The following is a 141,303-nucleotide window of genomic DNA, read 5'->3' as shown; positions in this document are numbered from 1 at the left end:
AGCCTCTCTGGAGGTGGAGAAGGGGCTCAGCGGTTAAGAGTGTGTACTGCTCTTGCAGAGGACCGGAGTTTAGTTCCCATCACTTTTTTGGGGACCTGCACTCGCATGTATAAACCTACACACATAGACACATACTTTTTATGAGGGTCGACAGCACATCATCACTGAGTGTAAAGGTGAGTATTCAGAAGGCTGTTTGACCATTTAGCAAAACAATAACAGTAGGTCCCTTTAAGGCCTGTGGCCTCCCAGCCATGGGCTTTTGACCAGGGCTACAGTACTAGGTATGGTTCCCTCCTATGGTGTGGGCTTTAGATTTTAATTGGAGAAGTGGTTGGTTACTCCCGCTCATGCTCAGTAGCCCCAGTGGACATGGCTGCCTGGCAGGTCGGTAAGATTCATCACCAGGTAACACTACTGAAGGCTCTTCTCTTCCAGTGGTCTGCGTACCATGTCCAGCATTATGAAAGCTAGCTAGCAGGAGGGAAGTTTCTAGGTCAGTTCCAGCATGGTTTCTCTGACCTACAACCAAAGTGTGTGCTGTCTTTAGCATCTGGTGGGCACCCAAGAACAGTAGCCATAGCCCCACGCTGTTTTGAGGGCCTCTGAGAGCTCCCTGACCAACAACTCATAAGGACTATCCCAGTCTTGGCTCTGACATTTGTTTACTTGCTCATAACTTCTGGGAGCAGCATTTCCCACCCTTGCAAAGTATCTTCATTCAAACTTTTAAAAAAATAACAATATGCTTTAGTTAGTTACAAAGTAGCTGATTTACATTAAGATTTTGTTTGTTTTTCAAGACAATGTTTCTCTTTGTAGCCTTGGCTGTCCTGGAACTTCAGGACAAACAATTTTTTTTGAAAAAGTTTATTAAAAAATTTAATACAATATAGTTTGATCATATTCTTTCTCTTCTCCCAATGCCTCCCAGGCTCTCCTTAACTTCCTTACCCATCCGTCCTCAAGTTCTCTCTCCATGATATATATGTCTGCATCTTAAAAACAACACAAAACAAAGAAATGAAAATCAACACAATCTAAAAATAAACCAGTAAGACAAAAAAAAAAAAAATAACAAAACAAAAGGCACAATAGTAACAACAAACAACATGGAGTCTGTTTGTGTTGACCAGCTGCTCCTGGGAGTGAGTCCAGCCCTGGAGTATGGTTGATACACCCAGGACAGTTCATGGAGAAAATTGATTTTTCTCTTTGCTAGCTTTTATCAATTGTGAGGAAAAGAAATCTTTTGCTTTTGCCACAACAATATATTGGGCCTGCAAAGTGGCACAATGGGAAAATCACTTGCTGTGTGAGCCTGACAGCATAAACGTGGAGAGCCGTCTTCACAGAGTTCTTCTTGGACTGTGCTCACACTGTAGTCACGGCAGCTGTGTGTGCACCACCCCGCCCTGCCCACACGTGATAAGTGTAAACAACACACAGAAGTACATTATAGTCTTCCATGATGCACAGTTCCGCCTTTGTCTTGAGGACGTGTCTGTGTTCCGCTTTGTGGGGCTAGGACAGACAGGAAGAGAATAAAGAGGTTATTAAGAGGATGCTGACGTGCATAGGATGCTGACGTGCATTTCTTTCCTTCTCAGTTTCCTTCTGTACTGAACAGTCACGGACCATTCACTCTGTCTAGCCTGGATGGACCTTCCACTCCTGGCCCGTTTTCTCCAGACCTACAGAAGACATAACCAGTGCAGTTGTGGACTAAGAGACCAACGAACTAAGAGACAGACATCCGACATGATTCGGTTTGAAATGAGGGCTAGTTCTGCAGTGCTCGTAATAGACCGTTGTGATTTTTCCCATTGCCTGCTGAAAGCCTTTTCAGGATTCTCAAACGTTGGACTGTATAAAAATGCCTTAACTGGAGTCCAAACTCCACCTCACTTATTTTTTTAAAAGGTGTTTTTGTTGTTGTTGCTTTTTTTTTTTAAAGCTTTGTGCAAAAATAACCCCACAATGTTGGTCGGTTGTAGTCCAGCAGCTGTGTTTCTCAAGAAAGTCACAGAACAAAGTCATTGGTCCTGGCTGTTAGGACCATTTGGCCAAGGGGAAAAAATGTATGCTTAGAATCTGTTACTTAAAGAAATAGTTCTTAGCTATGCATGATGGCCCGCTTCTGCTATCTCAGCACGTGGGAAGCTGAGACGAGAGGAGAGCGCCAAGAGTTGAAGGCTAGCCTGGTCCACCCACACAGTGAGACTGTCTCAGAAAGACAAAAGTACTACATAAAGAGACCTGGCAATGTGCTCTGCAGTGAGTGTGCTCTGCTCATCAGTGGGAGGGTCGGTCCTCTTAGGACATTGGAGCACCCCCATGCCGGAGGCTCTGACATGCTGGTGCCACTTACCTGGCTGGCTCTCTGCTTATCATGCCTGTGGCCATGTGTGAACCTGTCACCAGGGCCTGAGCTACTTTAACACGAGACTTCAAGAGCTCAGTTTAAATGGAGATTTTGGAATGATCTATGGGAATATGAGACCCCACTCCCAGCACAGATCTCCTGTTTGTGCCCTGAGAGGTATAGGGCCATGCAGCACAGCACAGCACAGCACAGAAAATGATGGTTTTTAGGACATTAGAGTGTAGGGGCTTGAAAACTGGATATTGGAAGCAAGCAAAAAAAGTTGAATTGAATAACCTAAGACTCGAGGTGGGGCATTTTCCAGCTAGAAGACACCCAGAGTGACAGGCCCCTTTTCTCCTTGCGGTGTCACCCACTTCTGCGATGCACTTACCAGGCTTCCTTTTAAATCTAAGGTCAGAGGGTGAAACAGCGTTCAGGTGTAATCAGGAAGATGAACTTGAGTGAAACTTCCCGGTTAGCCACCAGAGAAAGATGTGTTTATTTCTTTCCAGAAGTCTTCTAAACTATGGGCGCTCAGATTGCACTTGACCATTCTCATACATAGGAATTTGATTATTTTAATGAGAAGTAGGGGCCTTCATCTGCAAATTGTCGCATTTATAGAGTACTGTGTGGTAAGTCAGAGCCAGATGCACACAGATACAGGATCTCTCAAACTGAACACATACCAATATCACAGTGTAATCTTGAAAATTTTGACTCTAAAGTCCAGAACTAAATTAAAATACGTGCCCCTCCTCCTGCCCACTAAACCCTAGACGTGAGCTGAGTGGAATGAAGTAGGGGGCTTGAGGGCTGCGAGCGACACTGATACAGAGTGGCCTCTCTGAGGTGCATAGCACTGGCTGTCCAGGGCACTTGAGTGTTAGAAACGGGTGGGCAGAGGAGAGCGGCTGTGAGCTGCCTTTTAGAGGGGCAGTTGGAGACCTGTTACTGGTTCATATGTGGTCCCCACAATGTGCAATAGTAGTGTTGGAGGTAGCGTCCTGGTGACGGAACAGGTGCTGTCATGGCTTTCCTCCCGTGGTGGGCTACTTACTTTGCATGCATATTTGGAATCACCCTCAGCAGCACTTTGTAGTAACATAGTGGGTTAACGTTGTGTATACTAAGTAAATGTTGATAGTTGCCCTAACTAGATGATTGAAATTCTGAAAACATAAAAATATTTTATCTTCTTGAGTTAAAGGAGAAAAGCCATTGGTTTGTCTTCACTGAGGAAATGTTTGATACTTTACTGTCTTAGCACAGAGGTGCCTTGGGTCCAAGGGCACCATTTACCCTCAGGCTGGGTGTGGTAACACAGGCCTCTAAACCCAGCACTTAGGAAGTGGAGCTGGAGGATCAAGAGTCAGGGATAGCCTCAGCTACATAGTGAGTTTGAGACCAGCTTAGACTACCTGAGACCCTGTCTCAAAAAAACAGAAGCAAAAAACTCAGAGCAACTTTATAAGAAACCATGAGGCCTTGCGGGGTGGGGAGCAGATGGGCCTGCTTTCTTCTTGATGTGAATGAATTTGCGGAAGCATGTGCTTGCTCTGCATGTGGGTGTGTGTGTGTGTGTGTGTGTGTGTGTGTGTGTGTGTGTGTGACACGTGCGCGCATTCTTTTTCAATGTCAGTTAGTGACCTGGCTGTGTGTGAGAAGCAGGCATTTCTATCTGTAGACTACCTCCTTCTTGAAAAAGTCTTGTGTTGGTCTGAATAGCCATAATATTCTTAGCGCCAGCAGCTGGGGGCGGATGATGCTGGGCATCCGTAGCCTGAGGCGAGGGAGATGAGCAGGCTGTCAGGGGTTGAGACACCTTCTGAGGCATCTTAGCTTTTCTTCTGCTCTGGACCATCTCTGCTCAGCTCAGTGACAGGAAGTGTAAGAGTTGGGGCCTCTCAGGGTGGTCCCGGGAAGGCCTGGGTGGGAGGGCCGGCTGGTTTCCTTGGATGTCCATTCATCCCCTGTGGCAGGTTTGACTCCACTTTGGAACTGAGAAGGATGTGTGTGCAGTGGCTCAGAGCAGTGCCACACAGCCCTGTATTAACCTCCGTAGGTGGGTTTTCACTTCAACTGTACTTTCCTCTTACTCACGCTGATTGTTTTTTAAAGTACAAAACTAAAATGCCAGGTTTAACTTAAGTAATCTTTTAATGATTTCTCATAGTATAATTGTGATGTTACAGTCTTTGTGGCATAGTCTATGTGTTTGGTAAATTTCCACTGATTAAAAAAGTATATACTATATAATTGAATCTAGAGGCCTTCAAAAGGGCTAACATCAAGCTTCACTGAGTTAAAATATAAGTTTATTTTCCTTTGCATTTTAACAGTTAAAATACAAGTATAATTTTTTTTCCCACTGTGGTATTTTGTGTCTTTTGTGTTTCGAGATAGGACTTTTCTCTGTCACCACGATGATTATGAACTAAATCCCAAATGCTGGCCCTCACAGTGGATACCACCAGGTCTGGCTATTTCTTCAAAATTTGGTGGAGAAACTAAGTCCATGGACTCCGTATGCAGTACTGGATTCTTCTTTAGCCAGAAGATTCCTTGTGGATTTGTATGTATACCGTCTTAGCAAAAAGAGGCAGGAGTGGCTGGCAAGCGTTCCAGAGGTTTGGCGTTCGTGACCTAATGCCCGCAGCTGGTAGTGGCACTGTCATTCCGTTCACCTCGGCCTTGTGCTGGGCAGCATCTACTACTGTTTTACTGTGGCCTGTGATTCCAACACTGTGAAAGGCAGCTTTCTGTGGGGTGTCCGAAGCATCATCGAGGCCCTCAGTAGAACTGCAGGACAACAGTCGGCCTTCTGGAACGCACACCTTGATTGGGAAAAGGTTTTTGTTTTTTGTTTTTGTTTTATTTTCTGTTTTGATTTTTGAAACTGGGTCTTAGTCTATAGTCTGTGCTGGCCTCAAACTCTTGGCAATCCTCCTGCCTTGGATCCCAAGTACTGAGATTATGAATGTGAGCTACTGTGTTTGGCACAATAATAGTTTTTCAACATAGAAATTTTTCTAAAAATTCATATATATATATATACATATATGTATATATATCACTATTAAAGTAACACACACACTCTACTATAACACACAAAATGGGGGCTTAGCATGACAAAGAAATTCTGTGTAGCATTCAGTCCTGCTCAGTCCTTCCTGCACCCCAGCAGGAGACTCTGCACCTAGAAGCAAACACTGTCCTGACTCACTGACTTAATAGAGAGTTACTCATTTGATTCCCCAAAATACAGATTTGTGTGTATATAAGATTCTAGGAAAGGCTTGAAATTCTCTGGAGCGTTGTCATAGCTTTTCTGATTTCCCATTAGTTCTTTCTCATGGGGATTCATTCCCGAATGCTTTCTAGATCTCCCGCACACCCTGACAGCATGTCTTTTTCGTGTCTGTATTACTCATGGCCAATATTTTCATTTTTATAGTCTCCTTACAAACTTCTTTGGCCGTATGTTATATTTTACCAACAGTTTCATAATTATATCAAGCTACTTTACACTTAAGTGTATGCCCGTTTCAACTTCCTTGCTGGGTTATAAAGTGCTGTTTTTGTTTTGTTTGTGTGTTTTATTTAGGACATGGAAGCATCTGAAGGAATAGTTTCCTGATGGCTTGTTCTGTTTATCACTTATTCACTATGATTGTGTCATTTGCCCGTGCCAAAAACTGGGCGTGGTGCCACGGTGGCATTCTTTGGCTTGGGAAGGTGTGGGGACAAGTGCAGACCTGAGCAGAAACCTGGGGCTCCGAATGAATCTCCAAACCAACAAGATTAAGACTGTTGACGCTGTGACCTGCTGCCTTAAGGGTTTCTAGAACAGCTAAGCCATCAGCACGCACTGCTGGGAAGGAACAGGCTTGACCGTCTGTCCCTGGCAGATACTCTCCCAGAGGCTGCTGAGGAAAGCGTTCTTCAGCACTCCTCCAGGCCTGCCATCTGCAGTGCTGGCACTGCCCATTATTTCTCTTACATTATCAGAACTACTTACTGAAAGCGCAGTTTCCAGCTGTGGGTGGGATTCTTACGGGCGGTGGGGCGGCCTGCGCTCTGTGGAACTTGTTGCTATCAGAGTTGTGTTTTCACCTGTAAGCACAGCAGACGGGAGAGGTCAGTTGTCAGGTGCTCCACCTGAAGCGGCCCCACTGTTGGTGAAGCAGACTATGACAGGTTGTGACGAGGGCCAACTTGCCAAAAAAACCCCAAACCATTTCTCAGGTGCTGCTGGTTGTAGTTAGCCCCTGTGAAAGGTAGGGATGCAGAGGGACAGGATTTCACGTGATCCATCCTGTGGTGCTGAGGACAGAACCAGGGGCCTCACATGGGCTAAGTAAGTGACCACCTTCAGGCTATACCCCCAGCAGCACCTCTGCCCGTGACTTTAGATGACAGTTTTAACTGGGAACTCCCTGAGGTTACAGTCTCTTGAATGTTAAGTGTAATGGGGAAGTTTCAGGAAGTTTCTTGTCTTTGAAATTCTTAACTGGGAATTGAGCACATTTTTAAGTCCTCCTGAGGTATTGGCTGAGTACATGTCTGTGTATAAACTGCCACGTTGACCCAGGTTGTGTGACTCTTTCTTAAAGGGAAGTGTATTCATCCCTTAGGATGGCTACTAGTCTGTTAGTTCTAAACCTAATGAAGATCACCCATCCACTGCTGCACCTGCAGGCATCACTTTTTAAAGACTGTGCCTTGTTCAGTTCAGTTTTAAACGCATGCAGTCATAAGGCCGTAAAGACCAGTTGCCGACGTGTTAGGGCCCAGATGCTGAGACACGCTCCAAACAGTCACCTTACCCTGCTGTCTTCTGTTGACACATTAAGCCTAAGGCCATTTTCTCTAAAACTGTAATCTGTTTGTTTTCATGTAAAACCCCTCCTGGGTTGGCTGGGAGCTCCTAGGCGCTGTCTGAGGTCTAAGAGTAGAGGACTCCTGGCTTGTTGGCGTGGTGTACCCTTTGAACCTTATATAAAAGTAGCATTAGCAGAGACCTCAAAGGGAGTCGGGCTGAATGGTCTCAGCTCCGCCTTGTGCCCATCTTAGTTAGCCCACTGGTTGTCATCCCTCTAGGGAGTAGGGATTACAAGCTGTGTTTATATAGCCTGGAACCTTCTTGATAGGGTGAGGGGTAAGTGGGGAGTACCTGGCAACTGGTCCAGAGCCCTGCCAGTAGAATCCTTCACTCTGCCAGCTCTCAGGAGTGGGACTGCTGTAAACTGCTATTAAATCACCTGGCACTTTTCTTGGGATCTATATTAGCATTGCTCGTTTGCTTGTTTGTTTATTTGTTGTTTGGTTTTTTGAGACAGGGTCTCACTGTGTAGCTCAGAGCTATGTGGACCAGGCTGGCCTTGAACTCACATAGATCTTTCTGCTTCTGCCCCTAAGTGCTGGGATTAAAGGCGTGCGCCACCATGCCCAGCTGTTTTTGTTCTTAATAACTGGAAGCACTTAATGGTATTTTGTTTTATTTCAGCTTCAGGATATTGAGGGTCAGGGAAATATGGTTTATTTCTCGTTTCTAGTTTTGGGGAACTTAGGAGTGTTTGGAGAAGGGAGAAGTGGGTCACCTGATGAGCCTTCCGGGCTCTGTGAGGCAGCCTCTTTCAGCTAGGATGTAGATAACTCACCGTCTTAATACTATGCTTTGTAGAAATTTATGATTTTAAAAGATGATTTGCAGTTGGTAGATCGCACTGTAAATTTGAAAAGTATGCAATTACAAGGGATTTTTTTGGTCGTCGTTTTCCTTTTTTGTTGTTTATTTCTGTTATGTATGGGACACAGTCCCTTCTGAGACATTTCATTGGTTATTGTATTACCAATAGCCTCTGTTTGACAGCATTTGCTGCTGCCACAGCTTGCACATGTGATAGAATAGTATATTTCAGTCCACCCTGTTGAGCATTAGGGGGATCAGCTTTAGCACACATATGCAGAAAGCTTACACGGGATCTTCTGGTTCCTGGAGTCCTGCTTACAGGTATGGCTGAGGTTCTTCCCTTTGCTTTTGGCAGTTTGATTTATCTTTGTGGGTAGGAAAGACTAAAGATAAAACTCTGTCGGGCCTGGCAGCGTATGCCTGTAATCCTAATGCTTGGAAGGTGCAAGGAGGAGGACCATAGAGCTCAGGAGCATCCTTGGCTACTACCCAGTGAGTCTGAGGCCTGCCTGAGCTGCATGAGAGCCTACCTAAGAGGTGGGGGACTCTCTGATTCAGAGTACTCGGAGGAACTGAGTGTGGTTCTCAGCACCCATGGCAGGTGGCTCAAAACTTCCTGTTTCTCCTGTGTCACAGGTTCTGACACCCTCCTCTGGCTTCCACGGGCACCTGCACACACATTGAGCACACACATTGAGCACACACACACACCACCTTTTTTTTTTTTTAAGAAGCCTTAGTTCATTTTGCTACTGATTAACTTTGAATGAGTTTCTTAAAATTATGCTCTTTATTCACCAAATAGTCAATTAGCTTTTTTTTAAAAAGTAGGCTTTGTTTTTATGAGCTCAGTCATGTGTTACTCAGGCTGACGTTAAACTGCTGGTTACAACAGTCTCTTTCTTCTTGTGTCAACCTCCTAACAGGGACTACAGGCGCGTGTCTATTCATGTGTCAACCTCCTAGCTGGGACTACAGACACGTGTCTATCCATGTGTCAACCTCCTAACAGGGACTACAGGCGCGTGCTGCCACACCTGGCTTAAGTTTGCATTTAAAAACAACCTGGTAATTTCCTCTGACTCCTACTAGAACTTCTTTTTAAAAAGAGCCTCCTAAGCTGGAGCTTTAGCTCAGTTGGTAGAGTGCCTGCCTAGCATATTAACCCAAGGTTTGAGCCCCGTTACCGCATAAACCGGGCGTGGCGGCTGGAGCCTGTAATCCCAGCACTAGGAATGCCGGGGCAGGGTGACCAAGAAGTTCAAGGTGTCATGCTTGGCAAGTTCAGGGCCAACCTGAGGCACAAGACCCTGTCTCAGGAAAAAATAAAAAGAAAATTGTGGTACACGGGAACTAAGCATGGGTTAGTTTACATTTGGTGTGCTAGGAGGGTGAGTCACAGTGAGCCTGGCAGTCGGCGCACCAGAAGGGTGAACGTGATTTAAAAGGGAAGTGGCATTAAATAACCAACTGTTGCTTTTCATTAAGTGAATCTGTGGTTTAGTACAAAGCATGTGCTCTGCCATGGAGAGATTGCAGTGTATACACACTGGGGTGGGCTCCTGCGCGTGTGAGTGGGGTAGGTGGTAAAGGGACTTGACAGAGTGCCCAGTCCCTTAGAGGGGCCTCTGCCTATGTGTCCACCCTCTCGCTGTCGCCGTGACATCTGTGGCTCCTATTGCTCAGTGTTACCGTTTGGTCTAAATAGATCTTTAGAAAGGTGTGAGCAACACCCACCCAAAGGAATAACTGGCAGGGTGCTACTAATGACACGTCTCAGTTTAGTTTAGTTTCTACTAAGGACTAAGGAGACCCATGAAGTATCACAATGGCTTTTTGTTCTTTCCTGAAGAAAGCAATTAAAATGGTAACCATTAGCAGCCCTTAACATGAACATGGTCTTAACAGCTGGACAGGATGCCTCATTCACCTAGCTCCACAATAGCACTTAACTGTAGAGACACAGGGGTGGTGTTTTAAGGCCAACGAAACCGGTGTGGAGTCTTGAATTCTGCCTCTGGGACACAAAAATGACATGGAGTCTAGGGAGACGGGGCAAAGGACGCATGAGCACTTTGAGGGCTTTCTAAAGCACTGCTGTTCAAAGAAAAGATGGCGGTCCCCTGAGTGACCCGGCCGGGAGTCCTTACTTCTGTTGCTTCTAAGCTTCATGCAAAAGCTTTGTTAACTTCTATAGAGATTATGTGTATTTTAAGAAAACAATGCATTTTAAAAACCTTTATGTAAGAACTGACAAGGGATTTGCTTGTATGTGGGGAGCTGGCTTTGAGAAAGCACTCTGGTGGGTTTACTACAAGTCCAGAGCTATAGAGATCTGTTAATAGACATGTGCAACTAGATACAGACAACAATTGTATTTTTTTAAAATAAATATTTTTAACAAAATGACTTGAATGGATTATTCCCTCCCCGTCCGTCACAGCTGTCACGGCAGTCACTGATAAGTTCATCCACACTAACTGGGGAAGGAAGGGATTCAGGGAGTGTCCTCGAAACCCAGCCTTCAGCTGCTTGTCATGTCTTCATGAAAACAAAGCCCAGGTCAGAAGGGGTTGTCAAGAGGGGAGATGAGACACCAGGTGGGCTGGAAACGCCATCAGAGGACAGCTTTTGAGAATCAGTTTTTGTCTTATGTCACGTGTGTCCTGGGGCTCAGTCTTAGGTCAAAGGCTTCGTGGATCCTCCTTTAGTCTCTGGCCCTGAAGTATTTCATACATGTGTGGGTTTTGGTTTTGTTTCTGTTTCTGTTTCTGTTTTGGTTCTTTGAGACAAGGTTTCTCTGTGTAGCCTTGGCTATCCTGGACTGGCTTTGTAGACCAGGATGTCCTCAAACTCACAGCAATCCACCTGCCTCTGCCTCCCAAGTGCTAGGATTGAAGGTGTATACCACCATGCCCTGCCATGCGTGTGTTTTTAAAATTTAACATTTTGGAAATGTCGTATGATTCTAGTCAAGTGGGTTTATTGCAGCCTTTAGAATGAGCACTCTGCTTATTTCTACTCTAGCATCCTTTGTGTTTTGAGACAGGTCTGTAACTCTACGTAGACCCTGATAGTCTTGAAACTTATGGTCCTTCTGCCTCAGCCTCCTGAGTGCCAGTTACAGATGTGTACCACAATGCTGGGCCTCCCTAGCCCCCTTTCTTTTTATGGCTTGTGAGAAGGAAGTTGGAGACAAGTTAATTTAGCAGTTAAATTAAGCTTTTTTAGAACTGGCTTGAAACATCATGGGGAAAGTGGGCTTAATAGATGACAGGATCACACCAGCCAGAGCAAGTTCCTGTCCAGATGAAAGTAACAAGAGCATACCAGATGGCTGGTGGGCAGGCCGCAGACCCTGCGAGATGTCTCTTGAGGCAGTGCTGGACCACACCATTGAGCTGAGGGAGGGCTCTCTCCTGCATACCTTTTAAGATGTACAACCTAGTGGTACCCTAAGCTCAGAGTATTTGAGAAATACGGTCTTGCTTCTTGTAGAGTCAGGGTGTGTTTTAGAATGCCCAAAGAAAGCTCTGGGTCCTTCAGCGGAAAAGCCTGAGTAAGCCACCATTTCTGATCTGGCCTTTCCAACTGTTGAGAGTTTGGAGAAGCGTGCTAACTGCAAGTAGCACCCGTGTTTTATAGAGGCGTCTAGTAGCAGACACCCTCACCTCACATTGTGGCTCTTTGGGGGCTGGCTTGAGAGTCACAGGATCACACACAGACCATCACTAGGAAGTGGTACACCCACCACAGAATACCTGCTGTTGAAGGGATCATGAGGTGACTTGATCTGGAGTCACTCAGTAGTACAGTGGCCTGCCATGGTGAAGACTGCCACAGGAGTTCAGCAGCAGCACAGGGTCCAGGCAGATGCTGGCCATGGTCCTGGATCGTATGTGTGTTGATCCCTTGTGTTTTGAATTCACTGCTGTCATTTACCAAAGCGCCCCTCTTGACTGGCCCAGTGCTTGTTCCATCCTGTGAACCTCTCACCAGTTCTGACCTCTTCTTGAGATGCTCTTCCCATACCTTCCAGGAAACCACATTGGCTCCAGAATCGGTCGGCCTTCTCATTTTACCTCGTGGGGCTCAATCTCTGTCCCTGCAACCACTAACTGAGTGATTTCATTTGGCCCCCTTGGCTTTGAACACTGTAAGTTACGTAACTTCTCTTAAAGCTCTAGCTACCAAATCTAGCAGCTGCCTTGATATCCAAGATAGCATCATAAACTGATAATGCAAAACAGTTTTTAAAGAGACATGGCCTCAGCCAGGCGTGGCAGTGCACGCCTTTAATTCCAGCACTTGCCTTATTGTATATACGCCCCAAGCCAGTCCAGGCTGGGTGGGCCCACTGTTCCAGATTTCCAGACGTTTCAGAATGTGTTTGGCCACAGAGGGGAGTTACTAAGGATTGCTAGGGAACTCCAGGTCAGAGCTATTTAGGGAGGCGGTGCACAGCTCAATTGATACTGGCAGGGTCTCAACTTGTTAAGTGTTGTGTGCATAGCTCAGCCAGGTAGAGTCTTCAACATGCCTGCCTCAACATGGCCTCGTACCCAGGCACAGGTCGCAGTCAATGCCTTGGGCTTCTCTGAGATTGGCACCTTCTCTCTCTCATACACACTCAGTCCAACAACAAAGTCTGCCCGTCTGTCCATCTGACCTTCAAATTGAATTCACTTGGACCAACGTGTAAACCAGCCTGGCTACCATGCTCCCAACGTGGCCCAGGTCACTGTCAACCTCTCTACCCCTGAGCTGATCTCAACTTAGCCCGCAGCATTCAAATAGCCGGAGTGACAATTTCAAACACGTAAACCATGCTATGTCCCAGGCTGCTGATAATACTATGTTCCCCAGGAGAACCTACATTCTTATCCCGGTATGGTTGGTCTGGGCCCCTGCTAGCCTGTTGTCCTGTTTCCTGCTACTGTCCACCTTCTCTGCGCTTGCGTCACGCCAGCCTGCCAGCTGCTTCTCAGACGATGAAACATATTCCAGTTTGAGGCCTTTTCCCTTGCTGTAGCCTGTACATGGCAGGACGATTCCCAGGTACCCACCTGGCTCGCTCCTGTGTAGCACAATGCTGTCCTTTTGGTAGGATGGCCAAGCATCTCTAGGCCTCCTCATGCTGACCCCTTCCCTGCCTTTTCTTTACAGTAACCCATCACCCTATAACATGTTAATATATTTACCTGCTGTTTCTATGGCTTCGACCTTGCAGTCCTGGAGGGGCAGCGACTTCTCATTCACCTCTGAACCTGCACCTAAGCCTCTGCTTTGAACATGTGGACACTTACTTATTTATTGAATGAGTCAATGCGATCTCTCTGCAAGAAACCTCTGTGAGCTGAGGCTATATATAGCTCAGTTGCTAGAGTGCCTGTCTCCTGTGTGTACTCTTAAGTTTGCTCCCCAGAGCCACATAAACTGGCTATGGTGATGCGTGCCTGTAATCCTAGCACTTGGGGTATAGAAATGGGAAAATTGGGAGTCCAAGGCGATTTGAGCTATATAGCAAGAGCTAGTCTATTTTGGGCTACAAAAGACCTGTTTCACCTGGGTTCAAACCCCAGCACCCACATGGCAGCTCACAACTGTCTATAACTCCAGTCCCAGGGGTTATGACACCCTCACAGACATACATGCAGGCAAAACACTAATGTACATTAAAAAAAAAAATTTCAAGAAGACAAAGGCCCACAACCCCTTTATGCTTCTGTGCCTTCCTTTAGGGAACAGGTGTGCTGGTGGGTTACAATCCCAGGTCTGCAGAAGGAATCTGGGCACAGGGAGACTTCACAACACTGAAATGATGAAAGTCTTAAGAGCTAGAAGTGTGGCTCAGTGGTGAGTGCTTGTCTAGAATGCATGAAACCTCAAGTTTCACCCCTAGCACTGCCCCAAACCCCCAAACCTGTACATGCATGTACACATACATATACACTTGTCATGTATGTATCATATATGAGGTATGTATGTGTGTGTGTGTGTGCCACACAAAACTATAAGCATTAGACTATTTGAGCCTAAGTATAAAAGGTCAGCTGGAAAAAAAAAAAGGTCAGCTGCCCTTTGTGATAGATAACACACTAAGATAACAGTTTAAGATATTTTATTTTAGGAAAGCATTAGATTTGTTTTCATTTATCTTCTATATTAACACATCAATCATCACCAATGGAGATATAACCAGCAATTTTTCTTTCTAGATCTATATAAAAGGATGTTTTCTTGGAAAACTACAAGAAAAAATACAACCTCTTTTCTCTTTGCCCAGGTCAGTCACTACAGTTAGAGTGCACATTTCAAGTTGGCTAGCATCAGGTACTTTTAAAAGTATTTATAAATATAGTTAAAAGGGTTCGCTTAGACCATCAGCGTCTCAAAAGTTGAGTTTGTTTGACTTAGAGTTTGTACCAAACGTGGATAGCTTCTAAGCTGCCTATGAGGCCTTAAATGCTCAGTAAAAACCGTGAGCAGTCGGTAGGCAGTTCCCATGTTGGGCATGTAGCAGATACTCCATACGCTCTTTAATTCTCTTAGAATTCCTGTGAGGTAGGGTGCTTTTAGGAATGCCTCCTTATTGGTAAACAAACAAACAAACAAACAAACCAGGGAGGCTGGAAATGCTTGGCGGAGGCGGGTGGTCCAGGGTCACACCTGATCATCTCTGCTCTGCTGGTGTCTGGTGTGTGAACTACAGCCCTCGGGGCCATGATCCACTTAGCTTTCACATGAACACAGATGTGTACACAGAGAATGTAGGGATAAACCAGTGGCTGTGACGGGACGTTTCATTCCTTCCAGAAGTTGCTGTAACAGCCATGACAGTGGTTCCTGTAGCCTTGTGCCTCGCCCTGTGAGCCTGCTTTCTCTCTTGCATTCTCTGTATTACTAGCCCTGTGTGTCCTGTATAGAACCAGGAACTCCTGACAGACACTGCTTTTTGTATACTGATACTGTTCTCTGTATACTGCATGGCCTGAGTTATTCAATAGTACTAGATTTATATGGAAAAAAAAAAAAGACTTTGACACAGTATAAAATTTTCCTCTATAAAAGGTATAAAATTCCAGAGCTATTTTTTAAAAATTCTTAGTGCTGCTTCTGCAACTTGAGGATCTCAGTAAAGAAAAATAAGATGTTCATCTTACTTGCCGCCCCCCCCCCACTGTGCTTTCTGAACCAATTAGCATTGCTTATTAGCAGTGAGATGCTGAAAAATCATCTATTCCCAAAGGAGGGACAGCCATGATGTGTAGTTTTTGTCATTTTTGTGCCATGGTTGACCTCAGACTACCATCAGGCTGTCAGTGAGAGCTGAGAGGAGCCCAGCAGCATTCTGTCACAGAAGTGCCACCACCTTGTTGCCACTGACATAGTGACACCAGCCAGGAGCATCCGTCTATAAAATTAAAAAGTGATGTTTTCAGTGTTACCTTTGTTTAGTTACAAATTAATTTATTTTCTAAAAGCTGGGCAGTGGTGGCGCTCAAGCCCTTAATCACAGCTCTTAGGAAGCAGAGGCAGGTGGATCTCTGAGTTTGAGGTTAGCCTGGTCTACACAGAGTGAGTTCCAGGACACCCAGGGCTACACAGAGAAATGCTATCTCAGTTTAAAAAAAAAAAAGTTTCAGTCATGGCTGCTACCCAACTAGGTCTCAAAATAAAAATTCAACAGTCTGCTTTTCTAAAGCTAATCTGACTCAGCCCAGGGCACCACTGATCTAGGGCCTCAAAGCAAGCTTCAGCATTTTTCTCTGGCTGTCTGAAGATACAGATGAACTACTGATTTCTGTAGGAGGAATGTGAGGGACTTTGGGCCATGGGTAAGTGAAGAACACACAATCCTTTTCTACATGCCAGAGGGTTTTGATTAATTTAAAACATATCTACATCTAGCAGTGATTAATGATTTATGATTTCAGCTCCCCCCCTACCCAAACCTCAACTAAAAGTAATCTCAAACCCAGAGTTTAGGCCATGCACGGGGTGATGAGTGGAGAGGTGTGAACGCTCCTTCGTCTTCCTATCTGGCTGTCCTAGGCTACAGGTCCAAACCAGAGTGGAAGACTAACTAAAGTGCCAGGCAGGTACGGCTCGATTTGTCCAAGGAAGACTCAGGGGCCAGGACTCAACTTCTTGGCTAAGTCTGAAAGGAGATACACACAAGGTGGCAAGAGAGGCCTCCTCTGCGACCCTGGCTTCCTGTGTCACTTTGGTCACCCTGTTGCTCAGGAAGCTGAGGTCTTCACCTCTGGTAGCTCTCAGCGTTCTCCACACCAAGGGGTTTGTCTTGGGTAAGAACTACAAAAGAAAACAAACAGCACAGGTAGCAGATGTGGGCTGCCCCGGCTTGCTCTGCAACGGTTCTTTCCTGAGAGCAAGCAAACGGTTTGTTTTTCTGCTGTTCTGGGAGCATGTGTGCGCGTGCGCACACACACACACACACACACACACACACACACACACACACACACACTCACACACACACACACACACACACACACACACACCACAGCGTGAAGTCCGGAAGTGCTAGAGGCAGTTAGCTGAGACGCGTCTGGGGGTGGGGGAGCCTGTTTGTGTCCCTTAAGAAATGAACGTGAGAGCTGGCGTGCTGGCGCATGCAGATATCACTGAGAGTTCAAGGCCAGCCTGGCCTACAAAGTGAGTCTAGGACAGCCAAGGCTACACAGAGAAACCCTGACTTGAAAAAACAAAAACCAAAACAAAAAACCAAGAAAGGAACGTGGGAACTGTCAGTCATTTGGTATTCACCACAATCATCATCATCTTCCTCCTCCTTTTTCTTCAAGGTTATAGTCTTTATTGGGATATTTATTGTGTATGAGTGTGTGTGTGTGTGTGTGTGTGTGTGTGTGTAGGTATGTGTGCCACAGTATTTGTGTGGAAATTGGAGGACAGCTTACAGGAGTCAATTCTCTCTTTCTACCATGTGAGTCCCAGCGAAGGAACTCAAAAGTGCCAGCCTCGGTGGCAAGGCCCCCTTCCCTTCTGAGCCATCCTGACTGCAGGAATTAAGTGAAGCTCTGTACAGAGGACTAAGCTGGACAGTAGCCACTACCTGCCATCTCAGAGACTGTTCTGGGAAAGCAGGGTGTCCTCTCTCCTGCTGGACCTCTATAGTTAAATTTTGGTTTTGTTTGTTTGTTTGTTTGTTTGTTTTTGTTTTTGTTGAGATAGCATTTCACTATGTGGCTCTGCCTGTCTTGGAACTATCAGAGATTCACCTGTCTTTGTTGCCCTAGTCCTCGGAGTATAAAGGCGTGGGCTACCACCTCTGGCCCTCTACTTAGTATTTAACGTGAACGTGGCTACTTAGAGGGGGATGTGGGCAGTTGCCCTTCAATCCTTTTCTGTTACTCTGCTTTCACTGAGGGAGCACTGGCCCGGCCTGGGCACCTCCTGCTAAGAACAGCCTGATGCAGGCCTGTAGTCACTGGGCAAGGGACACACGGAGTTGCAAAAATAGCCTGCCATTTGGCCCAAAGGATTTCTTTTTGAAGAAAGCGATTTGGATAAGAATCAAAACTCCAAACTGCAAGAAAGTGGCCAGTTAGGCCACTGGGCCAAGCTCCAGCCAGGAGGCAGGCGCCATCCTCTCCTGCTCTTGAGTTTTGGCTCTAGGAGCTACTGTTACAGGGTAGCTCTTCCTGTAAAGGGTTACAGGAAGACAGGTCCACAGTCCCTGCCCTCTGCTGCCTTCACAGCCCAGCCTGGACAACCACAAGGAAAGCAGGAAGAGGGGAAAGGGAAGAAAAATAAACACTTCCTTACATTTCATTTGGAATGGAACAGTGCTTCTGATTGTTAAAAATCACGGTCTTTCCCCTCCCCCTGCATCTGTTTCCCCCCTCTGTGTAGAAACACGTTTTCTTCTTACCTGATGAGAGTTCAGGGTGTATCCTGTGGAAAAACAGGAGCAAGATGTAAAAGATAAAAGCCAGGCAGCCAAAGATCACACCACAGACCAGGAAACTGTAACTGCCCTGGGCCTGGAAGACCTGTCAGAGAGGAACAGAGTAGCCATTAGATTCCCACGTGGTGGTGTATGGGAAAAATGGCTGCCTTGGGCCCTTGTCAGCTTCTCAGCCAAGTTGGAGCCATCCTACCAAACACAGGCACTTGGGGGGAGATCTCCCCAAGGTTACAAATTTGGTAAAAGGCATAAATCCTGCTGTAAAGCCAGAGTTGGACCTGTCTATGCCCTGTATACTCTTTCAGCTCCATGTTCTAGAACATTCTGGAAACTCCATGTGATCACTGAAATTTTAAACATATGAGATGTTTCTATACCCATAGGTCTAACTGGAACCTTGTGAAGGTGTGTGTAGGTGTGTGTGTGTGTGTGTGTGTGTGTGTGTGTGTGTGTGTGTTATTTTAACTTCTCATTAAGAAAATTTAGAACATGTCAAAATAGCAAATAACTTTTATAGCCCATCAACTTAAGAAACCACAGCATGTCAGGTATGGTGGCGCATGCCTTTAATCCCAGCAGCACTTGGGAGGAAGAGGCAGGGGGAGCTCTGTGAGTTTGAGGCCAGGCTGGTCTACAAAGCGAGTCCGGGACAGCTAAGGCTACACACAGAAACTTTGTCTTGAAAAACAACAACAACAACAACAACAAAACAAAAACAGAAAGAAAGAAGCCACACCAAATCAGACTCCAGACATTGCATTTCAATGCAGAGGACATCCAAAATTTAACCCTTCCTCTCCATCAGACTGGATAGAAGAAAAAAGAGGTTCCAGTGGCTATGAGAGCCTTGGGGAACTGCACAACCCAGGCTCTGCAGCATTCCTGGCTGTTATAAAAAGCCAACCGACATAGGGCAAGCTGCTCAGTTTATCTATGTTTCAGGCCCCTGTGCTGTAAAAAGGCTGGCATCTGTGTTATGGTAGTCGAGGAAAGTAATAGTTTTAAGTTTTGATTTCCTGGGAAACAAAGGGAATATAGTCATATGTTGAAGGAGAACTAGGGAGTGGTCAGAACAGACGCTGGAAACAGACGCTGGACATGAGCAAGTTCCTGGGTAGCGTTGCTGCAGCCTGGGAGGTAGGGACCTGGGCAGGATGAAGATCACTGCCGGCAGCAGGGCACACCGTCCGGGCTCTGAGAGCCAACAGCGTTCCCATGGGGGAGCCCGCTGGCCCCAGGCCCAGACAGCCGTGTTTGCTTTGGCTTCACGCATTTGGTCATTAAGGTCTCCACATCCCACACTCAGGAGGCCTGGCTTTTGCGGTCTGGCTGGCTAAGAAATGGAAAGCGCCAGCTCCAGCCTGGTGGGTTCCTGCATGCTATGTGGGAATTCAGGAAGTGACAACTTGGACTTCAAGGTGGCTTCTCACCTGCTTGGAGGAGTGCTCCCCAACCACCCCCCCCAGAGGACCCCCACCTACCAAACCAACCAGCATCTGTAGGACCATCTCGCCAATACCTGCCCCAGTCACCAGCACTGTAGTCGCACAACCTAGCCAAACGAGAAGAGAAGGTTGGGTGAGAGCAGGCCGAGGATGCGGGAGTGAGCTGTCAGAATCTAGGCCGTTCTGGGATGCCTCTGGAAGGTCTGAGAGACCACTGTGGGCTGCTTAGACATCTCAGACTTTGACCTGTGACCTACTTTAGTAATGCGTCTACTCTTCATATATCTCCTGTTCTCGAACCGTCAATCATTCATAGCCTGGCATTCAGGGCTCTGCTTAGTCTGACTGTAGCCTGCCTTTCTAGAACAGTCTCCTGAGACCTTCAGAGCCTAACCTTAGCGTCAGACTTGGAGTCTTAAGGCCAGTGATAACACCCCTTGCCACATGCCCTTTAACATATCTTGTAGCTTGTCCAGATGCTTGGCCCAGAACAAACACTTGAAGCCTGGTCCCTCGACCTTCAGGACAAGTCTAAAATGCCTTATGCGCCTTGCAAGGTCATCTTTCATGCTGCTGGCTCCCAGGCTACCCTTCGGCCAGGATAAACTGCGACCATGACCTGTGTGGCTGCCTGTCTCAGATGCGGACCTTTACTCGCCTACTGGAGACTTCTCGCTCTCCTCCAGTTCATGTGCTGTCTGAGTTTAGATTTCCCTTGGGAACGTCTCCTGCAGTCGCCACGCGTGGAATGGCAGCTTCTCCTCTATCCCTGACTGTTTATATGCCCCGCATATTCTGACTCCACTAGCAGATGACCTCCCTTCTCCACCAGACAATAATATTCCAGGAGGGTGACTGCCCCTCTGGTTCCCCAGGGACACACCAGAGTTTATCACTAGTGCTGTGGCCAATGTTGGCACATCTGCTGAGGGCTCTGCCACCTTCCAGCTCTTTCAGTCTCCCTCTAGCCAATCCCCATCCTGGCAATCCCTGCTTGTGCATTGTCCCTTGGCCTGGCACATCCTCCCTCAATATCCTCCTTTCCCTTTTTCACTCCTTTCTCCGTCCAGGGCAGCACACATCCCATCGGATTTCTAAACTGAGCACCACTCATTCCCGTCTCTGAATGCCAAGGGCTCCTGACTGTTCTGTGCATTCTTTTGAGACACCCTGAGGTCCTTCTGTCCGTCCATCCGGTATAGTGCCACAAACTTGCAAGCAGGAAGCCCTGTGAGCTAGCTGCCAGTGATGTCAAGCCATCAAGAGCTTTACATTTTCTTCCATGCAGAGCATCCCTATGGGATCAGCATTAGGTTTGGGGTTGGTTTTGTGGATTGACGGTTCGAGAATGGGGAACAAAACCAGAGCCTTCCATATGCAAGGTAAGTACTCTGCCGCCATTGAGGTACAACCCAGCTCAACAGGGGTAGGCGGCTCGTCCTCCTCCTCCTCCTCCTCCTCCTTTGAGATCAAGGCTCACTACATGGCCCTTGCTGGCCTAGAACTTACAGAATTCTACCTGCTCCCACCTCCCAAATGTTAGGGTTACAAGTGTGAGTGTGAGCCATCATGTGACAGACAAGGAAAGGGAGGCACAATGAGGAAAAAACAAAACAAAACAAAACCAACAGATGATGTCACTTGAGGTCATAGACCTGCAAATATGGAGGTAGAACTGATGCTTGTGTCTGCGATGACCTCGAAGCTTACACTCTCTCTCTCTTTGTCCCTTTGTAGGACTATGTTGGGGAAGACAAAGCATAGGTTCAGAAGCTGTGATACGGGTTGTACAGCAGGGACAGGCCAGGTACAAAGGCGGTGGGGGGTACTCCTTTCCATGGAATCAGAGACACTTCCTGGAAGGGCATGGGGTGAGAGTCAGAGAGCAATCCAAACTCAGTGTGGCTATGGGCAAAACATGGTGATGCAAAGCAATTGCTGTGTCATCAAGGAACTCCAAGTAGCTGGTGTGGCTAGACTGCAGCTCTGAGAGGCTTCAGGAAAAAAGAGCTTCGGAAGCTACAGCCAGCTGTGCTTCAGAGGACCCTCTGTAGCAGCACAGAGAGTGGCCTAGTGATAGCCCCACACGTAGATGCCTAGATGCCGTCAGAACAGGCCGCCTCCCCACTCAGAGGAGCCTGGGCCCTGTTTGCAGTATAGAACTCCGGGGGTTTCATAATGCAGAGCCAGCAGGTCAGATGGAGACAAGACTGAAGGGAAATGAGACAAGTCCAGACCTACAAAGGCAGAGGAGAGGACCGGATATTGGTAAAGGCCAGCACTGCTAAATATGCCAAGCCGGTAAATGATGAGCAAGGCTGGATTTAAGCCCGGACCATGAGGAGTGTCAGGAAGATGAGCTGAATGGCATCCCGGCATTGTTATTGTCCTCCTGGAACAGGAGCTCATCTCTCAAAGCTGACCTGAGGACATTGTTTCACCACCTAATTGACTCTCTTGAGTTTAGAGTCTGAGTACGCTGGTCCCCCAGGGAGGAGCTGCATCCCCTGCTGCTAGGATGAGCTGGGGGGAGGGAGCGTGTCTCCTGGGCATGTCCCCTTTCTTCACGATGTCCTTAGTAGCACACAGATGTGTTCATGGAATGGGTGCTGACACTGGCTGAGGGTGTTTGTGCCCTCACTTCCATCATGGCCAGGGCTGCTTCTGAATCACAATTTGAAATAATTCTGCCCCCCCCCCATCCGAGATGCATCTCAGCCTCATGTTGAGCCCCACTTAGAGGATCCGGAAGCCAGAAACTCAAAGACGCTTGTCTCTTTGGCTCATTCGACCACGTGAATTGTTTCTTTCTGAGTTACAGACAGGACACTGTGACAGCCCCAAAATGTCACTTGTAGATCCATACATGGTACCTTGCCATCATGTGGAAGGAAGAAAGAGACAGACAAGGAAGCCACATGGCTTCACGCAGGACACACAAAAAACCATGGACAGGACCCCCCATGACTAAACATGCCTGGTCCCACCCATGCCAGGAGGTGCTTTGATCTTCCTGGTGAAAAGGAAGTTCAGGCTTACAATACCACAGCAAGCTGGGGGCAGGCGAGGAGGTAGCCACCAGCTGCAGACAGCATGCTCCTGGGTGGCCTCGGCTACTCACCTTTGTACTGGAGGATGTCCTCGGTGTAGGCCAACATACTGGGGAAGGTGCTGCTCAGAAACAGGCCCAGGCTTGCAGTCCCCACAAACAGGAAGAGGACATTGTAGGAGAAAATGAGCATCAGCAGGAATGTCACCACCACTCCCACCTGTCAGGGCAGAGGCAGAGGCAGTGAGAGAGGGCACAAAGCCGGCCACCTCCTAGGAAGGGAAAGGACACTCAGGCAGGGGCGTCTTCGCTGGCCCATGCGCCACCCTGTGGTCTCATGGATACCTGCAACATTCTTAGTTTGGGATTTAGGGAGCACAGGGAGGTGCAACTGCACCCTCACCCCACAGCACCCAGTGAGCATGGGGGGGGGCTGTGGGGTGGGATGGGGGGGGAATAAGCGTGGTGGCGGGGGAAGATAAGCACCACTAGTCTCCAATGTCTTCTCTGAATCCAGGTCACCAACTGTCCCTGTCCTGGTGGTGGAGGTGGGCTGCCTAACACCCCATTCTTCTATCTCCTTCCTCTGACAATGTGAGTCCTAGGGTCTAGAGTGAGGAAGCCATGAGGCAGTGGCGTGGGTGGTGGAAATTGGGTCCCCACCCTCTGGGAACCCAACACAAGCACCCAGGAGGATCCATGGCTGTGGCAACCAGCTTGGTGTCCCCTAGAGTTAACAAATGGACAGCTCGGATTGCCGGCTCAGCAAGGTCCCCTGCCCCACAGGCAGATTTTTGCTAAAATAAACCAGTTTCTAAGTACTTTTAAAAAATGGCACACAGCTTGGAGTCTGCCGTCCTAGGTGAGTGTTTCTCAGCTGTGGAGACCTAAAGTAGCTATCTCTATGAACAATATATTCTTTCTTTCTTTCTTTCTTTTTTTTTTTTTGAGACAGGGTTTCTCTGTGTAGCCTTTGTAGACCAGGCTAGGCTCAAACTCACAGTGATCTGCCTGCCTCTGCCTCCCATGTGCTGAGATAAAAGGCACGCACCACCACACCCAGCCTGTCTTTTTTTTTTTTTTTTTAAGATTTATTTATTTATTATGTATAGAGTATTCCACCCCCATGTGTGCTTGAACTCCAGAAGAGGGCATCAGATCTCATAGATGGTTGTGAGCTACCATGTGGTTGCTGGGAATTGAACTCAGGACCTTTGGAAAAACAGATAGTGCTTTTAACCTCTGAGCCATCTCTCCAGCCCCCCTATATTTTTTTTTTAAAAAAGATTTATTTATTCATTTATTATACAGGATTCTGCTTGCAGGCCAGAAGAGGGAACCAGATCTCATTATAGATGGTTGTGAACCACCATGTGGTTGCTGGGAATTGAACTCAGGACCTTTGGAAGAGCAGTGAGAGTTCCTAAGCTCTGAGCCATCTCTCCAGCCCCCTCAATATTCTTATCTTTACACCAGTAGTTAGTGTCAGGTCTCAAACCAGGGACAGCTAACTGAGGTGCCTATTTAACACATCAAAGTAGACCTGGCTGCCAGGTTCTCTCAGCATCTCTCAGTCCCTACCTGCTACAGGGTATGGCTGACATACCCCACCCCCTACCCTAAACTTATCTAGCCCAGGGGCTGGGCTTCCTTATATAATCCAGCCATTTTGGTTACCTGATCTCTTTATGGTCTACTCTTTACCTTCCTGGCCTCTTGGTCTGCTTCTTTCTCCCCTCTCCTCTCTCCCCTCCTCCCTCTCCTTACATGGCCAAGTTCAGGGCTGTGTCCACTCTGGACTCTCCCAGCTGTCTCTGCCTCTGGCTATGCTCTCCTTCTACCTACAATAAACCTCCCTGTCCACCATACCTAGGAAGAGTCATGTCCTTCCTTTTTATTTTCTCTGCCCCGCCCCGCCCGGCCCCGCCCCACCCGCCCCACCATTTAGTTCACAAGGAATGCCAAGGCTGGTGGTGAAACGATATAAGTGTTGACCTTCCAACAAATATTTCTTTGTGGTTTCCCAAAATGCTAGGAGAAGAAGAAGAAGAAGATGACGACGACGACGACCCCAGGGCTTAATGCATGCTTGGCCAGTACTCTACCACTGAGCTGCAGACCCAGCTCTGCGTTCTATAGAAACTTCGTGTTCTATACCAAGTCCTAGCGTTGGTGGGAAAATGTTCCTGGGTTTGGGCTGTGCATACAGGTCACCGTTAGAACGCTTAACCCTGGGTGTCCACGGCCCTGGGCTTGATGCCCAGAACCAAAAAAACAAATTGCATTCCAAGGACATAAAAATCATGCAAAAAAAAAAATCACAATTCATCCAGAATCCACTCCTCCAGTCAGAGATGAAGGCCTGGGCAGCCTGAAAGGGAGGGAAGTCACAGCAGATCTTGGGGGATTTTGCTCACACTAGAAAAGGGAGGCTAGTGACCCCAGCACACGAACCCCATTAGCTCTGCCTCAAGATCTCTCAGAGGTTCTGTGTTCTAGAATCACCCTCAGATGCGCCCTCTCTGCCCTAGAGAAGATCACCAGGAATCAGAGGCTGAAGATGAACACGCCCCTTCTCCATGGAAAGGCAACTTGAAGGATTCTCTCATGTGGTAAAAATACAAAGGCAGCGGGCTACAGTGGTGCATGCCTGTACTCCTAGGGCTTAGGAAGCTGAGGCAGGAAGATCGTGACTTAGAAGTAGCCTGATCTATATCATCAGGCCGTGTCTCAAACAAAACCAACAGAAAAGCAGGAGCTGGAGAGACGGCTCAACAGTTAAAGACCACTGGCTGCTCTTCCAGAGGATCTGGGTTTGATTCCCAGCACCTGCATGATGGCTCACAGTCATCTCTAACTCCAGTAGCAGGAGGTTCCATGCCCTCTTCTGGCCTCTGTGAGCACCAGGCATGCAAGAAGCACACAGACATACGTACATGCAGGCAAAGCACCCACACACAACACCCTGGAACCCACATAAAAGTGGAAAGAGAAAACCAGCTTTTCAAAGTTGTCTTCTGGCCTCCACACACATACCATGATCTATGTGTGCCCCCGACTACACACACACACACACACACATATATACACACACACATACACAAACAACAACAAGAACAACAAAAACAATAATAACAATAATAGTAAATTATTAAATTGAAAGAGCAGAAGTCACAGATATATCTATGGCTCAAAATATAACTTATTTATTCTGCAAAGGTGACCCCCACAGCTCCGTTTATTTCTTCTTCCTCTCTGCTCAGTTACCAAGCGTGACCAGGATTCTTTTGGGGTCTCTGTCCACATCCTATTTGCTACAGCCACAAGATTCAAATATGTCCATGCTAGGGATGATTACTGTCCTTAAAACCATGATGTTGGTCTTGAATTCCAGACAGACATAAGAAGCTGCTCCACAGACACAGCATCCCCTGGACCACTGGCAGTGAGACCCACACTGAGCTTGGAGTTTTCTCTAGCTGTCGTTCTCTGCCCAGCAACTATCTACACACTCTATTCCTTCCTTCTCTGCTGTTAACCAGTTGCGTTTAGGAGTTGGCTCTCGGGTCTGGTATATAGCTCAGCGGCATAACACATCCTTAGCAGCACCAAACTCACAGATACCACCCCTCCCCCCGCCAAGACTCAGTTTCCCCCTGTAACCCAGGAACAAAGCAGGCATCCTTGCTAGAATCTGCTGAAGATTATCAAGAGTTGCTAAAAACCATCCCGACCCCTGGTGGCCCAGTGGAGCTCACAACTGTGAAGCTGTGGAAGCCTTCAGCACCAAGGGCCTCTTTGAGTGCCTGCACCTAGCTGTACGGAGTCCTCGAGGTGGCAGAGCCTCTGGGGCTGGGCACATCATCCTAATAACTAGGAGAAAGGAGATGATTGGTGGGTTGGGGAAGCCCTCACAGGGTGGTCAGCCTGTGCGTGGGTTAAGGGCTAGCGAAGACTCTCAGGCTCAAGTGTCATCAGAGGTGGCTTTAAGCACAAGAAACGAAATACTCAGCTCTAAGGGAGGAAAACACTTGCCTGTTGTCATTTGGATCTCAGAAGACCCACAGATAAAGGATTGAGTATTATTGTTGCTGCTTAAAGCTATGGGTGGGAGAGCCTTGTGGGAACTCCTTAGGTCACTGGAGGCGTCTTGTTGAAGGGGACTGTGATCCTTCTACTCCTTCCCCCCTGCCTTTTTTTAAAAAATAGATTTATTTATTTATTTATTTATTTATTTATTTATTTATTATATATACAGTGTTCTGACTGCATGTGTGCCTGAACGCCAGAAGAGGGCACCAGATCTCATTATAGATGGTTGTGCAATCTCATTATAGATGGTTGTGCGCCACGATGTGGTCGCTGGGAATTGAACTCAGGTACTTTGGAAGAGCAGCCAGTGCTCTAAACCTCTGAGCCATCTTTCCAGCGCCCCCCTCCTGCCTTTTTGACTGCCTCATGACATTAACCATTTGCCCAGTCCTACTCCAGCCTTTGTTATCCAGCACCCCATAGACTAGATTATAGACTAGAACACCCCAATGTGAGAGCCAAAATAATCCCTTTTCTTTATATGTACCTCAAGCATGTCAGTGTACTGATGGGTGGGCCCTGTCCACTCTGTCCATGAAACATCAGGGGGTCTTTCTGCCCAGCTCCACCCTCATCCAAACCCCTCCTTCTCTCAACTATTCTGAAAGAGTAAACTTCTCCCTGACTATAGCCAGAAGCATTTTATTTACCTAGTTACTATTTATTTAGAGAAAAATTCTCTCATTGTAGCTCAGGCTGGCCTCAAACTCAATCCTTTTTCTCTGCCTCCCAAGTGCGGTGACTGTAGGTGTTCACTGCCCTCACACCTAGCTGTGAAGTCATTCTCTTTTTTTAAGTGGTTTTTTTTTTTAAGCCAGGCATGGTGGCACACGCCTCTAATCCCAGCACTCGGGAGGCAGAGGCAGATGGATCTCTGTGAGTTCGAGGCCAGCCTGATCTACAAATCAAGTCCAGAGCAGGCAAGACTACACAGAGAAACCCTGTCTCAAAAAACAAAAACAAACAAACAAAAAAGTGTTTTGAAAATTTTTTAATGTGTATGGGTGGTTTGCCTGCGTATATGTGCACCCCGTGTGTACAGTGCCTGAGGAGGGCAGAAGAGGCTGTCAGTACTCTGGGACTGGATTCACACACAGCTGTCAGCCATCATAGAGGTGCTAAGAATTGAACCTGGGTCCTCTGGAAGAGCAGCCAGTACTCTTAACCATTGGGCTGTCTCTCCAGCTTGGGAAGCGCTTGCTTACAGTGAATTTCCTAGAAAAGGAGTAAGCTTCCAACCCCCGGAGGCATTTAAACAGAGACTGGCAGTGATGTCATAGAAGTGGTCCAAGCCTTGGTGGGAGGTTGTACCCGAGGGATTCTGTAATCTGGAGTCCTTTGTCATAGATGGTAACATGGACAAACAACAGGACGCTAATCTTTTTTTTTTTTCTCTTCGAGACAGGGTTCCTCTGTGTAGCTTTGGGTGGCCTGGATTCTCTTTTTAGACCAGGCTGGCCTTGAACTCACAACTATCTGCCTGCCTCTGTGTCCTTGAGTGCTGGGATTACAGGTGTGCCCCAGGATTACAGGATTACAGGTGTGAGACAGGCTCAGGACATAAATCTTGATCTCTTGTTTGGCCCAGACCCTGTTCCCAGCCAAGCCAGTTCCTTTGCCTAAGGATCACCTAAGAATCACCCAAAGAGCTGCCAGAGGCAAATCACTCCACTGGCCAGAGGGCTACAAACAGCTGGGCACTGTGAGAAAGAAATGCAGGAAACGCAGGAGGACCGAGGCTGACACCTGCACCCCTCGCCATCGCTGCAGGTGTCAGCTGGGGTCTGCTTTCCCCTCCACAGCCACCACCCACGGTCTCTTCTACTCATGCTTTTAAGGGTGTAAATCAGAGGCCCAGATTCCCAAGGGGGAAGGAGGTTTCCAAGGCTCCTCTTCCTTGCGTGCCATCCTTCCTTTGCCGGTATCTTTCCTCCATTTCTACCTCCTTACTGTCCTGGCAGAACACAGTGCTGAACAAATGTCTTGGGCTGTGGTAAGGCCAGGAATAGACAAGAGTCTGCGTTTCTAAGAAGGGAAAGGAGGCCACTTGGCCACTTACCACATTGATGAACACCATGGTGGCTGGCCTCATTTTTGAGGAGACGGGGATGGAGATGAACCGGCCCAGGGTGATGAAACCCCAGAAGAGGCTGGGGAGGTAACCAGCTGTCTTGTGTCCAACAGACAGAGGCTTCTCCACAGCATAGCTGTACACAAAGGCGGAATAAGCACCCTGTGGGGAGGTGGAGAGAACAGACCTCACTCAGCACGTTAATGCCTCAGCTGAGATGGGGGGGGGGGGAGTGGGGTGAGGGGGGTTGGGGTGGGGAGGGCTGCAGAGGCCAACCGGTCCTGTTCCTGGTGGCTCATCCCAAGATGCCCTGGGAGCTGACATCACATGGTGTGCTTACACCCAAGCTGAGGACAGAATAGGTGCCACAGCAGCACCTGAGATGTCACTAGGTCCCTATGGGGATCCCCACAGGGCCTGGCAGTCAGGCATGGCTAGGAGGCTTAACCTTTTATTTTACAAATGAAGAAGAGAGAGGCGACAGGCCCACGTTCACCCGTGGGCACCGCACGTGAGCGGTGCAAGTCAGCCCAGCCCAGTGATGTAAGCTAGGGTGTGTGGATAGGGCCCTCACTTAGGGGTGCCCCCTCCTCCAGCAGTCAATCGCTCAACCATTCGAGGCTGCCCTGAGTTAGAAGAGTTCTGGAATGGGCACTAGATAGAGAAGCAGAGGTTACCCATCGAGTGGGCAGCTGCGCTGGAGGGCGCCATTTGCTTGTGACACCCTCATTTGTAGCACATGCCAAGAAGCCAAGTGGCCCAGGAGTTCATATGGTATGGCCTCTCCCAGGGCAGCAGAGCTGTGAGCTGTCAAAACTGTGGGTCACAGTTGGGAGTGGTGCATTTGGGAGGATGAAGAGTTCAAAGCCAACCTAGGCTGTGTTCTATCCTGACCAAAACAAAGTAAAGCAACTAAAACTGAAAAATCTTGAGTCACATAGAATTGGGAACAAAACAAAACACCAGACAGGCCCCTCTCTTTTTCTTTTTCCTTTTCTTTTTTTTTTTTTCTTTTTCTTTCTTCTTTTGGTTTTTCAAGACAGGGCTTCTCTGTGTAGCCTTGGCTGTCCTGGACTCCCTTTGTAGACCAGGCTGGCCTCGAACTCACAGAGATCTGCCTGCCTCTGCCTCCCTGGGTGCCACCATGCTCCAGCTTCAATTAACAAAATAAAAACGAATGGCAGGCGGGTGTGGTGGCATACACCTTTAATCCCAGCATTGGGGAGGCAGAGGCAGGCGGATCGCTGTGAGTTCGAGGCCAGCTGGTCTATAAAGTGAGTCCAGGACAGCCAAGGCTACACAGAGAGACCCTGTCTCGAAAAACCAAAAACCAAACCAAACCAAAACAAACAAACAAACAAAACAAACGAATGACAAGAACAGAACAGAAGACTCTTGTGTCTGTGGGCTGTGAGCACTGGTTCACTGCACTGCAGGTGAAGGTCCCGCGGACCTCCGTGTGCTTCTCTCGTTTTTTGTCAGTCCAGACTTGGGTATCAGGGCAGAAGCTCCTCAGTAGAGCGCGCCTTCGGAGGAAGGCTCACCATCATCCCATCTGTCATGAACAGGACCAGAGCGGCTGTGATGTGGATGGCGAAGAAAGAGCACGGGGCTCCCCGGAAGTTCTTGCCCTGGCAGCAGAACAGGTCCTCCTGCCCTGAAAAAGGCACGAAAGGGTAGGGCTGAGCCAACCTCTGCTCACCTGGGGGTCCCCGCTTGCTTCCTCCACCTCCTCTAGCTTTCAGGCCCCTGTGAGGAGCAGCTGCTGGTCTTTACCCACTCCTGGCGGAACTAAAGGTCACACAGGCCAAGCAACCCAGGAAAGAGTGGGAAGGACGAAGGCATCTATCTGCCTTTTTTCATTCTTCTGGCCAGGCGGCTCCATCACTTACCTTACAAGACTGCCAGGACCAAAGATTGTTTCTGACTGCTAGCTCTGGGGGGGGGGGTGGTCTAGGTTCACCTTCTGGGTGTGAGATTACTGGGGGGCAGCCAGAATAGATTACAAGAGCCCGCACCTGGGTGTGGCTGAAACTTGGGGGCCAGTGAGGAGGTGTCTTCCTTCTCAGCAGGCCGGGTCTCCAATGCAAGCTCGTCTGCAGACAGGAGCAGTGGCTTCCGCTGGGGGCAGGTCAGCAGCCGCTCCTTGGACAGCAGGAACAGAACGGCCAGGGGCACTGGGAGCTGAGGGCAGTAGAGGGTCAGGAGGGCCATGCTGCAAGGCTCACAGTCCAAGGTGCCCACCTCAGTGAAGATCCTTTGCCAGCCTGTGAGCCAGGCATCTAGATAGCACATAGGCTTTGGCGTGAGCGCTGCTGGCCCTGGCCACACCCATCCCCCCCCAGAGGAGCTGGAGAAGCCTTTCAAAGCTTACACACTCACAAGGGTCCTCTGCTGCTCTGGCCAGGTGCTGGGCGACTGGCTGCTAACCCCTTATTCCGAACACAAGTGCCTCTTTTTTTTTTTTTTTTTTAGATTTATTTATTATGTATACAGTATTCTGTCCACATGTATGCCTGCAGGCCAGAAGAGGCACCAGATCTCATTGTAGATGGTTATGAGCCACCATGTGGTTGCTGGGAATTGAACTCAGGACCTTTGGAAGAACAGACAGTGCTCTTAACCTCTGAGCAATCTCTCCAGCCCCAGACATCCTTTTCTGGCGTCCATGGTTATCACACACACACACACACACACACACACACACACACACACACACACACAGAGGTACACTTACATGCAGACAAAACACTCATACCCAGGGGCCTGTAACTCAGTGGACATTGCCTATTAAGTTTAAGACCCCGGGTTCTATCTCCAGTATTACCAAAGGGGTGGGAAACAAAGGTGCTGAAAAGATTTTAATAGCATTTTCCAGATGGGGTAAATGGGGCTCAGAGTTACTCTACAGCTACACACAGTTAGAACTGGAAGGCACCCGGCAGGCCAAGCAGACACCCAGAGGCAGGCATTCTGGTCCTGGCCTGCGTGTTCCTACCTCTGAGCTGCTGAACGGGTGGCATATCCTTGGAGGGTACTTGGTGACTAAGCTAGGACACACAGGCGTGGGTAAGCGCCTACTCTCCCTCCCCCTGCCCAGCTCTCTGCTCTTCACACTGACTCACTTAGTCCCAACAGTGCTCCCTAGCCCAATAGGAAACTCCTCCCACTTCTGCGGTTGCCTGGAGAAGCAGCCGCTGCCTCCCTCAGGTGTCCCTGGCCAGGTCTCATCACCTTCTCTTGCCAGGAAGTTCTTAATCAGGTCTAACTGCTGTCCTTCCTGCTGTGGTTGTAGCCTGGCTCCTTTGCTTAGGAAGGTCAGGGAGCCAACAGAAAGTCCCAGAAGTACTTAAGTGGAGCCAGAAATGGGCCAGGAAGGCATGGAAGCCAAGCAGACACCCAACCTGGCAGTGCCCTGTTCCTAGGGAGCCCACAAACCCCCTAAGAAAGCTGCTCACACCAGTCTAAAGACAAAAAGCCACCCAACCCTATGTTAACACCTCCCTATGGTGATCTTTGGGGGTGGGATGACTGAGACAGGGTTCCTCTGTGTAGCCCTAGCTGTCCTGGACTCACTTTGTAGTCCACTAGCAGAGATCCGCCAGCCTCTGCCTCTCGAGTGCTGGGATTAAAGACAAATGCCACTACACCTGGCTCCCTACGGTGACCTGAAGGGCTCTTTTCCACACTCAAAAACTAGTCAAGGTCACAGTTAGGTATGGTGCCACACACCTGGAGTCTCATCTACTCCAAAAGACAGGAGTACAGGGGTTGGAGAGATGGCTCAGAGGTTAAGAGCACTGTCTGCTCTTCCAAAGGTCCTGAGTTCAATCCCCAGCAACCACATGGTGGCTCGCAACCATCTATAATGAGACCCGATGCCCTCTTCTGGTGTTCAGGCATGCATGTAGGCAGAGCCCTGTATAAATAATAAGTAAATAAATAAATCTTAAAAAAAAAAAAAAAAAGACAGGAGTATAAGACCAGCCTGAGCAACGCAGTGTAACCCCCTCTCACAATTAACAATAGTGTCCTTGGTAGCTATGATGCCACACACAGAGCCCTGCATGGCAAGAGACCTGTGTCTCTGTACCGGAGGAGTCTAAGCCTTATGGGGGAGACTCCGCCCTTCCTCCAGTAACTGGGGAAACAGGAAGCACACACAGAGGCTTTCGTAGCCTGAAGGAAGGCCAAGGGGGAAGCATCTGCACTCAGGCCTGGCACTTAGGAGGCATTTATAGGGAGGTGGGTGAAGGGAAGGGCTTCACAGCAGACTGCCTGGCATGCTGGCAGGAACACACCCAGCTTTTATGGTAATCTCATTCAGGGACACCAGTGCCACCCTGAAGCCAGCCAATGCCAGGCAGGTGGGTACGTGGCAGAGCACAAGGAAGCCCGTACATTCACTGCTATATTTCTTCGGCGGTCGGCTCTTTATGTTCAGGCACAAATAGGGAAATTCCCAGAAGTCTTGTAGCAAGCAGCGCCTCCAGTCGGCACCTTGGTGGGAGAACAGACCCCTGGGGCCTGTATGGGGGGGGGGACTTCCTGCACGTGGAGTCCTAGCACTGAGGCTATACAGTGGGGAATCTTTCCCTCAGCAGGGACCGCTTTTTGGAGGACACAGGTTCAAAGCTGCCTTGATCCAAAATGTGGGCACAAGCATGAAAGGGACAGAGCAGAAGGAAAGTGGTAACTTTTTATTTTATTTTATTTATTTTATTTTATGTGCATTGGTGTTTTGCCTGCATGTATGTGTAAGGGAGTTACAGATAGTTGTGAACTGCCATGTAGGTGCTGGGAATTGAACCTGGGTCCTTTGGAAGGGCGGTGAGTACTTTTAACCACTGAGCTATCTCTCCCAGACCCAGAAAGTTGTATCTTGCTGAGGGTTCACTGTCTTCCTGGCCCAAGAAAAGGAAGGCTATTTAGGGGCAGCTGAGGGGCTGGAGGCGGTGGGCCTCTGCTGAGACTTGCCTTCTCTCTAGCTCTCTATCAGGACATCAGGTCAGTGAGGTATGACACCCCTCAGCATGCCCAGTACAACTATGGTGGGGGGCTTAAGGCCCTTCCAATGCTATACGTGGGCATTCCTGCCTCTGGAGGACCAGGTAGGCCTACTGCAGAGAGGCCCTGGGCATGCCCCACACCGGGCCTCTGTTTCACAGCCAGGCTAGTGGCCACCTGAAATATCCCTACTTTCAGGCCCATAATAGGTCAGAACCAGGAGGACAGGCAATTAAGATGGTCTGAGCTGTTACTCCCAAAGCTGATGGGTAGGAGGATCCCGACCTCCCCTCTGCCCCACCTGGGTTAACATGGGATCCTCTTGAGTGACAGAGACCCGGAGGTTTCCAGGTAGAAGCCAAAGTCGACGCTGACTTGGCCAGGTGCACAAAAGTCTCTAAGCTGGTCAGAATCAGTGGTCCCTGTGCTGTTTAGATTCTTGTTAACTTGACAGAAATTGGAGTCGCTTGGAAACAGGGGAGCTAAATTGAGAAAATGGCCCCGTCAGATTGGCCTGAGGGCGTGCCTGTGGGATATTTTTGTGACTGATGTTTCTTTCTTGATTGTTTCTTGTTGATGTGGGTACCACTACCTGAGCAAGTAGTACTTGCTTGTTTAAAAAAGCAAGCTGGGGCTGGAGAGGTGGCTCAGAGATTAAGAGCACTGGCTGCTCTTCCAAAGGTCCTAAGTTCAATTCCCAGCAACACCGTGGTGGCTCACAACCATGTGCTCTGGTGCCCTCTTATGGAGTGCAGGCATACACGCAGGCAAAACACTGTCTACTTAATAAATAAATAAATAAATCTTTAAAATTAATTAAATAAAAAAGCAAGCCGAATAAGCCATGTAGACCAAGGCAGTGAATACTATTCCTGCACGGTCACAGAACCAACTAGGACAGTCTGTCTGCCGTTCCTACCACAGCTGACAGGCCTATGACTCCAAGGAAGCAGGAACCCAAGGAACAGCGCTCACTCCTAAGCTCTCCCATCTCCATCACTGATGAAGGACCCTAGAGAAGAAGCCACCACCTGCCTTGTGGCCATGGATGAAAAGGCCTGGTTTTCCCCAAGACTTCAGAGAACTTGGAAGCTGACCCTGGTTCTCATGGTCTAAACACGCCCAGTGCCTTCCTTTCTTGAGAACTGCCAACAATGAGGGACTTTTGAGGTGATTCCTCCAGGCTCCTCCCTCCTGGCTACACACAGTGGACCCTACCATGTTTTTTGGGTCTGAAGAGTCTGTGCTATGGAGCTGGGCTGGGAAGCACACACTGTCCCCAGCTCCCTACCCCACCTGCACTGGGGACACTCACGTTGATGAGGGCCATGATCCAGAAGGCGTAGGACACGTTCTCTGTCGAAGGCTTCAGGGGCGGCCTGGGGAGCGTCTGGTTTGACCAACGCTGTGCTGCTGCTGCATGCTGTTGGCTCAGAACCTGGGATGCGTGGCTTCTGGAGGTGGCATTGGCTGTGCTATTAGCAGGAAAGCAGCTGGCCTCTGACAGGAAGGGATCAGCAATCAGGGGGCTCAGCAGAGCACCAAAGCCCACGAAGAAATGGAGGACCTGGGTGGGGGAATGGGCACAGCTCAGCCTGGCTCGGAACCGACATCCAGAGGGTGCCACGTCCCCTCACCTTTTCCTTATGCCCCACCCAGGGGCCCCCTGCCTGACCTTAGAGTTGGGTGGGGGGAGACACAGGAAGCAGGAGAGAGAAGGAAGAATGTTTTTTTTTAAAAGCCCCCCTTTGCCACTCTTACCACTCTTGATTCCTGGGGTAACTGGGGTGATAGAGGTCAATCCTCCCTTCCTCTCTTATTTCCACAACCTTACTTCTCATTGGTGCTGCTTCCTGTCATGGTGGTCAGTGTTGTCCACTAAGAAACACCTAGGGCACTAAGGATGTGCCTAGGGTCTAGGTGTGTCTGTGAAGGCTTTCCCACAGAGGCTTAACCAATGCGGGAAGACCCACCCTGAATATGGGTGGCACCACCATCTGGGGTCTGAGACTGGGTGAAAAAAAGAAAAAGGAAACAGCCAGACAAACCCTGGCTTTCCCCTCCCTGTTTCCTGGTTGCTGCCAAGGACTGAGCCACTCCTGACACCATACCTCCCCCATTATCACGGACTGTGTTCCCCTGAACTGTGAGCCAACATGAACTCTCCTCTCTGAACTTGCCTTGTTTGGTAACTGCCACATACACTGGACAACTAGAAGGAAAGAGGAGAGGGGGACAGAGAGCCCTCAGTCCCATTGCCTTTCCTGATGAGAGAACTGTTAACACCAGGGTTCCTGGGAGAGACCAACAAGGCAGGCAGAGATCACCCATGGAGAAATGAAGAAATCCAAACCCAGTGTCAGGTTACTGATGGTGACCAGGGCCGGCTGAGTCTCCACCATCCTTGGGAACGGCCTGGGGGTGGGGGTGGGGGAAAGGGAGGATCCCAGCAACTGGCCCACTACCCAGCCTCCCGCTGTGCAGCTCACCTGAAGGAAGACGGCTGAGTCCTTGTGGTATATCCTCACCAGCTGCATGTTGGCCACGGTGTCGATGCAGCCCATGGCTAGGCCCGCCAGGGCTATGACCGAGGCCAATACCTTCACATCATGGCAGAGCGGGATGACAGCGAATACCAGGGAGATGGTCATGGTAGAGGCGAAGAGGGCCCATAGTGACTGGGCCAGGCTGGGCAAGGGAAGAGCTGGAGTTAGTGGAGGAGGCCAGAGGCTTCCTGGGAGGCCCCTCCTCCTTGCCACCGGTCTGCTACCAGCAGGGAAGGAGCCGGGGGTTGCAGCAGGTGGTTGAGTAGGCTCTTGTCCTCGGTACCGCAGAGGTTTCTCACGGCTGCCATGACTACACCAGATGTCATACTGGTGCTCACAAAGCCCAACTATTATGTTGCTTAAACCTTACTCTCTTTAAGCAATTCTGTGCACTAATATCCCTGTCCCTCTCAGGGAGGCTACTTTGAGCATCTCAAGGGAGCAGTGCCACACAGCTACAAATAAAGACTGGGGACCCAGGATGAGGCTGAGCCTGGAAGTCCTCAGCTGGGCAAGGGTAGGGTCAGGTAAGGCACATGGGCCCTCCACACAGGAATTGACAAGAGCTGTGCTTCTGGAAGCACGGCCAGACTGCCAGGACCAAAGCCATGGCACAGAATGTGGTTAATTTGGTGACTCCTCTTCAAGGGCAGAGGTCAGGGGCCATCCCTCCTGAGACCATTCTGAGCAGTGCCCGATTCGGACAGACATCAGAAAAGCTCTACGCAGGCATGCTGAGGGCTGTCCCCATGAAAGATTGATGTCAAAGTCCTGTTGGCAGGGGATTCTACCTGATATCCAATGCTCAGAGAAAGGATCCAAGATCTTGTATGTTTTAGGACCAGGCTACAGGCTAATGTGCTGTTTTGGGGGAGGGGGGAGAATTGGGCAGCAAGAAGGTTCTGGAGGCTGCGGAAGAACGTCTTCAGATTATGGAAAGGGGAGAGGTGGCGTAAGGCGACCTCTGAGCTTCCAGAACACTGGAAGGGAAGTGGGGGGAAGATCCCCCAGAGATGCAGCAAGTTGTCTTTTGCCAGCTCTCGACTCCAATCCCCTTGGCCCTCAGCCATCTCCTCTCCTTGTATCTGATTAAAGCCTTTATCAGGACAGTTCTGTTGATAGCAGAAGTTCGTTATTTTGTTATTTTCTCATTTCCAGCCTGATCTGTTGGGGGAGATTACTGGTCATGACTCCTGCCTGTTCGTTCCCTCTCGGAACCTGGGGGGTGGACTTACTTGCTTCAAGGCCCAGCTTAAGAGGATGGAGGAGAAATGGCTGTAATGCAGGGGGGGGGGCGGGGGGGGGAGGTGGTCTGTGTGGGGCTGCAGACTTGCAGCTCTCTCTTGGGCCCTGCCCTGGCCACCCAGCCGCCATACTGCAGTGCTTGCTGGTGTTTCTGCTTCCTGGTCCGTGATAGCACACTTCACCTGCCTCTTCCCCTGGACCCAGTTACACAGGGCACGCCTGTCTACACGAAACTTGATGGAAATGGCACACCGCTCCTTTCTACTCTTTTTCTTCTCCCCCACCTCCTTTCCTACGATAAGGACAGAGACAGGCAGCTTCTTGAGGATCAACTTCAGTGGTGGCAAAAGGCGCTTCTATGTGTACTTTGCCCACCCCACCGCCACTGCCTCACTCACCACGTCAGGTGCAAAGACTCTGAGAAACTAACACATCACACACGCCTGCTATCCCAGCACTCGGCAGGCAGAGGGAAGAAGGCGGAGAGATCAACACCAGCCTGGGGTACGTAGCATGAACATTTATCAAAAATACAGAAGGAACCAATCAATTGAGTGAGAGCTGGGAGAGAGGCTCGGTGGTAGACTGTGTGCTTTGTGTGTGTCTAGCGGGCATCCTGGGAGCCTGGCTTGTGTGGAAGTGGTTCAGCACAGTACTCAGGCTTGCAGCAAAATCTCGCGAGGGGTGGGACCTGCGATCAGTAAGCTGTGACAGGCAGAAACCACGGGGAGGTAGGGGGGAAAGAAGGATGGGTAATGCTTGGTGTTACCGTATATGAAGCTCACTGCCATTCGTTCAGTGTTATAGACTTATGAGAATACTGTGAGGTGAGACTTCACGCCTGTGCCCGTTGGGCCTGTGAGTGAACCCAGGCTAGGAGGAAGCAGACATGGAAAATCCCTTCTCTGTGTCCCCTGCCAGGGCTTGGGCTGTGATTGGAGTCTAGGCTTGCAGCTGGAGCCTGGAAGGCTGACCCTACATTTGTTCTGAGTTCTTAGGCCAAAAAGTCGGCTAGCAGCTCACTCTTGCAGGTGCTGTAGGGCTACGCGTGTGGACAGTGCAGAACTCCTTTAGAATAATGTGTTGTTCCCAGGGCCGGACTAAAGCATAGGCATTGTCTATTTTAAATGGCTGCGGTAATGCCCCTTTCCAGGAAAGTGGGTAACCAAAGATTACACAGTAATAATGTTAAAAATATATTTTGATGCCGGACATAGTGGCACACGCCTTTAATGCCAGCACTCGAGAAGTAGAGGCAGGTGGATCTCTGTGAGATCAAGGCCAGCCTGGTCTACAAAGCGAACCTAAGGACAGACAGCCAGGGCTGTTACACAGAGAAACCCTGTCTCAAAAACCAAAACAAAACAAAAACCTCACTTTGACATCAAGGCTGCAGTGCAATGTGTGGTCAAAGCACGGGGTTCAAGGCTCACCTCTGGTACTGACCAATGGTGTGACCCGTGGCAAGCCTCTACCACCTAGGCACGCGAAGCCTCGGTTTCCTCCACTCTAACTGGGGACAGCAAGTGCTCCTTCCCAAGGCCTCAGATAGCTCCCTCCCCAGTGCCCGTCCTTGCTTGCAGCCCAGAGCTACTTCAGCCCAGGGCCCAGGATATGTGCTAGCAAGAAGAGGGCGGAGACCAGTGCCCATACTCGGATTCTTCCCGCCTCTCTCTGTTCCTGCTGCAGTACCCTGAGAGCGATCCCCGGAGGCTGATCCAGGAACCCATCCCCTGGTTCCAGTGTCGCAGCTAGAGAGTAGCAGCGGCTAGCACCTGAGAGACCTTCTCACTTTAAAGATGGGGAAACTGAGGTCTAGATGGAAAGACAGTGGTACAAACCGAGCCCAGGGTCTTGACCCGCAGCCGAAGCAAGGCACAGCAGAGTGCCATTGGCCTGCCCTCTGCTGAAACTCGGGTGTGAATTTGGGCTAGTTAAAGGCGTCTCTTTCCTCCCAGGCTTAAGAAACATATGCCAGGAAACCTGATAAATGGTCAAGTTACTTATTAATGGCTTCACATGAGATTTAAACGGGAGTGGAGAGGAGGGGCCAGCTTCCTCCCCACAGGCTGGCTACAACTATGGTGGCATTGCCTGCTGGGCCACTTTGGCTGTGACCTTGAGTAGACTGCTAACCCTCTGTCAGTACCGGTTGCCAGGTACACATGTGACCACCTTGGGGTGTCCCTGCCTCAGGCACCTGTTCTTGGCTTCCTGGTGCTGTGGAAAGAGGCAGGACTGCATGGCTCACACAGGCAGGGCCCATTCCTGTTCTCTGACCCCGGCTGGGGAAGAATGCTGCTGAGCCCAACTCCATGTTGCCTGGGTCTGGGATACCATATTCTCCTCAGGAAGTCCTTCTCCGTAGGAGAGATGCTCCAGATCTCATCTTTCCCATGGAAAGGGCTAGAGGACAGAATGGTGGAAGTCAAAGTGCAGCCAGAGAACCCATCCTTCTAGGAACTAAGATCAGTGAGGCATTTTCTCTCAGCCTATGGAAGGAGGAGGGTTCCCTATAACTCAGTCACCTCAGGCCTCCAGCTAATGCTTCAGCCTGTCTGTTCATGGCCCCATGCTGGGGGTGGGGTGGGAACAGCACTGCCTGCCGGGCAGCTGCACCATCCTCAATGGCTCACTGGGTGCTGGGCATGTGGGAAGTTGCCATAAACCTGAGCCGGACCTTAGGTCTACTTGCCTAGAATACCTCTCCCCGACTTCCTGACGTACCTGACCTGTTCCTCAGGACTGCCAGATCTTAATGTCACCTCCCAAAGTGACCTAGCCCTAAGCACCTAGCTAGTGTATCCCACAACTCTACTCTGCCACTCTCTATCCCTAACCTATTTCACCCTCACACAGTGCCCTCCAGAATAGACTTTTGGGATGGGCAGGGACCTCGCCTGGAACCCTTAACCCTGAAACAGTGTGTGGCTTAAGAGGCATTTGTTGAATGAATCAATTAATTCATAGGATGAGTATTGAGGTATTTTTTAAACTAAAACTTTGATATATGGTTTCTATACTATAAAATTCAACTATTTGTACAGCTTAGTTTTGTTTTTCGTAGTGAGTGGTGGGACCATTATCATAATTTAAGTTTTCAGGTTTGCCTATTTGTTTTTGTGAGATAGGATCTTACTATATAGCCAAGGCTTGCCTCCTGCCTCACTATCCTCCTGCCTCAAAACACACACACACACACACACACACACACACACACACACACACACACATACACACACACACATACACACACACATACACACACACACACACACACACACACACACACACACACCCCAAGTGCTGGGATTATAGCCGTATGTTGCTGTGTCCAGCCTCAATTTAGGGTATTTCTGTCACCTCAGAGAGAAATCATATATCTAGTAGTGGTCACCGCCCCCCCTCACCCCCATGTGCTTCTACTTTGACTGAATGAGACACCCTGTAAGGATGGCTCCATAGGCCGCCTGGCCCTTTGTTTATGCCATGTTTTATTTACCCGGTCCTCTGCTTATGAAAGAATACTTTATTTCCACATTTACTAAGAGTAATGTTGCTGTAAACGTCTATGTATGCATTTCTGTGTGGACAGATGTTTTTACTTCTCATGGGCATATACTGAGGAGTAGACTTGCTGGACTCAAGGTAGCTCCATGTTGAATTTTAGTTGTTGTTTTGTTTTGTATGAGACAGGTTCTCAAATAGTCCAGGCTGGCCTCCTTCTGTAGTGGAGGATAACGGATTTCCTGGTCCTCCTGTCACCATCTCCTGAGCATACACTTGTGAGATGGTTTTTAAACAAGAACTTGTGCCATGCTGAACTCCCAATAGGATTCTGGCACAGGGTTGTTACATGCTGAAAGGTGGACACGCTGTTGAGAGGACAAGCAGAGGCTTTCTGGAGCTGAGGCCAAGCAGAGCCCAGGCCAGAGAGGGGAAACCCTCGGTGCTGTGTTCCAGGAACTGCAAGGGGCCAGTGACTTGAGATGCGTGTGGACGGCAGAGCTGGCTCTGGGGAGGGATTATGAAGACTCAGTTTGCTACAGGGTTTGCAGGGGAGAGGTTCCTAGATGAGTCCAGGTAGTGTGGGGATTGAAGATAAGAAGGAATTAGATTAAAAAAGATAGATAAGGAGGGGCAATTGGCCCTCAGCGGCTTAGTGCAGGGGAGACGTCATGGGGTGGTTGAGAGTCTTTGGAGACCATCTCAAATCACGGATCTACTGATGCCCCTGAGATAAGGGGGTTTCCCAACTGCCTGGGGTGGTTAGACAGGTCCCACAAAACAAGGAAAAACAAACCTCTCTAACCTTTTGTCCAGATACCCTTTACCTGTTTTGTCAAATCGCAAGGCTAGTCACCCTGCCAACCAGGTGGCTTTCTAAGTCTCTTCTCTAGAGTTCCTCTTTGTGCCCAACAAGATTTTCCTAGGAACGCTCTGGTTCAGTTTCTTGTGGCTGCTCTTCCTCCTGCTGGGCCTGCAGATGGCCTGCTCTAACGGTCAAGCTCTTTGACTCTGCTAAAGGGAGGGGAGGAAGGCTGGGGTTGCCTTGAGGATCTACTCCAACCCCTGTAGCCCAGAGCGCTCAGATTGGACTAAGCATTGGATAGGGCCTCCTGCAGCACCTTAAAGAAGGCACTCTGGTGTGTCAACTCTCCCCCTCCCCCTCCCCACAGCTGGCCCCTGAGATTCGTTAAGGCAATCCCTCATTCCCAGTGCCAGCCTGGCACGCTCACTGGTAATCACTTAAGCTGAAAAAGCACTTCCTTGCAGAGACATTATCGTTTCAACGGAGACAGGCGAGGCCACGTCAGGGCTGGCAGAGCGTCAGTTCACTTTGGGGGTGGGAATGGGGAGACTGCCCAGAGTTAGCCAGGTAGGGGGCATCACTGCTGACACTCAGGGTCTTCCCCTCCCCCCTCTCCCCCCCCCTCCCAGAACCTTGCTTTGCTCTTTAGCAAACAAAATGGTTCTTGGTGACATTTTGTCTTGATGCTGTGAGGGCTGAAGCTCACTCAGAATTTAAACTCAAACCACCAGGAGCCCTACCCAGCTCTGGAAGAGCCCAGCAGGAAGTCCAGAGGCTCACCTTGCCTTCCCAGGCACTGTCAGAGCTCAGGAATACTCAGCCCACGAAGAATCATGGGATAGCCACTTCTGACTCAAACCTCAGCTATAGAGCACCTGCAGACACTCATAAGGCGCCTGGGACTACAGACCTCAGAGCCCACAAAGTCCCTCTCTCCTTCCTTCTCTCTCTTTCCTTCCCTCCTTTCTTTTTTTTCTTTTCTTTTTAGCTGCTTGGGGCAGGGTCTTGCTACGTAGCCCAGGCTGGCCTCCGATTCAAGATCCTCCTGACAGCAGCCTCCAGAGAGCTGGGAATACCACACCCAGGGAAATGTCTTAACCCCTCCTGTGTCTCAGCTTCCTCGTGCATAAAATGAAGACAATAGCATTACTTTGCAGGTTTGCGGTGACAATGGAATGGGTTGCTATATATAGGAACTAAGAATTGCTTGGTGTGGTGGCCCGCACCTGTAATCCCAGCACTCAGGGAGGCAGAGGCAGGTGGATTCTCTGCTAGTTCAAGGCCAGCCTGGCCTATAAGGCGAGTACAGGACAGCCAGGTTACACAGAGAAGCCTTGTCTCAAAACAAACAAACAAACAAACAAAGAAAAGAAGCAAAACAAAACAAACAAACAAAACCAACGAAAGATAGCGCTGGCACAGACCTTTTGCACATGGTTAGTTGTTGTTGTTGACACTGTTGTGGCTTCCCGACACTCACTATTCTGTGCCTTGGTGGATAAGGAGCCTAGAGGGGGCCTGGAGGTGGCCCAGTTGGGTGTGTATCTCCTCCCATTTCGGAAAAGTGGGCTTGCCAACCTGTCACTTAGAATGATCCTCAGTCTCCTTCCTGTTTGTGCTACATATGTTCCTAAAAAACTCTAAGGAAGGGAACACAGCCCAGCCCAACATCTGTGAGGGCTGCGTGTGTGGCTTCAGCGGCAGGGAGCTTGCCCTACATGCATGCTTACCTGGGTTCTAACTCCAAACCCCCCCCAAACAAAAACAGAGCCCCCCTGACATTCAGAGATATCCTCTCTTCCTTTTCATTAGTTTTCTGGGAGGAACAGATCTTCAGAATTCCTGTACATCTGATCTCATCCCAAACCCACAAGAAACCGCTGATAGGCACAGGGAACCTCAAGCATTTGCAGGAGAATGTGGGGGAAGTGAAAATAGTCACTCTCCAACTGCTGAGATGTGGCAGGCTCTGGATTGCTTAGACTGGGGTCCACTTTGTACTGACACCTGTACTGCATCTTCCCACAGCTGCACACCTGGAGGACTGAGCCCCTAAAGCTCTTTGGCCCCAGAATGGCTGCCGTATCCGTCTTTTATCATTTATTTATTTATTTTTTGCAATAGGTCTCCCAACCGTGGTTTTGCAGTCCAGATAATTGCGCCTTTAGGAACTAGAATGGGGAAGGCCACATAACAGCCCCTGGGGTACACACTGTTCATTCCTCCCTTCCCGGCTCTCTCTTCCTGGTTGTACAGAGAGTGACACCAAAAGGGTGTCATTCCGAGTGCCAAGGAGAGACCAGAGCTCTGTCCTGGCAGAGGCCAAGGAGGAATAACAAGGTGGAGGGGTGCAGAGGGGTGTCCTGGGTACCAGAGATTGAGAATGGATGAGAGGCCCTACACTGCTTTAGCTGGCCCTAGTCCTAGAGGCCCAGGGGCTCAGCCTCCGCTGACTTGCGTGTCCTTTCTCCCTTAGGAGATCCCAGGAGCCTTACCACCTAGGTAAAGGGACCACCTGTATCAACTGATGTGAAGCTACTATGAGTGGAGCCATCAATGGGTTTCTGGTCAAACCACAAACCAGTCCTGTCACTGAGAATTGCCCCCCCTGAGCTGGCACTGCCAACTGTCTTCCCACCCCAGTGCCAAGTTCACCTCCGGCGCTGGGGCTACAAAAATCTCAGAGAAGCAGAACATTAAGCATCTTAGGCATCTCTGCGCATTCCATTACTCCTTGGCTGGTGGGCGCAGTGAGCAAGGGCGAACCGGTTCTAAGCTCTCTAGGGGTGAGTGAGACAAATACATAGCCCAGATGTCACCTTCAGTCCCGAGAGAGTTTTCCGGTAGAGCTTGTAGTGGGGGAGGGAGGCAGCCCCTGGCCTAAGACTTCAGCCCAGCTGAGCAGGTGGTCACAGCTGCGGGGATGTAGAGGGGCGCGCGGGCGCGACACTCACGTCCTCTTGAAGACACCCCCGAGGGCGCTGCCCAGCAGGAGGCAGAGCTGCTGCGAGAAGAAGACCCAGGAGATCTGGGGCAGCGAGCTGTGCGTCTGGCAGCGCAGGTCCAGCAGCGTGGGCCCTAAGAAGGCGATGCACAGGCCAAAGCTGAAGAAGACGCTCCAGTAGGTGAGCGTTGGCTGCAGGTTTCGGCGGAGCAATTCAGACACCCGGCCGTCGCAGCCCATGGCTCGGCCGGCAGCTCACAGCGAGCCCAGGGCCGAGTGTGGCCGGGCGGGAGGAGGCGAGGAGAGGAGCGGAGCGTCGCGCGGCTGCCCCGCCCTCAGCCAGCGCAAGGAACGCCTGACAGTCCGGGGCGCTGCGGACGCACGAGTCCCGCCGCGGGGACAGCCCCGCCTCGCGTCCCTGGCCCCCCCCACCCCCCAGGGCTGGAACCTACCCGGGAGCGCAACCCACCAGCTCGATCCAAGGGATCCGCGCGCCCAACACCGCGGCCTTTCCGCCTGGCGATCTGAATCTTCATCACTTAGTCCTGGTGGTGCTGCAGGTGGACTTCGAGGGTCTGTCAGCTCCGCCCTCTACCCTCACCCCTTCCCCTCTACGGGAGAAAAAGTAGCCTCATCCGTACGTTGTTTTCTTGTGCCTTTCATTTGGAACCTCAAGGGGTTCAGCACACTGTCATTTGGAAACAAACACTCCAGGAACTTGGGCATTCATTTTGCTGCTTTTAGGGTCTGGGATTGACCCCAAGGCCTAGAGCATGGTAGACAAATATCCCCAGTCCTAGAAACGTATGCCTTCTCCACTCTATGCTTGGGGGTGGGAGGGCATCACCCGCACCTGTCCCATCACAGGTGTGACAGGCAGGAAGGCCTGGTTCTGTTCAGGGGTCTATCTATTTCTTCTTCACAGCGCAGCGAGGGAGGGCAGAAACCCTAAGACTCCTGGAGTAATTCTGAGATAATTCCTCAGGCAGAGTTCTCTTTCCATTTGAAAAGGCCTGGATAGGGTAGAGGGGCTTTACCCTCCAGGACCGTGCTGCCGACCCCAGGGGCCACGGACGGTTGTGTGTGTGGTCCTGCTCCTAAGGGAGCTTGGATATGGTGCCTGCATCAGGCAGGACCTAGGAGCAGAGCAGTGAGGCCCTTCCTTCAGTGTCCCCTTTGCCAAATGTCCTGATAGTGGTGGAGGTTGTGACATCGTGCCCGCTTGTATCCAGCCAGGGGTAGCAGGCCTGCAAGTTCCCAGAGAGCGTGTGGCTGGGTGATCCCCATGGTAACTTGGCACGAAGTGCAGACAACCAACTTCTCTTGCAGGCACATCACCTCAAAGTGCTACCCATACCTATTCCATCCTGCCCTAGACGGCATTGTCAGAGGAAAAGGCTACGCTGAGTGTCCCTCTGGCTCGTCCGCTCTGTTGGGGATGGCAGGGACTATCTTAGGCGGAAAGGGTAGATAGGATTTACAGTTCTTGGAATAAATTACAGAGTTATCATCTGAAAGAGATAAAACCCATAATCGCTAGCTTTTGAGGCTCCAGCTGCTGTGAAATTCTAGAACCATGGCAGCTCAGTGATGAGAGGGCTACCTCAAGTTCAGACTCCTGCTCTACCTCATGGTGACAGCTGGGTTGCTTTCTTCTTCTTCTTCTTCTTCTTCTTCTTCTTCTTCTTCTTCTTCTTCTTCTTCTTCTTCCCCTCCTCCTCCTCCTCCTTCTCCTCCTCCTCCCCTCCTCCTCCTCCTTCTTCTCCTTCTCCTTCTCTTCCTCCTCCTTCTTCTTCTCATATACATTTATCAGTCTCTCATAGGATTGAAGACCAGATAGTTTAGTTTTACAATTAAGCTTAATTGGTTAGGGGTTAAGATGTCTTTAGGTCTAGATAGATGCTTTAGGTTGATAGAGATGAGATATGATAGATATTGATTTACATTCAGAATTTTAGTCTCACCAAAATAGGAAAGATGTTTTCCTCAAGGTTGCTTTGTTCTTGACAAACATTTCTATTGATGGAGACTTTGCTTGCCATTTTCTTTCTTTTTTTAATGCATTAAAAAAAAGATTTGTTTATTTTATGTATGCTTTGCCTGCATGGATGCCTGTGCACCATGTGCATGCCTGGTGCCTGTGGAGGTCGGAAGAGGATGTCAGATCACCTGGAACTGGAGTTACAAAGAGTTGTGAGGCACCATGTGGGTGCTGGGAATCAAACTTGGGTCCTCTGGAAGAGCAGCCAGTGATTTTAACTGCTGAGTCATCTCTGTGGCCCCTGCTTGTCACTCCCAGTGGCCCCATGTCCATGGTGCACCTGCTCTGGGTAGAATGAATCTTGCAGCAAAATGAAATGTTCCTCCATGTAGCTGGTCCCCAAAGTCTCACAGAACAGCCCCCCCTACTCTGCACCGTTAGTCCTTTTGACATGTGATTTGGGTGTAGGAACTTCACACATACGATCTGGACACAGGGGTTTTATGTCTCCAGGCAGAGTGCACCCCGAACTTGTTGTGGTTTTTCTAGATGATGCATCCCAGAAACATTGCCCTATGGCTGGCATCTCTGCACGAGGCCATGACCGTGGTAACAGTGAGACAGCTCAGTGTCTGGGTCTGGGGTGCTAGAAATATTTTATAGTTTGATCTGAATAGAGAGTCTGTTGACTTTCAGAGATTGACACTGCCAATATAGTGCCTTTATTTTTTTTTGTCATTCTTGTTAAGCTGAACAATTTGAGATAAATCAAAATCAAAAGCTTTAAAGTGTTTAAAATCACGACCCTGTAACCGTTCTTTCCCCTTCTTCTCTCCTCTCCACATCTCCCTTTCCTCTTTCCTTTCTTCTTCCCATTGTTTGTTTCCCCATTTGGTGCTAAGGACCAGAGTCAGCAGTGTCTACTCCATGCACTATGCATGTTCTGTCACTGAGCTCAATCTCCAGCCTTCCCTGAACAGCCCTTCCTTGCTGCTCTCCCTTAGGCATGCAGAGAGGGCTCTGTGGAAATCTCATATCAGCGATAAGTCTGGATTACAGAGGGAGCCCATCATCCATCTCAAAAAGGAAGAGTGGGTACAATGGGGGAAAACACAGCATCTTCACCAAATGGTGCTGTCTAACTGGATGTCCACTTGTAGAAAAATGCAAACAGACCCTTATTTATCACCCTGCACAAAACTAAATCACAAGTGGATTGAAAATCTCAGCATAAAATGAGACACACCAAATCTGTTAGAAGAAAAAGTGGGGAAGAGCCTTGAGCTCATTGGCATAGGAGACAACTTCCTGAACAGAACGCCAATAGCTCAGGCTCTAAGGTCAACAATTAACAAATGGGACCTCATGAAACTGAAAAGCTTCTGTAAAGCAAAGGACATTGTCAACAGAACAAAAGGACAGCTTACAGATGGGGAAAAGATCTTCATCAACTCTACATTTGACTAAGGGCTAATATTAAAAATATATAAAGAACTCAAAAAATTAAACATTAACAAACTAAATAACCCAAATTTTATTTTTAAAATATTTTTTATTTTATTTTGTTTTTTTCCAGTTTTTAAAATGAGGCACAGAACTAAACAATTTTCAACAGAGGAATATCAAATGGCTGAGAAACACTTAAAGAAATGCTCAACATCCCTAGTCATCAGGGAAATACAAACCAAAATGACCCTGAGATTCCATCTTATGCCTATCAGAATGGCTAAGACCAAGAACTCAAGTGACAGCACATGCTGGTGAGGATGTAGAGAAAGGAGAACACTTCCCCACTGCTGGTGGGAGTGTAAGCTGGTACAACCACTTTGGAAATCAATCTGGTGCTTTCTCAGAAAATTGGGAATAGATCTACCTCAAGACCCAGCTATACCACTCCTGGGCATATATCCAAAAGATGCCCCACCATACAACAAGGACATTTGCTCAACTATAGTCATAGCAGCTTTATTCATAATAGCCAGATTTTGGAGACAACCTAGATGTTCCCCAACTGAAAAATAGGTAAAGAAACTGTGGTCCATTTATACAATGGAATACTACTCAGCAATTAAAAACAAGGAAACCTTGAAATTTGCAGACAAATGGCTAGAACTAGAAACAACCATCCCGAGTGAGGTAACCCAGACCCAGAAAGACATGCGTGGTATATACTCACTTATAAGAGGATATTAGCCACATAATAAAAGACAACCACACTACAATACACAGACCTAAAGAAACTAAATAACAAGGAGGACCCTCGGGAGGATGCTTAATCCTCATTCAGAAGGACAAATAGAATAGACACCAGAAGCGATTGAAAAGAAGGAACGAGGTGGGAGCCTACCGTAGAGGTCCACCCAGCAGGGGATCTAAGCAGATGCTGAGACACACAGCCAAACGTCTGGCTGGAGCACTGGGAGTCTTATGGAAGAGTTGGGGAATAGAAGGACCAGGCGGGGCCAGGAGCTCCACAAGGAGACCAATGGAGCCAACAAATGGGGGGGTGGAGGAGGGGGGGTGCTGCAGAGACTGAGGCACACCAACCAAGGACCATGCATGGTGAGGACCCAGACTCTCTGCTCAGATGTAGCCGATAGGCAGCACAGTCTCCTTGTGGGTTACACAATATGGGGGAGGGGACTACTTCTGCATAGACTCTGGTCCCCACACATTGATCACTTCCCCCTGGCAGGGTGGCCTTGCCAGGTCACAGAGGAAGAGGATACAGGCAGTCCTCTGTAGGACTTGGTAGGCTGAGGTCAGATGTTAGGGGAGGGACTAGGGGAGGGAAGGAGAGGGTATGAGAGAGGGAGGGTGGGATTGAGAGGCTATGAGGGAGGGGCCTAAAATTGGGATGTAAAGTGAACAAATTAAGAATTAAAAAGAATTTAAAAAGCCGGGCAGTGGTGGCGCATGCCTTTAATCCCAGCACTTGGGAGGCAGAGGCAGGTGGGTAACTGTGAGTTCAAGGCCAGCCTGGTCTACAAAGTGAGTCCAGGACAGCCAAGGCTACACAGAGAAACCCTGTCTTGAAAAACCAAAATATAAAAAAAATTTTTTTAAAAAAAGGAAGAGTGGGCACTAGAGCACACTTGGTTGTACTTCTACATAAGATGACAGCTGTCTCCTGTGCTCATTGGACTCCAAGAGACTGTCTCCAGAACCAGCTACTTCCTAACACTCACTTTAAGGCTCTTAACATTGTCTAAATGTGTCTACTATCTCTTCCCTATAGAAAAAGAGAAACCTAAGTTTCCAAGTGACATTGGTTGGGTAGGTAATCACACCCCTGTGATGGAACACATACAGGGTTATTAATCCTATTTAATGCTCCTTGGTTTGTTCTAACAAACTTTTGAAGGACAGAGGCAATCTCCTTTTACCCCTACATTACCCAGTTAGAAACACTCGCAAAAGTTTACTGGGCTGCGCACTTAAGATGGAGACGTTTTGTGTGTGTCAGCTATTCTATAGTAAAATAGTAATGAAGGAAAGCAAGCAAGAACGAAGCAAGCACCCCTGCACCTTAAATCTGTATTCGGTGGAGGCTGCTGGAGGCTGTGCTTTGTAGGGCTTTGGGTGGAGGCATCGAGTGAGGAGAGGGGGCAGCCATGAGTAGACGCTGCCAAAGGGACTTGAGAGGCCAGGGCAAGCTTCTGCGTGGGAAAATGGCAAGGAAGAGGCGACGTGTATGAGAAGTGGATCCAGAAGATGAGCGGAGGCGGGGCGGGGCACGGGGAGGGCGGGGCACAGAGAGGGCGGGGCACGGGAGGTTGGACTCGTCCTCTCTCCTTCAGGGCTTCTGTTTTCCAGCCAGCTTCACATACTCTGCACTTCCTTTTGAAGAATTCAAGCTCAACACAGTGAAAGCCAGATGACTTTATTTGGGATCTTATTAGACTGCAGCTGGGGAAAACCCCGGGTCGGCCAGTTATGAGTGAGTGGTCCAGTGAGATTCATCATACAGACTTTCCGGACAGAGGAGGGGGGGGGGGGCAGCTACACAGAGGAGGGAGATTGTCAAAGAGCTAAGGCTTCTGCGCTGCCACAGTTGCCGTCTGCAGGTATAAAGTTCGTTAGTCATTTACGAGACTGTAAAAACTACAGTATCCAATAAAAGATGTTGATAGCTTCTGAGGCCTTGGCCCAGAACTAGGTTCTCATGGCCAGTTTGAGAATTCTGTCTTCCTAGGCAAGAGGCTACCAGCCTATAGTCTCATCACTTGAGAGGTAGGGGAGAGGAGTTCCGGGTCACCTTGGCTATAGAGAGAGTTGGCTAGGCTACATGAAACCCTACCTCAAAAAATAAACAATACACCCCTATGCAGCAGCCTAATGTTTGCATAGATCAGCAGTTCCTTAAACTGTCCCCAACTCCATTTTATTTTTTATTTACTTTTTGGTTTTTGAGACAAGGTTTCTCTGTGTAGCCCTGGCTGGCCTGGAACTCACTCTGTAGACCAGGCTGGCCTCACACTCAGATATCCTCCTGCCTCTGCCTCCCAAGATCCGGGAGTAAAGACATGTGCCACCACACCTGGCTTATGGCTCCAGTTTTATTTAAAATCTCCTCAAAAGTTAGTTTCTGTGAGGAAGGGAGGCTCTCAGGGCCCCATCCTGCCTAAAGAATCTTTAAGTAGCTAATGGTTTGCTGGAGGTGAAAGAGGCATTTTCTTCAGTGATGTGGTCTCTGGTAAGTCACCCATGTTCCTATAAATAATCCTGTCCTGGGGTCTTGTAAGTAACCCTAACCCTAACACACACACACACATATGCACACATGCACACGCACACACACACACTCTCTCTCTCTCTCTCTCTCTCTCTCTCTCTCTCTCTCTCTCTCTCTCACACACACACACACACACACACACACACACACACACGCACGCACGATATGAAAATACAAGGAGGACTAGTTGGGAAGAGGAAAGGGGTCTGTGGAAGTGGGAGGGGACAAAAGAGGGTCGTGGGGAGGGTAAATATAATCAACTTACTTTATGTACACATATGAAAACATCATCATGAAGCCCATTATTGTATATAACTAATGTATGTTACTAATTTATTTTCAAAAAGAAAATAATAAACATTTTAGTCTGTGGTGGTTACTTAGAATGCCAAGGTGTGCCTTCCTTGTGCATTTAAAATAGAGACAGCCTGGGGTCTGGAGAGATGGCTCAGGCCTTAGGAGCACTGGCTACTCTTTCAGAGGTCCTGGAGTTCATTTTCCAGCACCTATGTGGTGGCTCACAACCATCTGTGACTCCACTCCCTCTTCTGGCCTCAGTAGGCAAGGGGCACACAAGTGTTGCAAGACATAGATACAGATGAAATATTCATAAGAATAAAATAAAAATCAACCTGGGCATGGTGATGCATGCTTTTATTCCCAGGAGATCCAGAGCTGTTATACAGAGAAACTGTCTTTTTTTGGTGGTGGTGGGGGTTGTTTGTTTGTTTGTTTGTTTTTTGAGACAGGGTCTCTCTGTGTTAGCTTTGGCTGTCCTGGTCCTTTTGTAGACCAGGCTGGCCTCAAACTCACAGCAATCTGCCTGCCTCTGCCTTCTGAGTGCTGGGTTTTAAGGTATGAGCCACCGTGCCTGGTGAGAAACTGTGTCTTAAAACAAACAAACCAACCAACCAACTGCCCCCCCCCATTAAAATCTTTCTAAAAAGAAACAAACTGAGGGGCTGGAGAGATAGCTCAGTGGGTAAAGGCACTTGCTGCCTAGCTTGAACACCTGAGTTTGACCCCTGAGACTCCTGTTAGTGGCATGTGTGTGTCCACACTCCCGCACACAATAAACTAAATACATAAAATATGAAAATGAAATAGAAATATTCAAATAGAGTGAGCCCCCACCCCCACCCCCAAGCTCCACCATAGCTAATCTCATGATAATTTTCAATTTGACTTCATATTCTTTTGGGAACCTTCCCCAGATACAATGTGCCTGACTCCTCCTTCGCCCTGCACATCTTCTGAGTTAACTCTCATCCGGGTCTGTCCCAGCTGCTGCCACCACCGCCGCCGGCCTCCACGTCACATAAGCAGCCTTCAGTTCTTCAGAAGTGCCCACTGAGTTCTTAGGCTGCAGGGCAGAACCCTAAGTTCTAGCTTCCTGCCCCTGCCCCCCTGCCTCCCTTCCCAGGATATCCTGCCTGCCAACGGGACAGTGAGAGCTGCACAAACAGCTGGGAGCTGTTATTTGCACAACTTCTTTACAACTTTTGGGCTTGTATTTCTATGCCTTATCTCTCAACTAAAGGAAGTTCTCTAAGGGCAGAGGTTCTCCTGTGTCCCCTTCTTTTTCTTGTTTTGTTTAAGACAGGCCTTGATTATTTTTGACACGGACTTTGCTGCCCTTGCACTCAGAGCAATTCTTCTGCCTCAGAATCCCAACTTTGAACATGACAATCAGATGCTACCTCATCTGACTCTTTTTTATTATGCTATGTATTTAAGCATTTTAATTGATGGGGGGGGCTTGTACATGTCACTGTGCTTGTGTGAAAGTCAGGGGACAACTTACAAGGGTCAATTCTCTCCTTCCACTAAGTGGCCTGCAGGGATGGAACCCAGGCTTTTAGACTCATCAGCAAGCGTCTTTACCTGCTGGGCCATCCCACCAGCCCTCTGTTGTGTATTAAAATGCCCATTTCTAGGGGTACAGGTGTAGCTCATTGGTAGCGCATTGCCCGAAATGTGTGAGGTCCTGGGTTTCATCCATAGTCTCACGAGAACAAAAGACCATGCCTTTGGTTTCCTTAGAAATTGGAAGGGAGTTGTCCCCCATCTCTCACAAGCTCTAGGGAGGAATTTCAGACACCCTCTCTCCCTGAGATGGGAAAAACCTGGGAGGAAAGAGTGCACAGAAATGAAGGGTTTGTAGCTTGGAGATAAGTCTGTTGTTTTTCAAAAGCCACCTGTTCTGAAGTGCCTCTGACCTTCCTGGGTCCCTTCATGGGGCTGGTAACCTACCTCTATCCTCGTCACTTGTTCACTGATGCTCTTCGAAGACAAGAACACAGAGTTTGGTCCTTGCTGGGTGCCTTTGCCCCCTAGTTCCTTACACCGAATTCCTGTACTTGACTGGCAATTGCATCAACCTGCAGTCCCTCCCATGGGAGTGGGAGGGGTCGGTGGGAGGGGCAGAAGCTGACCACACCCTCACCATGTCCCTTTTGTTCCTCATGGCTGCCAGATTCCCTAGTGTCTACATCCACACTGTCCAGCTTGATTTTGTCACTGTTTCAATTAGAACTGAAAACCTTCAGCCAGGTGTGGTGGCGCACGCCTGTAATCCCAGGACTTGGGTGGCAGAGGACAACCAAGGCTACACAAAGAAACCCTATCTCAAAAAAAAAAAAAAAATCCAAAAAAACAAAAACAAACAAACAAAAAAAAAGAAAGAAAAGAAAAGAAAAAACTTTCAAAGTAAAAATAATAATGCGAAGAAAAAAGGACTGATGCCCTCAGCTTAGGGAGTTGTCACTGGGCTTGGGCTTGTCATCGTGCTTTGAGGATCCTCTAAGTGACCCAGAGGCCCTGCAGAGTCTCAAGCCTGCCCAGAGCAGTTCAAGGTCAGTCGGAACACTCTGCCATTCCTGTGGCCAACCTGAAGCATGAGGTCACCCCTTTCCACACCTTCAGTACTGTCATGGCCACATCATTGCCTTGCTGGTGGCAATGTGGAAAAAGCTTTTATAGGCTGGAGGACGGGATGGGGGTGGGGGTGGGGGAGAGGTTGGCACGGGGCAGGTGAGATAGCTTGGTGCCAAGAACATTATCTTGATAGCTGGGCCACCTTCCCACACGTGAGCTCGAACAGAGCAGAGGCAGGTATGTGGGCAGAGAACCTCCTTTACCAAATATCCACGTGAAGTCCACGAGCCCGGCCTGCCTGCCTGCAAAGGGGAGGGTGTAGTCACGGCAGGTGCCAAGGAGGACGGGAGGGGTGAGAAGAGGGGAGATGACCGAGAAAGCATCTTATAGATAAGAAAAAGACCGTGAGAGCCTTTGCTCAGGACCTCATACTATGCGCTAGTGTTTAAAAGTCCTGGTTGCAGCCGGCCCAGCTCGGAGAGTTCAGAGGACATCTGAGATTGTCTCGTGTGATCTCCCTCTGGAAAACGGAATTCCACCCCCAGCCTTACAGATAAGCAGTTCAATCTCAGCCTGACCACGTCCAGGGTTGTGGCCAGAGGGGTCTCATCTGCAGGGACAGATACTCAGTGTGTTCTTCTCTAAAATGGGTAAGAGTTGTGACTCCTACCGAGAGAAACCATCAACAGTATGCAGCATAGAATCTAGTTCCCATTGATTTTGTGTGTGTGTGGGGGGGGGGGGGAAGAGGGCAACTATGAAAAAACATTATTTCTTTCACAAGTCAGGCAACAGAAATCCTTTCTCTTCTGTGAGAAGCCAGTCCTTCTAGTTTGTCATATTCCCCCCCCCCAAACAGGTGGCCAAGGATGACCTTGAACTTCTGAGCTTTCTGCTCCCACCTCCTGGGTGCTAGGATCGCAGGCATGCACCACCACAGCTGGTTTAAACAATGTGGGGGGGGGACTGAACCCAAGGCCAGCCCTCGCCTTTCGGGGCCCTACATCCCCGGCAGACCCCTGAATTCAACGATATCACAAACAGCCCTCTGTTTGCCACGCTGCAGGTTAGTAAAGTGTATACAGGGTCTAGCAACCGGAGCACGTCCAAAGAACTTGCTAGAGATGCAGGTCTGGCCGAGTTAGGAACCGGGAGAGACTCAGTAGCTGTGTCTAAGCAGTCTTTCAAGGGCTGGGAGGGCGCTGAGGTTTAGAATCCGTACTTTAGGGCCATGAAGAGGAAGTTTGCTTCCCATCTGGCTATTCAACAGCGCCAGTCACTGTGAAGACACTGGATACTCTCCTTCTCCGGCGGCCCTCTCAACTCCTGGCAGCCACGCTCACTCATCGCAGAGTCCCCTTATCATCTGGCCACCAAGGGGTGCTCCGATGGCCAGTGAGTGACTTTTGAAAGGATGCTGCCAGGGCTCCTAAAGACTGCTGGAAATTCTAGTGTGTGGGTGTTTTGTTGTTGTTGTTGTTGTTTTGTTTGATTGGTTTGTCTGTATGAACAGCACGGCCTGGATCCCAGAGCTGGGGTCCTAAGTGTGCACCCTGGTTATACAGTGCTGAGGCTAGAGCCCAGAGCTTCAGGCACACTAGGCCGGGACTGACCAACTGATCTACGTCTCCAGCTCTGGGCTTTGGTTTCATTTGTTTGTTTGTTTTTGAGATGGGGTTTTGTAGTATAGCCTAGGATGCCCTTAAACTCAAGATCCTCCTCCTTCAGCCCCCTGAGTACTAGGATTATAGGCCTTTAGTCTGGAAGTTCTGACAAGGAGTTGTTTCAGGCCTATTCTGTTCTGAACACATTGGCATACGATAACTTCTTTTGTTTGTTTGTTTGTTTTTGCTGAGGTGGGAGGCATTCTTGTTTTGTTTTGTTTTCAAGACAAGGTTTCTCTGTGTTGACCAGGCTGGCCTTGAACTCACAGAGATCCTCCTGCCTCTGTCTCCCATGTGCTAGGATTAAAGGTGCGCGCCACCACCGCCCATTGGACCCAGAGTCTAGTGCATGCTTGGCAAACTCTCTTCTACAGACTTACACACTTAAGCTTGCTTCTTTAGGGCATTTCTAGTGCCACCCAGGAGGTGGCCTGAACACCTGTTGGGTGATGTCTGTGAGAAAGTGTCTGGTTCCTTTTCACTGCCAGGTGATAGCCTGTTCTGGGGATGACCCGCCATATTTCCTCACCCCTACTGCTTTTGCTGGACAGGTGGACTGTTTGCAAATAGAGTCTACAACAGACAAGGTTCTTCTGAACACCCCCACACTGTCTTTGGTCGGTAGACGGCAGCTGAACACCCCCACACTGTCTTTGGTGGGTGGATAGCAGCTGAACACCCCCACACTGTCTTTGGTGGGTGGATGGCGACTGAACACCCCCATGCTGTCTTAGGTGGGTGGATAGCAGCTGAACACCCCCACACTGTCTTTGGTGGGTGGACAGCAGCTGAACACCCCCACACTGTCTTTGGTGGGTGGACAGCAGCTGAACACTCCCACACTGTCTTTGGTGGGTGGATGGCGACTGAACACCCCCACACTGTCTTTGGTGGGTGGACAGCGGCTCTCCTTCTTTTGAGTGCATGCCCAGAAACGGAGCTGCTAGGTCAGAACACTAGACCTATTCAGTTGCCACCAAGGCTTCTCAAAGTGGCTGAACTTCACAGTGTGATGGTTGCCATGGCTTACTAATGTTCCCCAATCTTCTCAGCATTTGTCACTTAGGGTCAAGGTAATGCTAACTGTCCTGTTGGGGAACGCTGGCATCTCAGGGCTTTTAATGATTACTTCCCTTGTGTTCAATAAGGCTTGGCATCTTCTATGCTTATTAGCCATTTGCACGTCTCTTAGGAAATGCTCCTTAAAGATTTCTGCCCACTTTTTCCTCTGAAGTGAAAAACTTCAATTTCTGTATAATTATCATGGCTACATTGTATGTTGTGATATTTCAATACAGGCATGTACAGGCATGCTGTGCTGCACGAGCTAAGGTAGCTGCGTTGAGTGGAAAAGCAAGCCGAAGGCTATGCATAGGGATGCACGCCTTTAACCCCAGCATTTAGGAAGCAGCGGCAGGCATCTAGAGGTGAGTTTGAGGCCAGCCTGGTCCAGACCAACCAAGCAAGCTGAGCAAGCCAGCAAGCAGGGCTCTGCTTCAGTTCCCGCCTCCAGACTCCTGTGTTGGGCTCCTGTCCTGTCTTTCCTTCACAAGGCACCAAGACCTCTCTATTTTGTTCTTTTTTTAAAAAAAATTCAATTACATTTGTTTATTTGTGTGTTGGGGAGGTGCTAGTGCGAATGCGCTGTGGCACACGTGAAGAAGTCAGAGGACAGCTCTCCAAAGTCTTTTCTCTCCCTCCAACATGTAAGTCTAGGGGCTTGAACTCAGGGCATCAGGGCCCTTACCGCATGAGCCATCTTACCGGCCCTACTCTCTACTCTTTGACATTAGCTTTTGTTTTTGCATTGCTGGGTAGGGATCTGCCCCACCGAACCTCACCTCTAGCCCCAGGGCACAGCTTTGCTTTCCACTTACATATGAAACCATAGCGTGTCTGTGTTTCTGTGCACGGCCTTTGTAATCTTTCTTTCTTTCTTTTCTTTTCTTTTTTATATTGAGATACAGTGTCTCACTTATCTCTGTAGTCCTGGCTGGCCTGGAACCTATTACTATGTAATCCAGAGGCACCTTCAATTTGTGGCAATCCTCCTGTCTCAGCCTCCCAAGGGCCAGGTAGTATCTATTTTTATGTCCAGGCCATGTTGTTTGAGTTCCTATAGCTTTGCAATTTGCTTTGTGGCTTTTCTTTGTTTGGGGTTTACAGCCTCAGAGCCACCATCCTCCTGCCTCAGCTTCTGAATGATGCTGTTACAGGCATATCCTCTGTTGTATGGTTTGAAGCCTGGCTTGCGACTCCCTCGCCTTTATTTTCTTGGCTCAGGACTGATTTAGCTTTGGGGTAGGGGGTTTCTTTGTGGTGTTATATGAATTTTAGGAGCTTTTCATATCTATAAAGAATGTCATTAGTATTTTTATAGAAGTTGCTTTTGCTTTTTTCAAACAAGCAAACAACAACGAAACCCAAACAAACAGGGTTTTGCTATGTAGCCCAGGGTGGCTTTGAACTCAGGAGCCTCCTGTCTCATCAAAGTACTCAGATTACAGTGTGCGTTGCCATTCTGGGACTTTTGCATCGGTTTAAAATTAGACTGTGTCAGTTGTAGTTTTGTTGTGATACACACTAGAGAGAAACAATCCAAAGGAGGAAATTTTTTTTGTTTTCTTCTTTTTTGGATTATGGTTTGGCGGGGGTCTGTCTGTCTGTCTGTCAGTCTGTCTGTCTGTCTGTCTGGAACCAGCTGGATCTGGTGCTTTAAGCCTGAGGTGTAGCAGAGCATCATGGCTGAAGGTTGTGCAGGGGCAAAGTTCTTCACCTCACAGGGACAGGAAGTGACTGGAAACAAGGTATGTCCATCCAGGCCACATCCACAGTGACCCATTTCCAACCCCTGCCACTGTCCCAGTCTTGAGTCCATCAGTTGATTAAAGCCTTGATAAAGGCAGAGCCCTGGTGACCCAGCCACTCCCTTAAGCCCTACCTCTGAACACAGCCTTCCATACAGGAGCTTCCTGAAATACATTGTAACAATACCTGGCTCTTTGCTATCTACTTGGAGTTTGGTTTTTTATACATTTTTGCTCTGAGCAATTAGTTGTTCCAGTTTCTGTTACTGTGACACTGTACTGGGAGGAAAAGCAATGTAGGAGAGAAAGGAGGCATCTGGCTTATAAATCCTACATTGTTGGGAGGTCAAAGCAGGAACTCAGCTCACACCCTGACAGTCAAGAACAGTGAGAAATAGAACCGTGCATGCAGCCCACTTGCTTGCTCTCTGCCAGCTTTCTCCTCTTTGTTCAGAACCCCTTGCCTAGGTGATGGTGCCACCCACAAGGGGCTGGACCTTCCCACATCAGTTAGCAATCAAGGCAGTTCTCCAAAGACATGCCCTGAGGCTACCATGATCTAGATAATGTTTTATAAGGGTCTTGCGGGGTGACTCTAGATTGTGAAACTGATGGTTAAACCTAACCATAATGCACATATCACGGATATCTTCGTGTCTGCACAAATATTATCTCTAACCCTCATAGTGATTCTGTGCAGTAGCCGCTATTATCCCAGTTATGGACCAGGAAAGTGAGGCTCAGAAAGGCGAGTCCCTTGCCCACAGTCCGTAGCTGGATAGTGCTGAACTGTGTTTTGAACCTAGATCTGCCTCCAAGTCTAGACCCTTCCCAGGAGGCTGTCTGCCTCTCACAGTCTGCCTCAATTTACAAACTCATGTTTTCAATCCGAAAGTAGGACTTGGCCCATGGGGAGTAATGGAATGGGTTGGGTTTGGGTGGCCGAACACTTGCTGTGCCAACTCAAGGCTGACCCTTCCGTGTCAGGAGCCAAATTGCTCAGCTGTGACTGTTGACACGGAACGAAATGAGAGTGTGTACAAGGCGTCTCCAATTGCTGTTTTAAAGACACTGCCTGGCTCCAGCATTGTCTAGCTTAGCGCTCCTCTCCCCCGCCAGTCAGCAGGCTTTGGATTCCAGTTCAGCCAGGCAGCACTGGGTTCCCTTCTGGCTGCTCAGGCAGGAGTAAGGGTGGTACCTCACAGTCCTGGGGGGATGTAACTGAGACTCATTCAGATTGTGAGGAAATATTGAAGCAAGTGATCCATTCTCTTCTCTGATTTTTGTCCTGATTATAATTTTTAGGATGCAGGAGAGCTGGAAGCACCTACCTCAACACAGGGCTGCCTTGGTGCCTGCCTATGTTCCCTCCATCCCCTCTCTGCCCTTTCATGTGATGAACAGCTTCTGTATCCATAACAGAGTGAGGATGGGTCCCACGTTCATCACTGAGGAGCTATGTTTGTCTATGACCTGGGAATCTCAGAACTTGCCTATGATCACTTGGTGTGGCCATGTGCTGGTGTTTTGAAAGCCCCCGGTGATACAGGAAGTAGGGAACCTTCTAACCTGGTAATAATAGAATGGAAAATGAAGGCTTGACTCAGGGGGGCTCAATGCTCAGGAAGCTGAGGCAGGAGGATCACTGCAAGTTTGAGGCCAGTCTGGGCTTCCTAGTGAGTTCTAGGCCAGCCTAGGCTACAGAGTGCGACCTATCACATCTTCCTTTTTCTTTTTGCAGTGGGTGAGAGGCTTCGCTCCAGCACTGGCAGAGACGTCTGCTCTACATCCGCAGAAGGACAGGATCCATCGCCAGGTTCCTCCATGGTCTGGAGTCCCATGCATTTTATACTATAATGAGAATGCCATCTTAAGTTTCTTTCCTGACGTGTGAAGATTTTTCTGTGTAAGACACAGACAGGCGGCCAGTTCTTTAAGGACCTAATAGCATCATCCTGTGTCTGGAAGGCTTTAGTCTTTGAGATGAGAGCAGGAGTCTAGGAAAGGCATATTTCCTACATACAGTCAGCAGGAGAGGGTGGGACGTGTATCTTCCTTTCAGAGAATATGAATTCAGGGCTCAGAGGTCCCCGGGCTGGGAAGTGAGGAATTGCCTCCATCAGATTGGCCTATATGCATGTCTGGAGGGCTTTTAAAAAAATTGCTAATGGATGTATGAGGGCCCAGTATGCTGTAGGTGGGGCCATACCTAGGCAGGAGGGCCTGGACTGTCTACGCAAGCTGAGTAAGGCAGCGGAAGCTAGCCAGTAAGCAGCATTCTTTCATGGTCTCTACTTCAGTTCTTGCCTCAGCTTCCCTCAGTGATGGACTATAAACTGTAAGGTAAAATAATCCCTTTCCTCCCCACACTGGTTTTAGTCATGGAGTTTATCACAGGAACAGAAGCAAACTGGGATAGTCCCCATGAGCATCCTTGTCACTTCATCCACACCTCAGAGAGCTCTTCCTCCTTAATCCTAAAGATACAAAGGAGCCTCTAACCTTCTATGACTATTTCTGGGTAATATATGGGCATTGCCCACATCTGTCCTTGGAGGTCTTCATTTCTTTTGGCCTGATGTACTGGGGACAAGATTGGTGAAATTAAGTCTCTGTCTGAAGTGAGTTGAAACCCTGCCCCCCCCTCCACCAGTGAACATTAGTTTAACTTGGAACTGGAGACATTGAGAAGACACAGAATTTATAAGTATGGTAAATGCTCAGAGGACATGAACAGTCATGGCTTACTGCTAAGGATCCCACAACTCAGGAGGCTGGGGCAGGGGGATTGCTGCAAGTTTGAGGCTACACAATGAGTTCTAGGCCAGCCTGATCTACAGCGTGGAATCCTTGTCTTTAAAAGCAAAAAGAAAACACAAACACCTCTAGCCTCCACACAGACACACATGTCCACCGACTCTCCCCTGCCCCATGTTCATCCTTACACACGCAGACACATACACTACACACACACACACACACACACAAGCCAGCCAAACTAACAAGAGACATAAAACAGAAGTTAGAGAAGGGTGACTAATGGCCCCCAAAGTGGCAGAAGCAAGGAGAAACCGAGCAACGTTCGGCGCAAATCTTCCGTGGTACCCACCCTGCTTATATGTGTGCTGGTTGTGGCTTCTGCACTTTTGCCCTGCCTGAGGTGTTCAACCAGTGGAAGTTAAAAGGAGCAGACAGACCTTCTCTGTTTTGTCAATGAAATTAGACATGGTCCAAGGGGTTTAATGAGCCTTAGGCCAGCCAGTGACTCACTGGGCTGCTAAGTCATTTCCTTCATGGAGCTCAGCTATGGCTCTTCGTGTCACCTCACAGTTAGTGAGGCTGGCCCAGGGAGAGAGGACGGTGATCCTCTCTCTGGCTCTAATGCACTCGGGTTGGGCAGATTACTCTCTTCTTGGAGTTAGGGTGCATTTGTAAGAGCCTATGGACTCCTTGTCTTATTGGGTCACTGGTGTTTATATAAAAACAGCAATTTTAAAAGAGGCCAGAGACTTAATCCGAGAATAAGAAGAGGTATTATTAACTACAGAGAAGAGCACAGACAAGTATCCAGTGGGACAGGAAACTGAATGAAGCTGTCTTTCTTTGGGTGACCGTCCGGCTTTGTGCTTAGAGCCTTTATTACCGAGTCCAGACTTGGCATCTGGCCTTGACTTGGTACACCTAGAGATATTCACAGTGGTGACTGGCTTTAAGGAACTCCAACGTGCAAGGTTTGAGAAGGCACCAGATAGTCTATAGTGCAAAAAATAACATTGTCTGGGGACTAGAACTCTTACACTAGCATTTTGTTTTGTTTTGTTTTTGAGACAGGATCTCTCTGTGTTAGCCTTGGCTGTCCTGGAGTTGCTTTGTAGACCAGGCTGGCCTCAAACTCACACCGATCTCCCTGCCTCTGTCTCCCGAGTGTTGGGATTAAAGGTGTGTGCCACCATGCCCGGCCACTAGCATTTTTTTTTTAAGCCCATAGGTAGACCTCAAGAAGAAGCCAGATCTTTGCTCAGAGATCTGTGTACTTGAATGTATGACAAAATGGCACCATAGCAATATGCCAAGATGCCTGTTCGGGAACATTCTGGGGGAGCTGGGAATGCTGGGAGTCAGGACTTCTCCTGGCTGCAGGTTAACAAGCCAGAGGTGTGGCAGAAAGCTGCAGGGATTTGTCAGCTGTCCTTTCTTTTCCCAGTCGATTCTTTGACATCTGGTGTCACCTTCGGAGCTGTGACTAGGATCCAGTATGGTTCCTCTGCTGTGTGTGACACCAGGACTGTCCCTGAGAGTGTCCAAACTGAGTCAGTGGCCCTAAGTCACCCTTTCCCTTTCGACCGTGAAGATCAGCGGAGGCTCCTTGGGTGTTACTTTCGGGGTTTTGCAAGGCCCCTTTGGGGGGGTCTACTTAGGTCCAGCAGTTCTTAGCCTTCCTAATGCTGCGACCTTTAATACAGCTCCTCATGTTGTGGCGACCCCCTGAACCATAAAATCATTGCATGGCTACTTCCTAACTGTAATTTTGCTACTGTTCTGAGTCATAATGTAAATTTTGCAGGATTATCTGATATGTGACCCGTCATAGGGGTCCCGACCCACAGATTGAGAACCACTTGTAGAAGCTGCTGCTAAGGTCTATAACCCTAGGCTAGGGTTATATGCTCCAGACACACAGTTATGTCAGGAGACCTGCTTGTGGGGCTCACACCATTGAGGCCTCTTATTAAATGTCTTCAGTGAATTACACTTGGTTTCCACGTCTAACTTGAGTATCCCCAGGACAAAGCTGTGTGGCTCCTGGAGTTTTAGGGGGTGTCACTGTAATGGCTCCTCTTCATGAAAGCACATAGAAAGATTTCTGCTGGGCATTAGGAGCAGAGAAAGCTGTGATCTCCTTAGCAACCAGCTGGTTTTTAACTAAAGGATTCTGGGAATCATTTAACTCATGCAGTTTTCCAGGCCTGTAGTAACTGCACACAGTCAAAGTTATAAAGCAACTGTATTGCTTGCATAGAATTTTACATTCTATATTTGTGTATCGATTTAGTTCTCTTTATTTTCCATCCTTCTTCTCTGCCCCTCCCCCCCAACCCCCCTACCCCCCCCCCCCCCCCCGCTTTTCCAATGTAGTGGTAGGTTTGTTTGTTTTTTCTTTGTTTGTTTGTTTTGGCTTCAGATAATTCACATACCACAAAATTTACCTTTTAAAGTGTCTAGTTTAGTGAATTTTGTTATATTTGCGCAAGATCATTACCACTGCCATAGTTTCTCTCTCTATGAATTTTCATGGTTTTGGAGTGTGTGTGTGTGTGTAGAGGCCAGAGGTTGATGTTGTGTATATTCTACAGTTACAGTAACTCTCCACATTACTTTCTGAGACAGAGCCTCTTGTTATAACTAGAGCTTCCTGGTTTGGCAAGGCTGACTGGCGAATAAGTCCCAGGATCCTCCTGCCTCTGCCTCCCGAGTGCTGGCATTACAGGTGTGCACGGCAGCAGCTGGCGTTTTACGTGGGTACTGTGGATCTAAATTCGGGGCCTCGTGCTTGAGGTGCGGACACTGTATTGACTGAACCATCTTCCCACTCCCTGTTCTGAGAATTTCACATAGATGGAATCAAGTAACATGCAGATTTTAACGCCTAGTTATCCTGCTCAGAGTAATGCTCAAGGTTCCTCCATGTCCTAGTAAAAATACGCACCTCTCACCTTTTTTCCCCCCCCTTTTGGAAATAGGGCCTCATGTAGCCCAGGTTGGCCTCAAACTCACTATGTAGCCAAAGATGATTTTGAACTTGTGATCTGTTGAGGAGCCTTCCTTCTTTCCTTCCTCCTTCCTCCTTCCCTCCCACCCTCCCTCCCTCCCTTCCTTCCTTCCCTCTTTCTTTGATACGGACTCTTATTATGTAGCCTAGGCCACATTTAAATTCATGGTTATCCTCCTACCTCACCCAGGACGGCTCCCCCCCCCCCCCCCCCGTGTTATAATCACAGACATATGTAGTTTTTTGAGACCCTGTTCTCACTAATTTTTCTGTCTTGTTGTACTGTACAAATCTCTATAAACTACTGCAAAGCCCTCTTTTTGGAATGAGGCAGAGTATAAATAAAAATAAACCCCAAAACACTCCCAAGCCATCTGTTTAATAATCTGTGCAAGAATTTTGCCAGGATTCTATATCGAGCCACTTGGTCTATAGTTTCCAGAAATATCATCTGTCTCCTTGTAAAAAATCAGAGCATTTGCTCTGTCGGTGTCCTCATCAGAGCACTGGCTTGCCTTGGCCAATATCCTCCTGAGCTGCTTTTCCGCCTGACCTGGTCTTTGCTGAGTCTGATGTCATCTGGATCGGCCCTCCAGGCTCAGCTACCGCCCCAAGCTCTCGCCTCCGCCTTCTCCTCTGTCTCATAGTGTTCCTTCATTTTAATATCAACCTCATGTATGCACACAGTTAAAAATATATCAGAACAGAAAAGCTCTCCAAACATGTCCTGCCCAGCTGGCCCAGCCTGTGTTTCCCAACTGCTCTCAATTCTTGGGGCTTACTCTAGGTCAGTGGTTCTCAACCTGTGGGTCGCGACCCCTTTGCGGGGTGGGGGTGAGGGGTGTACAACCCTTTCACAGGGGTTGCCTAAGACCATAAAGAAAATCCAGATCTCCACACTATAATTCAAACGGTAGCAAAGCTACTGTTATGAAGTAGCAACAAAAATGCTTTTATGGCTGAGGGTCACCCCAACATGAGGAACTGTATTAAAGGGTCACAGTGTTAGGAAGGTTGGGAATCACTGCAATGTGCAGGTCTCCAAGACATGCTCGTGCTGCGGTCCCCTGGCTTCTCACGTTTAAACATGCTCTGTTGACTCGTGACTATGAAAACTGAAAATTGAGCGCACGTGCGTCATCTGAACAACAGCTCCCACCCCCGATGTGACTAGATAGCTGTCTTTATTTAGTTACCCTAAATAAAATTAGGTCTGTTAGTTATCTTTGTCACTTCAAGCAACACACTTCAATCTCTTTATTTTATTATTATTATTATTTTGTTTGAGACAGGGTCTCATAGCCCGGGCTGGCCTCAGATTTACTATGTAACTGAGGATGACCTTAAACTTGCCATTCTGTCTCTGTCATTTAAGCTTTGGGATTATAGACGTGCATCACCACTCCTAATGATTTTACACTTAAAATTTTTATTTTATACATATCATGTGTGTTGGGGGGGAAGAGAGGGAGAGAGAGATTTGGGGAGCTAATTCTCCTTTTGGGTTCCCCAGATCACACTGGGATCTGTTAGGCTTGCACGGCAAGTGTCTAGACCCACAGAGCCATCTCACCTGCCCTGTATTTTTCTAAAATAACATTTGTATTCTTATTTTCTAACTATAATTGGGTCTTCCATAGCTTGCCAATGGATTGGCTTCAGAAGTTTAAATCCAGTGCATCATTTACATTTTGTGAATATTTATGTAAATATTATTGCAAAGCCATCCAATAGCCTGTCAGTCATCTCCTTTCTCCTGTTTCCTTCGTGTTTCATAGCTTCAAATGATGATTTTTTTCCTTTCCCTTTCTACTTTTTAAAATTATATACCTCAGCTATTTCCTCAGTGTCTTAGGGTAATTTTTATTGCTAAAAGCAGGCTGCCAGGCTGGTAACTTGTAAAACAGAGGGGTTTGCTTTGGCTCACAGTTCTGGCCCAGGGTCAGGCCTACACCTGTTTGATCTACCAGCCAGAGTTCTCAGGTAGCGCGGTGCAGAATGTGGTCAAAGAGGAGCACCTGACCCATCTGGCCCAGCTTTTATAGGAGACTTTTATCATGAGACATCCTCTCTATTAACCCATTGGTCCCTGTGGAACTTCGAATGAGAATGGTCTTCCATAGGCTCATACATATATCTAAATGTTTAGTCATTGGGAGTGGAACTGTTTGAAAGGATTAGAAGGATTAGGGGGGCGTGGCCTTGTTGGAGGAAGTGTGTCCCTGGGGATGGGGGGGGGCGTTGGGGGGGTGGAGGAGGTGGGCTTTGAGGTTTCAAAAGCCCATGCCAGACCCAGTCTTGCTTTCTGCTCATGTGTGGATCAGGATGTAGCAATCAGCTACTGCTCCTGAATCTACTCCAATTAAATGCTTTTGTAAGAGTTTCTTCGGTCTCGATGTCTCTTCACAGCAATAGCACAGTGACTAAGACAATCCCTTAATCCATTAATTCAATGAATGGATTAATCCACTCAAGAAGGAAGCCCTAACTACTTCTCAGACGTCCCACCCACAGAGACAAACTGCTTAGGCCTGAACTCTGAGCTGGGCACCTTTCTCCTGACGCATCACACAGAGCCCTGCCTTTCTGCTTTCCTTTAGGCTCTAAAGCTCTTCTGCACTTTACTTTGGCTGAGACATCCTGTACTCTCTGATGCTCAGGCCCAGCTCTCTTTCCTCCCTTTCCTTCCGTTCTTTTTTCTGTTCATCTTGTTGTGATGTGCCATGCCATCTTAAGGCCAAGCAATCTGCAGGTCGCAACAGTGGCGTTTCTCTACCCTCATGCCTAAATGGCAATTTTAAAATTTAAATTCTATTTTTGACAGTCACACCCCATGGCACTGGCTTGGTGGTTCTCAACCTGCCTCATCCTGTGACCCTTTAATCCTCATTTTGTGGTGACCCTCAACCATAAAATTATTTTTGTTGCTACTTCATAACTATAATTTTGCTACTGCTTGTTATAAATCGTAATGTAAATATCGGGTATGCAGGATATCTGATATGTGACCGCTGTGAAATGGTTATTCAACCCTCAAAGGGGTTTCAACCCACAGATCAAAAACCGATGCTGCTGCCTGGCTGTCCTCAAAGTCTCCATCCTCATGGCTTAGCCTCCAGAGTGCTGGCTCTAGGTGTGCGTCACTACACCAACCTGAATGGCAATTTGGATAGCTGAATAGTTTTGGTTTAAAACAGCCGCTGATGGCATGTTCTGGCCTTTTCTAATGAGAATCCTGAGATCAAGTTGCTGGGTTTTTTTATTAATGTGTCTATGAATGTTTTGCCTGCATACATGTCTGTGTACCATATACATGCATGTCTGAGGAGGCCAGAAGAGGACATCAGATGCCCTGGAACTGGAGTAACAGATAGTTGTGAGCCACCATGTGGTGCCAAGAACTGAACCCAGGAGTCCTCTGGAAGAGGGGTCAGTGAAGATCCATCTCTCCAGCCCCTCCTAAGTTACTATTTAAAAGCACAGTATTCTGCTAAGTACATTATTTTTAAATAATTTGTATGTTAATCTACATGCACTCTGAATTCAGAAACTATTTTAATACACACTGAATATGCCTTAAAGGTAATGCTTAGAACCAGAAGGACCTCACATTTAGGCTTTTTAAAAAAAAATTTATTTTTGAATATGAACACGCATATCTAAGGAGAAGCCTTGCGGATGAGATCACAGTTTACTTACTTTTTTTTCCCCCAAGTGTTTAATTGATTCTCTGTGAATTTCACATTATGCACCCCAGTCTCACTCATTTCTCCTTCCCCCTCATATCTGCCCTCTGGACTTGCAACCTCCCCTCAGAAAATAAAAACAAACAAACAAGCAAACAAGCAACAAAATAAAACACAGAAAACACCTCATCACAGAAGCTTAAGTGTGTCCCACAGTACACCACTCTGTCCACACATTTTCACTTGCAAATGTCCATTGCAATGAGTCATTGGTCTGGTCCGAGGCCTCTGGCTTCTGCCGCACCATCAATACAGGATCCTCCCCAGAACTCCTCCCAGTTATCCTGTTGTTGCCCTGTGTCATGGAGATCCTGCAGCTTTGGATTTGCAGGACCAGCCCTTTCACATCCTCTAACAGTTCACAGATGATGTAGATTTTGGGGTGGGCCAACTCAAAGCCCTGGATCTGGGCTTGGGTGTCAGCCAAGCTGGTCAGCCTGTTGGTTCTCCCTTATCCTCACCACCAGGGCAAGCTTTCCAGCACTGCCCACTAGGCAGGGTCAGCTCCCCTGTTCTCCTGCCTTTGGCTGGCTCACCAACACCCATGCCACCAGAGCCAGCTCCATTATGTTGCCCAGATGAGGAACAAGACTCACTTTCCCAAGTGCTGCAGCTGAAGAGGCTGGGCCAGCTTTCCCTCTCTCACACCCTCAGTACCATTCTTACATGCTTGGGGCTGGTTTACCTGTGCCTTTGACATCAGGGCTAGCTCTACGGTGCTGCCTAGGCGAGGTGCAGGGCCTACTTTCCTTAGTGCTGGAGCCGGTGAGGGGCAGGGTTTGCTCTCCCTCTCTCATGACGTTTGTGTACATTGTGTGTATGTGTATGTGTCTCTGTGTGTGTGTGTGCATGTGTGCACCTGTACCACTTTACAGCAGAGGTGGCAAGGCCAGAACTCTCAGTGCTCAAGTCCTTGGGCCAGCTCACCTGAGCCCCTGCCACCAGGGCCAGCTCTGCCGTGCTGCCCAGGTGAGGTTCAGGGCCAGCTCTCCCAAGGACAGAGACCAGTGAGGGATGTGGGGCTGGTCTCGCACAGCCCTTGGACATTTATATGGCCCCCAGCGGCTGCCCAGACCAGGGACGTCCCTATGGTTTCTAGTGATAATACGAGCCACAGACATCAACACCAACCACTGCATGGCCAAGGGCCCAGACATGGCCCTTAGCAGCAGCACAAGCTGGGATTTCCCAATGGCCCCAGGTGGCAGGGCTGGCTACTCACAGCAGGATGCTCCTCGCTACCCTCGAGTCTCCAGCTCCATCTCTCTTCACAGTGCTCAAACTGTTCTGCTGCCTTTTCTCTCCCATCACACACTTGCACAGTGTAGTGGCTCCTGCTGCGGGCAGGCCACATGGCTGGTGGGCTTCTGGGTGACCTCCTCTGTCCATACGTCATGGCTGCTGGCGGGCCCCTGTGCTTCTTTCCCTGCCTACTTGGGCAGCATGGTGTAATGGGTGGGTCTCTGCATGTCTTCCTCCTCCCACACTACGTTGCATGGCAGCAGGTGAGCCTCTGTGTATGTGTGTGTATGGCCTGCCTGTGCCATGTGGCAGCAGGCAGGTCTCTGCCTTATTTAGGCTTAATGAACACTTAAAAGCAGTGGTGGCTGCTGCTGCTCTTTCTTCTATTACTATTATTGAAAATGAACCAAAAGCATTGTACACACTCCACCACTGAGCTATAGTCCCAGCCTGAAGATACTTTTTGTTGTTGTTGTTTTGGTTTGGTTTGGGTTTGGTTTTTCAAGACAGGGTTTCTCTGTAATAACAGCTCTGGCTGTCCTGAAACTTGCTCTGTAGTCCAGACAGGCCTCGAACTCACAGAGATCCACGCGCCTCTGCCTCCCAAGTGCTGGGATTAAAGGCGTGCACCACCACCGCCAGGCCACCTGAAGATACTTTCAGACAACATTTTGTTACACTTATATTTTAACTGCAACCTGGCCCATGAGGGCAGGTGCAGACTTTTCCACTTATAAAGTCATATTAGTGCTCCCAAAGTTCCAGATTATGGAGTATTTTGGATCTTCAGTTTAGGGGTGCTCAACCAGTATAGCATAATGTTGAATATGAAATATGAATTTTACCACACTATGTGCCTATAGGATCATGGGTTACAGCTAAGCAACAGAACACTGACCTCTCATGTGGGAGGTCCTGGGCTCATCACCAGCACTTCAAAGCAAAACAAATAAAAATACATACTGCCTACATAGTACATATTGACTAATTACGTGCACATGTTATAGATGTGTGTGTGTATTGTTCTAATTCTGTGCATGTGTTACAGATGTGTGTGTGTTATCTGTAGATGTACATACCTGTATAATGGATGCACATGCATGAAGATGCCACAACAGGGATGTCCAATGTCTTCTCCTCTTGCTCCCCACCTCATTGCCTTGAGCCAGGGTCTCTTACTGAGCTGGGGCCTTGCCTTTTCAAGTAGGCTGGTACCATTGAGCTCCCAGGATCCACCTGACTTTGCCCTCAGCCCCTAGTGCTGGGGTTATAGACTCACACAGCCATGCCTGCCTTCTACATGGGTCTTACAAGTCGGTATGTTCACACGGCAAACGTTGTTACCCACCAAGCCTAACTCCCCTCAATACTACATACTGTACCTATAATTTTGCATGTATTTTAGGGATAAACCCAGGGCTTCTTACATGGGTCTTACAAGTCTGTATGTTCACACAGCAAGTGTTGTTGCCCACCAAGCCTAACACCCCTCAATACTACATACTGTACCTATAATTTTGCATGCGGTATTAGGGATAAACCCAGGGCCTGTGACATGCCAAGACTATACCACTGAGTTACAGGGTGACATGGAACTTGAGAAACTCTTGTTTCAGCCTTTTCAGCCTCCGGAGTAACTGGGACTCCAGGTGGGTATTGCCACACCTATCAATATGTATTGTGTGTGTGTGTGTGTGTGTTATATGTGTCTTCACGTTCCTATATGTGGACTTGCATTTGGATACACTGTGTTAGCATGCATATAAAGGTCAGAGGTCAACACTAGGTATCTTCCTCTATTGTTCCTCATCTTATTTTTTGAGGCGGGGTCTCTCATTGGACCTGGAGCTCACTGCTTTGAATAGGTTGGTTCTCCAGGTGTGTATCACTACTCTGGCTTTTTTCCTAGCACATCGGTGCTGGGAATCCAAACTCAGGTCCTCAAGTTTTATGCACCAACCAAACTCTCTAGCCCCCTTTGTATATATTTTTTTAATTTTTTGTTTATTTTATGTGTGTGTGTGTTTGTGTGTGTGTCTTAGTATGTGTATGTGTACCGTGTGCATATAGCATTCAAACAGCCTCTCTTCTCCTGGACCTGGAATTACACGTGGCGGTGAGCTATCTGATATGAGTACTGGCAACTAAATTTGTTTCCTTTAGGAAGAACAGCAAGTGCTCTAACAACTGAGCCGTCTCTCCAGTCCCTGTAGACTTTTTTAACTGAAAAATTCGCAGGCACATTTAATGTGATTTTATCAAATCTGCCTGTGACATCCAATTTTTTTTTTTTTTTTTTTTTGGTCTTCTTTTTGAGACAGGGTTTCTCTGTGTAGCCTTGGCTGTCCTGGACTCACTTTGTAGACCAGGTTGCCCTCGAACTCACAGCGATCCCCCTGCCTCTGCCTCCCGAGTGCTGGGATTAAAGGCGTGTGCCACCACGCCCGGCTTTCCCCTCCAATTCTTTCCCTACTCCCTCACCACTTTTCCTACCAACTTCATGAGCTCTTTTAAAAAAGGGGAAGGAGGGGCTGGAGAGATGGCTCAGAGGTTAAGCACACTGGCTGCTCTTCCAAAGGTCCCTGAGTTCAAATCCCAGCAACCATATGGTGGCTCACAACCATCTATAATGGGATCTGATGCCCTCTTCTGGTGTGCAGGTGTACATGCAGGCAGAGCACGGTATACACAATAAATAAATATTTAAAAACAAAAACAAACAAACAAAAAACAGAGTTCACTTAGTGTGATTTTTTTTTTTGTTTTTGTTTTGTTTTTATGTTCACAGTGTAGACCATCAACAAAAGAACAGATAGCCTTTGAGGGCCACACCCCTGAAGAAAACTTAACACACACACCCAGAAGTCATATCCCCCAGGATTTTCTCAGCTAGGGGTGGGATGTTATAAATCTCCTCCCGGTTCACGTTGAGATTTTGGCTGGTTTGATCTTATACAATAGCCCTGTCATGTCCAGCAAATGTTTTGAATGTTTTGCCTGCTACTTGTGGATCTTTCGATCTTTTCACCTCATCTTCAAAAATGTTCCCTGAGCCTGCCTTGGAGGTGGAAAAGTGTGAGCATTCCACAGTCTCACAGTCTCTTGTGCATGTGTGCGTGCATGTGTGTGTGTGTGTGTGTGTGTGTGTGTGTGTGTGTGTGTGTGTTGACACAGGATCTAATGATATAGCCCCGGCCTGCCTCTGCCCCCTGAGTGCTGAGATTACAGGTGTGTGCCACCCCACCAGCTTTTGTGTATTCTTTTTAGTGTTATGCTTATAAGAGAGGCTGAAAGTAAGGCATCGGAGTGTGGAGTGACAGTGACTAATTAGGAGGACGTGGCACATGAATAATAGTGATTTTTATTTCTTCTTTATCCCTCTCCCTACTCCCTTTTAGACAAGGGCTCGGGTATCCTAGGTTTTTCTTGAACTTTCTGTATGGAGGATGACCTTGAGCTCCTGATTTTCTTCCCTCTACCTCTTAAGTGCTGTGACCACAGGCTGTGCCATCGTGCCAGCGTGTGTGATACTGGGGGCCAAACCCAGGTCCTTCCCGCTCCCTATCCAGTCACTCTGCCAACTGAGCTGCAAGCCAAGCTTGTGGTTTGCTCCATTTCTCACGATCTACACACATTGCTTCTAGCAGTCGGTAGGTGATGGCACTGCCTTCTCTGCTTGCACTTCCACACGGGGCCTCTACCGTGTGCAGTGGAGACCTCTGCTCTCCCTGGTTCTGCAGAAACGCACTCAGCCTTAGGGTCCGGCTCAAATGTTACCACCCTCTAACAGAGTCGGTGTCCATCTCCTTTGTGTCAGGGCAGCCACCTGTTTCCTGCTGGCCTGGATTCCTCCACTGTGCGGACCTGGCAGCTTGAGTCACTGCTTTGCCAGGGGCAGGCCAGGCCCTGGCTCAGAATGAGGATCAGCATTCCCACAGTGGGCGTGGCTCCAGACGCTACTGCTTCCTCTACCTGCTGGCAGACCAGGGAAGAATTAAGAGGCTTAGCGTGGTGTACCTGGCCGGAAATCCTCATATCTCTTCTGGGTCTCCTTTTTGTTGCTGTCTAGGGTGCAGTCTTGGTGTTCTACCTCAGCCGGCCGAGGCTCTCTTTTTGACAGCGGAGGGGGATGAAGCTAAGACCTCTTGTTTAGAAAGGATGTCCTCCACCTCTAAGTGGCCCCAATCCTTCCAATAAATATTGACTTAACAGACAGCCTTTTTCTCTTCCCCTCCCCTGCTCCTCCTCCCCTCCGAGGTTTCTAGTAGCCTAGGCTGGCCTTGAACTCCTGATGCTCATGCTTCTGCTTGCCAAGTGCTGGGATCACAGGCTGCCTGTCTCCCTCCCTCTCCCTCCCGGCTTTTCCCTCCCTTCCCCCCTCTGCACCTTCTCTCCTTCTTCCACACATCCCTCCTTCCCACCCTCTTTCTTCCAGGGATGGAGATCAGGCTCTCTCACACTCCACAGCAGGTGCCACCCTCGTCCCCACGGCCTAAGAGAGGGAGAGGCTCTCCTGGAACGGCCGGCCTGCCTGAGCGAGCGCAGGGGTGGATGGCCATTTGTAGTGTCGCTTAAGACTAAGTCATAATCTTTGCCCCCAGAGACTTCCGTAGTATACCCTACCCACCACCGGGGACCTTCCCAGCCCCTACTCAGTGGGAAACAGAGCAGCAGGGCGGAGGCCTGTGTAGCGTCTCACGCAGGTGGAGCGCCTCTGCGGTGGACGGTGATTGCTACTGCCTCTGGGATTCACGCAGGACTGAGAGGCAGGGAATCCCCTTCCTTCCCTTTGTTCCTTAGGTTCAAAACTCCAGAGACTCACCATCTGCCCCGTATGTCTCCTTCCCATGTTCCCACCTCCCATGGACCGGAAGCTGAGCCTAAGGAAGCAGACGCCTGGCTTAAGAGGCACTGGTGGAAATGCCCTCTGATCCAGCCAGTGACACCTCATCGTGGCCCTTGTTCACAGGGAGATTTAGCAAGAGGAGAGAGCCCAGCCTGAGAAACCCTGATTCCTAGCTTTGCTCATCATCACCTGCAGGCGGGGTGGCCAGGGCTAACCTTGGATGTGTCGAGAACACAAGCAGAAACTCAGGACGACTGAAGATTTCCCCTACACTCAAAAATCTATCCATTGATAGGCAGTCTAAGTGCCTAGCGCTTACTGGTTCCTTCCTTACTGTGTGCCAAGCCTTTTCCAGGTTAGGAAGTAGGTACGCGTGTTATATTTGGCACACAGGATACTGAGGCACAGAGAGGCAGACTAAGTGGTCCAGGGTGGCTCAGTTAGCAAGTTGCCCAGTGAAGATATGGACCCTATGCCCTTAACCCATGAAGCCATCCTGCCAGGGTTACAACCTGACTCCCGATCCTCTGCTCAGGGACACCCTATCTGTATCCCAAGTCATGATTCTGAGACCTAACCACTCACATCACACCCAGCTCTCAACTCCCCAGCAGGATAAGGTTTGCCTGAACCATACTGAGCCTACTGGAAGCCCTCTGGTGGCATTTCCCAAAACATATGAGAAGGCTCTTGTAGGTCATTCGGAGACTGCCGCATGCCCACCCACTCTGCAGAATGCCACAGTGGTGCTGATGGGAGGCGAGCTCATCTCATCAGAGGTGGGAAGGCTTGGGATACAGTGAGGCTCAGCAAGGCTCAAATATGGACCTCTCGTGCCAACAACTCCATGGATGGATCGTCCCCTGGGCATGCTGTAGCTTTGGGATCGTGGAAAGGCTTAATCTTCAGCACCCCAAAGTGATTCCATTCCTGGTTCTTCTTTTCATATTTTCATTTATTTTGGAATTTCCAGGAGGAGAAATCTTAACAGGAAAGTCACACACACACTCACACACACGCACACGCACACGCACTCACGGGTGTACTGTGATTCTGTCACTGAAAGTCCGAAGTTGGGTGCAGGGCTGTATATTCATAGCATGCCTTCAGACAGTGTGAAGCAGGAGGGGCTTGCACATTTGGTTCTGAGGAATCTGTTCCCCGGCCTTTCAGAGGCTCTGCCCCACCCCCAGCCAGCCCTCACAACAGAACAACAGAAGCCTCCCCATGGGTGAATGGCCTTTTAGTCTTGATTTTGTTATGTAGGCATCTCTCTCTCTCTCTCTCTCTCTCTCTCTCTCTCTCTCTCTCTCTCTCTCCCTCTCTCCCTCTCTCTCTCTCTCTCTCTCTCTCTCCCTCCCTCTCTCTCTCTCTCTCTCTCTCTCTCTCTCTCTCTCTCTCGCGCGCGCGCGCGTGTCTGTGTGTGTGTGTGTGAGTTCCTGAAACGATCAGTCCTGTGTGTGTACTGAAAATGTATTAAGGTTTGTACTGCTGTGATATAACACTGTGGCCGTGGAGAGGAAAGGGTTTATTTCAACTTACAACTTAGGTCACACTCCAGCGCTGAGGGAAGTCAGGGCAGGAACCAAAGCAGAAACCACAAGAAAATTTATTAGCTTGCTTGGTTTGCTTTCTTATTCACCCCAGGATTATCTACCCAGGCATGGCACCACCACAGTGGGCTGGACCAAAAAAATGCTCAGCAACCTTGCCTGCAGTCCAATCCTATGTGATGAGGGCAGGCATTTCTTCACTTGTGACTTTTCTGTTCCCAGATATGTCTAGATTTGTGTCAATCTGAGCAACAAACAAACAAAAAACCCAAAAACAAAACAACAACAGCAAAAAAAAAACCCAAACCAAACCAAACAAAAAAAACCAACCAGCACAGAGGACCAAATGCTTCTCTTCTCCTCAGTCGTCCTCTCTAGGCAGAGATCCTGAGGGCTAGCAGTAATCTGGGGCTCTCGTGGTTTCTCACCAGGCTGTGCTTTCTGGCTGAGGTCCTAAGACAGAGCCCCAAAGCAGTTTCCTAACTTGTGACACAATCAATTCAGAATCACCTCTGTGTACCGCACAGATCTCTGCCTCCACCCAGGCAAGAGAACGGAGCCCAGAAATCTTGTGTGCTATGCCGACATCAAAATATGTCTGATGTACTGGAACTCTGAGTGACTTTGCTTGGGACGTACACTTTGTAGTGTCACAGACTTGGGTTCAAGTCTCAGCTCTGCCACGAAGTAGTTGTGTAGTCTGGACCAATTCTTAACCTCCATGGGACTTCATTTTTCTATAAGAAATAGGTACTTCCCAATTTTTTGGTCTTGCTATACGCTAGTCCTCACAGTGGGACTAATCACATAGACACACAGACACAGACACACATACAGAGACACACAGACAGACAGACAAATACACACACACACACACACACACACACACACACACACACACACACACACACCTTTCCTTGCCTGAAGTGCACATCTCAGACTGGCATGACAAAGATAGGCGTAGACATAAATACTTTTTCTCAGGACAGGGTGGGGGCGGTAAGGGGGCAGCTGTGAGCCAGTTAACAGCAGTGCGCATTACTCACCCACTGGCAAACACTGAGCTGCTCCAAAACATTCCTGAATTTTCATTTCCTCTGGGATGGATTCAGTGTTAGGGTGACAGGTCTTTTCCCATCCTCAGGTTAGGGGTCAGCAACTGTGAATAAAATACAATGCAATTCTGGCTCTCGATGTCCCCAGCTGTGTAGCTATCTGCCCACCACCTCCCTGACAGATCTCCTCCACTTCCCATTCCCAAGCCCCTCATGGGCGTCAGGCCGGGCCAGGGAGACCTCTTGGGCAAATCCTCCGTCTGTCAAGGTCCTTGGAGCCTTCAGCTTCGAAGCTGGCCTCCTGGGATCCCAGAGTCTCCATTGTTGCCCTTCTTGATTCTTGCAGCCCAGCCAACCCAAAGGAATGGCAGAGCTTTTCAAAGCCTCAGCATTCACAATGGGTGCCTCCTGTCCGGAAATGTCCCCCAACTCCACTGAGAGCCTGCCAGGAGACTTGGTGACGGCCTGCTCTTGGCACACACAATAGACTGGGGTCAGACCAATGTCGAGGAGAGAAAACATCCGCCTGGCCTGTCGATAGGCTGCCGTCCTCCTGGGACACCCCTTACCCTGTGGCCAGCTCTGGGCTCCCAGAGGACGGAAAGGATGCTCCTGGGGTTAGAGGCCAGCGGTGGCAGCAAGCAGGGGCGGCTCAGGCTGGACGCACAGCTAAACCTCCCCAGCTTGATAACACTCGGAACAGATGTGTGTATCAGATTAGAAGTCAAATCTGCTTATTCTGGCTCCCCTGCCAGCCCTGGGGACACTGCTGACTGCCACAACACTGGCCAGGATTAAAACATAAGCTGGCAGACAAAACAGTTCCAAGTATATGACCGAGGAAAACAGGACTCGGCAGGTGGATATGTCTGTGGTTTTGCTTAATTCACCATGTACAGGGAGCTAATGTTTCAGGTCTGGTTCCAAGTTCTTTGAAAGGTGTCCTTACACCTGCCTTCTCTGCCCTTGGGAAGTTTTTGAAGCAAAACTGGGCTACTGTGCATCAAGACGCCTTGGTACTTACAAAGGAGTCACTTGGTCCTCAAGTAATATTACTGTCCTAACAAAGGCCTCAGGGGAAGGGTGCACAGGAGGAAGAGCGCAGCCGAGCAGAGAGCATGCCCTCTTCAGCCCAGGTAGGTGAGTCCAAGAGAGACACGACAGGTGCTGAAACCCTGAGGACCAGGGGCAAGCCACACAATTATCTAGAAATTTCTAGATAATCTGGATTCAGCAGCCCTCCTAGAAGTGCTATCTCTCCCCTAAGCTCTGTGATGCTTAAGTCATGTATATTTTGGGTGGTCTTTGTGGTAGTGAGTGGGTCCCATGGCCCTTGGTGCCAGCATTGCTGGAGGATGTAACACCAAGGACGGCTTCCTGGTCGAGGGGAGTTTGAGAGAAAGAAATGGAGAAGCAGCTCATAAGATACTGAAGTGTGGGCTGGAGAGATGGCTCAGTGGTTAAGAGCACTGGCCTGTTTTTCCAGAGGTCCTGAGTTCAATTCCCAGCAACCATATGGTGGCTCACAACCATCTGTAATGTAATCTGAATCCCTCTTCTGGTGTGCATGAAGACAGAGCACTCATATACATTAAAAACAAAAACAAAAACAAAAACAAAAACTCTCCAAAACACTGAAGTTCTCACTTTGGCAGCACCTATAGTAAAAAAGTGGAACGAGACACAGAAGATTGGCATGGTCCCTGTGCAAGGATGACATACATGCAGACTCGTGAAGTGTTGCACGTTTTCCTCTAATTCTTGTATGTTATATTAGGTAGAAGTGAGTGTGAACAGACGTCATGCAACTGAAAGGAGGCCCACGAAGGGTGGGGGAGGCCTTAAGGTAGGGGAGAGTAACTGAAGATGTGATGTAAACGTGGAAAGGAGAATTCTGCGAGCGGAATGCTATAGCTGGGAGGTGGGGGCAGGAAGTGGAGGGAGCCGGGGGTGGAGAGATGGCTCAGCAGAGCCCTGGCTGCTCTTCACTGGACCTACGTTGGATTCCCAGCACCCACACAGCAGTGAACAGACAGTCTGTAACTCCAGTTCCAGGGAATCTGATGCCCTCCCTCTTCTGGTGTTTGCATGTACATGGTACATAGACATAGGGTAAGATATCTATACACATAAAACAAAAATAATCTTAAAAAAAAAAAAAGGAAATGGTGTCAAGGCTTGAGAAACAGCCCAGTTAGTAAGGCGCTCACAGCATCAGCAGCGTGAAGGGATCTCCAGCACTCAGGGAAAAAGCCAGGATCAGCACTTGGCACTGGGTCGGGGTGGGCAGCAGCATACAGGACACAGCTGCAAGCAGAGTCTAATCCCTAGTTTACTGGCCAGCCAATGTAGCCAATCAGAGAGCTCCACATCCAGGGAGGGACCCTGCTTCAACAAATAAGGTGAGAGCACTTGAGACAAAGAGAATGCTGACATCTGGTGAACAAATGTGCATCATACACAGACAAATACGTGTGTATACATACACCACACACACATGCAAAGAGTATGTCATGAGGAAATCTGTTACTCTGCATGCTAATCAGAAATTAAGTTGGGCTGGAGAGATGGCTCAGAGGTTAAGAGCACTGTCTGTTCTTCCAGGGGTCCTGAGTTCAATTCCCAGCAACTACATGGTGACTCACAACCATCTTCAGTGAAATCTAATGCCCTCTTCTGATGGGCAGGCACACATGTGGGCAGGATATATGTAAATAATAAGTCTTTTTTAAAAAAATTAAGTTAAAAGCATTAAAGTGGGGCTGGTTTTGTAGCCCAGCGGTAGAACACTTGCCTAGCATGTGCAAGTCCCTGTATGTGCAAGCCCAGTATAAGGAGAGGTTGGTATGGTATTCAAGACAGGCAGGGCATTCTGAAGGCATCTGGGGCCCAGTTTCAAGAACCAGGGTTCTGTGTTAGTACATTAGTGTTAGGGCACGTGCTTAGCATAAATAAGACCTTGGGTTCCACCTCCAGCACTTCCTGAACGCTCAGGCATCGAGGGTCCGCTTTCATGGTAGGGATGTGAGCACTGAGTTCCAGCATGTTCGAGAGGCCTGACCAAGGCTCACTGAGTAGCAACTGGGATAGAGGTGCTGCAGGGGGTGGGGTGGGGGGTTGGAAAGGACCTCCAGGCAAGAGCTGTAAAGGCTTGAGGAAGGTGGCCTCTTCAGGGTAAGTGGACCATCAGTTAGTAACACTGTGGAGCATGCAAAAGAGGACAGGACAGGGGCCACCTTGCTGAGGAGTGGGCACAGCGAACAGGCCAACAGGCCGGCCAGCGGTACATGCTGGAGCTCCCCAAAGTCTCGCTATAACCAGGAACACCTGTGGGCATAGAGCGGGAAACAAGACGGCACAGTGAAGTCTGAAGAAGGCTGAGTTCAAGGGAGTCGGGCCTCAGCATGTTGCTCTGGGAGAGGTGGGGGGGGGGTGCTGGCAGGGCAGGTGGGTTCCTGTGTGGGGCCCCAGCATGTTGCTCTGGGAGGGGGGAGCCTGGCAGGGTAGGTGGGTTCCTGTGTGGGGCCCCAGCATGTTGCTCTGGGAAGGGGGGGCCTGGTAGGGTAGGTGGGTTCCTGTGTGGGGCCCCAGCATGCTGCTTGAGAGGGAGGCCTGGCTGGCAGGTGAGTTCCAGCAGGTTCCCAGTACAGCAGATGCTTCCTGTTTATGTTAACAGAGACTTCCAGACACCTTTGAGCCTAGAGGTGGAAGTCCCATTCAGCTCAGGAGACTGGAAACACCTGCAGGTACTGGGGGGTGGGGGTGGGGCTGTTGGGGGGGGGAGTGGGGAGGCAGAGTCCTCTGCAACAGTGGCTCCCTCTGTGGCTGTCTCTGCTCAAAACTCTGAAACGCAAGTGTCCAATGCCTACTTATGTCTTGTCATGTCTGAAACGGATGCTTTCTCCTCGATTAGAAGACTGTGTTCTATAAGGAAAGAACTGTTGTTGCTTTTGTTTGTTTGTTTTTCTTTTCTTTTCTCTGTTTTTCTTTTACAGATTGGCGCTCACTGTGTTGTCCAAGCTAGCTCCTGGGTTCAAGGGCTCCATTTCTCTCAACTTCTCAAGCATTAGGACAGTGGCAAGGTGCCCAACTTAAAAGACCTCCCACCCACACACACCCCGTTTTGTTATTTGAGGCAGGGTTTCTGTGTAAAAACCCTGAGTGTCCTACAACTTGTTTTATAGACAAAGCTGGCCTCTACCTCCCAAATGGGTGTGTGCAAAGGTGTGTGCTACCATGCTAAGCTCTAAAAAGATTTCTGACACGCTTGTTTTAATAAAAATATGCAGATACTGGGGCACATGCCTTTAATCTCAGCATTCAGGTGGCAGAGACAGGTGGCTCTCCTCCGTGGGTTTTGTTACTCTAGTATTTAAGATCTTGCAGGCCTGCTGCTGGCATACTCAGACTAGACTGGCTGCGACTCTCACCCGTGGATTCGTGGATTCCCTCCATGAGCAGGGCATGTGCAGGTGACTGAGGTGTGGGGGCAGGGAATAGAGTCCGGCTGGAAGTGGATCTGGCTGCCTTCCTTAGGAACCTGTTGTGACTTGTTGCAGCCAGTAGCGCCTCCAGCACCCCAGCCTTCTTATCAGTCTCCCAGTCTGCTTGAATGCTCTTAGGGATGGGCGGGGGGGGGGGGGCTCACTCCCTCCGAAGGTAGCCAGGCTACCCTGAGTAACCTGTGACCTGATGTTGTTTGTCATGAATTCCCTTTCTATGTTTACATCAGCCACATTTAAAGCTCCTGGAAAACAATGCAAGACAAACACCACGCCCAGGGCTGGTGAGAGGGCCCAGCGGTTAAGACTACTGGCTGTCTCTCTGTAGGATCCAGCTTCCGTTCCTAGTACCTCCATGGCAGCTCTAGCTCCCCTAGAGCCCTTTTCTTGCTTCCACAAGCACCTGACATGTAATTGCTGCTCAGACATACATGCAGGTCAAACATTTATGCACATTAAACAAACAAACAACAAACAAACCCTCTCAGCTAGCCATCTCTTTAAGCCTCACTAAGATAATTCAAGACTTCTTTATGGTTGTGTATACAGCGCTCTGCCTGCACGTACACCTGCAGGCCAGAAGAGGGCCCCAGAGCACATTATAGGTGGCTATGAACCACCATGTGGTTGTTGGGAATTGAACTCGTGACCTCTGGAAGAGCAGTCAGTGCGCTCATCTCTCTAGCCCCTAGATATTTTAAATAGATTCGATTTAATACCTTCTTACTGAGATCATATCACAGGTGAGGAGTGAAAGAAAAGCAAACATGATTTCTAACTGTAATTCCTGGGCCGGGTCCCCTGGGAAGGGAACACTCTGGAGTTCCTGCTGTAGAGAATGGAGAGGGAGGGTAGCAAGTCACTGCTTCATGGAGTCCTCGATGTGGCCCTCGGGGACACTGTGAAGAGCACCATCACCCACTGGTTCACAGAGAAGGGAATGAAGGCCCGGAGAGGTCATGCCCATGTGCACACATTGACTCAGCTGGAAGCACTGGGCGGAGGGATTTGAATTTGCTGTATCCCTAGATGCAAATCTGTGTCCCCTCTGTCCTCCTCAAGGGTCCAGGCATTAGAAAGGATGGGGAAAGGGTTTGCACATCCTAAGTAATTACTCTATCAATGGTCTCTATCCAGGCCAGGAATTTGTGAAAGAATGACTAATGGGCAACTCCCCAGCCTCCTCATCTGCTACCGACTGAAACCTCAGGAGAGGCTAAAGCCACAGGCGCTGGAGCTCCTAAGGGCAGGTGGGGCTAAGCCAGGGCCATGTTCACAAGTGGCGCTACTGAGGACAGTACCTGGCAGGTAACTGGGAGCCGTGATAGAGAAAAAAGAACGAGGGAGCCACTGAGGGAGGAGGAGGTGCTGGATGCTAAGTTTCCAGTCCAGCAGGGTACGGGAACAGGTGTCCTCTTGGCTGGCTCTGTCATGTGCTGATGTCACGAGGAAGTAGACACTGACGTCACCAGGAAGTGGACACTGAAGGTGCCGAAAAGGCTAATACCGGACCCATGAGGTTTCTTGGGATTTGAGGTGGGATGAACACAGAGGTACAGCTATTGGCTCCTTCCTTGGGGAAGACCCTAGGCTGGGCCTTTTATTTATTTAGCTTAGAGACAAGGTCTATGTTGTCCAGGATGGCTCTGGATTTTGCCTCTGCGCTGTCAAGTAGTTGGCACTGTAACCTCTGCCACTGCACCCAATTGGTCACCTTACTGCTGTGACTGTTAGTGTTGTCACCTTGACACCCTCTGGAAGAGCAGTTCTCTGCCTGTGGGTCATGACCTCCTCTGGGGTGGAGTCTAACGACCCTTTCACAGGGGTCACCTGAGGCCATCGGAGAGCACAGATATTTACATTACTCTTCACAGCAGTAGCAAAATTACAGTTATGAAGCAGCAATGGAAATAAACTTATGGTTGGGGGTCAGCACCACATGAGGAACTGTATTCAAGGGTAGCAGCCATACGAAAGGTGAGGACCACTGCGCTCAAATCACCTAGGAGACAAGCCTCCAGGCACACTTGCTAGGGATTATTGGCCTCTGGTTATACCTGTGATGTGAGGACCCAGCCCTAAAATTGAGGTTGGGCTCCTGGACTGTGTGAAAAGGAGAAAGCAAGCAGAGCATAAACATTTATCATCAGCTTCATGACTGTGCTTGGGATATGACTGCCTGCTGCAGGCGTCTCTGCTCTGTTGGACTGGTCCTTGAACTTGTGAGCTGAAATTAACCTTCATTGATTTTCCTTTGTCAGGGTACTTTAAACAAGTATTATTATTATTATTATTATTATTATTATTATTATTATTATTTATTGAACTGTGATCTGGAATGAATAATTTCTTCCCTTTTCCTTTGTCAAGGTACTTTAAACAAGTATGAATTATTACTGTTGTGTGAGAGAGGGGTGTGTGTGTGGGTGCTTTTGTATCTTACCATGCAATGGGAATAGAAACTAAGACAGAAAACTGACACAGGGACATGAGCTCATTGCTGTGATGAGCCTGGGTAGTTCTTAAGCCTTTGGAACGGTTTAGGGGAAGAACGTGGAACCACGAAAGGTTTGGGCTAAATAAAAAGCTCTCGTGTGAAGGAAGCAGAGCTTATGGGCCATTCCCGTGGGAGTTTGGAAGACAAGAATGCCAACAGAAGCCTCACTGGCCACGGAGGCTTGGCTTGGCTCATGGGGTTTCTAAGAGGGTCAAAGACAGCAGCAACAAGAGCTTGACTGAAGATCGTGTGATATTTGGCCCAGAATCTGGTTTCATTCTACCTGTTTCCTGGGAACTTGAATAAAAATGAGTTTAAGAATAATGGGCCGGGCGTGGTGGCGCACACCTTTAATCCCAGAACTTGGAAGGCAGAGGCAGGCGGATCGCTGTGAGTTCGAGGCCAGCCTGGCCTACAAAGTGAGTCTAGGACAACCAAGGCTACACAGAGAGACCCTGTCTGGGGGGGGGGGCGGCGAAGAATAATGGATCAATTTGTTTGGCAGAGAAACTCTCATGGAGGGGAAGGCTCTCAAGCTGGGGCCGAGAAAGTGGCTGCAGTTGTTAGAGGTCAACACCACTGAAAAGCAACCTTCTGTACTGCACCATAAGAGAGGTGTCCTGAGGGCACCCCATACCCCATGCCCTATACACACTGCTAGCAGAGGCTCCATCCTGAGCTGACAGCAGAGCTCAGTTGGATCACCCATGTGGTACAGGTTTTACAGACATGAAAATGTCAAGTCCAGAGGAAACTATAGTTCCCCAAACTTCCAACCTCCTCCCCTCCCCTAAACTCCCTCCAGCTCATGGGCTTCTCTGCTCCCAACTACTCATCCTTATCGCCCAGCTAGTCTCTGCTCTTGCTATTCTCTCTCTCTCTCTCCTGTCTGTCTGTCTGTCTGTCTGTCTGTCTGTCTCTCTCTCTCTCTCTCTCTCTCTCTCTCTCTCTCTCTCGCTATGCTCAGTCTCTTGCTATCTCACTATCTCCCCTCCTCTCTCCCACTCTCTCACTAGGACGCTGCTCTAGCCTTTGGATAGTTTCCCTCTTTTATCTATAAGAAAAACCTTAACCATATCATGGAGTGGTTCTTGTAATATGTCCCCTCGGATACAAAAGGAAGAAGACTGGGGGAGCCATGGGATCTTGATCCATTGTTACAGAGAGCACCTGTGGCCTGGAGATGTGTGGCAGAGCCAAAGTCCCTGCTAGTCAACTGTGTGTGATGCCTATGTTGCTATGGAGATCAGGATATTGGAGATGCCAGAAATGTGGGATGTCCACTGAGGAAACCTACATGCAGACTCGAGAAAGTTGGGTTGACTCGAGAAAGAATTCTGTGCTATAGGCATCAGATATGGAGGGGTGGATGGTTACCCAGTCCCTTAGGAGCCCAGCTGGTTTCATTAGGAACCCAAAGTACCAGACATGGAGCTACAGGATGTAGTGTTTGTTGTTTGGGTCTTACTGTGTCCTGATCATTCCTTGCTATGCCCTAGTTCTTCCCTTTTTGGTTAGGAATGTTAATTCTCTGCTATTATGTGTTACAAGTATGTAACTTTTATTTTATAGGAACTCACATGTAAGAGATCCCTTTGGGTTTCAGACGAGGCTTAAGCTTTGGACTTTTAAAAGCTGTTAAAATTGGGGGCTGGAGATATGGCTCAGTAGTTAGGAGCACTGGTTGATCTTCCAGAGGTCCTGAGTTCAATTTCCAGCAACCACATGGTGGCTCATGTCCATCTATAAAGGGATCTGATGCCCTCTTGTGGCCTGCACTCATACATTTAAAAAAAAAAGGGGGGGGGGGTAAAATTATTAAAGACTAGGGGTTTTTGAAGACAACCTAAAATAATAAATAAATAAAAATAGTGGGAGGTTGTATAATAAAATGGTCTTGAGATTATGGAAGGTAATGACTTAAGTGATGTGTTTAGAGCGTCAACTTGACAGAGGACAGTGTTGTGGTGGTTAGTGGTGTTAGCCTGGCAAGCCCTTGAATCACCTGGGAGACAAGCCTCCAGGCACACCTATGATGGACTACTTAGCCTCTGTGAATGGCGGATAGTGACTGATAGGTTAATTGAGGAGGGAGGAGCCATCTTAGTTTGGGTTTTCATCGCTGTGCCGAGACACCATGACCACTGCAACTCTGATACAGGAAAACATTTAATTTGGGCTGGCTTACGATTTCAGAGGTTTTAGTCCATTCTCATCATGGTGGGAAGCATGGCAGCGTGCAGGCAGACATGGTGCTGGGGAAGGAGCTGAGAGTTCTATGTCTGTATCTGCAGGCAGCAAGGAGGAGACTGCATGTGTTTCACACTGGGCATAGCTTGAGCATTTAAGACCTCAAAGGCCCCGCCTCCACAGTGACGCACTTCCTCTAGCAAGGCCACACCTCCTAGTGGTGCCACACACATGAATCTATGGAGGCCATATCTATTCATACCTATACCACGGGAGCCATCCTAAAGGTGGGCATGGGTGCTGAACTGTGTGAGAGAGCGAGGTGGGAGCTGGAGAAGCAACAGAGCCTGCTGCCCTTTTGATTGGTGTAGAGCTGGGAAGGGGCGGGATGGGTGAAGGGTGACGGAACAGAGGACTGGTGCTGTTGGCCTGTTTTACTCCAGCCTCTGTGTCTTGCGTAGTTTTGAGCACACGCTCTTCCGGAGTTCTGCTGGACTATTCTGCCCCTGGCGGTCCATCCAGTTCCCTCCCTTAGCCTTCCTAGCTCCCCGAACTCTATGAGAGACCTCTGCCCTCACATCTCCTGGTGTTGCTTTAGCTCATCCCGTTGAACTTTCTGCCCCTGTGTCCACCTGGGCAAAGCTTGTTTCCCGTTAGCTCACTGCTGTATAGAGGCAAGCACACTGCCTGGATCACAGTGCCTGACAAGTCTCTTTGAAGAAAGGCCACCTTGGCCTACCTGCAGGTCTCAGCTTTCCGAAGCGAGGAGGAGTGTCTCATACCTGACATGCTGTCCTGGTGCCCAGCACAGAGCCGGGCATGGAGGCTGTGAGCAATGCCTAGGCTGATGGTTTGCTTTGCACAGAGACAGTTGAGACTGGGGGTGTCTCAAATTGGAAGCAAGTGTCCAAACAAAGGTGAAGAAGAGTGGACCATAGGCAGCCAAACCACTTCACGGAAGGAAGAAGAGCAGGTTCCACAACAGTGCTGAGAGCCAACTGGCCAAAGAGCCCAAGAGGAGCGAAGATGGGTGCTTTGCCACGTGTAAGTCCTGACCTCCAAACTTCAGGCCAAGGTGCAGAAGGCCCCACACCTTTCAGAACCTCCCTGTGGCTGTGGTTGTGAAAGCATGAAAGAGGGTGTCTGGGTCTGTTAGGGGCCATCAATCAGGCTCAAGGAGCTTCCGGCTTAGAAGGCTGCATGGGGCCTGGGGATGGATTCGATAGGAGAGGGCCATGGACCTGGAAGAGCAAGACAGAGGAGAACCAACCCTAGGTCCCATCAGTGGAAGTGTGGGCCCTGCTCTGCAGCAATCTGCCAACGGGGACCTTCTGGTCGGCATCTGTAAGTGAGTATGGGATTAGGGAAGGTCAGATGGGGCCCTGGGCATTCCTGACCCAACACTGAGGACAGTACATGTGATGCCAGAGGGGACAATGACTCACCAGGGAGTCTAGCAGAAAGGCTTCTGCTCAGGAGAGTCGCACATCATCAGGAAATGACTTCTGGGTACCCAGGAAACAGGGCTCCAGGGCCTGGGCCGGCCATAGCTCAGCTTGGTCCCTAGGGCACTAGCGGTGGCTCCTGCAGCCCATCAGCTCTGGCAGCTCATGGCTTGTCACTCGGCTGTGCCTTGCTTCCGTATCTAGCTCTCCTCAGCAGAGCCATCATCTCTGATAAATGCCGGCCTCCCCGGCACTCCTACAGGAAGCTGCATCTGTGCAGACCCTTCCTTGTGCTTGCTTCCTGCTTCCCAGATCTATTTACATGGTCCTTTCTACCCTCTCCTCTTTAAAAACCAAGAAGGTTTGGCTGGCACACAGACCTAGGGCTCCAGAATTCTAGGAAGGGTGTTGTTGTTGATGATGATTTGTTTTTCCGGGTGCTGACGGTGGAACTCGGAGCTCTCAGAACTCAAGGACTTTGTGCGTGGTAGGCAAGGCCTCTCCCACAGAGCCACACATCCAGCTCCTAACAGACTTAGGATTCTAATTTGTTGTGTGACCTAAGGCCAGTTACTTCATCCCTGGGGACTCCAATGTTTATGTATGTGATCAGGGAGAAAGGTTGTGGTGGAGATTTGGTGAGATGGGCCTGGGCATTGCAGGTGTGCACAGGGCAGAGGGCAGGCAGCTTCGTATCCGGGCTTCTCACTGGATCTCAGCCTGTGTATTTCCCGGCCTTTCCCTTATAGGAAGCAGTAAATGTTGCCTCAGAGGTTCTGCACTTCGATGCATTCATGGGGACCAGTGTGGGAGATGGTGCAGAGCCAAGGACCAAGCCCTGGCCCACTCAACTTCCATGGCATTGTCTTGTCGAGGAAGCAGGCGCCCCCTGCAGTACAAGGGCACAGAACAGGTAAGGCCCGGAGGCATACCATAGGGCTTGGCACTCTGCACGGCCTTGGGAGAATTCGGAGCAATGAGTTGGAAAACAGCTGAATTCTCAGCCTCCTAAGGTCGGTCTATGTGACTGGGGGGGGGGAGTTGGGGGGTTGGGGAATAGAGGTGGGGGTTGGGGGGAAGGCAAATAAGAGGGAGGTGTTTGAGAGCAGCAGGAGGCAGTGGGTTCGAGAACCAGTTAGGTCTGTACTCGCCACTGCTCTGGTTTTGTCTACCTCAATACCAACTTACAATGTACTCTGCCCCCCGCCACAAGAGAAAGACAGACAGAGAGAGACACACACACACAGAGAGAAAGAGACAGACACAGAGACAGAGATCATCAGCTGTCTCTGCTTCCTTAGTGTTGGGATTAAAGATGTACATCATTACACCTGGCCCAACTTTTTTTTTTCCTATGTGCCCTCCCCTCCCAAGAAGCCAAAGCAGAGTGACCCATAGAAACCAGAGCCCCTGCCTCTCCTCAGGACTCTCTCTGGGCTAGCCTCATTGGTCCCACCTCACAGGCACACCCTGGGCCAAGGGCAGGACACAAAACACAGATGCTCAGGCCTGTGCACTCTGCGCTTCACTCATGACCCTTAGTGTGCCTTAGCAGAGCTGATATAGCCTCTCAACTGTAGCAGAGAGTACCAGCATCCCCCTACCCCCAGCCCAGGCCAGGCTCACAGATGTGCACAGACCAAACTCTCTTTGATGGTATGTATGTATGTATGTATGTATGTATAAGCAAGCCCAGACACTTAAGAGTTCTCCGTCCTCTCTCGTTTGCATTTCTGAATGAGACAGCTCACGGCTTTCTGTACAACATGAATTAAATATATTTCTCTGTCTTTGCTCTGAGTCACAGGACATTCACAGTCAGTGGGGAAGGGGGTTAGGGAGAACCCAGGCTCCAAGGGGTTGGGATGGGCATGGGGCCTGTGGAGAAAACATGGGCTTGGCCTTCCCTTGGCCTTTGCCCTTCAAGTTCAGCCAAGTGTTGGGGAGACCCTGGAACACGAGAGGGGTGCTGAGGAAAGGTGTCTTTTGCAGGGGACGTAGGATGAGGCTCTCAGGATCAAACCTGCTGCCGCCATCTCACCTTCTCTCCAGCTTAGGCTGTGATGCCGGACAGCCTTCCTCTCAGGAGGCCCTCTGTGGAGGCTGGTGCCAGGGTCAAGTGGACAAGGCTAGGAAGGAGGTGGGGCCTGGGGGAGAGGCTGCACCAGCCCTAAAGAGCCAAGGCCATCCTGGTACCAGTGTCGAGGTGACCTTGCAAATCTGGGGGCCAGCCTCAGAACCCTGAGACAGGGTTAACTTATCAGCCCTCAGGGATGATAACACCTGAGTAGAAGTGGCTTAGGGAAAAAGGGACGGAGGAAAGGTGCTAGGTCAGAGCTCCAAGGACAGTGTACACTTTACCACCTGCCAGTTTAAGGCAACCCTTTCCAGACTGGGGGATGGGCAGGGGGCTGGCTGAGGCAGCAGGAGTACAACTGGGGGCACCAGACCACCTCCTGATACTGTTGGGCATGGACAGCACGCTGGTACTTTTTAGCCTTGGTTCAAGCCAGAGGGTCCCTGGGCTTCTGGCAAGGAGGGGACAATAAGCACAGTGGGGATGGTGACAAGATGGGATACTACTTTTTCTGACACTCCAGGGATGTCTGCCTTTGGGTGGGGTTGGCACACACATGGGCACATTACAGGGTTCCAGGTAAGGTGCCATATTCCTTGTTCTTAGAGGAGAAGAAGGTGAAGCGAGTGTCCGAGGCTAAGAAAGGGGTCTGTCAAGCCGATGAGCCGGCGGGCCCAGGACCCCCACATTCTCCTGCACGTCAACTGGGAAAGGGCCCCAGGTCCTCCCCACCCCCACCCCCACCCTGTGCCCATCCCTTTCTCTCAGGGAAGTAGCTCATGCCCCACCTCACAGTGGGTGACAAAGGGGCTGGTGTCCCAGGGAGAGGCCCTCACAGAGGTGTGTGTGGTAAGCAAGGAAAGGAAGCGACTGCTACCAACAGGGCTGCCAAGTGGTCCTCCAGACCAGCCACAGGCGTTCATTGTTCAGCCCTCTGATGGCCATACAGGCCCCATACTTCCTGAATTCATGTTCCGCGTGGCCTCTCAGCCCTTGGGCTGCAGCAGGGTGGGCGGGGCTCAGAAGAGGCTCTGCCTCCGGCTCTTCCCTCGCCCTGGAGAACAGAGGTGGACAGGAAGGAACAGAGGGACAAGGAGAGGGTTAAAGGGAGACACTTGTCCTTGTCCTTTGTATGCTCTGACCCAGCGAGCAAGGACATGGGCTCGCGCTCAGGTCTCATCCCTGTTGCTTGTGAGCTGCGTGAAATTGTGAAGGCCTCTAAGGGCCTCGGTTTCACGGAAGTGACTAACATATAGAGTGTGCCAAACCCAATGGGTATTTAAAAAAAAAAAAAGCTGCATGAGACAATACATGGGAACCCGTCAGGTCCAAGGCTGTGCTAGGGACAAAGTCATCTGGACTGGCCAGGAGCTCAGGGTCTGCACAGAGGTACATCGGGGACAGGGCGCACCCTTGCCAGGACTACTACTGTAAAAGGCAGTGCTCCATCTGGGTGGGGATGGGTGAGGGGAGATCCTCCCAGAAGGTGTATGTGGGGGTGTTGACTCCCCCATCCAAAGGGCAGGCTCAGGGTCCATCTCTTTCTCAGAGGGAAGTCAGTCCCCACTGGGGAAGGGTGGTCTACTGGGCTATTTCTAGCAAAAGGTATGGGTGGGGGACATGTGGCCCTACCTGGGTGCTGGAAGGCCAGGCCGCGGTAGCCTGGGTCCTTTTGGAGCTGAATCTCCTTCAGGGAGAAGATGGAGGCGGCTGGGCAAGAGAAGAGAGTTGGGGAGGCTTAGGTGGGGCTACCCTGCTCCTGTACCTACTAAATGCACAGAAGCCAAGGCACCCTCCTGTCAAGGCTCATCCAGGAAGATCTAACCTCCCAGGTGGAATCTGCCCCCTTAGCTACAAATGAGAGCTGTGAAGTAGAAGCCAGGTGCTGAACCCCAGGCTCCGGCCCCTGTTAGAGCTCCCAGCTATCCCAGCTTCCCCCTTCCCTGCCCCCGTGGACACTTACTGTCATCCAGCTGGTGTACGCGTTCTCCCAGCGACTGGAAATAGGGGTGATTGAGGGCTGCCTCTGCTGACATGCGACGCTTGGATTCGTACTGAAAGGCACAGGGTAGGCTCTTTTTTTGGGGGGCCCCGTTGGAGAACCTTCTAGAAAACGGGACTCCTGTACTAAGTCAGATGGCCAAGGTGGGAGAAGCCCTCATCTGAGCCAAACAGGGCAAGTCTCAGACCTTAGGATACCAGGGTTCAGACACCAGAGCTCCCTGGGGAGAGTGGCTGTATCTTGAAATGAGCAGACATGAGAAAGCGCTATTAGTATCCCCTGCCTGCTCCCGGGTAGGCACTGTATACTGTATACCATGCCCATAATCCGGGCGTACCCCCAGCATCGTCTAAAGGATGAACTGATATCCGCCCCTGCAGTTGAGAAAACGGAGCCATCCATCACCCCCAGAAAACGCCCAATCAGGCCTTGGGTGTCAAGCACAGAGACCAGTGCCCCTCGTGGGCTTTAGAATCGCAGGCAGGATTTGTGCTATCAGCCTGGCTTTCTTTCGTTGTCGCTCCCTGGGCAGGATGTGAGGAAACTCACCAGGAGGAGGCTGGTCAGGAGGTTGATGCCTTCAGTATCCAACCTGCAAGGAGGAGGCGCTGGCACAGGCGCAGCCAGGAGCAGGCTTGGGGACCCGAACCTCTGGGAGGGAGATCACAGTGGGGAGCGAGGGGCCTGGCAAGGGGACTACCTGGGAGCGTGGCTGAGCAGCGGCTGTGGTAGGTACCGGGGGAAGTTGTAGGCTCGAAACTCGGAGATGGACGTCACACCCGGCCACGTCTCTTCTGTAGGAGTCCCTGTAGACACAAGACGACGTAAGAAGTGTGACTGAATGAATATGGCGAGTGTGCAACATTGAAGGAGACAGCAAAGAGTAAGCAGCCAAAGCTAGCTGGGCCCCACCCTCCGTGCGCCTGGGTAGACAGGGTTCTGGCGCCCCCTGGCGGCGAGGCGGATGGTAGCGAAGAAAACTAACCCAAGAGCCGGAAGATGAGGTGCAACTCCTCCTTGACAGTAGAGCCTGGGAAGAGGGGCTTCCCAGTGGCCATCTCATAGAGGATGCAGCCTACGCCCCTGCAGATGCAAGGGTAGTGAGTCCAGGAAGCACAAACACCCGCTCTAAGGCTGCTGTGTGAGGGATCCAATGAGCCGCTAACACAAGCATCTGGGGTTTAAAAGGCTCATAGAACCAAGCCGACTTTCACTATGGAAAGGGTCTGTAATCCCTGGGTCCCGTTAACTCTGCTAGGCAGGAAGAGAGATACACTCTCTCTGGGGAGCCTTGGGCTCCGCCCGACACCTGTGTGGGCTTTAAAGTTAAATTGGTTTTCACACCTTTGTCAATTTTAACAGTAAAATAGTATGTCCCCTCCGTGGTGTTCCAAGGGAGGACTCATCTACTCTCTGGTAATTCCCACCTCAGCCCCTGGGGAAGCATTTCATAAGTACAGCATTAGAGGCTCCAGAAGCTCAGAGAATGTGCTAACAGTAGGGGGGAAGTGGAGCTGTGAGCAAGGCCAAGCTCTCCCTGGACAGAGTCTAAGTCTGCGGGCAGCCTCTTTCACTCCCCTCTGGGGCTCACTCACCACATGTCAATGGGGGTGGAGTACTCCGTGGATCCTAGCAGCACATCTGGGGGCCTGTACCAGAGGGTCACCACCTCATTGGAATAGGTCTTTGTTGGCACTGATTTGGCCCTGGCCAGGCCTAGGAATAGACATGTCACTGAACCTCTGCTAAAGAGTCCTGACGGGTCAGGTGCTCAGATGACCCCAAACTCCCCCTACCCCCCACAGAATCCCTATGTCCTGAGGATGCTGTGCACCCCAGGGGTCAGACCCATCTGCCAACCCTGACCCTGACCCTGAGGTATCAGCCTCACCAAAGTCAGCCAGCTTCAGCTCGCCCCTCTCATTGATGAGCAGGTTCTGAGGCTTTAGGTCCCGGTGCAGGATCTTGCGGCGGTGGCAGTAGGCCAGGCCCCGGAGCAACTGGAACATGAAGATCTGGCAGAGAAGAGAAACGAGGCGTGTGGTGGGACCAGGCCCCATGTGGGAGAGCCTGTGCCTCTGTCTCAGGCTGGAGAGGAATTGGGGTGAGGGGAGACCAGCACAAGTTTCTGGGGGAGGCTCCCTGGCTCTGTTGCCCACCCTGCAGGCCACCTAAGGAATCACATGTCGGGGCAGAGACTAAGTGTGGAGGGGAGGCCATGAGTGGGAGGAGGCCAGAGCCGAGCAGTCTATAGATGTGACACGGGAGGGCACAGTAAGGGTCCCATAGGAGAGGATGTATGTGCTTGGTTCTTAAGTCGCCAGAACTGGTCACCCACCCTCCTGGCTTCCCAGAAGCCCCCCACCACCACCTGCCCCCCCCACCATCTCCCCCCCCCCTTCACTCTGGTAGGTGACACGCACTTGATACTCAGACTTAGAGAAGGGTCCGCTGCCACAGCTAGACAGAAGCGGATGGTAAGCCTGTGTTCTTGCCTGGGGTGCTCGGAATGGCTCCTAGACTAGCAGAGTGGCCTTTCCCTCCTGCCTACATTTAAAGCTCCAACTAGTCTTAGCAGCTGGTATCAAGCGATGCAGCCCATACTGGGCTCTATAACAGATGGCTCCCATGGTGAAATCCGTCCCTCAGAGGCCCTCACCTTGACATTGTATGTGTTCATGAGGTTTCCACAGTGGTCCAGATACTGTTTCAGGTCACTGTCCTGGAACAGAAAGACCAGTTCCGTCCTGTCCCCTGCTTGGCCAGTGGTCCAGACCCAGGCTGAAAGGGAAGCCCTCTCAAGTCTCGGCCCGCCCGTGCCCGCTGGTGGCTCAGGGCCTGGCTCTGAACCCTTGGCCCACTTCTGCATGAGAACTTAATTGGCAAACAAAGGCTTGGGTCCTTCTGTCCCACTCCCTCACCCCCCTCTCTCTCCTGCCCCCCCACTTCACCCAGCACAGGGGAGGGGCTGCCAGCCCCACTCCAGCTCACCAGGTATTCAAACACCAGGGTGAGGGACCGGTCTGTGTGAATGAGGTCATGCAGAGTCACAATATTGGCGTGTTTCAGGTCCTTCAGCAGAGACACTGGGGAGAGACAGGCCCACCTGGGTCCCCAGGCCCACGAATACCTCCCACTATCCCTTCCTGGGGGCCGGCAATGGTCCTCCACCCAGGCTCCCACCAGATGCCAGTGACTGAGCCCCTCATGGCAGAGGGTAGACCCAGACATTGTACCCTCTCGGATAGCAGTGCAGGGCGCCCCCTCCTCGTGTTCCAGCCGGATCTCCTTCAAGGCCACGAGGTTCTCTGTCAGCTTGCTGCGTCCCTTGAAGACGGTGGCGTAGGTGCCCTGGGGCAGAGCAGCCCTGGTCAGGCCCAGAGCGCCTTACTCACACTCTCCTCTCAGACCCACCCCTTAACGTTTCTGCTCGAGCTGGGATTCAGACTGGGCGTCCTACTCCCTCCGTGCAGGTTCTGTCGGCTCCAAAGCCTGCTTTCTCCTGATGCATCCTTATCAACGGCCTGGCTGGATCAGCCTGCCTTACTTCTCTGTCCCCGTGCGACCGTCCCTCTGTTGGCACAACACAGCCTTGCTCTTAGATCCCGGTGATATGGCTCTTGAGAGACGGCACTCTTCCCCTTCACAGACCTATGCCCACCTCAGGCCACAAAGCCCGCCAGCACAGTGATGCAGAAGCAGTTTACTGACAATGCCCTCGCTGTGTGCCAGGCACTAGGAACCATACACGAGCTTCCTATGGTACCCTACAGTCCCCCCAACAGCAGAATAGCTTTTCATCCTTTGACAGAGAGTGAAACCAAAGCACGAAGAGATGCCATAGGACATGCTACGATCATGGAACTAGCAAATGGAGAAATTGGGATTCAAGTCTAGGCCATAACTACTTGAACGGGTTGGGGGGTGGGAGGGACGGGAACTAGAGTCTGTGCAGAGACCTCTGTCTTCAAGATCATGGGACATCACAACAGCTGCCAAAGGCTGGGCCAGGACAATGTGACTCTGAGGGTCAGGAAGCGTAAGGGGCAGAACAGAGTCAAAACCATCCCACCTGCTGCCCAGAGAGAGAGCGCGACTCCGGTCTCTTACCTCCCCCAGCTTGTCCAGTTTCACATACGTTTCCAGTTTCCCAAAGCCGATATCTGACTGGGAAGGAGACACGGGAGACTATGAGGGGCGGAGTCCCGGCAGAGCTTTCTAGCCCATGTCCCCTGGGAAGGAAGTGAGACGCCCCCGTAATACAGAGAGGGACCAAGGCAAGGACAGCTGAGCTGCACCGCCTGCCCGCTGCCCACCCCACTGCCTGCCTGGCTCTCCTGCTCAGGTTGCTGGCTCCTCCTGAGCGGCCTGTCATCCTCCACTATGTGGGGTCCACTGCAGAGCCCACTACTCTATAGTCTCTCACCAGTTTATCTCTTCTAGCTCAGGACAGGACAGGAGTCTTAATAAGATAGAGCTCCGAGGCCCACCCACCACAGAGGATCCTAGAAACTCCTCACAGGTAGCTGGGTCCTGAAAGTACGTGACTGGGGGCCGGCAGCCGATGGGTCTTTTTGTCGGATTCTTGTTTTGTTTGTTTTCCTGGGGGAAGCCTTTCCTTTTTATTGCGCATTACATAACATACATGTGCTATATGATATCCTGTGTGTAGCCTTCTAGCGTTCCAGCAGGAACAGATGACCATGGCTGCGGGTTGGTTTTTTGTTTTGTTTTTTTTTTTTGAGGGGGGGTTGTTTGGTTGTTTTGTCATTATCCAGGAAAGCGCTTCCTTAATCAGTGCTCTCCAAACGCCTGGACACACAGTAGTGACTGACTCGAGTTGTGCTTCTCTCTCTCCATCAAAGACCACTGCTAGGGTTTAGCCACTCTTTACTTCAGCTCCCTAGTGAGCTTGTGGATGTATACAGCAGCTATTCCAAGGGTGACCAAGCGCATGCCCATGACGGCAAGGCCAGGAGACTCTCGAACCACATTGCTGCACAGAGAAATACAACCTGAACCCTATCCTGATCCTCCTTTCTTTCTTTCTTCTTTTTTTTTTCCCCCCTCCCTGTTTTGTTTTTGAGACAGTCTTACAGTGTAGCCTAGGTTGGCCTGGGACTACGGAGCCCAGGCTGGCCTTGAATTCTTGGCACTTCTGCAACAGCCTCCTAAGGAATGATGGGAGTACAGACTTTGGGGCTATTTAGCTCCATACCTAGATGTGAGCTGCAGGGCTGTGTCTGCAAAGGCTCTTCAGACAAGTGAACCGTCTAAGTCTGATGTGAGGACAATGCTGCTCCCACATGTAAATAGTAGTGCTGGACCACACCAGAGTTTTTCATACAGCTCCACCTTCTTCCCTAAATCCCCTTTTCTACTAAGTATGTGAATAATAAAAGCTAATTTCGTTCTTTAAAAAGAATTAAAAAAAAAAAAAAAAAAAAAAAAAAGACTGACCATTTATTGGAATCCACAAAGGCCAGCAGGTGGCGCCAGAGGCATAGGAATCTTTCTGGAAACCACTCTAGGGTTTGTGTGTGTGTGTGTGTGTGTGCGTGTGCGTGTGCGTGTGCGTGTGCGTGTGCGTGTGCGTGTGCGTGTGTGTGTGTGTGTGTGTGTGTGTGTGTTCACACTCAGCAGTCTCTGACCCTCCTTGGACTCACCAGAGAGGCACGACGGGACATGCGGGTGAGCGGCTTGGGCAGCCCTGGGCTCTCCAGCTGTAGCTTCTGCAGGAATTCCTGGGGCAGGCGGATATCCATGGGCAGAGAGAGCCTCTTGTTGAGGTCCTGAGGTAGCGGAAGGGATGGGAACCCCACGTTGGCCTCAGAAGACCTTTGCCTCTCACTCATTACCTCAGGCTCACAGCTACCTGAGGGGTTATACATCTGCGAACCTGCAAGGGTTATCCTGTGACCTTTCCCCTCTCTGGGCCGCAGCAGCTCTCACTATAGAACATAAATCTCATGCCCCCACAGACAATATAGTTTTGTAAGCAAATTTTTTTTTCTATACTTGGCACAGGTATGTGGGTCAGAAAAACAGTCAGCTTGTCTAGCAGGAATGTTCTAGCACTTGATATATATATATATATATTCTCCCTGAATCCCCACAATGAGCTGCTCCAATCTGAGGCCTGGGTGGCAGGCTCTCCAGGAACCGCCCTGCTATGTACACTGCTGCAGATGTGCCCGGCCCGTGGAGCCCAGAAGGGGCACCCTCACCTCCATGGAGAAGCGACGCTGGCTCTGCCGTTGTTGATACTGCATGCCAGGGGACAGCTGCCCAGGCTCATCCCCGCCGTCTGTGGGGGAGAACATGCTTGGGTACAGCCCACAGATGGAATGGCATGTCTGAGTGGGACAGGTGTCGGTCCCTACCTCCCACTGCACAGTCTGTCGACAGCACAGGGCACCCCACCCCTCTGTCAGCAGAGGGTCACAGGAAGTCTGGGTGGGAAAGAGCTAGGTGGCCTGACCCTTACCCTCTTTCCTCTGGGTGTGGAGCTGATTGAACTGCTCCGTGAATTCAGTCAATGACTCCTCAATGGTCTCTGGGCGGGGCACGGATAGGGAAAGCCTTCTTTTGAAGTTCTTCATCTTGTTCATCATCAGCAGGGGCCCGTGGTGGGTCCTGGGACAGAGAGGAGAGAACAAAGTGATGTGGCCACTCTATACCCATGGGAGCCAGGACTCCGCCCGTGTCACGCTTAGGTCACCCGGACCACAACCTCAGCTCCCTGAAAGCAAGATCTCACCCTGTTCCTTTCTCAAGTGACTCTCAGCTACCGGGGTCCATGAACATCTCCTCCCTTGCCAACCACGGCAGGTTTGCGAGAGGTCACTCTAGACAGTCAGCCTTCAGCCAGTCTAGAGATCTCTGGGGGCAGGACACCAGAACTGGATGGCCCTCAGGCCATCTGCTCTTTTCGAAAGGGCCTGATTGATTGGTGGCCACCAGCCCACTTGTCAACAGGTTTCAAACTCCGTGACACCTGACACTGATATCAGAATTGACCCCTCTCCGGCTCATCCCGGATCCTTAGGCCATCAAAGCAGAGCGAGAGCATGTCTCAGCCCCACCCACCTCTGTTCCAGCTGCAGTGTGCAAGCCAGGAACGGCGTGGGAAACTCAGCTAGCCCAGGAAAAGGGAAGTCTGAGCTGCTGGCGCCTCCCTCACCTCAGTCCTCTGAGCAGGCCTGGGTGCCCTGGGCTGAGGACACAGTGGGCTGGGAGCTGTCCTGTTCTGTTTCCCTGGCCTCTGGATGGTACCACAAACGTTACCTAGAGCTGGGTGCTTCTCTTCCCCCTGTTTTGAGACAGAGTCTCTCGGTGTATCTCTGCCTGGCCTGAAAGTCATTATGTAGATCAGGCTGGCTTAGATCCACCCACCTCAGTCTCCTGAGTGCTAGGGTTAAAGTTGTGCCCCACCGTGCTTTTCCCACGGGCTCATAAGCACTCATTCACAGGCACATCCCCTTCCTGCTTGGCCCACGCTGCCTTCACCTACAGTGGGGCTGCAGGGACCAGAGGCTACATAACCCCCTTAGCTCCCCATCCTGGCCAGGAGGCATCAAAAAAGCCAACCCTGTTTGGGAGGGGCCATCTGCACACCTCCCTGGGCCTACTTATAACCCACTTCTGAAAGATGCTCAGGCCTGCGGCTAGCTAGCACCCAGTTGCCAAGGCAACCAGGCCCCTCCTGAATCCTCCCGGTTTAAAGGATTATGGGTCAGTAACATGTTTGCTTTGCTTAATGATCATATCCTCTGTCCTTGGTGAGACTGGAAAAGGTCCACTCCCCCCCCCAGCACTCCCTGCTCCTAGCTGCCCCTACCACAACTGAGCTGCTGAGCCCTCGGGCTCTCCTGACCCAGGCCTGTGCCTTTTCATGCAGAAGGCTCTGGTTCGTGCTGCCAGCTGAGCCCTCTTTAGCTGAGGAGCCTACAGTCCAAGTCAGCACGGCATACCACCGGTGGAGCATCTCCTGTGTACAGCATGGTGCTGGGCACTAGGTGACAGTAACTAAGCAAGATCCCTGTTGCCAAGAACTCAGGCTAATGATGGCACACTGCTGAGGGCTCTTCTCGGCTTCCGTGCCTTGCCCACCTTGGTCCAGCCTGGAGTCCCACTCTTTCATTTCTTCTTACGGCCCCAGCCTGCCTTCTGCAGAACTCTGAGAGAAAGCTCTCAAAAGACAACCACCCTGCTACATGCCCTTGTGTGTGGCATCTAACTGAAAGGACCCACAGAGGCCCTGTGATGGTAACAGGACAGATGGGCTCCAGTGACAAGAAGACCTGTCAACTCTGCCTGCTAACTCTCATCCCCAGTACAAGCGGAGGGCAGCAATCGCTCTGTGTACATGTCCACTGTTGTCCAGGTGTGCTGAACGCTGGAGTGACCAAAGACATCAGAAAAAAATTCAAATCGCCAGCTTCTGGAACTTTCCAGGGCTTGGGGAAATACTTGAGATTGAATCCAGGGCCTTGTAAATGGTAGGCAAGGAAAACGCCGCCTCCCTCAATTAAAAAAAATTATGTGTATGTGTATTTATGTATATGTCACATGTATGTAGCTACCTCTTGGGGGCCAGAAGAGGAAGTTGGATCCTCTGGACTTGGAACTCCAGAGCATCTGTGAGGTATCTGAAATGGGGTCGGGGAACTGAGCTCAGGTCCTCTGGAAGTGCACACGGCAAGTCATGGTTCCAGTCCTTTCTTGTTTTGTTTTTGTTTGTTTGTTTGTCTTTAGGATTAATTTATTATGTATACAGTGTTCTGCCTGCATATACATTTGCAGGACAGAAGAGGGCACCAGATCTAATGGTTGTGAGCCACCATGTAGTTAGTGGGAATTGAACTCAGGACCTCTGAAAGAGCAGCCAGTGCTCTTAACCTCTGAGCCATCTCTCCAGCCCCTCCAGCCCATTCTTTTGCAATGGGTATTTCGATGTAGCCCTGGCTAGCTTCCAATTCCCGATCTTCCTGCCTCAGTGTCCTCTCTAGGATTACAGACCGATCCCTCCAAGACAGGCAGAAGACATATGTTTAAAACAGTGTCTCAAAAAACCAGCATGAGGAGATGTGGTTGGCTGCATCTGGGGTTCAGATGGGGGCTGACTGTCAGCTCACCCTTCCAAACTGCCATCTGGGATAGGAGGGGAGTCCTCAGGCTTGCAGATGATGAAAGGAGAAGAGAAACAGCGGCAAAGGCCAATAGAAGGGACCTTCTCTGACTAGGGAGAACATATCTACACTTGCCAAGCTCTAGGAGCAAGTCAAGGGGAATAGTGTGTGTGTGTGTGTGTGTGTGTGTGTGTGTGTGTGTGTGTGTGTGTGTGTGTAGACACCACTATAGCTATCTTAGAGGACAGCGGGCACATGGACAAGGCCATTCTAGGAGATACAGGGGACACATGTACTTGGCTGCTCATGGTTTCAGCTCTACCAAGAGGGACCAGCCCTTTCAAAAACAGCTCTCCCATAAGGCCATCCTACAGCGTGGGCTTATGGGTTCGTGCAATGGGTTGCTGGCTCAGGGATCCCCCAGTAGCTGCCATGATTTACACTCCGGCTTTTGTTCAGGGCGGATAATTTCTTCAAGGCAAGGATGGAGCCAAAATCCCATCTGCTCTAGGGTTCAGTCAGGAGCCAAGAGCCAATAGCTGGCCTAGGATGGAGTGGAGGGTGGAACAGTGGGGGAAAGCTGGGAATGCAGAACGGAACCTGGGCTCTAGGCTCAAGGCTTGACCTGAGCAGTGTGTGGGGCTCCTGCGTCGCAATAGCGACCAGCTGTTCTCTCTCTGGAGAAGAGGCCAAGAGGAAATGGCTGTCATTACAGCATGAGGAATGGAGGCTGGACGTAAGGATAGACTTCCTGACGGTGACATGAGAGCAGGCAGCAGGAATGGTGACCAGAGAGCGGCTACTTCTTTCTGCTAGGGACAATTAGGGCATTGAACGCAATAGGGCCTTGGGTGTGACAGGGCAGTCGGGGCAGTGAATGGTTTGTTGTTCCTCAGCTTGAGACACAAGATGCTCTGTCACTTTTGCCTTGGGAGAATCAGATCCTCAGAGTTGGAGGCTGAGGGGGAAGGGAGACAGGAAAAGGGGCCTGTCACCTTGGTGCTGTCTGCCCCTCATCCCCAACTAGGGACAGAAAGGCCCAGTGTGACCCAGCCTAAGGCCCGCCCAGGGCCAGGCACAGTGTGGCCTTTGTCCCCGGGCCAAAGAGCCATCTGGGTCTGTCCCGTGCAACTGGTGCCAGGGGAAGAGAAGTGTGATGTCGGGGTGCCGCCCAGTAGGGTGACATGGAGGGAGGTCACAGCAGAGGCCCCTCTAGAGCTGTGGGCTGCGTAGGCAGCCCCTAGCCAGCCTGCCTCCTGCCTCCTGCCTCCTGCTCAGGTAAAGCCTCCTTTTCTCCTAGGCACACACAAGCTGCCAGCACTTCCGGTTGGTGCCAGAGATAAGGGTGTCACGGGGGAAGGGAGGAGGAGCCAGGCAGGCCAGAGGGAAAGAGAGGCCTTGCACCAAGGAAGGGGATGGTATTTATGGAGCGCTTTAATCAGCACCCACAGACTGAAAGAAGGCGCTCACATACAGCAAGAAGGGACAGAGCGGGCATGCTCCAATTGAGGCATCAGTTTCCAGGTTGTTGAATGCATAATGGTGACCACAACACTCCTCCCATTTACCTGAGGGCCTTCCCCATCCTGTCCCCTCCCTGATACCTAGGTAGCAAATGTTCTTTTCACCTCAGTCAACAGCATTCGAGCACCAAGCTACACTCCAGCCTGGCCTTGCACCTTCTTCAGAGGGGGTACAGGTGTGCAGCCAGCAAAACGGGCAGGGTTGTAGGTGGCAACAAGTGTGACAAAGGAAAATCCAGTGGAAAGGCGGGATTGCGGAAGAGGTCTGAGCTTAAACAGGGTGAATCAGAAAGAGCTCCCTGAGGCTGGAGAGATGGTTCCGTAGTGAAGAGCACTGGCTGCTCTTCCAGAGGACTTGGGTTCAATTCCCAGCACCCACAGGGCAGCTCACAACTGTCTGTAACACCAGAACTAGGGGATCTGACCGGCGCGCCCCCAACCCTGCCCTGCCCCCCCCACCCCACCCCTGTGCGCACACAGACATACTTGCAGGCGAAACACCAATGCACATAAAATAAAAATAAATTATTAAAAAGATCTCCCTAAAAAACAGTGAAATCTCACAAGTTCAGAGTAGAGTGTGAAGGGAGCAGGTCGGCTGGGGGTGGGGGTGGGGGTGGGGGTGGGGGTGGAGCAGATACAAGGTCCTGAGGCAGACCTGAGTGCTCGCTTTTTGAGCAGTATTAGAGAGTTGGGAGGTGGGGGGTGGGGAGGTGGGGGTGGGGGATGGGGAGGAGATGCAGAGCAGCTGTGCTGGGAATCTCAGCGAGTGTACAGGGGGGCGTGAGCATCTGAGTGGCAAGATCCCGCTGATGTTTGAACGGACTCCCTCCGGCTGCCATGTTAGCAACAGACTGTACGTGGGCAAGCGTTCCTCATAGGCAGCTCCAGTAGGGACCCAAGTGAGAGACAGTGGACTGGGCCCAGCATGGCAGCGCTAGAGGAGGGAAGGAATGGCTGAGGAGGGTTAGAAATTGGTCAAGGACATGCGGCTGAGCAGCCCACGGCGGGCAGAGGAGTCCTGGGACGTAGGTTTGAGTGCAAAGACTAGGAGTTGGAGGGATTGGGTAAGTTTTTGATATCAGATGACCTCCGAGTGAGTGAGCATCACGCGTGTAGCATCAGCACAGCCCCACCCACTGCTGCCTCTCCCCACTGCCCCAGCCACCAGGAGGAAGAAAGGCAGGCATTGCGGGCAAGCAGTTCAGGAAGCCGAAGAGCAGGCCGGCGGGTACGGAAAAGGCTAGGGAGGCAGGTCCTGCCTTAGAGACCTCTGCTGCAGGTCACACAGGGCAGGGCCAGGAAGGGGACAGGTCTTATGCCCCTCTTAGGAGGAAGCAAGTTCCACACAGTGGCTCAGGCCAGATGTAGGGGCCCAGGGTCCAAGTGGGGGGGGGGTACACTTAGACTGTTATCCTCGGACCTCAGATATCTTCTATCAGTGTCCTGAGCTTGGGACCCTAGCCTGGAGAACGTGGAGGCTGAAGGGGTTGGCAGAACACACAGGGGCACTAGGAAGATAGCTGAGGGCAGGGGTAAACATCTTTAAATTCAGAGGTCAGCTCTGAGAATCCTTTCAGCAAACTCCTTCCAGGCACCCTGGGGCCTCCTACCTAAACATGAGTGCAGTTACCCAGCCTGCACCAAACAGTGTCAGGATTTGGGACTTCCTGAGTGGCCTCCTGTCTCACAGTCATGCTCCACGGGGCTCTAACATCGGGCGGGGCTTTGTACTCGTACCTTGGGTATCTTGAGTCTTCAGTTTTGTCAACCCCAGCCCAAGATGGCTGGGTGAGCTCTTCCAATAGGACCTGACTAACTACTCATCTCCACCCAATGGCACTGGTTCCTCTGCTGTGCGGGCACCATGCAGCAGGCGCCTGTGGACACCTGCTCCGTTTGTGGCATTTGGGAGTAAGACTTTGTTTTGGCGTCAGTCTCTGGGCCCACAGCCAGAGGCTGAAAGATATAATTAGGGGCTGGCCACTTTACGAAGCCCGAGAGGGGTCTGCCCCTCAGTCCCAAAGGCAGACCAACAACTGGGGACCCCCGTGATACCCTTGGGCTTCTCCATCTTGTCCCCATCTCAGGCACTTAGCCACTGTGTGCCCTGGAGGAATTTCAAGGAGCTAGAGGTAACGGCTGACCAAGTTTGCAGACGTCATAAGCAAGGCCTGAAGCTGTACTTCAGGGAGCCGGCAGATCCCATCGCCTCTGCCCGCCACCTGACCCTACTGGAGGGTGAGGCACAGGGAAGCTGGCTGCCCTTGCTGCCTGGGGCAACCACAACAGCCGGAACCCTCCTCACTGACACCCCGTCCCAGCCAGATGAGAAAGGCTGTAGGCCTGGGGCCTTCAGAGTGGCCAGAGTGGAAGAGGACAGACAGGCCTGTAGTCACCCTGCCAAGCGACAGATGCTGTGGACAGTGACTGAACTTGAAAAGGTTCCTATAGGAGAAGGCCTTCTGGGGCCAGGTCGGGAGGCTAAGTGTTAGGACTCTGGGCCGTGCAGCATCTTGTTTGGTTTTGGTGCTGAGATGTAGCTCAGTGGTCACATGGGGTACAGCATTTCATTCTCACCAAAAAGATCCTATGGCAAGAGCCACAAGCCATGAGCCTTACTCTCCAAAGTTCTCCATCTGTGCCAAAGAACATACATACACAGGCCGTGCAACCTGGAAGGCACACCTGTGTCTTAGTCTTGCCTATAAGCAGAAATAATGCCCAGCCTCGAGTCCAACTATGATGAGCATTTATGCTCACCTATGCTTCTAACATGACACCCTGACGTGCCGAAAATCCCCCAAGAGGGCACAGCCCTTACTGAAAGCACAAACTCTAGGGTGCAGCATACAGGCCTCAGGGTGTCTTGGCCCCTTATTTCCTACCCCTTTTGTGTGTGTGTGTGTGTGTGTGTGTGTGTGTGTGTGTGTGTGTGTGTGTGTGTGGTGTTTTTTAGTCAGAGGCTCCTCTCTGTAGACCAGCAGGCTGGCCTTGAACTCACAGAGATCCTCCTGCCTCTGCCCCAAGTACTGGGATCAAAGGTGTGTGCTACCATGCCCGTCCCTCTGTCTCTTCAGAGTCAGCTCTCAGCCTTCCGGAAGTGTCCTATTCAGTTGACTGAACCTGCCACACTCACACCCCACTGCTCTGGACACAGCACCCTTCTGGAACGCCCTTCCTCATTCCCCCCCCCCCACCTGGTGCCACCCCTGGGGAAGCTGTACGTGAGCACGCCTCTTTCCTCCAGGTAAAATGAAAGGCTTTCTCCCGCCACCAGCAGAGTAGCCTGCAAGAACTCAGAAGCAGGCCTGATACCCTTCAGGACAAGCACAGGGCTTAACTCATTGTGTTTACCTATAGCCTTAGATACACACAGCAGTGCCCTGACTCCGCGCCTCCTCAGGAGGAATAAAGACGTGATCCAGGAGCCCACTAAGCCACCAACCAACAGGAGCTTGAGGCTCCTTTCTTCTTACATATACACAGACGTTAGGCTCCCCAAGGACAAAGGCAGGACCATGGTCAACTATGAGCCCCAAGACCTTCTGCCACAGGTAGTCAAGGGCTGGTCCGCCCCTCCCCCTCCACACACACCTCTTTCAGGCAGCCAGAGACCTGTTTCTAGGCTTCTCTTCTCTTCTCCTTGGTAGGGGCAGCAGCCTTGGGCACAGGAGGGTCCATGTGGCCCTGATTTCTCCTTGGTACTCTAGCACAAGATGTACAGACCCTAAACTCTGGCCTCTCTCTCTCTCTCTCTCTCTCTCTCTCTCTCTCTCTCTCTCTCTCTCTCTCTCTTCTCTCTCTCTCTTTGGCTTAAGAGGGGACTGGATTATAGCGACAGGCAGGCCAGGTACCAGAGGAGAGCCAACTACTTGTGTCAAGTATGGCCTCTCCCCACAGGGCCCCTGACATCTCCTCCAGCCTGGGACTTTGGTGTCCCTAGCTACGGAATTTTGGCACACCCGGAGAACGCCTGAATCTACACAGTAGCACTCTGCTCCTTCATTTTCCTTACACACACACACACACACACACACACACACACACACACACACACAGCCATAATCATAGTCTGCCCGGAGCCACCTGTGACCATGCAAAGACTGGGCTCAAGGGCTCCATCACAGCCTAGCTCGCCTCATCTGCATGGCGGTGGACATGGGAGGGTGGGGCCGCAGAAATTCTCACGGGAAGTGGCGCAGTGTCGAAGTTGGAGGCCTCCCAATGAAGGAGGGCAGTGAAAAGAACCAAATACATGTGGCTGCCTCCGGGCCTGTGAGATGGGGCTGGCCCTGTCCTGGGGTCTCTTCCTGGCCTGTGAGATGGAGCTGGCCCCGTCCTGGGGCCTCTTCCTGACCTCCCATCATTAGTTGACACATACATGTAACACTGTATCCTCAAAAATATGCCTAATTCTTATTAGACATTTAAAAATAAATCTGTATGTATATCTTTAACTATAAATTCAGCCTGGTGTGGTGGCACACACCTATGATCACAGCACTCAGGGAGGCAGAGGCAGGCAGATCTCTGTGAGTTCAAAGGTAACCTGGTCTGCAAAGCAAGTCTAGGACAGCCAAGGCTATATAACGAAGCCTTCTCTCGAAAAGAAGAAAAAAAAAATCTAAATTCAGAACTGGAGATGTGGCTCCATGGTTAAGATTACTGGCTGCTCTTCCAGAGAACCCGGGTTCAATTCCCAGCACCCACAGGGCAGCTCACAACTGTCTGCAACTCCAGCTCCGGGCTTCTGACTCCCTCACACAGGTAGGCAAAACAGCACGGAACATAAAATAAAAATAAAGTTATAAAGAAAAAAAAAATCTACAATCTCCAACCTTGTCTGGGGCTTTCTTTAAATCCTAAAAGAACAGCTGTTTCCTCTCCTTCCACATCCACAGACGGTAACGCCATCGTCTTCACAACAAACAGCAGAAATACAGGACGTCAAGTTCAGTCTCCCTTGGTAGCCTGTCACATCTCACGTTTTGTCTCCATGCCTAACTTTAGCACTGAAGGGGGCCTTTAAACACTAGTGTCCCAAGGGACCTCAGAGTCCCATAAACAGGGAGTGTGTGTGTACAAGGGGAATTTCCTGGCTTCTTTTAACCCTAATCCTATTTATTCCCCACTCCCACCAGCCTGGCCCACACTAACCCCTAGCCATATTCTGCCGGGTCACTCTTTTCCAATCTCCCTTGTTCCCATCAGAGTTGCTGGTCTGAAACAACAGTGTGTCACTCCCACCAACTCCCTGAGGCTCTCCTGGCTGGCCCAGGCTTTGGGTCATTACACTAACCTCTCTCCTCCTTGAACTCCACATGGCCTCCGCTCTGCACAGACCAGGGTCCATTTCAGCCCACCACTCCTCCATGCCTCCTCTAGAGGGCCTCTGGGCAGCTCTGGCTGTTCCACTGGTCTCTAAATATCCCTGTCAGTGTCACTCACCAGCCAGGGCATGGGCCCTCAAGGGCTGGCTCCCTTCCGCTCACTGGGTTCACAAGCACGCATGCTCAGCTCCAGGCTCTCCCTCATGCTTTGTGCCTCGGACCGGACCGCAGTGCCTCCTCAGTCTCCTCCACTTCTTCCCCTCCACCTGCCCGCCCCCTGCGTCTAGTGAACTCACATTCTCACCTGCCCCTGAATGGCGGCACACCCCTAGTTCCCTCTCCGGCCCCTTGCTCTTCCCCTCTACAACACATTTCCTGGGTGATCTCATCCTCTCCTTGGGTGGAAACCACAACCCCCTGTGCTGATGACTCTCAGACCCACAAGGCTGGGCCTCTAAGCCCTGGGCCTCAGCACACAGGGCCAGTTATCTACCAGGAACCCCTGGCTGAAATGCCTCCCACGAGTCCAGTTTGTGAGGTATTTTCAAGTGAAGAGGGCAGCTGTGTACAACCTATGGAGGGTGCATCTCAGGGTACGGACACGTCACCCCCACATGTGCATATAAACACCATCACAGCAGATGTAAAGCAGGCAAGTGGTCAAAATGCCAACAATGGTCAGCTGGGCTCCACAGCTGTGGGCAGTTTTCATTTCTTCTCATCGGTGTCCTCTAACGTTTCCATAATGAACACTTACCTAGTAAGAAAGCAGCAATGCCTCTTTGTAAATAAGAAGTATTTTTAGCTTGAGACTCCAGAGTGATTTAGCGCAAGGACCAGAGAACAGCACGAGCAAGGGTCAGCAAGCTTTTCCTGTAAGAAGTCAGCCAGCAGCTCTTCCCAGGCCTGTGGGTCATGTTCTCTGCTGCAGCCAGACAATGCCACCCTCATGAAGGAAAGAGTGTGTGTGTGTTCTAGGAAAGTTTTATTTAAAGACACTAAGATCTCAATTTTACAAATTTAAGCGTCATAAAATATTATTTTCTTGGGACTTTTCCCCCCACCACTTAAAAAAATTTACACACACACACACACACACACACACACACACACACACTACTCCTTAGGCCTGGAGTGCTAGTACATGCCTCTAATTCAAGTACTCATGAAGGAGAGACAGGAGGATTGCCACAAGTTCGAGTCCAACCTGGCCTACATACCGAGTTCCCCGGTGGCCAGGTCTAAATAGCAAGGTGCTGTCCTGAGAAGCCAAAACAGGCCTGGAGATACAGTTCAGTGGGCAGAGTGCTTGCCTAGCATGCCCGAGGGCCTGGGTTCAATCCTAGTCCTTCTTAAACTGTAAACGGTGACACATGCCAAGAGAAAGGAGGATGAAATGTCAAGGTTGCCCTTGGCTATATCGTGAGTTAGAGGCCAGCATGGGAATACATTAAGATCCTGACTCAGAAAACAAAAAACAAAAACAAAACCATTCTTAGGTTATAGAGCATTCACAAAAACAGGTAAGACTTGAAAGGAACCATCGCTCACAGCCTTTGTCCTCGGGTATGTGGTATCCATATGTAGCATTTGAATCCTGCGTCCACTCCTTTTGGTAATACTTTTCTCCTCCTACCTGACTTGAGAGTGAGGCCTCCAGTTTTCTTGTCCCTCGGGGCCAGACCTCAGTGGAGAGAAGCTTCTGGGCTGTGAAATTTGGAGGACTGAAAGACTGAGACCCTCCTGGGACCTCACAACACAGCTTATCCGCAAAAGATGGAGGCGTAAGCCAGCGGGGCTCGATGGGGTTTAGAAGTCCCTGGTCTGTACTTCTTTTTTCTCAAGGCCAAAAAGATGAGGCTAAGAAGGAAAGTTATCTGCCTAAGGCTCCTCAGAGTGGCAGGCAGAGCTGAGCCCAGAAGTGAGCTTGGGATGTAGGGTTCAAAGTCCTTTCTGCTCCTCAGAGCAACTGGGTACCAGAGGGTCTCCCTCTGGCTGCCTTGCTTGGAGATAAGGCCTCATGAGGGAATTAGTTCAGAATGTGGTGCTCTGTATAAACCCAGCAGTGAGATCAAGAAGAGGCTCCGTGACCTCCTGGCTGGCTGGACCTAGTCTGGAGACCCTGCCCTCCAGCCACACACTCGAGTCCAGGCAGCGAAGCCCACCAACACATGGAACGATGCCTCTGTCCCCTAGATCTAGTCATCCTGCAAGAGTTTCCTTTGCTGGGTGGCTGGGACCGGAAGCAAGCAAGCTTGCTTCCTGAGAAGGCTCCCCAGACGGAAGAGGGATGGTGTAAAGCATACAGGCAGAAATCACTCCTCTATGTTGAGTCTGCATATTAGCCCAAGGGGCATGTCCCACTAAAGCCTTCACTTACCAGGAAACTGAGATAGAGGGGAGGACATTCTATTGGGACTCTAGATGAGAGAAGCATGGGAGAATGGCAAAGTAGAAGGATCCAGAGGGTCCCAGAAACCTACAAGTGGAACATTATGATAGGCAGATTTGGGCCCACGGGTCCCGCTCAAACTAAGGCACCAGCCAAGGACAATACAGGCGGTAAACTTTAAACCCCTACCCAGATCTAGCCAATGGACAGAACACTCTCCACAGTAGAGTGGGGAGTGGGATATGACTTTCTCACATACTCTGGTGCCTCACCTTTGACCATGTCCCCTGGAGGGGGAGACCTGGTGGCACTCAGAGGAAGAACAGCAGGTTACCAAGAAGAGACTTGATACCCTATGAGCATATACAGGGGGAGGTAATCTCCCTCAGGAACAGTCATAGGGGAGGGGAATAAGGGGGAAATGGGAGGGAGGGAAGAATGGGAGGATACAAGGGATGGGATAACCATTGAGATGTAACAAGAATAAATTAATAAAGGAAAAAAATTAAAAAAAAAAAAAAAGAAATCACTCCTCAGCGTTCGCAGAGTCTCTTGTGATAATAAGATAGAGCAGGTTTTCCAAGTAAGAGAATTCTCCTCCTACCTTGGCGGGCTGAGCCCTTGTGTCCCTACCACAGAGATCCGGCCTTCAGGAAAGACTCAAGCGCAGGCCCAGCCGCTCCATGCACCATAGCCCCTCCATAATGACATCAGGTAAGGCAAGAAGCTGAGGCTTACAGAAGACATGACCTCACCGCAATCCTCAAAACCACATGAACCGTTTTAAAGATAGGAGGCTGAAGTTTGTGGGGAGCAAATTGCCTACCCAAAGGCAACCAGCTATTGAGTGGCAGGGGCAGAATTATACACCGAGCTTCGGCCTCTGCCAAACAGCTAGCCTTAGACATGCGCGTACATAGTGAATGAGAAAAAAAAAATCAACCAGCTGCTTTTGGGCCACTCTTTCCACTTCACCTGTTTCTAGGAAAGACTTCAGCTAATGGGAGAAGAAAGAGGACATGAGTTCAAATCCCCAGCATCTATAGAAGACCCAGGCAGTTCGGCCCTGTGACCCCATGATGAGGCAGCAGAAACAGGGGCATCCAAGGACAGGTGGCTGACCATAAGGGAAAGGGGTTAGCTCCAGACTCAGCAAGACTCTGTCTCAAGAGAAGAAAAGGTTTGGGGCTGGAGAGATGGCTCAGCAGGTAAGAGCACTGGCTGCTCTTCTAGAGGTCCTAAGTTCAATATCCAGCAACCACATGGTGGCTCACAACCATCCATAAGGGATCTGATGCCCTTTTCTGTCATGCAGGCATACATACAAATAGGACACTCGTGTGTATAAATAAATCTTAAAAAAAAAAAAAAAGAAATATTTAAAGGTAGAACATGACAGAGAAGACATCTGGTGATGCCAATCTCTGGCCTAACCACACATACTTTTTTTTTTTTTTTAAAGAAGGACCACTCTAGCATGATGGCACTCACTTTTAGTCCCAGCATTTGGGAGGCAGAGGCAGGTGGATCTCTGTGAGTTCAAAGCCAGCCTGATCTACATAGTAAGTTTGAGGGCAGCTAGGGCTACGTAGAGAAACCCCGTGTGAAAGGGGGGACATAGTATATCCAGCCTGTACATACCCAGGTCCCTTCCAAAGTTGGGCCAATGTCTTCCATGACAGTCCTGACTTACTCGGGTTTGCTTGCTATCAGGCAGCTTTGTGAACTTTTTCAGTTCAAAGCCAAACCTAGACCTGCCTCCTGACCCCTCCTCCTATGCAGACAGGGCCTCTTGACCCCACCTCCTATGCAGACAAAGCCTCCTGACCCCGCCTCCACAGCAGATAGGGCTTTGGGACCATCAGGAGCACATGGCTCCTGCAGCCAGACCAGGTTGAAATGCACCCACATCCTCCCTCCTTTCCCCTGATGCTGGGCCACAGGCTGGTTCTTGGAAGGCCTGGCCACCAGCCCTATAGTGATCCTGGGCCTCTGGCCACCTGAAAGCATGTGTGTGTGTGTGTGTGTGTGTGTGTGTGTGTGTGTGTGTGTGTGTGTTCACGTGAAGGCACGCAGTTGTAGGAGCCAGTGCTAACCTAACCTTGGTATGTCCCTACCCTCTGGAATAGGAAAGTGCCCACTCAGCAGCAAATGCCTAGAGAGCGAAGGTGAAGGGTCCAGGGAAGAAGAGAGACACATAGCTCAGGGAAAGAAATGTGACTTAGCCCCAAAGGAGTGAAGCTAAGCACGTAGGTCTGGAACTCAGCCAGTCCGTCGGTCATGGAGAGCAGGGCAGAACAGAGACTGCAAATAATTAAATACCAAGAAAGGGTCCTCTCACCCCAAGGCCAGGGTCCTGCCAAAGGGCTACATGCCTACTTGATCCAACCTAGCACAGACTGCCGGCCCTTCCTGGCATGTTTCCATTGAGCTCCCTCATTCTCTTATCCAACCCAAAGGGGCAAAACTTCTGCCTAAGGCCTTGGCTTGATGGGATTCCATGATATCCATCCCAGAGTTAGCCCCAGGGCATCACCGAGGCATTGCCTCTCCCATCCGATCCTTACTAGGACAAGATCCCCTCGGCTTCCATGTATTACACAATAACGACCCTCCCCATCAGAAGCTCTTCCTCACACAGGACACTGAAGATGCTCAGGAGTTTGCCGGGAGCCACACAAGCAACAGGACCAGGGCGTGGGTTCAAGTAACGGTTACAGTTTGGCCACCCTTCCTCCCTTCAGGTCCCAAACTTGGGGAAGGAAAGGAAACAAAGGAGGAGGGAGAGGGGGAGAGGGAGGGGAGGAGGAGGGAGAGGAGGAGGGAGAGGAGAAGGGAGAGGAGGGAGAGGAGGAGGGAGAGGAGGGGGCGAGGAGGAGGGGGAGGAGGAAGAGGAGGAAGGTGAGAGGAGAAAGAGGGAGGAGAGGGAGAGGAGAAGGGAGAGGAGGGAGAGGAGGAGGGAGAGAAGGGAGGGGAGGAGGAGGGAGGGGGAAGGTGGGGAGGAGGAGGAGGAGGAGCAGAACAGGAGGCTAGAATGAGTTAGGATTCAAAAGACCCACACTGGGCTCATCTCTACAAAGTGGGGCCTTTTCCCCCTGGAGCAGGATGGATTAACTAGCAGACAACACACACAGGTCTATGGAGAAACACAGCTCCTTCCCTTCTGGATCCCAGGCCATGTATTTCCTCCCTTTGCAGTCCCAGACAAGGAACCTATTTGCTTCTCAGATCTTTGTCCCTCTGGTAAAGCCTGGTTCTGCCTGGAACAGGACAGGGGAGCCTGGTTACCTAGAGAACTGGCCCCTATCCTTCCTTCCTGAGGAGTCCAGCACAGGCTGGGCCCTGCCCAGGTGGAGCAGGGGTTGAGAGCAGGCTTGGGGTCAGATAGAAGGAGACTGGATCACCCCTCGGCATCACCCGGGGAACACTCATCCCAGTGTCTGCTCTCTGCCTAGTGAGACGGTGGTGATAGCTCATGAAATACCATGACGTTATTATGACACCTTGCTCGGCACACGGCAGGGATTGGAGACAGGAGCTTGGCTGGGGCAAAAGGAGGCGCTCTCTAGGATTTTCATGATACAGACAGAAGCCCAGAGCTCCAGCTGCCCGTTGGCCACACCCCAGATGATATCCCAGGCCCAAGGCATGGCAAAGACAAGAGTTCTTAGGATGGAAGGATCTGGCTCCCCCAGCACCCCTACCCTACCTCACCCCTACCCCACCTCACTATGTGCTATGTATGGGGTCTATGTTGAATCTCACATCTGATACGGTAGGGGCCAGCTGGTAGTGTTTGTGCCCAGGCCACAAACCACAGCTGGGGAAGCTGGGGAAGGCTGCTGAGGGCCAAGCTGGGATGGGAAAGAGGGGCAGACAGCAGCAGGCCGAGATCAGAAGACTTTGAGGACCACCCCTCTATCCCAAAATTCTACCCCTACTCCTATGAAAGGCTTAGGGACAAATAAATGAGGCCACTGGGGCCTAGGGGAGTGCTGACCCCTCCGTAAGGGAAAAAAACAAAAACAAAAACAAAACCAAAAAACCAAAAAACGACAAGGCCTGCAAGATGCCAGGAGCCTGTCCCCCAACAGGGTGGAACAGGGTCACTGACCAACTATTTTCAGAGTCCTGTTTGTGTCCTCCAAACAGCAGTCAAGCCATGTCTTCAGAGACCAAGCCCCCACACCCTCTTTTCCACACCCTATCAGCCGCTGTCCACAGCTGATGAAGACGAGAGGACGGTCGCCTCTCTGGACTTCCTCCAAGAGGGAAGAGACACGTTCCCTAGCGACCCTATTCAACACACAGCCCACACGGGCTTCACCTGTTCTTTTTCCCCAGGTCTCTGGCCTACCACCCATGGCCTGTGGAGCTGGAAAGTTCACTAAAGCCCAGAAAGCCCTTCGAGGTGGCAATCTGGCCCTACACTCCTGGGTCCCTTGGTTATGCGGAGTCCTGACCCTTGCGCCTCCCATAAGGAAGACACTTAGAGTCTGGCTTGCGCCTGGGTGGGAACTTTTGCATTTGTATGGTTCCGACGGAGCCCAGGGCCAAAGGAGTACCCGACCGAGAGTCCCCGCGGGGCACGCGTTCTGCCTCAGCACCTGGAACTTGGGAGTGGCTTTCCTAGGGCATCTTTCACCCCCACCACCCCCCACCCCAAACACAAGCGCACCCGCGGATCGCCAATCGCCAACGGCAGCTCGGGAATTTTGCCCGAATCTCTCACTCCAGCGCAAAGGCAGACGGCCCCTTTAAGGGCCGCCGGGCTTACCTTTGCTCGGCTTGCCCGGAGCGGTGCCCCTCTCCGGCCGCCGCCGCGGACTCTGCGCGTGTCCCGGTCGTGGCGAGCAAGCTCCCGCCCGCTGCGGCCGCGCTACCAGGCTTGGGTGCCCTGCTCTGCGCCCCGCGCCCCGCCGGGGTCCCTACTCGGGACCCTGGCTGTTCCCGGCTTTGGAAAGGTGAGCGGTTCCCCCCCCCCAAAAAAAGCTGCAACCTGAGCTGCGAGAGGAGGGAAAAGGGAGAAGGGAGGGGTGCAGGAAGGTGGGTAAGAGAAGGAGGAGGAGGAGGAGGAAGGCAAAAGCCCGGGCCCCAGCCAGAGTTTTTCACGTGTACAAGTTGACTCCGCCTTGTCCGAACCGGCCCTGCCCACAGCCACTGCCAATCCCCGGTTCTCCCTCTGTCCTGGTGGCCACCCCTTTCTCCCACTCTGGGAACTAAGGCCAGTGCGTCTTCCTGTTCCCTTCATAAGCTGGCCCCGAGTACAGGGTGAGGTCCTCTGGCCTGGACCACACCGGGACAGGTCTCCAAATGTCCCTACCCAACCTGCTGAGTGCCAGTTCAGCCCCCAGAGCCTAGCACCTAAGAGCTAATGTGCAAGCATAGGGCGTTGGCTAGTCTCCTCTTTTCTGGAGTGTGAGATTGTCAGTTACCTGATAATATCTTCCTGGGCCCCTCCCCCCCCCCCACTCTGCCTCTCCAAAGCCTGGAGGAAGAGTTCCTTCCCACACAGCACCCCACTTTCACTACGAGGAGGAACTCTGTCTTTTTGGCCAACTGAGTCATCTAAGAAGCTTTGCAGACAGCTAACGCTAATTCAGTTCTCATTTTACACAAAGGGAAACTGAGTCTCAGAAAGGCGATTAAAGAGGCCCAAAGTCCTGCAAGGTATTTAGGGAGTGAGATTTAGAACTCAGGGCAGCCACCATTTTACCCACACCATCTAACTTCAGGGGTCACCACCCACCCCAGGAGTGCTGGAGAGGAACCAAGGTTCAGTTCCCAGCACCCACCTGACTGCTTGCAACTGTAACTCCTATTCTGGAGGATTTGACACTTTCTTCTGGCTCCATGGCACCAAGACCCTATGTGGTGCAAACACACAGATTCGGGCAAAGCACACATACACATAAGCTAAAAATAAGTCTTTTTTTTTTTTTAAAGAACACAAGAAAAAGCTGGAGTGGGTTGAAGGACGGTGTTCTTATGCAGGTCCCTTCTAGCCTTCCTCCCTGTGCTCTGAGGGGACTACGTCAAGGAGGCCCTTGTCCTCTGTCCTGCTAGCAGACACGGCCTCTGCAATCTGGGTGCCCTTGAGAAGGGTGCTTTGAATCAAACTCGTGGCTTGAGGAGAATGTGATGTTGGCAAGAGGGCAGTTTTCTTCTAAAAGACCTATGTGCCTGAGGTCACGAGCACGTGAGAGTGGCCTACGGGTGGTTGGCAACCCACAAGGGGCCTTCCAACTCTGTGCCTGCTTGTTGCTGCTTTCTTTACATATATATATATATATATATATATATATATATATATATATATTTTTTTTTTTTTTTTTTTTTTTTTTTTTTTTTTGGTGAGCATGAGCACTTTACAAAACTGCAACTGCTGCAAGCTGAAGGGCTGCAGAGTGCCTATGGCCAAAGCTTCTGGATTTGGGGCCGAGGATACCTTGTCCAGCTCCACAAGTAAATAAGGGAACCTGGGGTTAGGCATGGTGGCACAGGCCTGGAAACCCAGCACGCAGGAGGGAAAAGGCAAAAGATTACTATGAGTTCAAGCTCAACCTGGTCTCTCAAGAGAGTTCCAGGCCAGCCAAGACTGCACAGTGAGAGCTGCTCCCAAGAAGAGAAGGAGGAAGGGGGGGGGAGTAGAGGGGGCGGGGCAGGGAGGCTGTGTCAAGGCCAGGGAAGGCTGGAGGGCTGGACTATGGCTGAGTATCTAGAGGATTAGAGAGGATGGGGCCAAAGGGTAGAGTTTCAGAGAGCCAGGGGGGTAAGGTCAAAAGATCTCAACAGTTTCTGAACACCTTCTGCATGTCAAGCAGTAACCAGGCTTGGCTTCTGAGCACAGAGGATAAAGCCCAGACCGTACCTTCTATCCAGGAGCTTGTGGGCAAGGGAAGCTATAACCAATGCCTGAGACAGCCAGCAGTGAGGAGGGAGGGAGGGAGAGAGAGAGAGAGAGAGAGAGAGAGAGAGAGAGAGAGAGAGAGAGGAGGATTTTGGAGGTTGCGGTCCATGAACTGCTGCTTTTGAGAGCTATGGCAGCATAAATGTATCATGGTTGGAAACTGGTAGAATATTGAAGCCAGTCATTTCAGGGCTTGAAAGTCAAAGGGCAGGGCTGGGGTCCCACTATCCCCTTAGGGGTACATGCTCAGTGCCTACCGTGCCCTGATTCTTAAGGGTTTTGCCACCTGCAGTGTGGCCACAGGAGGGCAACTGAGAGCCTTCAGAACATGGGCCCATTGTGACACTATTGATGGGCAGAGGTCACTGTCAGGTGGCTTAGGGCACAGTCCACAGGCTCTGTCTGAGCTGAGGGTCACTGAGGGAGAACTGAGGTGATTCTCGAGCCGGGATGACATGGGGCAACGTGGAACATCTCAGTAGGACACACTCCCGAGGCTGAGTGGGGTAGGGGACAAAGTCAGAGATGGAAATCCAAATCCATCCCAGTCAGAGGTCAATCCTAGTGAAAAGTGATACTGTCTTAGACTGTGTCAGCCCCCAAAGCCCATTTGGGAGATGGTTAGAACATTTGCAGGACCGTGTGTCTGTTTGGTTTGTGTGACCAAAGAAAAGAGAGCGGAGAGAGGCAAATTTGAGGGCAGCAGTGTCCTGGACTGGACAGGGCCTTGAGGCTTCTTCTTAAGAGTACCTGTCTACCCAGAACTCTGTTGTATTGGACAAGTGACCTAACCTATCTGAGCCTAATTTTGCAACCTATAGGACAAAGACAACCAGCATCCATCTCACGTGGCTGTGGTGCGTAGCAGAGAGAATATATGCTAGAGGCCTACCCTGGGACTTCACTCACGAGGACTCAGTTAAGCAGCCAAGGTAATTAGCATCATTTGTCCACTCAACAAACATCTATGAAGCTCTTGATGTACGGCACTGATACTGGAATCCTTGGGCTCAGCCCCTGATCACGCGCAGCTCACTCAGCTCACTGTCCAAGGGAAGAGAGGGGAGCAGAGGAACTGTCCCATGTCAAGACAGCAATGGTTGGGGGAGAAGACAGAGCATTATTCTGCCGCAGCACAACTTCACAGAGGACAGAGGACAGTGTAAACAATATTAGGCCAGCCACCTGGCCCAAGACTGTCAAAGCATCGCATCTCCAACATGGGCTTGTATTCAGAATCCCGAACTCACCCCACCTTAAAGGCATTGGCTTAGAGGGACTTGTGCGTGCAACCTCAGCTCCTCAGGAGCCTGAGGCATAAGGATGTCTGGTCTACAGATGGAGTCCAAGTCTGGGTCTCTAAATGATAGACAGAGGTCTAGGGGGGGTAACTCACTGGTGAGGTGCTTCCATAGCAGGCACAAGGGCCTAGGCTCAATTTCCACTACCAATAATGAATGCTAAAAACATTAAAATAGAAGCATTGTCTTAGCTGTGTGCGGTGGCGCACCTGTAATCCCAACACTAGGGAAGCTGAGGCGAGAGGATAAGGAGCTGGAGGGCTAGCCTGGACTACGTAGTGAGATCTTGCTTTAAAAAAAAAAACCTACATAAAGGCATCAATGGGCACATATGGGCATCTGTATAGAGCCCGGAGATTGGCACGCAGAGCCTTGGCAGTCCCAGAAAAAGGCATGTAGGGTAAGTGGGAAGAAGGGTTAACTAGGTAAGAGTGATGGTCTGATGTAGGCAGGGTTCCAGCTGGTCATGAGTACGCAGTGGGCACGCCATGCCCATCTGGGCATATGAGGTGATTTGTAAAGCTTGAGCCATTGTTTTTCTGCTCCCCATCTGTGTCCTTCCAAGACCACCTTCCAAACTCCTTGGTGTTCCCCAACTCAACTGCACCTATCTTCTTGCACATGTCTCTCCAAACAGCTCAGTAGTTGGTTGCAGTACTACCTGGGGCCTCCTGCTGAGGTGGGACATCCAGTCGGCTACCCTCTGATCAAGACTTCGGGCTACAAAGCCCCATAGTCTGTGAGACCTTGGCCTGTTCTGGCGCTCGCTTGTTTTCTGTCTGTACAGGGGATGGTAACAGCCCCTCTCTCATGGGACTGTTATGAGTTCAGAGACGTAACTTTGGCACCCCACCAATGCTCCTTTCCCTTTGTGCAGCCTATTTACCCCTCTCCTTGCAGAAGAGCTAGCAAAGAGCTCTCAACTGGCTGTGTTCCTAGCAGCCCCTTCCTGCGATCCTTCAGCATCCCCTTCCTTCATCCTGGGGGAACTTGAATATTCCTGGAAGGCCAGGGTGGTCCTTACAGTGATTCTGTGATTCTGGCAGACCTGAGCAGCGCCGGGTCAAGACGAAGAGCAGACCAACCCCTCCCTCTCTGCTCCCAGCAACATGCCACTGCGCTGCAGATAGAAAGCATCCTCAGGTGCCTGAGGGATAAGTGGGGAATCTGGAAACTGCTCTCCCTCTCACACTGTGTGGGCAGCACATTTGAATAATTTCTGTAAACCCAAAGTTCAAGCTTGCTCCACATTTTCCCCCAGAAGGCTCACGGCATCCAACAGGCAGAGCTTGGGCCAGCTGGGAAGCTGTTCTGGCACACACACACACACACACACACACACACACACACACACACACACACACACACCATCTCCAGAAGCACTTCAGAGGCCCTTGGAAGGCTGGACACCTGAGTCTTCTCTGAAGACACAAGAGTTGCCTTGGTTATCCAGGCCTCAGTCTCAATCTTTCTCTTCAGCAGATTGGACACAGTATGAATATCCATGTCCCAGGACACCAGAGTTTAAAGGACTGTGACTCCCATAGGCTGGGCGAGCTGCAAAGCCATCTGCTCTAGGCTTAGGGTTCAGTGAAAGCTTCAGAAGTAGGAAACAACAGTCAGAGCTGCTTATCCTAAGAGCAGATATGTCCTTGGCAGGGAGGACAGGGATGGACAGCAGAGACCTGAGGACAGACCAACCTGCCTCAGCCTAAGTGGCCTCAGATCTAATTAGCAGGGACAACAGGACCTGACTGGGTGGGGCCCATTTTAATCCCTGCCCATTGTTTCCCAGTGATGTATAGAGAAAGGGAATCATTTGAAGAAAAACATCATTCCTTTCTGATTTCAGCTGAGTTCGGGATTTTTGGTTTTATCACTGGACCAGGTGTCTCATCCTGCCTTCCCCATTGTGCTAAATGTCCAGATATGTGTATGCTCATGCATGTACACACACACACACACACACACACACACACACACACACACACACACACACACCTTGCATAGCCACTCTAGACTACAGTGGAATGACAGCTGCATCCCCAGAGGGCTTTAATGCAGGGTAGGCACACCTGTCTTGTTGACCCCGGCAATCATCAAATTAGAACCCCACCCCTGCGTTCAGCAGTCGTCCCAATACTTACCACACACAAGAGTATGTTCTCTCTCTCCCTCTCCCTCTCCAGATTGATGCATTGCCATGGCAACAAAGCCATCCCACAGAGCCTGAGTAAATGGGAAGGTGTCCCTTAGCAACAAGACTGGAGCAGTGGTTGATGAGGATGCTGGTGAGGCTGGCAGGGCAGGCAGGCCACTGAGAGGATCTTCTCGCAAGATCAGGGAGAACATTTCTTGAAGGTGTGGCTGGAGCTTGCTCACCCCGGAGCGGGGTCGAAGATTTGTCCCTGTACTACTGCGTGTGCTCACGGCACGCAATTGCTTCCCAACTAATCGATGAGGGCGGTAGCAATAGATTTTCTTCTCAGAAGACCTTAGGACATGTGAAACTTTTGGGTAAAACGATCGATTGCCAGAAAGACCTAAGGCAAACCCTGAAATTCATTGTGTAAGCTCGTCGCAGAGCTGGCCTCAAATCCAGTGGAAAACATCTGCTCGGTTGTCTACTCTGTGAGGAACCGAGGTACTGGTTTCAGATGTGGCCAGGCGGACTGTGTGGAACCAGGTATCCTGCTGAGGACATATGGACATGTCCAGGAGAGCATTGGCTGTGCCAGGAGATGGACCGATGGAGGCAGCACACTGCCCTGGAGAGGCTGAAACCCTTGGGCTGCACTTGGATACTGACCCCGACTCTCCCCTCTTAGAGCTCCGGTTTCACTTGGCCACCAGAGACTACAACTAAAAATAGAGCTCTGACAGTGGGCTCCTTTACCTCTTCCAGTAGTTCCCAACAGTGTCTTTGGAGTCACCAAGTCTGTCTTGGGAATCCGATGACGCTCTTCCCCAAATCAGACCCATGTGTGCACAGCCTTGTCCTTTCATTTTCAGGCCTGTAGGCTTCAGCAGGGCCTTTGTCATAGAGGCATGACACACACCAGGTCCTTTGTGACCTGGCCCTGCCTTCCTCATCAACTCAGATTGACTTTCTCCCCCTTATGGTGTATGCCCAGTTGCATCAAATTACATTTGCTTCTTTTGTCTACAGCTCTATGTATCAGCCTCCTGCTTCCTACATATTCCCACCCACTGGTGAGGGGGGGGCTCTTCTCCTTTACCTCTAGCCTAATAAACCCCTATTCATTCATCAAAACCCAGCCCAGTTACTGTCTCCCTGACACACAAGGTCCCTGATGCTGGGTAGACGGGCTTGGTCACTCAGTCTCAAGCACTTGCATTCTCTATAGAGCTCTCATTGTATATCTTCCAAGCACAAGGTCTCCATGCTTGTTTCTTTTACCGGTTTGTGAGTTTCTCAAGACCAGAGACCCTTGTCTTGGGTCATCATATCCCAGTGTCCAGTACAGGACAAAGCGGGATTCTCCAGGATCTGGAGAGCCAAGATGGTGGAACTTAAAGATCAGGAGCTAGCTGGAGAGGAGGAGGAGCCAGTAGGAAGGTAAGACAGGAGCCAGGAAGAGTGTGAAGTTGGTAAAGGAAGGGGAAGTCAAGAGGAGATGGAGGTCCAGACAAGGCGGCATTGAACTTGACAACTTGGAAGCTTTGGGTGGGTGGGGAGGGCCTGCTGTCTTGGTTTGCCCAGAACTTGCCCAGTCCTGGCATGAGATGGGCCTGATCACCGGACCGGTGACCTCTTCCAAGGCAGCTGTACGAAAGGAGGGGGGTGCAAGTCTGAGAGGTGAATGGAAGCTGGGGAAGGGTGACTGGGAGTGTTGTGGATGCTAAGTCCCTTGTACCCAAAGGAGGAGGAGTCTGACATTGTGCCAGTCTCCCAGGCCATCGCCTTCTGCTCTGCAGAGAAGCCAAACGAAGCCAACAGCAGGACCGCCCTGTTCACACCCAAGGGCTTCCTCCTCAATGCCAGGTCACAAGCCCACTACCTGGGTTACTCAACTAGTCCTGTCACCGCCCCAGTTCCCACAGGGCCAGTGGCCTTGTATGTCTTCCGATGTACAGAGCAAGCATCCATGGGCTTTATTCAGTCGGCACGATGGTTCCTGCTTGGATGAAGGCAACTCTTCTCTGTCGAAGTGTTATCTAAAATCTCATTTGGGGGCTGGGGTGTGGCTCAGCAGTAGGGCACTCACCCGGAATGCTGAAGGCTTTGAGTCGCATCTCCCGTCCCCCTCCCCCAGCACTACCAAGCACACAGGCATTACTTTGTATAGAGGACCCAGCTTGAAGACAGGGATGGACCTACCAGCTTCTCTCTCCGCCCCACACCCCTTTCCTTCCTGTAGTAGACACCAGTGCTGCTTATTTAATGGTCAAGATGGCTTGCCTCGAGCACTTCTCCTGGGGACCCAGACTCCTAACCCCCTAAGGGTGGGGAGCGTTACATCCCTGAACTGTAGGAGGGCTCCAGATGTGACTTCAGCAAACCTGTCCTGTAGACTGTGAGAGGGACACGGGAAACACAGAGACAAGGGACTCGTTCGTCTAAAGGGAGAGACTGCACATTAGTGTGCTCAAGCAGTCCTTCTGGTAGGTTCCAGCCTATCTGTGTGATAAATTGCTCCTCTGTGCCTCAGTCTCTCAGTCTGTAGGAGGGGACTGAACTGTGCCACTCTTATGGTGTCACGTGACGGAGGATGGAATATGAGTGAAATAACTCAGTGTGGTTCTTGGAATGTGTGAGGTATTGTTCTTGGCTGTGCCTGCTTTCGAGAGTCCAAGTTCAAGGCCTATGGACTCCCGACATCCTCTACTGTCTTAGGAAGGGTTTTATTGCTGTGAAGAGACACCATGATCACGTTAACTCTTACAAAGGAAAACATTTCACTGGGGCTGGCTTAAGTTCGGAGATTTAGTCCATTATCATCATGGTGGGAAGCAGTGTGGAGACGGACATGGTGCTGGAGGAGGAGCTGAGAGTTCTACATCTTGATCAGCAGGCAGCAGAAGTGAGCTGGCTGGGGGCTTAAAGTTGGCCCCTGCAGTGACACATTTCCTCCCACAAAGCCACACCTACCCCAACAAGGCCACGCCTCCTAATAGTGCCACTCCCTATGGGCCAAGCATTCAAACATGAGTCTATGGGGGCCAAACCTAGTCAAACCAGCGCACCTCCTGAAAGGATAAGGTGCGTAGCATCATTGAACCAACCACTCCTCCCAGCCAATCATATTCAATTCTGCCTTGGGGGGCGTGGTCTCAGGTAGAGACTGGAGTACATAGATTGGGAAAGACTAGGGGAGAGGGGGTCATGTATACAGCTATGGGGGACTCACCATTATCCATGATGGGGCTTTGGTTTGTCATCAGGACCTTGGGAGGAGGGAACAGATGTTGTTCACGCCTCCCCTACCCCGACCCCCATCAGAGAAAAGAATCTTAGTGACAGACTAATGAGATGAATCATTAGCCATTGTCAGATTTCCGAGAGAAAGTTTTTGTGAGGGTCTCAGAAAGTTGTAAGAACTCCCCCCCTCCCACAGGTGACAGACACTCCCTTGCTCAGTGTAGCAGCATCTGAGGCTGGTGTTGATGAAGACTTGGTCTTAGGTGCAGGTGGGGACCTTGAGCTTCCTTTCTGCGTCATCCCTGGCCCTAAACAGCCAGTTAGAATTAAAGGCCACTGGAGCTCACCCACAGTGCCACTAGAACCATGCCGCCATGTTGCAACATGTTAGAGGCCCCAAACTCAACCCCCACCCCCATCCCCGGCCCCTCAGTTGAGTCAGAAAAAGTCAAAGAGGCTTTGCTCTGATCAAGTTAAAGGCACTCACCGCCACTGCAATCAGACCCCTAAATTATAGAGCCCACTTTCCAGCTGCCTGGCACCATCTCATTAGCTGGGTGCCGGGAGAAGGTGCCATATACCCACCTGACGGCCAAATTCCTGCTCCATAATTAAACTCAAAACCCCAACCTCACACCCACCTATCCCTTCTCAGGGAACCACAAAGTTGAGGTCTTTCCCCTGCCTTGCTCCAGGGAAGAGAAACTAAAGGTGTGAATCACACGCTTTCGGCCTGGCCCTCCCATGACTGTGGATCTGAGCGACACTTGGGGAGATGAAGTAGGACAGGAGGGAGCTCCATGCCTTTCCACATGGATACCCAGAACCTAGCAATGCCTGCAGGACAGACGTTCCTAGAGTATTTTGAGGATGGGCTTTAGGAAGGGGGTCCTAGGGGGCTGGTAAACCAGTGAGATGGCTCAGCAGGTAATGAACTGTTTTCATGTAACCCTGATGACCTGGATTCCATCTCCATGGGAACAGAGAATCAATCAACTCCTGGAACGTGTCCTCTGACTTTCACATGTGTGCCATTGCACGGCAGGCACCTCCATCATACACATGGCACATGCACACACATCCACACAATACACACATGGCACAGCACACACATAACACACACACACACACACACACATATGACACACAGAGCACATACATATACCACATCACATAACACACAGAGATCACATACACATATAGCACACACACACATACTCCATACATCACACACACACAGACACATAGGACACAGACACACAGCCCAAACACAGGACACACAGCACATATACATACACACACACACACACACACACACACACACACACACATACACACACACACATCACACACACAGGACACACATACACCACACACAGGCCACACACCACACAGTACACACACACACCACACACAGGATACATACAGCACATACACACTACATAAAAGTACATTTTAAAGGAAAAGAACAGGAGCTTGGGGGTCATTCTGGGTCCTAGAACAGATAAGCACACCCACACATAGCTCCCCAGACTCCCCACTTCACTGAAGGATGGATGACTGCCGAGTGACTGACAAGAGTCAGCTGGGATATGCCCAGAGCCTCATCCCAGACCTGTGTGAGGTGTGTCTGGCTGACAGGTCCACAGAGCCTGGGGCAGAAGCATGGCAGGCAAGATGGATTCTTGGGCCTGTGGGAGTGCAAGGGAGTGTCCCTCACTAAAGAGGCTTCCCTAGAGTCAGAGTGGTGGACTGGCCAGACAGCCAGCTTCTGCTTTGTTGAGTGAGGAACATCAACCAGATGTGAGAGGTGAGAGGACCACAGCTGGCCTGGTGATTTGTCGCCCACTCCATACAATGTATAGCCTCTCTTCTGAAACTCTTTGGACAAACCTTGAAAAGATGCCCTGATGAAAAGGTACCAAGTGATTAGCTTGCTATGAAAACCCTCATGGCTCCAGCCAGCCATGACCACCAGCTAGAGTACAGCAATGGACAATGCAAGCTTCCAAATCATGTGCAGATACTATTGCCCAGAGAAAGGATGGGGGCCAGAGGAGAGGAGAGAGGTCAATGGCTTGGACCTGGGGAGGAAACACCTCTTCCCCATCCTTATCCCAGAGTTCTCTGTCCCCTGTCTGAGCCTCCTGGGACTGAAGGATGCTAAACTCCATGCTCCAGTTCTGGATTTGGCAGGAAGGCCAGAGCTATATAGAAAACTGTACAAGGCTGGAGAGATGGCTCAGAGGTTAAGAGCACTGACTGCTTTTCCAGAGGTCTTGAGTTCAATTCCCAGCAACTACGTGGTGGCTCACAGCCATCTATAATGTGATCTGATGCTCTCTTCTGGCTTGCAGGTGTACATGCAGGTAGGACATTGTATACATAAGAATAAATAAATCTTTTTATTTTCTTTCTTTCTTTCTTTCTTTTTTTGGGGGGGAGGGGACTGGTTTTCGAGACAAGGTTTCTCTGTGTAGCCTTGGCTGTCCTAGACTTGCTTTGTAGACCAGGCTGGCCTTGAACTCACAGTGATCCACCTGCCTTTGTCTCCCGAGTGCTGGGATTAAAGGTGTGTGCCACCACACCTGGCTACATAATAAATAAATCTTAAAAGAAAGAAAGAGAGAGAGAAAGAAAGAAAGAAAGGGGGGAGAGAAAAGAAAGAAAGGAAGGAAGGAAAGAAGAAAGAAAGAAAGAAAGAAAGAAAGAAAGAAAGAAAGAAAGAAAGCTGTCCAGCCTAAGGGAGACGGTAAATTTACTGGCACAGACAGGATTGTGGCTTCAGGTCCTCTGCAGCGGAGATAAAGATGCGACTTTGGCTGGTATATAACCATGTGGCGTTTTATATTAAAGCCAAGCCCTTGATTGTACTCAGTACCCAGCCAGAGCCCAGGCACCTGCCTCTGCTGTTATAGCCAGGAAGTGCCCAGAAGCCTTTCTAGCTCTGCCACTCCCTAGGGTGATTCTGGGTCTGATTGGCACCATGCCAAAGCTGCTTCTGTCCCCTCTGTCCCACCCCCGGTCTGGGACTGGAGAGGTGAAGACAGCCTTGTGGTCGTGAGTCATTGGCATAACCCAGAGAAATGCCTAGGCAGGTTGTGCCCCCTTACCACTTGCTCATAGTTCCAGCTCTTGGACAGGGCTGGGCCAGGCCAGACATGTACCCAGGGCCTAGGGGAAGCTACTGTCCAAGGTCCAGCGCTAGACCTGGAGACATCAGGTCACAGCAAGTGAACCAGGCCTGGGAAGACTGTCATTACTGGCTTCCCTAATTTCCTCTCAGGCCGGCTTCCCCTTTTTCTGCAGCCTGGGATCCCGTGGGGCCCCAGCACAGCCAGGTGTGGCTTGAGGTAGAAGAGGGAGAAGTGAGCAAGGGGTCATCACATCTGGGGTCACAGTGGACAGTCACAGGACATTGAAGAGCAAGGAAGAGGAAGGATCTCGGCTTTACAGCTGGTTTCTTTCCGGATGAGCCCTGTGGCTGGAGTACATAAGCCACTAGAGTCTCCCCGGGAATACAACCTGACTGTATAGTGTGACAGATACGAGACTTGCTCACTCACTGGGACTCACCCGAGTGACCAGCTTGGTCCAGGGACCTTATACCTGAATGAGCTGGCATGTCTGAATGTGCGGTCACTGACAGGTGACCAAACAATGGTAGCGTGACCAGGTACAATACCTAACATACCAGGCTGTCCGGAATTAGAAGTGCCAAATGGCCTGGCAAGAAACCGGCCTCTCCAGAGGTCTGCATTCCAAGTGCCTAGCCCAGCCTCACAGGTTGGTGGCACCAGGCAGAGGCTTCTGTAGCCACTGGGAAGGAAGGGGTTTTGTGGCCTTCACTTCCCCAGGACTACTGTTTGCCCCAGGGAGCCTGCCCACAGCTCCCCTGGGCACAACTGTCTCCGAGCATTTCTTCCCAGGATCCCCACCACTCATGAGCCATGACTGACTTTGCTCTTATTTAAACAGCTGGTTAATGAATTAAATCCAATATTTACTCCTGGAGAGAAGGTGGGGGGATGGGGGGGGTGCGGAACACATGTCATGCAGGCATCCTGGAGGTCGGTTGAGCAGGCCTCTCTCTTTTCTGCAGTGCCAGGGCCTCCTCAGACCTGAGGTAATCCTTCCACCTGCCCATTTGCCTTCTCTTCTCAGCAGGGGCAAGAAGGGCCTGCAGGGGATGAAAGCTGAGTAGATGCGGGATTTCACTCTGCTCAGCAGAAACACAAAGTGTCCTCTCCACAACGAAAGACACCCAGGCCAGTCCTGGCTCCCCACAGGAAAGGGGAGGCCTCTTTTCCCTGAGAGGAGGCAAGGGGGCAAAACAGGGACCTGGATGAGACCTTTGTTGTAGAATGGAACACCAGAACCTTCCCGTGAGGACAAGCCAGCCGCTGCCTCCTCAGAAAGGAGTCCAGCAATGGCCATTCTCCCCCACAGCTGGCGCTTTCTTTCACTCCCCTTCGTGTGAGCAGCAGTAACCCTTGAAGTCTAACAGACTCTGGCAGCCGCTTCAGGAGAAGCCCCAGTCAGTGAACCTGAAGGAGAGGCAGGGCAGAGAGAGAACAGATGTGAGTGGCTTCAGAGAAGGGCAGGGCAGGGAGAACACAGACCTGAGGAGGGGTGCTGCCCCAAGAGGTGCACACGGCAGCTATGTAGCAGGTCACATTTAACTCAAGGGTTAAACAAATGCTATGCTTTCATTTTAAAGATAAGAAGGCTGGTCTGGCAGAGGAAGAGCTGCTTTCTCACAGGCAGATGTGTGTGTATCCAGAGCAGGTGTACTTTTTTTTTTTGTCTTACATCTAATGGCTGAGGCTGGGCTCCAATGCAAGGCAGCCAGCCAGGACCAGGTCAAACTCCAGGGTGTGTGTGTGTGTGTGTGTGTGTGTGTGTGTGTGTGTGTGTGTGTAGATCTCTGCCACACATCAGAGTGCAGCTCCATTCTCACCAAGACTCCGTGAGTCATAGGTCACTGAGCCACTCGAGAGAGAAATGGTCTCTGGCCACAGGAGAGTCTGGCTTAGATGCTCTCAGGACTGCCTGTGACCTGGGGTTAACTTGGCTAAGCTATGCTTTCCATAAAGAAAATGTGGTGCCACTACTTCTCGGGTTGCATGAAAGTTAAACGAAATATTGTTTATGAAACAGCTGGCACGGGCTGGGGACATGGCTCATTGCTGTGCAATCGTGAGGAGCCGAGTTTAAGTTCCCTGCACCCACAATAAAAGCCCGGTGTGGCTGTGCACACACAAGCCTCTAACCCTCGTGCTGGGGCTGGCGTGGGACCCTGAGGCGTTCTGGCTAGCTCCAGGTTTCAGCGAGAGACCCTGTCTCAAAGGAATAAGGTGGGGTGCGATGGAGGAGGACACTCAACATCTGGCCTTGTGTGTGGAGGGGGCCATGCGCACACCACACACACACACACACACACACACACACACACACACACACACACACACACACACAACATTGTAAATTGCTTAAGAAATGGCAATTCTTACCAGGTGGTGGTGGCGGCTCATGCCTTTGATTTCAGCACTTGGGAGGCAGAGGGTGGTGGATCTCTGAGTTTGAGGCCAGCCTGGTCTACAGAGAGAGTTCCAGGACAGCCAGAGCTACACAGAGAAACCCTGTCTCAAAAAAAAAAAAAAAAAAAAAAAAAACCAAAACCAAAACAAAAAAAAAACCAAAACAAAAAAAAACAAAAAAAACCAAAAAGCAAACCAAACCAACAACAATAGGTAAGAGCACGTGGTCCTCTTTCAGAGGACCCAGGTTCCCTGTACCCATAAGGCAGCTCACAATTCTCTTCAGTTTCATTGAGCCGGGGTGGAGGGGGAGGATTCAATGCCCTCTCTGGCCTCTTCAAGTACCAGACACATGGGTGATGCCTATACATCCATGTAGGCAAACACTCATACTCACCAAATAAAAATAGATAACCCTTTAAAAAGAAGGGAGAGAAATCTCAGCCACAGGGTATGTGACTCACCGTGCAGTCAGTCACAGTGGACCCTGAGTCAGCAGGGTCCCTCCGAGGTCCCATGCTTGGTTGGCTGCATGCCCTGTTGCCGACTCCTTGAGGTACTTAGTGGTGTTGTTCTTAGACACAGTCTCCTTTTGGTGCCCAGGCTGGCCTTGAACTTTAATCTTCTTGCCACGGCTTCCAGAATTATGGAATTATGGGGTATGTTGCCACCACACCTGGCTAAATTACTTTTGTTCTGTTGTTTTCTGAGACAGGGTCTCTTTGTGTAGCCCCGACTGGCTTAGAGCTTGCTGTGTAAACTCTGCTGACGTCAAATTCATCGAGATCCACCTGTACTCTCATTTTCCTGTGAGTCTCCCAAATTATTGAGCTCATCCTGGATTGCACTTTGGGTTCAGTTCCCGAACTCAGAAAGATTGTGGTGCCCACAAGGCAACACCCCTCTCCTTTTGATGCTCCAGGCTCAGGCAGTGCCCATCTGCCTGTCCCCAACATACTTCTGTCACTCACAGGAAATCAGAGCCCAGACAGAACTGCATCTGTCCCTGGCCTTCTGGACCCTGCAGGATGATGCTTCTGAGGAGGATTTCACCCAGAGCTTGAGCCCCGGTACCTGGCCATCAAGGGGAGAATCTCCCCCAAATGCCACCAGCTCCATTAGGGACCAACTGCCTTTCAGAGTGAGGAGTCTGCTGTTCCCAAGGTCCACTCTCCACCTCCTGGAAGGGCAGGAAGGGCAGATAGAGCTAGAGCAGCAAGGTCAGGAGCCAGCCTGCAGGCCTGCAGGAGGCTAGCCCACTGCCTTTCTTGGCTTCTACTGCTCCAGGCTTCTGACCTCCTGTGTTGCCCCTGAGTTGTTTTTAGACCTCTGCTCCCAGGGGTCCCTGCAGTTGCTAATTTAGCAGACTGGACCTCCTGATTTCTGAGAAGCCAGACTGCCCAAAATGCTGGGGAGGAGGGAAGAAGGGTGTGCGTGTGTGTGTGTGTGTGTGTGTGTGTGTGTGTGTGTGTGTTGGGGGGGTGCACCCAGAGGCTGGGGGCTGGGCTACTCTCCTTTTTAGCTAATCTCTAGCTCTAGGGGGACACTGTAGTGCCAGCTTTCACTTTTCATAGTGCCACCCACTGTGAGGGCTGAGGGAGGAGCCGGCCAAACAAGGAGCCTAGGGAGACTCTGCAAGGCCTTGGAGGAAGACTCTCAGAACGACAACATAGGAAATTCTTGAGCAGAAAGTCACCGCTCTCTGATCTAAATGCAGCCTCCCCTCCAGCCAGCACAGGCTCTGTGTCTCTGTGCCCGTGCGATGACGCTGCCTAATTGAAAAAGCCAATGCGTGGGTCAGGAGACCTGGGGGCAGCTTCTAGCTCCAAGTCACAGAACTAGGAAGGAGCCTGGGCAAAGAACAGAGGCCACCAAGGAGGGTTCTTGGAGGCTGGGAAGGGATGGGCAACTTTGTCACACAAGGCAGGAAAGGGGGATGTTACATTAGAGGGAAGTGGTTTTCCTGGGGCTTCCCTGTTAGGGAAGGGTCCAAAGCAGTGACAGACAGAGTGATGCTGGGCGTATGGTGGAGGGGGAGCTGACCAGACAGGTACCCGACTTGTCCCACCTCAATATCCAAACCCCGAGGCTCCTGGGGTGGTATGATTCTGCTCATGCCAGTGGCTTAGGTGAGTCTCAGACTTAGATCTGGGGGAGGGAGGAGGGACCCGAGAGTTCTCACTCAGGGACCATCTTTTTTTTTCTTTTTCTTTTTTTAAGTGGGGGTGGTAGTGGGTAGGGGTATGGAGGAGTGGGGGGTGGGGGGTGGGGGTGGGAGATGGGGTGATGCTTACTGGCTTGGCTTCGGAGATCATCTTAAAGATTAATCATCTTGTTTTGGACCTGGCGATGTAAGCCAGGAAAGTCACAAGTTCAAGGCCTGCCTGGCTACAGCATGAGTTCCAGGTCAGCTTGGGCAACTGAGACTTTCTCAAAATAAAAGGAAGGAAAAAAAATGTAATCATATTTAGTGTTATTTCGTGTTTCCAAGCACCAAACACTTTCTTGTTTATTCATCTCTTAATTCCATCAGCATTGTCCAATAAATACTCAATTGTTGTTCATATACCATATACATATATTTCATGTGGTTTTTTTACATTTTTATTTATTTATTTGAGACAAGATCTCACAATGTAGCCCAAGCTGACCTATGAGTTCAAAATCCTCCTGCCTCAGTCTCCTTAGCGCTAAGGTCACTCACATCCTCCATTGTACCTGGCACTTTGTCTCTAAGAGAACACGAAACAAGAGCACATAGCTAGTAGCCTATCCAGCTGGGATTTGGACCCAGGCAACCTGGTGTGGGGAGCCCACTCTTCCCGGCTCTGCTCCAGGGACGGTGGCTCTGAGTTCCTACTTCAGTGTTGTCGCCCACGTACCAGTGGAGCCTATCAAATAGTTTTTTGGTGGGAAAGCCCCAGGAAAACCACTTCCCTCTAATGTAACGTCCCCTTTTCCTGCCTTGTGTGACGAAGTTGCCCATCCCTTCCCAGCCTCCAAGAACCCTCCTTGGTGGCCTCTGCTGCCACCTGCTGACCCTTGAGGGGAAAGACCAGTCTTGGGGTTCTTTTTCTCTAAGTGATGTCATCTTTCCTCTATAGCTATGGGATCATTTTGGGTATCTATGGGACTACTTGACTCCCAAGCCTCTTCCTCTTCTGAGATCCAGGTTGGCACACCCCAGTGCAAAAGGCCCTACACCCTCCAGCCCCCCGTAATCCGCCCTCCCCGACAAGTATACGCCCCTAAGTGTAGAGCAGGCCAAGAGACTATACAGTCATCACACCAGGAGTTCCCTAGAGGCAAATGACACTGATCCTGTGGAGGCTGGCGGTGAGGCAGGGTTCAGGGCCAAATCAGAGAGGTGAGAAAGCCATTGCTTTCTCTGGCACTCCAGGGACCCATGAACCACACAGAGATGGCGGCGTGAGCGGCTGGGCACAGGCTTTATGGCCGAGGTGTTGCCTGAAGGGGTGCATGCTGAGGCTCCCAACCAGAGGAAACTAGGAATGAATGGACCCCAGGAAGAGAAGACAAAGTGGGAGGTACAACGGTGGGTGCTGGTGGGGAACGGAACAATGGCAAGGGACCCAAAAGGAGCAGCTGGACCAGAGCTGAGCATGAATGAATATGGTGAGACTCCCACATCTTAGAGCAAAGGTGTGGGGGGTGGGTGCTACGGCCAGCTTCCTGGTTTCCTTCACCTGCACGCCGAGAGCAGGTGCTTTTTTCTTTGGGATCTAAGGATTGAAGCCGAGGCCATGGACAAGATTTTTCATTTTTTTTTAAATGTTTGAAAAGGATACAAGAGATAAATATTGTTTTGGTTGGAGTTTTTTTTTTCTCTTTGATTTTGTCTTTTGAGACAGGGCTTCTCTGTGTAGCCCTGGGTATCCTGGAACTAGTTCTGTTGACCAGGCTGGCCTTGAGCTCAGAGATCTGTCTGCCTCTGCCTCCCCAAGACTGAGATTAAAGGCATGTGCCACCACTGCTCGGCTGAGATAATTATTTTTTTAATGTATCAAAATAGTATGAGGTTCCAGTTTCATTGTCTGTTAATAAAGTTTTATTGACACACAGCCATGCTGGTAGTTAGACTTTGTCCTTGACTGATTCCTGCTATACTGGTGGGCAGAGGTAAGTAGTTGCAGCACAAGGCTCACAGGCTTAAAGCATTCATTATTTGTCCCTTTACTAAAAGCTTGCAGTCCTATACCCTAGAAGAAAAAGATGATGGGCTCTGAAGAATAGCCATGGGGAAGAAGGCGGACCTTAGGCTCCTGATGGAGCTGGAGGTCACAGAAGCAGTGGATGGGATGGGCTTTCCAAGAGCCTTTTCAGATTCTTCCACAATAAAAAACATTACCGACTAACGAACCTGTGTCTTCCCAGTCTTGTTTCCCACAGTCTGCCCCGCCACTATGAAGGCAATTTTATACCTTAGGATCTCTATCTGTACAATGGGAAAGATAAGCAAGCCTTGAAGGTTTGTTGACACTTTTGCAAGATAACAGCATTCTTATGGCCTTGGTGGTGACAAAGGCGAGGTGAATGTAGTTCCAGGATCGTCCACTAGGGGGCAGGAAGGCCCCGCTGGCTGCTCGGAAGTCTGCAGGGTACCTACCCAGCCTGGGGAGAGACGCTCTCCCCCGCTGTTTACAACCGTACCCTTTGATCAGCTCCTGTTCTCGCCGCCTGCCAAGGACCAGGCAAAAGCAGAGCTTCCCACTGGGGCGAGCCAGGTTTCCTCCGTGCCCTTTCTCTGTTTCTGTCACGCAGAACAGACTGACATGAGGCATCATGGTAAATGCTCCCTTCACAGGTCTGTTTGCAGTTTGCAAAAACCCTTTCATTCTCAAGCAAATGTCCCTGTGACTTGGCAGAGTAGGTGACAGGGGCACTCTTTCGTGCAGGTGAGAAAATGAAGTTCAGAGAGATTGAACCACTTGCCCAAACTTGAGAGCTTGGGGGGAGGGGGGGTGGAATCTGAGCTAGTGACGCCATTCAGAAGGCTGGACTTCCTGACCACACTTTCCAAGGAGACTGACTCCGGCTTCCTTCCATAGCTTCCGTCTGTGCTCCTGCTCCGACGTTCCCAACTTCCCCCTCTGCACCCACCCACAGGTGAACAGGGGTGGTCCTCCGGGAGTTTGAGAGCACAAAGACAGATACACACACACAGACACACACTCACAGGCACGTGTATGTCAAAAGTCACAAACACACATTCATTAGCAGTCATGCACACAGACACACACATTGATATATACTTATACACACATTCACAGGTGTGCACATATGCACATGCATTCTTAAATATACAAATGGATGGACACACACTCTCACACATACATACCCTTGCAAATGCACATAGTCACACACACAAATATGTATACACACACACACACACACACAGAGTCAGACAGAAAAAGAGAAGCCATGGGGCTGAAGTGGCCAGGGAAAGTGGCGTGGGCAGGAAAATGTCTACCTCAGGCAGGAAGATGTCTCATATAAAGGGCGCACTCCACACCGTGACCTACAAATCTGCACAAATCTAAGTCCATCCATTCCCTTCTTCAGAGGATGGCCTGCTGCCCTCCCACAGGCTCACCCTTCTGTAGACATGTAGGGAAACCGGAAGCCCTGCTCAGCAAGATGGAGGCAGGCAAGTATCTGCAGTTCCAGAGGCAGTGGGCACCCTGCTCTCATCATGGCCCACACATGCTGCTATGAGAAGCAGGCTCCCCTGAGCATCTCAGCATTGTGGTCTAAGCGACTGTGACAGCCGAGAACACTATTTCATCAGGCAGGTAGACGCCTGCCCTCACATGGCCTGACAGGTAAGGAAAATCGATAGAACAGCTCCAGGAACCAACTGCTTTAGCTTAGAGCATCCCCCGAGACATCTCACTGAGGCCTCCGCCAAGGGTGCCCACTGCAGGACTGTGCTCTAAGTCCTGCGGGCTCTCTGCCCTACAAGAGGGTGAGCCAGGCTGCCTCACGAGAGTCTAGGCTATCTGTTCTCAGAGAAAGCCCCTCCTAGTCCAAAGTGCTGCGTGTCACATCCCACCCCCAGCCCCCAGCCCCCACCCCCCAGCCCCCAGCCCTGGTCCATACTCCCAGCTTCCCCTACCCAAGCGCAGACATGGGAGTGCCTGCTGGAACGTCTTAGTTGGTCAACCTGCAGCTCTTGGTGCAGCTTGTGAGAGTCATGCACCATCACCTTGTCACATGGAAGGAGACTACAACCCACGATGTCAGGTAAACCCTTGGAAAACTTGACCCCACCGTCTAAAGTCTGGAGAGATCAGGGTCTGGCAGGAACCGGTGGAAAGCCTGTCCTGCCCCTTCAGAGGAGGCACATACAGCAGGGGAGGACCTGCACCAGATGAGCAAAGGGTCTGCGGAATCCAAGGGTTTTTAAGAAACAGTGGCTAAACTGTGGTGTGGTGACGCACGCCTTTAATCCCAGCACTGGGGAGGCAGAGACAGGTGGATCGCTGTGAGTTCGAGGCCAGCCTGGTCTACAAAGCGAGTCTAGGACAGTCAAGGCTACACAGAGAGACCCTGTCTCGAAAAACAACAACAACAACAATAACAACAAAGAATGGCTCTGCTGTGGGGGAGCAGGGCATCTGGGAAAAATGGGACAGGGAGGGAGATACAGGGAGCATGAGGTAGCACGTCCATCTGGGTGTCCCACAGGCACCTCCCAGGTAAACATGTCCCAGCCTGAACCCAGTGACCTCCTGAAGACCTTCCTCGGATCCCGCTGCTTGGCTGGCTGGTGGCACACCCTCCCCTGAGCACCCTGCCAGGAACAGGCAAATCCCCCTCGCGCCTCCCTCTTTCCAGCTCCGCACTCCCTGCCAGCTACACAGTTTGCCAAGTTTACCCCTCAGTTTTCCCAAATCCACCACTCCTCTTCCGACAGCTCCTTTTGCGTTCCTCCTGCCTCCTCTGACGGCTCCTGTCCCTGGGGGATGGCGGGAGGCTCCTCGGCACTGCTACCGGGATTCTGTACTTTGCCTTCTGCCTGCTTAGGTAGCACAGTGTGGGGTTAGGTTCACATCCACTCTACAAATTCATAGGAGTTGGGGGGGGGAGGGGGGCGAGCTTACTTTGTATCTAGAGAAAGTGAGCCATCTCTCTGTGGCTGTCCCTCATCACTGGAATCAGAACTTATCAAAATGGGTCTCAGACCCGTGGTGAGGAGTAACAGCTTTTCTGCGGGTGAGTTCCTAGCTCCATCTTGATTTCTCCTGTGCTCAGTGGTAGGTAAGTCCTCTGCTTCCTCCCCTGTCCTCAGTGGACCAGTGTTTCCTTTCTCTTCTTCCTCTGCTCGTTGCATACTGCTCCCCCATCATGGTGTCTGCACCCAATCCCACCTCCCACCCCCACGTCCTACCCCCACGCTTCCCTGGTCAGCCTTCCCATCCTTCCTGATCTCCCCCTGCAAGAGAGTAAGTCCCCAGAGCTCTCAGTCTAGCGTGCACTTGCCAGCGCTAGAGGATTCTGTGAGCTACAGTCTGGGTATGCTTGCAGCATCTCTGCACTCCCCAGGCTCCACGCCTGCTCCATTGTTTAAGGCACTAGGGAGGCAGTGAGGAACAAGCAGGAAGGGACTAAATCACGGCCTCTGGGCTTCTGAGCAGAGCAGCCAGCAGTGGGTTGGACAAAAGGAAAGGAGAGCCAATCCGGTGTGGCCAGCGGCGGCTGGCGCTAACTTTCCTGGGGCCATGTGGAGTTCCTGGGATCCTCTGTCCACTGGGATGCAACAGTTTTCTAGGCCCGAATCAGAGCCAGGATCCACTCTAAGGCCACACCAGCCCGGAGCCCAGAGATGGGTGGATGAACTGTTGGATGAGCTTCCTGTTGGGCTCAGACTCATTCATTCCTGCTTCTTCAGCCATCCAATCTATCCCTCAGAAACTGTGTGTGCTGGTGTGCCATGAGGGTGCAATGCGAGGCATCAACTTTGAGCCTCTCTTTCTCTACCCTGATAGCAAGCCCCCAGGATCCGCCTGTCTCTCTCTCTTTTCTTTTTCTTTTTTTTTTCTTTCTTTCTTTTTTTTGCATGGTCATGTCCTGCTTTTGGGTGAGTGCCAGGAATCCCAACTCATGTCCCCACACTTGCACCAGGAACACCTCAGTGATGTTTATGCTATCATTGTCACCGATGTCAGTCACTTGCGGCCATGGAGCACATAGCCTCCTGCTTGCCAGGCAAGCCCTCTCCAGAGTTTCATGCCCCGGTCTCACTCACTCACTTCATTGCATCATTGTTTGTGGAGCTGGGCATAGCACCAGATACGAGGCACAAGCAGTGCCGGCACCTGAGGAGTGTAAATGTCACGAGAGACAAATTTCAGGGAAGGAAGCTGCCCTGTGCACACCACAGTCGAGGAGGTGTGGAGCGCAGTGCCTTAACGGGGCAGGACAGCTGGCTGTCTGCCACTCAGAGGTGATTCCACTGCCCAAGACTGTCTCCGTAGTCACCCTGTGGCAACTCTCCTTCCTGACCTGTAGACCGCAGGACTACAGCATCGTGAGGCTACCAGGCTCCTCCATCTGAGCCAAGTTTTCTGGCTCCACCAGAGCCAAGTTTTCAAGCTTATCAAATCTCTGTGCCTCTCCCCCTTGGTCATCCAGAACAGAGCAAACATTTTTTTTTAATCTTGGCCCTGCAGCTTGACAGTCTGGGTTTCAATACAGCCCCAGCCCTTCACTAGCTGTGTGTGACCTTGGACAAACCCCCTAACCTTTCTGAGCTTCAGCAATGCCCAGCAGTACCTGCATGTGGCTAGCTCTCCGTTTTGTGAGGCCCACCGTTGCTTCCTGCTACATCCTGTGCTATGGGACCCGTCTTCGTGTCGTGTCTCAAGGCTCTGGAGAGTTAGGATTTGACTTACTTCTTCAATTGTCTTCAAGCCCCAGGGAGTGGCATGAAGCTTTGCTCAGAGAAGGCAGGCCCAAAATACTTGTTGAAGGACTTGAAATGATCACTATGAGTGCTGAGTGAGGACAGAGCACCCTGGCTGCCCAGGAGTGGGCGGTGGTCCTCTGCAAGTCACAGGGAGCAAGTCACAGGGGTGCTGCCCGGCCATCTGGCAGGGGAGGGCAGGGGAGGGCAGGGGAGGCGAATTTTCTGAAGCAGGTGCCCCAGAAAGAGAGTGAAGCCAGCCTAGAGGATTGGCTGGCCCACCACTGAGCTTCTGGACCAGGGACAGTGAAAGGGACAATCCACATGGCCCTGCTCAGAGCAGAGGCCACCTGCCAGTTAGGTACGAGCAAAGGGTACTGTAGTGAGAATTTTAGTTTCTTAAAAAACCCAGTTATGGCCGAGTGCAGTGGGGCACGCTGTAATCCCAGAACTCAGGAAGGCAGAGGCAGGCAGGATCTCTGTGAGTTCAAGGCCAGCCTGGTCTACAAAGCAAATCCAGGATAGTCAAAGCTACATAGAGAAACCCTGTCTTGAAAAAAGCAAAAACCAGGACCTGGAGAGATGGTTCAGAAGTTAAGAGCACTGTTTGTTCTTCCAAAGGTCCCGAGTTCAATTCCCAGCAACCACATGGTGGCTCAGATTGTCCACAGCAACTGACTATAGTGTGTCTCATGTTTTGGCAGGATCGTGATTTTGCCGCTGAGTATAATTTACATTTGGAATTCTGAGGATTCTTATAAATGCCAGAGTCAAGCCAGATGTGGTAGCGCATACCTTTAATCCCAGCACTCAGGAGGCAGAGGCAGGCAGATCGATATGAGTTTGAGGCCAGCCTGGTCCACAAAGGGAGTCCAGGACAGCCAAAGCTATTACACAGAGAACTCCTGTCTTGAAAAACAATAAATAAATAAATAAATAAATAAATAAATAAATAAGTGCCAGAGCCCCAAGAGGACCCGTGGGGGTGGGGGTGGGGGGTGGGGGATGGCACTCTAAAGAGGCAGCTGCTGCTGGTCCCTGCTGTGCTGTTTTGTTGGATTGCTTTTGGAGATATTCTGATGACGAAGATTAGACTTGCCCCTAGGAACCCTACAGGAAGTAGTCTAAAGAGGTCTACGCTCCCTTTAACCTTTAACCTTTTTAAAAAATTTTAGTTTTATTTTATATGTATTGGTGTGTAGGTGTCAGATCCCTTGGAACTGGAGTTACAGACAGTTGTGAGCTGCCATGTGGGTGCTGAGAATTGAACCCAGGTCCTTTGGAAGAGCAGACAGTGCTTTTCACCATTGAGCCGTCTCTCCAGCCCCGCCCCGCTAATCTTCTTTCTCTCCTACCTAGTGTTGGGGGTTGGAAGGGATTATGGTGGAATAAGAGTTGGAATGGGGATGGGACAACAATTGAGATGTAATATGAATAAATTAATAAACTATATTTTAAAAAAAGAGTTGGAATGGTGATAGAAAAAACTAATAAAATAGCTTAAGAAGTACTCCTACGGGCACCCTGAGAATCCCGAGGCTCCAGGAAAGACAGGGTACTCCAGGTAGTTACCATGTTAAAGTGGGGAGGAGGGCTGTGCCTTGTGGACAGGATATGGAGTGTGGCAGAGACCCCTGAGGAGCAACGGTGTGGAGGAGCCCCTCAGTGTCCAGGCGGGCTCGGGCTCTGCTCACCCTGTGGGTCCTGGCAGCATGGAGAGGACACCCACTCTCAGGAAGCTCAGCAGATGCCCGAGTGAGCTCAGGTGGGGCGGGGATCTTGGCGCATCACCTGGGAGGACAGGACGGTAGCCTGTTTTCATGGGGATTGTACTCTGAGTTAGCTGAGAACTAGGTTTCTTCTTGTCTAACATGTGTGAGGCCTCGAGTCCTGAGTTCAACCCCAGAACGTAGAAAACAAAACAAAAACAAACAAAGAAGGTGGAATAAAGTAGGGTAAAGGAAGGAGGCAGACGGGTTTCTTTGCTAATGATCAAGAAAGGTCTAGAATGTTTTATTTCAGGTAGAGGCTGACCTTCTCCTGCTCATACTTGCTCATGCCTGCTCAGAAGACAGCCATTGCCAACTTCCGTTTTCTCCTCTCGGCCTTTAAACCACAAAAGGTAGGACTGCTGGGCAGCAAATGGCTGGAAGCACAGAAGGACAGGGGGACCGCATGAGGAAGAGGCTCATAGCAGGGGCTTCTCAGGCCAAATAATACTCGGGGGAGGCCAAAGGGTATCCACCTTTTATTCATTTTCAGGGCTAACTGATGCTCCACTGTATCGACGTACGCATTGTGTTTCCCCATTCATAAACTAACGGACATTGTTTCTACTTTTTGTCTATTACACACGAATGTGTGTGTACAAGTGTTTGTGCTTGTTTAAACAAGTGTTTTCTAGCTAGAAGTAGAAGTTCCCAGTCATATGCTAACTCCATGCTTAACATTTTAACTGCTTTCTTTCATATCTCTCTCATCTATCTATCTATCTATCTATCTATCTATCTATCTATCTATCTATCTTAGTTTTTCTTGGTAGGCTATTTTCCCCCCTGTGAAGCCCTGGATGTCCTGGAACTCACTCTGTAGACCAGGCTGGCCTCAAACCCAGCGTTCCACCTGCCTCTGCCTCCTGAATGCTGGGATTAAAGGTGTGCACCACCACTGTTTCTAAAGCATCAGCACCACTATACATACCCATCAGCCATGGACGGAGGGAAGGTTTTCTTGATTGGCTGGTTTGCCTGAGATTTATTTGGGGTCTTGTTTTTGAGAAAAGGCCTTGCTGTATCTCCCATGCTGCCCTTACAACCCTCAATCCCCCTGTCTCAGTCTTCCTAGCACTAGGGTTACAGAGTGCACTAACATGCCTTTGTTGAGGTACAGTTGTCTTTGTAGAATTTTATTTAAATGTGATCCCAGAACACAGGTAGAGGAGTCTGGAAAGGAGAAGGCAAGGCCAGTCCCCAGCCAGTAACAGTCACTGAGTCATGGAAGCATCAGGCTACCGGGTGACTCTGAAGCCAGCACAGGGAGTTTGCATTTCAGCACTGAGAAGCAATTAGGTGATGAGCACAACTACAGCAGCCCCTGACTGGAGACATCTGAGTGTGTGTGTGTGTGTGTGTGTGTGTGTGTGTGTGTGT

General features: G+C 50.3%; 3 protein-coding genes and 2 long non-coding RNA genes across 14 annotated transcripts in view; 2 read left to right on the top strand and 3 right to left on the bottom strand.

The window, feature by feature from the left end:
* The window catches only part of ELK4 (ETS transcription factor ELK4), a 15,511-nt gene extending 13,609 nt beyond the window's left edge, over nucleotides 1-1,902 (top strand). For all 3 annotated transcript variants that reach the window (XM_084784936.1, XM_084784938.1, XM_084784937.1), the window contains exon 5: nucleotides 1,611-1,902. In XM_084784936.1, coding sequence (XP_084641062.1) covers nucleotides 1,611-1,709 — 99 coding nt within the window. In that variant the 3' untranslated portion in view covers nucleotides 1,710-1,902. The remainder of the gene's footprint in view (nucleotides 1-1,610) is intronic.
* On the bottom strand, nucleotides 902-45,055 carry MFSD4A (major facilitator superfamily domain containing 4A). 6 transcript variants are annotated; one of them, XM_084784868.1, is made up of 11 exons: nucleotides 44,737-45,053; nucleotides 36,169-36,367; nucleotides 34,995-35,246; nucleotides 30,691-30,856; nucleotides 30,217-30,329; nucleotides 28,661-28,834; nucleotides 22,582-22,729; nucleotides 19,497-19,567; nucleotides 17,980-18,100; nucleotides 6,390-6,484; nucleotides 902-1,524 (listed from the first exon to the last, which is right to left on the bottom strand). In XM_084784868.1, the coding sequence occupies exons 1-10, from the start codon at nucleotides 44,964-44,966 to the stop codon at nucleotides 6,423-6,425; spliced, it is 1,536 nt and encodes a 511-aa protein (XP_084640994.1). In that variant the 5' UTR covers nucleotides 44,967-45,053; the 3' UTR covers nucleotides 902-1,524; nucleotides 6,390-6,422. The 6 variants fall into 6 exon arrangements, with proteins under 6 accessions (XP_084640994.1, XP_084640995.1, XP_084640998.1 ...); XM_084784869.1 differs by lacking the exon at nucleotides 902-1,524 and adding an exon at nucleotides 3,923-5,205 and having other exon boundaries at nucleotides 44,737-45,054; XM_084784872.1 differs by lacking the exon at nucleotides 902-1,524 and having other exon boundaries at nucleotides 3,923-6,484; nucleotides 30,217-30,324; nucleotides 44,737-45,055.
* A 27,853-nt stretch (nucleotides 45,056-72,908) lies between these two features.
* LOC311593299 lies at nucleotides 72,909-77,368 on the bottom strand. Of its 2 annotated transcripts, none has more exons than XR_014777653.1 (3): nucleotides 77,243-77,368; nucleotides 76,994-77,106; nucleotides 72,909-73,523 (listed from the first exon to the last, which is right to left on the bottom strand). It is a non-coding gene; the product is annotated as an uncharacterized lncRNA (long non-coding RNA). The 2 variants fall into 2 exon arrangements; XR_014777654.1 differs by having other exon boundaries at nucleotides 72,909-73,520.
* A 12,022-nt stretch (nucleotides 77,369-89,390) lies between these two features.
* Nucleotides 89,391-121,532, bottom strand: CDK18 (cyclin dependent kinase 18). 2 transcript variants are annotated; one of them, XM_084799939.1, is made up of 16 exons: nucleotides 121,202-121,532; nucleotides 98,203-98,351; nucleotides 97,943-98,022; nucleotides 97,382-97,507; nucleotides 95,826-95,882; nucleotides 94,952-95,066; nucleotides 94,707-94,801; nucleotides 94,375-94,437; nucleotides 93,607-93,730; nucleotides 93,311-93,431; nucleotides 92,701-92,798; nucleotides 92,416-92,521; nucleotides 92,265-92,307; nucleotides 91,677-91,767; nucleotides 91,346-91,423; nucleotides 89,391-90,767 (listed from the first exon to the last, which is right to left on the bottom strand). In XM_084799939.1, exons 1-16 carry the CDS (start codon nucleotides 121,396-121,398, stop codon nucleotides 90,733-90,735), a joined length of 1,578 nt encoding a protein of 525 aa, XP_084656065.1. In that variant the 5' UTR covers nucleotides 121,399-121,532; the 3' UTR covers nucleotides 89,391-90,732. The 2 variants fall into 2 exon arrangements, with proteins under 2 accessions (XP_084656065.1, XP_084656066.1); XM_084799940.1 differs by lacking the exon at nucleotides 121,202-121,532 and adding an exon at nucleotides 114,872-115,211 and having other exon boundaries at nucleotides 98,197-98,351.
* LOC311607849 lies at nucleotides 114,973-120,628 on the top strand. The gene is made up of 3 exons (XR_014782770.1): nucleotides 114,973-115,058; nucleotides 117,826-117,936; nucleotides 120,495-120,628. It is a non-coding gene; the product is annotated as an uncharacterized lncRNA (long non-coding RNA).
* Nucleotides 121,533-141,303: the final 19,771 nt, after the last annotated feature.

The sequence above is a fragment of the Acomys minous genome, assembly GCF_964271855.1.
Source record: "Acomys minous genome assembly, chromosome: 1".
In the NCBI taxonomy this organism is placed as follows: Eukaryota; Metazoa; Chordata; class Mammalia; order Rodentia; family Muridae; genus Acomys; species Acomys minous.
The sequence above is the reverse complement of the archived record's forward strand: the minus strand, read 5'-3'. Positions and strand labels throughout refer to the sequence as shown.

Coding starts and splice junctions, on each gene's coding strand:
- MFSD4A (XM_084784869.1), bottom strand. CDS start 44,966: ATGGGCTGCGACGGCCGGGTGTCTGAATTGCTCCGCCGAAACCTGCAG. Junction 30,330..30,690: donor CAAGTTTCAGCCACACCCAG/GTGCGGGCTCTT, acceptor TGCCTTTTTCAG/GGCAGGAGGACCTGTTCTGC. Junction 22,730..28,660: donor CCATGGTGTTCATCAATGTG/GTAAGTGGCCAA, acceptor CTGCCCTGACAG/GTGGGAGTGGTGGTGACATT.
- CDK18 (XM_084799939.1), bottom strand. CDS start 121,398: ATGAGGAAGGCAGGGCCAGGTCACAAAGGACCTGGTGTGTGTCATGCC. Junction 93,731..94,374: donor TGAACACATACAATGTCAAG/GTGAGGGCCTCT, acceptor CTTCTCTGCCAG/ATCTTCATGTTCCAGTTGCT. Junction 91,424..91,676: donor CGTACACCAGCTGGATGACA/GTAAGTGTCCAC, acceptor TCTCTTGCCCAG/CCGCCTCCATCTTCTCCCTG.